The sequence below is a fragment of the Thunnus maccoyii genome, chromosome 21, assembly GCF_910596095.1.
Source record: "Thunnus maccoyii chromosome 21, fThuMac1.1, whole genome shotgun sequence".
Lineage (NCBI taxonomy): Eukaryota > Metazoa > Chordata > Actinopteri > Scombriformes > Scombridae > Thunnus > Thunnus maccoyii.
In genome coordinates, this window is record NC_056553.1 from 23,870,980 (window position 1) to 24,015,158 (window position 144,179).

The following is a 144,179-nucleotide window of genomic DNA, read 5'->3' on the forward strand; positions in this document are numbered from 1 at the left end:
GCTAACCCTACGTCTCCTTCATAAAAAAGCAGAATATGGTGTTATAAGCGACCAGTCTGATGTGTGTAGAGGCGTGTGTGGTTATACTGTAGCAGCCTGGTGTCGTTTTCAAGTGATTTAATGAAGGTAAACAAAGTGAACAGCTGTGCGTAACAGCACTGCGCTCTGGCGCAGCACTTCTCAGAGAATGTGGGTTTATCAACATATCAGTCCTGCTGCCTTCAGATGCTGCAGGGATTTAATGAACTGAGGAAGCTTTTCGTACAGTATAAACAGCTGTGGACAACAGACACTGTACGAATCACCCACATTCATTTACAAATCGATACAGATGCTTTATCCACATTAAATGTTATTTTCTGTGCCGATTTTGGTTGGGGAGTGTTTAATTGTAATATTTTAAGCATTAATCCATTGTTGCAGCACATCTGCAGCGAGTATTTAGTTTGACCATGATGATAAATAACCAGAGCAGCAGCAGATTGATGTTGCGGCAGAAGCAGATGTGGTTCTGAGACGACAATGAACCTCCCACCTGTCTGCACTTCTCCTCCCACCTGTGTACCGTGCGCACTGCTCTGGTCACCAAAATACTACACAGATGCACAAAGAGAGTTTCAAGGTCAAATAATAAAAAATACCAAACAGTGCTGCTTGTGTTGGTTATTATACCTTCATGAAAATATGGTCCTATATTTCAAGTTAATGAAAAATTGACATAATTTGTAGGGATTTTGGCATTAGAGTGTTTAAAGAGATTATTTTTGAGAGCTCTTTATATACCTCAATTAACTTTAAATTGACAGTTAATGTTTTTTCATATCTTTTAAATTCATGTGTATATTAAACAGAAAATGAAGTGCTTCTTCAAATCTTCATAATTTATTTGAAAAAAAGGCTTGTATTAACATCAATAGTAATATTAACGTTATATGTTATTTTTTCAAACAAATGGACAAATGAAGGTATCTCTGGTAGGGTATACATTAAGGGTATTTTAAGGGACAGTTTTTTCAATGTGCGTCCATGGGATAATGTTTTGTGAACACACATATAATGTATTATCTAGTTCTATGAACATATCTGTATACTGTCTTTTTTGGTAAAATACGATTTCTTTTGCTTAACATGTTTTTTTTGTGTTGTCCGCAGCTGCATAGCAACTCCTATTGTCTCTTCCACAGTGCACCACTGCAACAAATGAGAGGCAATATGGTGCTGATGGCTGTTTGGGAAACCATAATGTTTATGTGTCACTGCTTCATTCAGTGACCCCCACCAAACAGGAGCACACACATCTCCAAGTCAGAACAGATGGGAGGAAACATGTTTCTGCCAGAGACATGCTTCATATCAGAGCAAAATGTTTTCATATTGAACAACTCAAGCTGTAGTTAGTAAATGGCAGCTTGCTAATCAAGTGTTGTTTCTACCTGAGGGTGGACGAGACAGGTCACAGGAGATGTGTCCCAGTTCACTATTGTAGTCATCACATGTTATTAATGGCCAACACAGCAGTTTCTTATTCCCACTGTTGTTCCCAAAGGAATATGTGTAATGGATTACAATAGGTAGATTATAAAAATTATTTTAAAAATCTACATAAACAATATTGGACACAGCTGTCCCACAACACGAAATTGAAGAGTAACTCAAAGTAGGAAAGAGAAAAATGTTAGACACAAGGCTCAACAACTTTGCCAACAGCTCAGAAATAGAAAATATACTGAAAATACAATAAATTCTCAGAATATTATATTTCTCATGAGATTTAATTGTTATCAATTTTTAAAGTGTTGATAGTTTATGTTTGCTTTGGGTGCATCATGTCTTCCTTTCCTGCTTCTTACAAAATCAACACACCATCAAAACAATGTCTAATTTACACACATGAGCCCATTATACTTGAAGTCATTTTCAGGTGTACCTATAAAATATAAAAAGTACAGAAATATAGGTTGATCACTGATGAAACAATGATATAGAGTCTGCAAAAAAAAAAGTCTTACATCAGCCAATTTGGAAGGGGGCAGATTTCAGCACCATGGACAGCTGCTATGGTCTGTTTGCTCTGCTTCATATGACTGAGATCACCACTCTCTCTTCCTACATTTAAAAATCTGAAAAATATAGTAATGTGTCCATGAAAAATATATGAAAGTGCCCATCATGGGCTTTAAAGACTTACATACATTACATACAGTACGGTGGCAAGAGAAAACATAGCAGAGCAAACAGATAGTTGGTATTGCATCCATATGTGTCAAAATATCAGTATATCAGTATATCATTTTTTTGTTTGTATGTTTTTTTTATTTTCAATTGTTTTTATTTTTCAGTTTAAAATTGGTGATAGTGTTCTGAAATCCTAGCTTAGTTTGTGGAGTTGCTGCATTATCCTCTGACCATTCAAAACATATTACATTAAATACTGAAAAAAATATAACAATGCTGTTGTTCATTCAGTGTACATTTTGTGTTTGTATATGAAAAGAGAAATACAGCACACTGTCCTTTTACTTGCAATAAAATGTATTAGGTAAAACTGATGTTTTAACTAATGAAGGTCTAAGGACTGAAACATTGTATTTCTAATAAAGTTTATTGCAAGTAAAGGGACAGTGTGCAGGAATTCCTTCTTCTCTTGCCTATAGACATTTATTCCTATGCACGTCTACAAGAAACTGAAGGTGTTTAAGAGCATTGAATTAGATTAAATTGCAATTCTTATTGGAGTCTATCTAAAATTACTCATGAGTTTATATTGTAGCACCTTGAGGAAGGTAGAAAGGAAACCTCTTAGCATGTACTTGTGTTCTACAACCACTGTTTCCACAGTACCACTCTAGTTATAAAGTTACTTGTTTAGACTGAATACTTCCCAGTGTGAGTGCACCTAGTAGAGTGACCTTAAGGGTGTATAAGACCATCATTACCAGAGTTAGGGGCAGAAAAATCCCTTTAGTCTTCAGTTAGGAAAATCTGGCTGTTGGACTTGCAAATTTATCCGCAAATTATGAGTGACAATTATTTGTGAAACTGGACGCTGGCACTATTGCAATGTGCATGTAAGCAGTGATTGCAAATTGCTTTCATAAAAAGATCAGATAATGTGAGACACAGTATGTGATCACATCTAGAATAAAGAAGTGGTCTGTTACAGTTTAAATAAATGACCCAACTCTGGTAAAAAGGTTGGCTTTGACTTAAAAAAAAAATGAGATGAGTGGAATTATGTTGATGAAACCTTTAGTGTAATTCATTCCTTTAATTTTTTAACATTTAGTTTTTTATTTCTATAACATCATCATGAATTACTGTGTCTGATTTAGATTAATAAATGCATTTTCCTTGTAGCTGAAGGTCAGAGTTGCCATTTGTTGCTTATTTTTTAAGATCTTTTTTTTTTCATATTTCAGAAAATAGGCTGATTATTAAAGAAGCAATGTCAAAATCTTTTAAAAGGCTCCTCCAATGAAAAGTGACCAATGAGCCATTATTGGAATGTCTGTGGACAGCAGCTGTCCATGGTCCTGAAAGTCAGTTTCTTCTTCCTAAACACCTCAACCTCCAGCATAAAAATTAAATGTAGCCATTCATTTTGACCAATAAACTCACTGTATTATTTACAGTAAGTGTTACCAAGTGTACTGTAAAGTACAGCTTTGGGTCTGCTGTGAACCACATGACAACAGGGAGCAGTGATTATCCAGCTGACTTTACACCTGTCACTTTAATACCTCTGCCAACAGACACTTTTGTTGAAGGGAGAGAAAAGTGCTTGTCCCAAAAGGATGATCTCTGAATGGTCTAAGAATCAATTAAGAGCAAATATTAGGAGTGGTACAATTTGTGCCTATTGCAACAAAGGGCAGAGTGTTCTCAGTCTGCCCATGAGACTAATAATATTCCAGCAGGATCTCTTCTATCTTAATGACTCAGGACAGCTGTGCTTGCCCTGTACTTGCAGGGTCACTGGTTCAACCTCTATCCCCCTCCCTGTTTGCTCCTATCTAATGTTACAATATGGCTTTATAGCCTCTTAGACTGGCTGTCAGACTATCTCGTGACTGCATAAGCACTCAACAGGGTTGGACACACCCACACCAAACACACACGCTTCTTTATGATATAGAATTGCTCGATTATTGTATTGCTTTCAGGGAGGGAAGTTTTCTATTCTACTCGTTTCCGATTTGTTAATAAACAGGTTCGGTGAAGGCCCTATAAAGCATCTGTCATTTAAAAAGTACAGCACAAGAGACAGAAAACTCTACATCATTTGGCGCTCAATATACAAAAAAATGTAAAATAAAAATCCCTCATAAAGATGCAGCTATTTGCGTTCGGTGTCGAAGTGTGCGGCGCGTTTTTAAATCAAGCGGTCAAGGTGACAGTAAGGGGCCGGATGAGGACTAGATTTGCAGAGGTGTAGAGTGTGTGGATGCCACAGTGATCCACTAGACTGACGTCTCTCCGGTAGCGCAGACGAAGACCGCAGCCCGGTTATTTTACAGACTTCAGTACAGCCAAGCAGTCGACATTCTCTTCTGCAGAGACACAGAGGAGGAGGAAGAAAAAAAAGAACTTCAGCAACGACAAGCTGTAGTTTTGCAGCATGTTCCACCTTCTACAATCTCCGTTTAAACACACTCGCCCAGCAACTGTTTGATTTTGCTGGTGTGTAGGCTATTTTTTTTTGGAAAGATTCGTCTTTTTCCTCCCTTCGGCTGATGTAAAAAAATCTCCCCTTCTATACTGGAATGATGTGGACCTCTCATGATACTATTGGATTTGTTTTCTTAGCTAGTTTTTGTGTGCAATTCGGATTCTCTTTTGAAGGTAAGACTTGGATTGTATATTTTCTCACCAAACAGTCGATCTCAGTGTGTGTCATCGTGTCGGGCTCGCTGCCCTGCATGGTGGAAGCTGTACGGTCGGAGAAAGTGTTAAAAGTGCGCAGCCCTTCCGAAAAGGCAAAGGGCTCTTGGAGGAAAACAGGAAATGTTTTAAGTGAGATGGATTGTGAATAAGCCTCCGAAAAGGAAAAGTAACATCACGATGAAATATGAGGAGGTTGCGGGGTTTTTTTTTCGCCCGTGATGACGAAAAAAAAAATGCAACTGGTGATTGTTTGAAATGAAGTCCTTTCACATAGCGTGGATGATATAGGGCGGCTGTTTTCTATTTTCTGTTCATGCCAGGAAATTGGCTGACGGTTAAAGAAACCAAACTTCTTTTTAAGAGCCGCTTTGTGGGAAAAGTCAGCGATCCGCTGGTGATTTCAGCACCACGGACAGCTGCTGTATGCGGCTGTCCATGGTCCTAAAAGCGACGGTCCACAGCCTGTCTGCCCTGCTTCATGTGACTGAGATTCCCACTTTCCAAAAGCCTCTGTGCTCTTCTTCTGCAAATTACTGATTGACGACGGAAAAAACGCGCAAAAGCCTTTGAATAGTCTAAAGTCAGCGGTAGTTTCTTAAAAAAAAGAATCTAAATTAAGGTTTGGTTTGAAAGTTTGCATGCACATCGAATATCCTGACTCTTTTTTTTTTTGTTCTATTGTCCCCACCACTCTCCTTTAGGCTGTATTCCTCTGTAAGCCTCCCTCAAACCAAACTCCTTTATCATTTCTTGTGTTTATTTCCCATAAGATCTCTTATATATTGTCCACTATAGTCAAGTTTATGCAGTATTTAATCACGGCTACAAATAACACATCACCGGACACCTAGTGACACGAAATATGGAGTAGAAAATTTAAAAGAAAAAAAAAACCCTCACTCTGCGTGTAATTAACTGTCTGAATAATGTAGCCATGGTGCGACTGTACATTATGTAAATTCCCGATGAAGACGCGTCAGTATGTGACAAGGGGGGGTGGGGGGGGGGGGGCATCTCCTTCAATTAAAACAAGAACGCACATTTTTCAATTCGCTCGGTTACAATAACACAGCTGCTGTGACCGCGTCACATTCATCCCCGCAGCCAAAAGCAGACCAAACACTGCGCGATGGATTCATGGGTATTTATTCGCATGCACAAATCACACAAATGTCCCCACTTCTTTCTCTCTCTCTCTCTCTCTCTCCCTCTCTCTATCATTATCACCCCCCCCCCCTCCGCCTCCTCCTTCTCTCATCTGCAGGTCGCTTCACGGATCTGCCCTCCAACATGACGGTTAAAGAGGGACAAAACATAGAAATGGCGTGTGCGTTCCAGAGCGTAACCGCGTCGGTGTATTTGGAGATCCAGTGGTGGTTCGTGAAAGCGCCGGAACCCACTGACAGCGAGGAGGACATCGATGCTGAAGAGGTACAAGTGACCTTTTCCCCCTCTTTTTAAGCTGTGCGAGTTATGTTTTAAGCACACCCACTCATAAAGGGAATAAGGGCATCCAACATGTTTCCGCGCTATTACGCACACGCACCTTATGTCATCAGCGTGCTTCAGGTGTAGCAGCCATGGTAGAACTTTTTTTTTTTTTGTTACTGACCTATTTTTTTTTTCTGGACAAGGAACGACGTGTCATGACCTTCAAATGACTTAAGCTGCTGCCTCGAAGTGATTAAAAAGTTCTTCTCCTTCATCTTAAACTGATCTGAACGTTAAAATAATCACATATGATGTTCATCTACACGCAGAGACAGACACATTCCAACAACAACAACAACAACAATCACTATTTAGGCATTTAATATCCACAGACCCTCTTTTAAATTTTGTGTACATCCTAAATTTTTGCACATTTGATTTGATGTTTTGGGCTTAAATGTCCTTTCTTTCCCTCAAACAGTTAAAATAATCCCTCCACACACTGAGCAGGGAGCAGTGGTTAAACCCATTAAGAAAGCAAAAAAGAACATTTATCAAGGAGTACTGTGGCAAAAAAAGAGAAAAGAATGAGCTCTTTCTGGATATTAATTACATGATAATGAAGTAAATGTGTCTGAGTATTCATGAATGGTTACAGCAAAAGCATATTCTTGTAGACTGCCTCATTAAACAGTGCATTTGAAACCGCTTTGGCATTTTGTTATGTATTGCTGTTGCATTACTGCTGGTTATGACAGCTTCCATCGTCCAAATAATGATCCGCTGCTTAGTGGATGAGAGTGTCTAAATATGTTTACTGCATTTAAATGGATGGGAATAACTGCTTACATATTGTATGGCAGGTAGCTGCATGTCAAGATTTGGAAGGGTTGATGTATTGTCATGACAAACATCAAACGCCACTCTTTCTATTTCTGTGACAAAGAGGGAGAGAGATACAGTATGTGTGTGACAGTGGGGTGGTTGGATATCCATGTGGCTTTAATTATTGTTCCATTGTTGCTCGGCTCTCATAGTGGCATCGGCCAGGCTTTGATGTGGGTTTGATCCCACGTGACTCTTGGATGTTGGGCTGAAGTGGCCTATTGATGCAGACATCACATTGTTACCCATTTCTTATCATGGATGGCTGTTTGAAATGAAAGCCGCTCTGTGTTTGTCCTGCAGTGTTGCAGTTTAAATGGGAACAGAGTCAAGGCTGTGTGAGAGATGCTGCTTGGGAACTAGCTGGTCTCCAGGAAATTTAACGGAATGACAGCAATGTCTCAGAATGCAAATGTGTATGAAAATATAAGACCCATGCATGGGAAGCAAGAGTCCTTGGATCAGACATATGCTCATATACATTCACATATCCCCTCATGTACTTATTTCATTTATTTATTCATAAGGACAGTGCACATTAATCAACACTGCTGTGCCAGTGATAGCCAATACTGGCAAGTTTTATACTGTAGTCCTTTGACAAGATATTGCAACACAAAAAAAACAAAAAAAACAAACAAGAGACGAGTTAAAGAATACAAACACTGGAAAAAACTCAGTGCAACAGGAGGCAGCAAAGCACTGAAGCAATGATATAATAACATTCACTGTTCACTATATATCACCATGCAAAGCAACAAATCACAAACGATCAATATTGTTTGCATATTCTCCTCAGATATTAATATTCTAATAACTATAATACAACTAAAATAAACTATAAAATAAAAAATGGGAACAAAATGCCTCTCTTTGCTTGACCCAGGCCACGTCTCCTAAGAACCTTTTCTAAGAGCGATTCAACCAGAGCTCTTAATATTTTACACACATTTTCCAAAGCAGCGCATGAAAGCGGGTGTATGTGCATGCTATTAAGAGTTACTTAAAGGGAAACTGGTATTTTTCAACCTGTACCCTATTTTCCCATCATTTTGTGTCTAAGTGAATAATGGGAACAGTAATTTTTGAAATTGGTCCAGTATTGAGCGAGAGCGCTTCAGCCTGCAGCTGTGAAATAGGCTGTAATGTAATCCAATGGGGCAATACAGCCCCGTCAATGTAAGTCCACTAAAAGTGCTTGTTTTTGCAACTGACAGGCTCAGATTGTTATTATTAAGTGTCTGACAACATTATGAAAAGGACGAAACGGAGAAATAAAACTTTTTTTCTTTACAATTTGCTTGATCTGGTCTGTTTGTTATTGTGTCTAACATAGTCTCGCTCAATGAGAAGTCTTGCTCAGCTAAATAAATCATCAGCTAAATATTCAGCCATGACAGAGTTGGAGAGAGGAGTGCCAGGAGGAGGTTGTTATGCTGGAATATAGAAAGCGTAGCTCAGTGTTATTTAAAAGATTTTCAAAGTCATGGCTGAATATTTAGCTGATTTCAACAACAACTTAACTCCCGCGAGATTTTAGAGCTAGACTTCTCCTTGAGCGAGACTTGATTAGACACATTAAAAACCAGACTGGATAAAGCGAAGGATAAAGCAAAAAGTTTTATTTCTCTGTAAGGTCTTTTCCAGAATCTTATCAGACACTTATAATAACAACAAACACGCACTTTTAGTGGACATATATTGACGGGAAGCAATTGCTCCAAAGGATTACATTGCAGCCTGTTTCGCGGCTGGCGGCTGGAGCGCTCTCGCTCAATACTGGACCAATGTCAAAAATCATTGTCCCCATTAGTCACTTATATGGAAATAAGTTGAAAAATGTTGAAGTTTCCCTTCGACTGTCTGTGGTGTTGAGCAGAATGCTGAATACATTTGAAAGTACAGTAACTCAGCATGTTTAAACCGTGCTGTATTTTACAAGCACATGGATTGCAAAGTGTAAATGTCGCAAACAACACAAAGAAATGATTTATACTCAAAATCGTTTAGAATCTTTTATTGCTGCCCTTTATGATTCATGTTATTGGGTGGAAGTAAGTTTAAGAAAATACGCTTTGAACAATTTAACTGCTGCTGGATGCGTATGTTACTCTTAAACCTAAAATGAAGCAGTGACGGTTTCATGAATACGAACGTCATCTGTTGTGGTTGTCATTCTGATGTTATGTAGGTTATCTGTTCTTAATTTCTAATTTAAACGTCACTCATTTCATATCAAATGTCACTTAAGAGAGAATCAGTGAGGTCATGAAAGAAGTATGAACTTAAAATGAGTAATAACAATAAAAAACTGCAGTTTCCAGTTCCTCCTGCAGTTCCTCTTCTACAGCGGGTCAGAGGTTCTTCTTCATTTTAGAACATTTCCAAGAGCGTCTTAACATTACAATGCTTTGGGAAAAGCTGATGAAAATAGATTCTTTTAGAAAACAGAGCCCGGGTCATTCCCCATATCCAGGCAGAGAATGCCATTAGGAATTATATTAATGTGATTTATAGAAAATAGACTGAAACAAACAAAAAACTGTGTGTTATGTAATGTAACCATCGCCACAGTGTTTGTGCTCATCTCATAAAATTCTGTGAGACTACACCGGACATGGTTTAGAGAAAGAAAAAAACAAACAAACATGTCAATAGAGGATGCTGTTGTTTGGCTTCGGCTTCCACAACAAGTGGTAAATGATTCTCCTCTCAGATTATAAGTGACACGCTGCCAGTTCATAATTATGCATAAACAGACAGGCAGAAACAAAAATATTCACACCTCTACGACAAAAAGAAGTTATGTTGCTGATGGGATTTGCTACACTTGTGATGTTGTTGATTCAAGTTAAAGAGTAAAAGATACACGAGAGAGGAGAGTGATGCACGAGCAGGAGTGTGAGCGAAACATTTGCTGTTACAGAACATGAGCAGATTGCAGTGGAAGCGCCGGGTCATCACTCTGTATGGTATGTTGGCTGCAGCTTTAAATACAAGCTGAACCAGTGTGGGCTGTGATTACACATAAATACATGCTGATGTCTAATATCCTGCTGCATGCCCTCGATCTGTTTTTGGCATATTGAATTATTACCTATGAAGGTAAAAGGTACAAAATTATACTCACTCTTTCACACAATTATTGTATGGATCTGAGATGGATTAACAGGGGAAGCAGTTTGGTGGAAGGCTGTGGCAACATCTGCCATTTAAAAAGTCATGTTCAACTCTAAATATTGGCTGCTTGTTATTGAACTGTCACAACTAAGCCATATTTGTTTAATTCTGGTCAATATTTAAATCAATTGTCCTTGATGACTTCATTTGTTCTGCCAATTATGTTTTCGGGGAGACTTAAATGCTGCCTGGATTATGTTCTAATGCTTTTTTTTTTTATCATTTTGAGTGAAGGAAGTGCTTCACGTCTGTACTGCATGGAAGTCGTGGGGAGGTGGTTGGGTGCACGGATTTGAAATTGGAGGCTGGGGTTTGCATCATGCATCCCATGTGGTTAGGTTCAGGAAACAAATGCATTTGTTCAAGGTAAAGATTGCAGTTTCAGTTCAATTTTGATTATGTAAATAAGTAAATAAAACATAACCGTGAATAGATAAATCCTGCTTTAGTTACTACAAGCAGATATTGTATGAAAACTAGCTGAAATATCTCGTCAGTGAACATGTTTCTCATACATTCAGTATCAGCATTTTACCGCTTGCCAGATTTGAGCATTTTAAATGGTGTGACTACAAGGCTAACAGCGGGGGGTAACCGTACGGGAATGATGAATGAACATTCCCGAGTCAGAAGAACAGGAGGTTTTCTCATTCTGCCAAATGTACAAAACATTACAATTATCTTTAAAAAATGCTATTTACTATTAGCAGATATATAAAATTACAAGATTCCAAAGGTAAATTCATATAAATGGCCATAATAGATATCACACAGTGTCACAATCAAACTAAACTAAATACAATATTTCATCTTAACCCATCAATGCATAAAAAAGTGGAATCTCTGTTTTCCATACAAAGCTGCAAATTCTATACTCATTCATCCCCATTTTTCAAAACACAGAATACTCTAATGCCATCATCTCTTATATACTTATTATTATTATTACCTATTCAATACAGTTGACCTCAACAAATCTCCACTTCAAAATTAAATGTTTGCATGAATAGCATTGATGTTCGCCACCTCATCACTCCCCTAAAGGAAATACCAAGCTCAGCACAGCTGGGAATGGGGAGTGATGGTTATAACTTCTCCCCTATGGAATGCAGATTTAGAGCCTACAGGTGGATGCCGGGGTGAAGTAGGGGCTTATGAAATGCAGCAGTAGCAGCATGTGACAGCCTGATGATGTGTTTGGTTATAATTTGACTTCCGGGTTTGATTTTCTGTCCAAATAGCACATGAGAGCAGTGCTGTTTTGTGGTCATCTTGAAAGCCGGCGATGATAAACTGAATAGTAATGACCAAAAATGATGTAATGATGGAGATCGTAGATCCAGATCACACCCTGTTCAGTCCATCCTCAGGCTACTGGCTACTCCGGTGATATCATACATAAAAGTCAGAGGTGAAAACATAATGCACTTTCACTGGTGGACGTAATAAATACACCAACACAAAATAAGTATATCCTCAGGCTGTGAAATTTTTGCTTTGCTGCCTTGATCTCCATCGTAGAATCAGAAAGCATTGAAAGAACACAGCCTCCTGGGTAGTCTACGTCACACATGCTGGACAAAGAGCCTCATTTCCATGTATTTCAATTTAAAACACATTAAAAACCAATAAAACCCTAAATCCCTCTTATTCTGAAGAGGTGGATTCAATTCTTCTCAGGGTTTGATCTCTCTTTTTTATCCAGCTAATCCGGCCTCTGTTGTTTGCCATAAGATCAATTTATTGAGTAAATCTTTACAACCCTGTCCACTGGTAATTCTATTTGGTGTGGGATTATGTTTGGATATAAGGGGGGAAAAAAGGAGAAAAGCTGAGTTATATCTGTGAAGGTAACTATCCTGATCCTTTCAGCCACTGCTTGGTGAGTGTGAACTCCCGTATTTATATTCTGGTCTAGTTTGACTAGAAATACATCAAAAATAAAAACAGCTTAGAATCAAATTAATGTTTTTTTGTGCAGGAAAACAATATTTGCATATCTGGAGTATAGAAAGGCTACACCTTGGTGGTATGAATTTCGTTTCTGGATCAAGAAAAGGCACAATGAATCAGAGATGATGCCAGAGACTCGGCACAGATGTGTGCTGTTTAAAAATTCATATTGCATTTTATTCCTCAAATACCGCCTGGAGTGCATGAATGGTGAGGCTGCTGCTGGATTCAAACCTGGATTTACCTGACCTGGGATATGTTAAAAGGCTCTGTGATGTTTCTGTAAAAGTGAGATGAATTAAAAAAAAGCTAAGAGGACATGATGTGAGGCTGCCCAGCAGCCAAACTAGGGATCAGCTGAGGCCTGCAGTCAGAATACAAACGACTATTACATAAAACATCAACCAGCGCACTTTGACCAGAATGCACTCAAACCACAGCAAGCTTTACCTCTCTTAACAAGTGAGTTTATAAATCCAGTGGGTGTAACAGCAAGGAAGCATAAAATCCATTGGCTACCGTGCTCTCAGAGTGACCTTAGTGTCTGCTTCTCCGCCTCTCCATCACTGCCTGACTGCAGCATGTGCAGCCCCCACCGACACTCTCACTGAGATAACTGCACTGGGAGTCAATATGATGCGCCAGGCGTCGTCCCGGTAACTGCTCTCATCAGCCCCGTTGCCCCACTAAGCACACACACGTCTGTAATGATTGTAATGGTTTCCAAATGCTTTGCGGTGAACATGAGTTCTCCACAGGAGAGCTGCTGTTCTGTTTGAGCATGCACAGACACAAAGAGCCTGCTGCTTTCATTTTAGACTAGTGGGCTGACTGTCAGGCTCCAGTACAGTCATCAGTCATTGAGGGAATGCATCCTTCTGAAATCACTGAAAGCTGCTGCATTATTGCATTGTGCTGCTGATGCACTGGCCTTGTGTCTCCAGGATGGATAATGTTGATAGGGGTGGTGTAATGATATATATATATATAGTGATTTAGTAATGGACTTCCATGAAGTTTGGGGACTCACAATAGGTGTATTATAAAAAGCACAGTCGAAATTGAAGGACAAGAGGCCAAGATATTCTGACGTTTAGTCCTTAGTATGGCTCAAGATGCAAAACCACTGGATCCTACACTTCCCACAATGCAAATCTCTTTTGATAAGACCCTTCCTGCTTGTTCAAAATCACTCCCTTGTTCACTCATTCACTGCTCCTTATATAATAGACACTCAATAGTTTAGTCAGTAGTGAGTATGAAATCATTAATTATCATCATTTTGCACCATTACCTTCATCTGTAGAGTCACACATCTCTAATTTTTGCATCTACAAAAAAATGGGACACGATGAACACTACTTTTTTCATTCCATTGTGTAATTTTTGAGGGCACTATATAGCAGATAAATTTACACACTCCTACGCTCAGTAAATATAGTACACTATACTGAATAGGGAATGATTTGGGACACAGCCCATGTATTTCAAACTCCCTACCACCAGTTTGTAACACAAGCTCTCCGATAGAAATGTCTCCAAACCCAAGCCAAGATCATCGGGGTTGTTTTCCTCAGGTTTTATAAGCTGCTCCAGAGGCACAGCATACATTACACAACTGTTTTCATATGCCAAATACTACTAATCAGTGAACTGATCTTCAATGTAAAATCATAGACATTATTCTATTTTTCTCCTTGATGTCATTAAATCCTGTGAAAGATGTATTTGTCTTTCAATACTCTCTGACTTCCCTCCCCTGTCTTTGGCACTGTAAGTGTCAAGCCAATTAGTTCCTCTTGAGAATATTAAGCTTCAAAAGACAAGTCAAAAATTTGAAGTTTCATTAAAAAAAAAAAAAAAAAAAAAAAAGGTTTAGTAAATTACTAAAACAGCATTTGTTGGAGACTATTTCCAGCGGCAGAATAATCCACCTTTGGTGCTCTAGTGAACATTTCTGGCAGCAGGACGGTGTGTGTGGGATTGAGTCAAAATAAACTTCATTGTGTGTGTTCATGGTAATGAGTGAACATGTCAGCGGTGCAACTGTGGCTAATTGTTTGGCAAAGTGTTTTTAATAGTATTTGGACAACAATGAATGCAATATTCCAGGTTTTGGACAATATTTGTTAGTTTAACGGTTAGTTAGTCAGTAATCAGTTAGTTCGTTTATTTTCATAGTCAATAATTGATGAATTGCTTTATGAATGGTGAACAGTGAATAATGGAGAAAGGCATCACTGGAGAAAGGTTATGCCAAGGATTTCTAGTTAGAGGGCATTTATCCTCTCATGATGACAGTGGAGTGAGCGTTATGGAATATGATCGACTGTTCTGATGCCTGAAACAATGACAGACAGAGCGCTGTCAGCTGACTGCGATATATTGACGCCACGGCTGTAGTTCTCCATATTGATAAATTGGATCCAGATGCCTTAGGCCGTATTCAGACCAAAACAGGCGTCGTGGTGCACCGCCGCAGGGTTGAGCACAGGTGTGGAGGGGGGTGTGGGAGTGTTTGTGCTCTACAATGTTACCGCGGTGCAACAATCAGAAAATAACATTTTATTGATCTGATTCACCAGCTGTCTCGCTACCACCACTCCCTCTCTTCATTCACTCTCTAGCTTGCTCGACCACAGCTGCTTTCTCTCTCGCTCACTGGTGCTCTCAGCTCTCTCTCTCTCTTTTTTACCAAACAAAGAGAAATGTCCTCCCCTCCTCCTAATAACGTCTTTGTACTCTCTAATGGAATGGCAGGGTTTTACAGCTCTGATCAGTCTGATTGCCAGCTGTAATTGGCCACCGCAGTGTGACGTCCAGTTGTGTTTCTCTAGAAGTTGACTCTGGGTCAACTTTCTCGCCGCAGGCGGGTGTGTCACCGCTGCGGCCAAAACCCCTGCAGCCTAAACACACTACCTCCATTCAAATGAACGGGAGGGCTGGCGTTTTCGCCGCACCACCTGATTTGATCTGAATACGACCTTACTGCTTTTCTGCTCTTTGAAAGTCAAAGCAGCGGGATGTCTCATTGGGCTGTCATGCAATACAAACATAATGCTTTTTGAGTTTTGAAGGTTACAAAGATTTTTACCCTTTAAAGCATGTTAACTGTGTTTGAATTTTTAATTTGATATCCTTTTGAAGCACTCTTTCAGCCCTGAAATTCTGGGATTTCTGGTCTGCAACATTGCCAGATTTAAATGTTGTTAAATGTTATATAAATACGGCTTCTTAAGAAAAACATATGCACACATTGAGATCATGAATGAGGTTAATAAGTACGCCTTCTATTAGTTATTTTGCACACCATACCTCCTCTGAATCCTCCTTTCCAACATGCCAGCAAACCCTGATGTGGAACTTTAAATGGCTTGGTTGTTGGAGCCAGGCCTTCAGCCATGTCGAGTCCATTCATCTCCTGTGGAGGAATGAGATGATAGAGAGAGGAGGGGTTGGATGAAGGGACGGGCAGATGGAAAAAACATATGGGAGGTGTGATGCAATAAGGATACGGGAAGCCTCTGGGGAAATATCTGGAAAAGATTCATACATGCATGCAAAACAAATTCTCATTTACTGTCCCATGTGAATCTTCACAGCTCTGTATATCGGCCAGACTGTATGACATGAACACAGTAGACTCGCAAAGCAAGGACTTGATGTTTCATTGAAGCAAGCTGTCAATGCTTCCTTCCCATGATGAGAGAAAGAGAGCTAACGGTGGCTAGTTAGCTTAGTGACTCATTTCAAACTACCATTTTGGGGGCTCACATGAGTGTACAAAGATCTGTTCTGGCAAAATGATTCATCGTAACACTAAACTCAAATCCACTGAGCTTTTTAGGCCATGAACAGACATTTTTAAATGCTGGACTACTGCTTTGTTGGTATGATAGTAGTGTCCTTATGTTTCAGGAAAAAAAAAACATGATTACAAGTATCATTTGCTCAAATCTGCAATAAGAGATTATATGCTTTAACTGACACAGCAAATGTTGCAATGCACCATCACCACTGCTGTTTACACTTCTGCTGTGAGCATCCAGCTCAATTTGATCAGCCTCCAAAGCACTGACAGGACTGTCCACTTTGTGCTCAACATATTTCTATTATATTTTTCTTCCTCTGGTCCAAAATTGCATCTCGCTATGTAATATACAGTATCTCATGTGGCCTGTTTGGCTGCCATGATTTAATCTATCTATGCCAAATAGATTTTTCAGCTAAATGATTTTTTTAATTTAGAGTAAGACATGTTCAGCCTGCATGTTTAGCTTATATATATGTATATATAGGGCAGTCTTAGGTGTAAGGCAGTGACCTCATTTAGAAGCTAGTGGCCTGAGGGTAGAAGCTGAGCCTCTCCCTGTATCCACTACCTTCTTCCCGACCGCAGCAGGGAGAAAAGGCCGTTATCCAGGTGGTTTGGATCCTTAATGATTCTCCTAGCCTCATGGTAATAATGGTGAATGGACTGCATTTATACTGTGCTTTTATCCAAAGTGCTTTACAATTTGCCTCTCATTCACCCATTCACACACACACTCAAAAACCAATGGTAGTGAGTTGCCATGCTGACCATTTGGAGCAATTGGGATTCAGTGTCTTGCTCCAGGACACTTGAGCAATTAATGGATGACCAGCTCTACCTCTGCCGCCAGGCCTGTGTGTAACAGTGCTCACTGAATAACTGCACTATAAGGCTCCTGTGGGGTATGCCACCATATCTGCTTTTTATCATCTCAAAAATATTGCTTAAGCGCGACCATTTCTCACTCTGAGCAACACTGTAATACTCTCCTATTGAAAGTCCTTACACTGGTTGCCTGTCTGTTTCAGTATTGATTTTAAAATTCTTTTACTTGTTTTTAAAGCACTTCATGGTCTTGCACCAGCCTACTCATCTGACATGTTTGTAATGTATGAATCAGTATGGTCTCTCAGGTCCTCTGGCACAAGTCTTTTAGTTGTTCCAAAATTCAGGACAAAACGTTTGGTGAAGCAGCTTTTAGCGTCTATGCTCCAGGCAGTTGGAACAGTTTGCCTGAAGAACTGTGAGCAGTTTGAAGTGTTGATATCTTTAAACAAAAACTTGAATCCCACCTCTTTAGACTGGCTGCTGACTTTTAAAATACTTTCAATTACTCCCTCTTATTTTTTAAATTTGTTATTGTCTTTTATCTATTTTACTGTTTTTTTGTTTGTTTTTTTTATCTGACATTTTCATTATGTTTATATTTTCTCATGTGCATTTGTCTCAAATGATTTTACTGCTTACATTTATTGTCTTATAATCAGTTTGTTGGGGATTTGTAAAACTTTTTGAATTGCACTAATCTTTATGAAAGGTACTATACAAATATAGTTAGACTTGTAACAGTAGTACAACTAGTATGTATTACATACTGTACACAGTATTTAGTGTAGAATTGGGACACAGCTTTGGTTTATGTGGTATCGATGGTGAATTTTGAACTGGTTTATGTTGAATCAAATACTAATGTCATTGCAGAAGATAAGTTTACATTTGAACTCTAAATGAAACTTGTTTTTGGGTGATATATTTCCTGGAAACAAGCTAGAATCAGTAAAATAATCCTGATTTGACCACTAACCTCCCTCTTTTATCTATTAGTATTTTTAAGTAGGTTATGACTACTGACCTACTGAGACTGAACCTATAGCAACCACATCCATCAATAAAATATATCATTTAACCAGGCCTGCATCAGGCCTCTAAGACAGTAGTCACCAAATATTTTTGCCTGTGGCTCTTTCAAATGAAGCAGTTTATGCTCACAACCCCCCAATATGTCTATGAGATACAAACCTTCCAACCAAAGAGTGATTTTCATCTCTAAACTGCTCTGATTGTTTCATCTTTATAAGTGTTAAAGGCCTGAAGAGGTAAAACATTTTAGTATTTTTAGAAATAAACAAAGAGAAAAGTCTGAGAAAAAAAAGATTCTAAATTTGAGAAGCTGAACAATATTTTTCTTCTTTCCTGTTACACTGATCATCTTGTGACTCCTTGGAGGTGTTCTGACTCCCAGGTTACCAAACACTGCCTTTAGATCGTCTAGTTTTGTGACATGTCCTCCAAATTAAATGGTTTTCTGATTTGACACCCTATCAGCGTGACATCATTGTATCTGTCTTCCAAATCTGTTACCAAATCACAGAAAAAATGATGTCACAACACTATGGTCAAGGTTTAAGGAAATATCATTTTTTGGGTTTGTTACTTACAAAGTTACTACTTTGTTAAGCTTAGAGAACTTTCTTTATGGTTACAATAATAAACACTGTTAAGGTTAGGGGACAATTGTAGTCATGGTTATGGTTAATGCCAATTTTATGTTAATTGTATTTTACTCCGTCTTCATATCCAATAATAAATAATCATAACATGTAATGGATGAGTTCCTCTTATTTTTATTTCACACACTCAAAATTAAAAAAATGAATAATGTCATGTATTTTCACTAGGGAAAACCTGCCAAACACCAGTTTAAAACATCAAATATAAAAGCTTTTCTGAGTACAGGCAAAGCTGTAACATCAACCAGTGACAATATGAACCAATATGGGCATTTATTTGGGTGAAAATATTACAAATGATTACTTTAAACACACATAAACTCATGCCCCTCAATCACTGCTGCTCTCACATGTCTATACATTAACCTCAGTCAATATATTTACCAACAGCTTCCCCGTAATCCATCATATTCCTTTTGGTGCTTTAATCAGCAGCAGATAATGACCAGCGATGGCAGAAAAAGGGCTTATATATATCACAGTGGGGCAGGAAATTAAACATGGATTAGGGAGATGGTTTATCCTTGTTGTTTGATAGCAGAGGCAGATTATAATACATGTGTAATGATGGAGGTGTGAAGGTTGGCTGTGACTTTAACACCATGGAAATGAGCACTGTTTTATTTCATGTTGATCGGAGTACACAAGCTCTATCTTATATATTTTATTGCTGATATTTCAGTGAAAATATGACCTGCTGCCGCCTGATCTGATGCTTGTATTCATTCAGAATATCAGAGCTTCACTTTTACACTGGTGCTTTCAGCCTCCACCCAGGCTCAAAAGCTAACCATGGACCTCCATCATATTCATTAATAGAAAAATTAATTATTTAAAAATGCTCTTTCTCTCCTGCTAGTGGGAAATCTGAACATCCTGAGCTACACACACACACACACATATCTATTCTTGTAAATTGGTCACAGACTCGTTTTGAAGCCAAAGCACAGCATTATATTTGTTCCTCTTGCACGCAAGGGTGGAGAATCCACTGTCACAGATACGTGGTCGTAAACACAGCGCTTTATTGCTTTTGATGTCAGCCCTGGTAACTGCCCAGCAGCCGATCTACCACTAGACAAGGAGGGCCGGATCTCATATCTGCCTTTTTCCAACAGCGGCAGCAGATAATTCAATCAACGGATCCTTTGCTGTCACTGTTAGTCTTGACCCCTCTGTTACACTGTCACCAAAAGGAAACTGAATCCATTTGGTGTCACAACAGCAGTTGTCAGACTCAGAGAGGCACTTTTCAAATTGAATAAGAGGCTTCTTGAAATGCCTACAGATGATGCCTTTGATGTCGGCTCCCTTGAGTTATGCCTCCATGCTTGTAAATGTTGCCAAGTTGAAGCCCTTCACATGCTCTGTCATTCTGTACTGTCTTTTATAACACTGGGATGTATTTTTTTGTTTATTCATAGTTGAATAATCGATTAGTTGATGGAGAGAAAAATAACTATTGAAGCAACTATTTTGATCATCATTTAAGCCGTTTTTTAAATCAGTTACAGCTTGTCATTTGTGATGATTTGGTGCTATTCCTTTTTTGGCAGATTGAATCAAAAATTTCTGTTAGTTGCAGCACTAATTTATGCAATTTTTATTGGTTATGCTTTTGCACATGTCCATTGGGTCTGGAATAAGGCCATTAATTATGTATCCGGATACGTAATAGATACTATCTGGCACAAAAACAAAACAGTAAATTTGCCATTCAGATGGGATTTACAGTAATATTGATTCAGCTTAGATTCAATAGGATTTGGTATTTTTATGTTTTCAAAAGAAATCCTTGAGTTCAGTATTTCATAATTTTATTTTCATTCATTCATTCATTCATTATTTATTTGTTTGGCTCATGGTGATGCACAGATCCAAAAAAGAAATACAAAGCAAGCATGCTCAAAACACAACTCAATTTATACATCCCATGGCTGAAAGGGAGCAGAGAGAAGAAAATTTTATTTTTCCTGCCCTTCACCTAAAACATAAATAAACAATAGAAATAGATGCTTTAGTTCACCATCAACTAAGGAAACCCATTAACTGACAACTTCATACAGTCTAATTATTCTTTCTTTATACATTTTCTTGAATTGAAAGATACAGACAGGTGACAAATTAAAGGAAAAACTGGTACAGGTCTGAATGGTTGACCCCTACAGTGAGGGGATCTGGTGGCTCTGTTATGCTGTGGGGGGCATTTTGCTGTCATTGTTTGGGTCCACTTGTCCCCTTAGAGGGAAGGGTCACTACAAATCAATACAAAGCTGTTCTGAGTCATCACCTTTATCCTATGATGAAACATTTCTATCCTGATGGGAGTGGTCTCTTCCAGGATGACAATGCCCCAATTCACAGGGCACGAGGGGTCACTGAATACTTTGATGAATAAGAAAATGATGTGAATCATATGTTATTGCCTTCGCAATCACCAGATCTCAACTAAACTGAACACTTATGGCTGTTCAATCTTTTGGACTGACGTGTAAGACATAGCTCTCCACCACCATCATCAAAACAGCAAATAAGGGAATATCTTTTTGAACATATTCCCATAGGTGTTGAATTGGGTTGAGATCTGGTGACTGTGAAGGCCATAGCATGTGATTCACATCATTTTCTTATTCATCAAAGCATTCAGTGACCCCTCGTGTCCTGTGAATTATCGCATTGTCATCCTTGAACTCTTTGAGTTTCATTAATCCTGACTTAATAAACAGTCTGTTGGTGTGATCTCTTGACTGCGCTTATGAATAATTTTTACTGCTCTTTTCTGTAATGTAAACAATGACTTTATTTTGCTCATGTACATGTTGCCCCACACTTCCACACAGTAACTAAAATATGGCAAAATAAGTGAACAGTACAGAATTAATATTGCCTTGTAGTCTAACACATATTTTGTTTTATTCAAAACAAAAATATTCTAAGACACTTTTGTTTTTACATGTGCTATGTGAGGTTTACATGTCAGTTTCTCATCTATTATTACACCCAAAAATCTAAATTCATACTCTTTGAATATCAACTCCATCTACAGACAGTGAAACTTTTTCATCCTTTTTTTTGATAAGCAAAAACCATAAACTCAGTTTTGTTCAAATTCAATGATAACTTATTTTCATCAAACCGACTTTTAAGTTTGACCATTTAATGTACAATGCTTTCTGCTAAAGCTTTTAATTCATCTCCTGAATTAATAAAAAAATTAGTGTCATCTGCAAACAAAAAACAAATCGCAATATCTTTGACATGTCATTGATGTACAAAATAAAAAGTTTAGGTCCCAAGACCGAGCCTTGTGGGACTCCACATTCTGTCTTCTTACACTCAGATGTTTTACCAGCAAACTGTACATATTGTTGTCAGTTATCTGAATAGCTTCTTAACCACTTTAACCAGAACTACTCCTCTCACACCATATGTATGTAATTTAGAAATTAAAATGATATGATTTAAAGTATGAAATGCTTTTATAATCAATAAATACCCTTATTGTGTACTTACTGATTTAAATTTTAAGTGCTAAATCAGAATTATCACTGAAAGTAACATCTGCAGTCATACCAACCAATAACAGTAAATATAGACAGCAATACTTTAAGTAACTTTTTTAGCTAGTACCCAAGGAATGTTCACTAAAATGCTGCACACTGATTTTTTTTTTTTTTTTTACTTTGGCCTTGGGTCAGTGTCATTCATCTAAAACAACTTACAGTATGACTTCAATTATTGCCTTCAACAAGGTGGAGTTCTGGGCAAGTTTGCTTTGAAAGTTACATTAGATGCCAACATCAGCATTACTTGCTGTGGGTGACTGCTCCAGCAGGTAACTTTACAGGCAGCGCACATGTTTTCTTCATAAATTAATAAAGACGTTTGTTGTGCCACTGGCATATTTTATGATAGTGCTTCATGTTTCTCAGACTGCAAGAACTATGTAAATATTTCAAGCAGCACTGAAAATGTTGAGTCTAACATTTTTCTCTGTGTCAAAATAGTTTCAGAAAGCATATTGCTCGAAGACGGTATGTGATTGGAGAATGTGGCTCCTAACCAGAACAGAAGGGGGCAGGTTGCACACAGAGAGAAAGGGTAACTTGGAAACATTTATCATTTTTATAGAATTTTACACAGAATTCAGGTGGGTGTATCTGCATAGCTGTATCTTTGGCTGTGTCAGTTTTCAGATATAGATCGGCTAATCTTCACCCCCCTTAGCTCCATGCCATGTTGTGTCAAAGATATCATACACAGCACTGACTCTTCTGCATAATGTGTGGTAAATATAAATTCACATACACCACACTTGGTATTCTTCAAAGGCTCCATCAACTAGGACTAATAAGGTCTAAATGTGTGTAAGCCAGTACAATATCAATTTTGAGGGAGGTTAGATTGTACAAATGTAGCACTACATTGAAAAAAGACAAAAAAAAAACCCAAAAAAACAACAGAATGCAAGCAGAGATACATCATCAACTGCATCTGCATCACTCTCATGTTTTAAAAAATCCAGCTGTCTGGCTCTGCCCACAATCATACAGTGGATAGGGGCCTTTAGAAAGTTGAGGGTATTTGGTCTATTGTTCTGAGGATCCATTAGTCTGCATTCCATTCATATTGAGCTTTTAAAGTCCGTTTTTAGATGTTTTTCCATCTTCATGGAATCATTAATAACAGCTCTTGAAACTTGAAACTCGGAAAACTCATTAAAGGATAGGTTTATGTTTTTTTTCAAGTCCCCATATGTACACTGAAAGGGTTATTGGTTGCTCTAAATGATCCTCCTGTTCATACTGGCCACAAACAGATCCCTTTCTAACGTGAATTTAATATAAGTGATGGGGAACAAAGACCGCTCTTCTCATTCTGTGCAAAGATGTATTTCAAAGTACAACTGAAGCCAATGTGGGACATCACCAGTCTGAGTTAAATAAATCAAGATCCTCAAAGCTTTTTATGATGAAATTCTGTCGTTGTGTTTCTGTCCTTGCTGAGCCTTGACAGAGGGACAGTAACACAATGTGGTAATTTGGTACTAAATAGACTGTAACTATGATCCCCACTTGATTTGTCTAACTAAGACTGCTGCGGCCTCATATTAACTTCCACTGGACTTTAGGATACACACATAAAAACCTACACAACATTAAATTTCAACAAAGAGAGCCAAATTGATTTTTATTCCATAAGTAAATTAATGGAAAGCAATGGCTGTTTGGAACTGTGGGAAAATATATCAAACATTATTGTAGACCATGCAAATGGTCCAAAAAGGCAAAGTGTATATGATATGTAGTTACAAAGCTATAACTGCTTAAAAGAAAGAAAAAAAAAATGTTTATATTTTCTGATGGTGACCAAATGTGCTTCCTGCCACTTGCAGTCATACAGAATATTATGCTTGAAATAAGTAACAACCAGATCCTACATGCAGCATAGCAGCTTCGGTTGATTCATCAGTGGGGTTACATGAGCTCAGTTATGGTTTCCTCACAAAAAATGAACATTGAAAAAAGACAAAAAAAAAAAACCCAAAAAACAACAGAATGCAAGCAGAGATGGATAATCAACTGCATCTGCATCACTCTCATGTTTTAAAAAATCCAGCTGTCTGGCTCTGCCCACAATCATACAGTGGATATACAGAATATTATGCTTGAAATAAGTAACAACCAGATCCTACATGCAGCATAGCAGCTTCGGTTGATTCATCAGTGGGGTTACATGAGCTCAGTTATGGTTTCTTCACAAAAAATGAGTAAAGCAACAATATAAGAACAAACAAAATGAAATGAAAAGTAGCCAGTATTACAGAAAAGTCTTCTATATATTCCACACATGATCCTTTTTGTCCAAGATCCTGTTGGCTCTCTATTTTTTTTAAGATGAATAATGGATAAACCTACGGCATAAATTGTGCGGAAAATTATCATATAGGAGAATTATGTGGAAATTAAAAGAATAACTTCATGAATTACTTACAAAGATTGTTTGTTCTTGAGGTTATGAAACTCTGAGTGTGAGTTGGAGGGCAGGACAGCTGTACCATATACAAGGAGGAGAGTATTGCTTTCTAGTTCTACTCTAAATCATAATGGTAGTGGGCTATTGCCAGAGGAAGAGCAGTGGATGATTTGTTTCAGCTTACAAGACTCATGGCCCATAATGCTTTCCCTGAGGAGCTTAGATCTAATGTAGTGGACTTTTATTGGCTATCATGATTAATTCCTCTAATGGCCTGCAGTCCCCTTATTCACCTTCATCTTCACTGAGGTATAGATAATTATAAGCCCACTGCCAGATTTTAAAAATGTACTGTATTGTTTCTTATTCAGTAGAAATAATTACTTTTAACTATTTCCACTCCACCCATATGTTTAAACAAAAATGATATAGCTGAAATAAAATGGCTATGGCTGCCATATCAATAATAATATCTCATATTTGTAGTGAGTAGCATAAAGTATGATTATTGTACTCTCCAGGAATATGTCTAGTTGGCTCTCCAAAAACCAATTACAAGTCCTTTACACTAACTGGACCAAATGAATGCACTACGGGGGCCAGAAGTGAGTTTTGGGCCCCAGTTGACCCCCCACACAATACCTCCTACTCTTTGTGTATTGTGTTTGTCTTAGTTAGTAATGAATCATTAGTTTGCTGTGACAATAAAGTATTAATTATGAAATGAAACAATATATATTGAAATAATAAAGGCATCAGAAGCATGTTAAATGAGGGTCTCTCTACAAAATAAGGATCTCAGTACTTTCTGACTGCACTCTTACTGTGGCACTCCCATTGCCCCAAGCTGATTGGTTCTGACAGAAGGCATAAATCTTTAAAAAGAGCTGAGATTTTTTTCTTTTTTTTCATTCTGAAAAAGAAAGGTCTCTAATTTCCTAAACAACTGGTAACTGTAATTTTCAGCAAGTCCTATTCAAACAGGAGGAAATAGTGCATTTGTTGGGGACTATTTTCAGTGGCGGATTAATCCACATTTGGTGCTCTAGTGAGTATTTCTGGCAGCAGGAAGGTGTGTGTGGGATTGAGTCAAAATAAACTACAGTGTGTGTGTTCATGGTAATGAAGGATCATGTCACCCAGTGCATTAGTGTGGCTCACTGATGTGTTTGGACAACAATGGGGCTCTATAGCACAGAGGAATAAGATATATCAGGCTCCTTGTTATTAGATCAGTTAATCGTTGGTTTGAGTCTTTTCATTGGATTCTTTAACAGAAAGAAAAATGTAGACTTATTCTTTGAAGCCCCTATCATTTTAGTTTAGTGAGCTTTAGTGGTGCGCACAATATTGACAAACAAATTATCAACTAATTAAGATTCCACAAATTAATTGCCATACAATGAGCCTGGATATTTGGTACCTAAGGGCACTTTGCTTGGTTGCTGACCCAGCTTTAACAGCAGAGTAGTTTTTTTTTTTCAACCTACTGCATTAGTTACAGCTGCTTTTACAACAGTAGAGTGTTGTTGTTTTAATTCCAATAGGTGCAGCACATTTCAGTTTCATTTTGATGAAGTAACAAGCTGCCCAATGACTTTACAGATTGCTGTGAAGGACTGTAAGTAACATGTGAAGAGCATGAATCATAGTTTTTGGGTTGACAACAGAACACAAGTACAAAATATTCAGCTAATTATTTTCTGTGTGTAGAGTTTACACATGTGGCAGAAGTAGTCCAGAGAATAAAAGTGCTTGTAAGATAAAGGCTGCTAAAAAAATATGAAAGTCTGTAAAAAGTGAATGTAATCTATTGAGTCTTTTTATTCCATGAAAAGTCTGAATGAAAGCTCCATCAGAGTAAAAAAGGCCCTGTGAAACACCTCAATCAGAATGTTACATAATAATACATAATTATATGTTACATAATTATGTTTAAACCTTTGAGAAATGGTCCAAAAGTTTGAAAATTTGAAAGTTTGTAATTAGTTTTGGAAAATCTGTACTCTTTCTGCACATGATGGCTCATCCACATGATGGCTAATTTTCAAGAGTTAACAAACTCTGGTGCATCTCAGCTTCTCCTGCAGCGGGAGGAATAAAATAAATTGGTCATTAGAGAACACTTGAAAAAAACACAGCTGTGTATTTGTCAAAGGTTTGCTAGAGGTGAGGTGCTAGATCTACTCTTGCATGGAGACAGGATACCATAGGCCATCATTTTACCATTGTGAATGTACGGAATGTTACGAATGTCAAGCAGCTGAGCTTGGTTTACAGTACATTCCCAAGATAAATAAAGCACCAGATTCACTACAGATGCTTGTCAGGTAACAATGCTAACATGAGCCTGTGATGCCAGCAGGCTTCAGGATCTGCTACAGTTCATTAAGACAACCTACTGACAGTGAAGTGACAAAAAACATGTAGGTACTCTGCATGAAGTGTGACTTCCTCAGGCAGTGTCCTCATCAGTCAGCACTGTCTGTCTGCAAGCATTAAACTTACTAACCACCATGCTGCCTGGGAGGGCTGATGGACTGTTTAGACAAAGCAGCACAGGTGAACAGGAGGGATATATGGTAGATGTTTATTCTTTCAAACTGAAATGTTACATTACTCGTATCTTGTTATTGGACATATGTGAAATCACTAGTTTTTCATTGAGAAACATGAATGTATGTACATTTTTTCAGTGGCTGCAGAGTGGATTTTCCCTTCATTTTCATAAATAAATAGCAGAGAACTTACAGAGGGATTTGTAGGGATTTTCTTATATCATTCATGTAAAAGACCTTATAAAATAGATATGTCAAAAGATATTAAAGACTCAGTAAAGTAACTACAGAAAAATTACCAAGACTCAACATGTCAAATTGGACATTTTTACAAGATAACATCAGACTCTGACACATAAACCGACATAAAATGACTGGGCTATTGCTGAGTGTGCGTAGCTTTTGCAGCGGGTTCTATGTTGGCTGCTGGCTGTAGTCAGACCTTATCAGTGGTTGTCTGGCCAACTGAACATGTTGAATCAGTAGCCCATGAGAGAGAGTTGTCTGACTGGCTGTTTAGCCTGGAGAATTTCTGCCCAGTGTCCCTAGGAATGATATTTATACTGGATGACTCTGCAGCACACATTAACATCCGATGCCAACTTCAGTAACAATTCAGGAAATAGAGTGCTGTTTACGTAGAAAGAGTGTGGAAGTTGGGGTGTTGGATGGGACTGTAGCACACCATGTCCTGTCACTGTCCAACAGTTATTGGCAGTTTTTTTTTATACCATAATCTATGTAAAATGTTAAAAAGATGTTGCATGAACAGACAAACCCTATTTAAATAAATGGAAAAACATAATAATCATTTGATATGAGTAGGCAAATGATGTAAATAATATGCTATGGCCTTCACAGCCACCAGATCTCAACCCAGCTGAATACCAATGAGAGATTATGGAGTGATGTGTTAGACAGCCTTTTCCTTTCATTAGTTACCCACCTAAATTTTCACTGCCATCACCACCTTTTTCTTATCTTCTTCCATAAGCAACACCCCATGAGCTCACGATGTCAGTGTGAAGCTGAGCACAAATTCACAGTGCCAGTTGCAACTTTTTATCAGACATATTCTAAATTAATATTCCAAGAACATGACAAGAGTGCCAACAGATTTAGAGTAGTAGGTGTTTGCTAAATTATGCTGCATTCATGCCATATCAGAGTTACTGTAGTGATCAATTTCCTATTTTTAAATACTGTTCAAGTCATTACTTAAGTCATAATTATGATTGTTATGATACATGTATATCTAGCTTGGCGCTTAATTGTATGGAAGTGCCTGAAAACCAAACATGCATACCTCATAATATCCAATTCATGGATATACTGGTATATATGCACAGTATTTTTAACCCTCACACAACCAACTCTGCAATAATATAACCATCTTGAGTTGTTTGCATGCTATTTGTAATCATGGAAACCTTTCCATCTCTACCATCCATTCCATATGACGTGAATGTGGCATTTGGAGCACAGAAGAGTTACTTCAGATTTGTCTGTAGCTTCTGCAGCTTTTTTGTCTTTAGCTAATTCAGGGTTAAAGACATCAGTCATCACTTGTTCAATTCCAGAGCTAAACTCAGGATTTTAGAAATACTGAGGTCATGAGTCAATCCAGGAAACATCCAAGAAAATTACTCCAAATGCTGTTTCAAAGCCTTCATGCTGCCAGGATTAACATTCTGATGGAGAAATACTGAATCCTGATGGAACATTTCTGGATTTGAAAATACTGTAATTAGTCTAAAAATATATATCTTTTTAACAGCAGATTGTAAACTCCTTCCAGGTTGGTAAAACCTCAGAATTCCCACAAAATATACCAAGGATATGACCTTGCTGTCTTCAGTTATAGCTACGGCTTTGGCTGGTTTGTTAAGCACACCAAGGTAAGCGTTAAGCTTCAAAAGAATGGGAGAAATGTAATTTTGAAAGATTTATCTTAGATAATTTAAGCCTGTAGCTACAGTGGTCAATGAAGCAAAGTATTATATGTCAAAATGAACAAATGCAGGCAAAAATCATTTTCACCTGTGGTTCCTCGGAGGACTAGAAGAGTCTGAGCACATTAAAGAGATTAGATGAAAGTGCTGTCAGTGCTGATGTGCGGCTGACATTGATGGGGTGGATTTCAGCAGCAGAAGACTGATGCTGACAGACAGTGAGACAGAACAGGGAGAGGCAGGTAATGAAGGAAAAAGTAAGAAAATACCAGAAGGGATTATTTTAGAATGAAAGACGGCGAGAATGTTCCTGTGAAAAAAAAAAAAAAAAGACAGAAAATGGCTGAAAATGTGAAAGGTCGGTGTATTATGTGTGTGATAGTGCGGTGGTGTATCTACTCCACTGCAGATAGTTAAAGACGGATGAGAGAGAGAGAGAGAGAGAGAGAGAGAGAAAGAGAGAGAGAGTATATGTGTGGGCGAGCACCAGACAACAGGAAGAGAGAGAAGCAGAGAAATGGGACTCCACTAGGCCTCCTATATCCAGGGATAATAGAGCTGTCACAGTGTTTTGACTCAGGGCATTGATTCTGCCTTTAATTGCTTTAGGCCTCCGCTGGCTGGATAGCAGTCCGAGGATATTAAATGTAATGTATTGTTGCACTGGAACAGTTATGACACTGATCACACACTGATATGTACTCATGTGTTGTCAGTGCCAATAATCCTTTTATCGATTGGGTCCGCTTCCAAACAATTACCATGATTGTTTAGGGGCACAACTTAGAGCAAGAGCAAGACTGCGTTTCCATCCAGCATGGATATTTTATTGAGCCAAACTAATGATTTCTTGTATCCCTGCCCTCCTCTCTTTTCAATGTGTTTCTTTGTCCTCAATGGTTTTCAGAGAAATTAATCATAGGACAAGATCAAATACCAGTGCTGCATTAAACCAAGGTGTTCCCATTTGATCAAAAGACTTTTCGACTTTTTTCCCCAGGCAGCTCTTACTATACTACTGTTTTACAAGGATCCATTTGTACATTTCCTGTATAATGTTTTGTCCGACCACGTCTAAAGGCAAAAAGTGTTTCTACCTGTTCCAAACCTCCATGCATGAAGGCAATTCCTAAAGCCCACACAGCTCGAATAACTGTATTAGACACAAATCCATCTAAAAGGTCTCCTAACCAATTTTCCCAAGCACTTGAAAAGAACTAAAACGCTAACTAATCAACATTAACAAGTGGCAATATCAATACTCACACGTTGCAACTCAATTCATCTCACCTCATCAGACCAAGGACTAAAGTTACACAATCTGATGAAGGAAACCCTGCTCACAAACCCCCCCCCCCCCAAAAAAAACACTAACATTACCAGGAAATTCACACAGCTCTTATTATTGCTATCTTTACCACTTGGAGATCCTTCCACACAAACAACTGTTTTAGCAAGAGCTCCGGTACAGTGCAACTATTTTGCACCAAGGCCATAGCCCCTTTGACAAGGTGAATACAACTCCAGTAGAACCCCTATTCAGCGAACTAGACCCTTTAATTAAATTAGCTTGTCTAGGTGAGATTATGGTAGTATTCAGTGTATGGGATTTTGACTGGACTAAATGGAGAAGCTGGGATGCATCTCTTTAGGTCCAGTCTGAGTATTATAAACAGGTGCAAGATGCAGTAATTGCTAAAAAAAAAAAAAAAAAAAAAGGAAGAACCATGCACATTTTCATAAAGTCTCTCCTCAAAAGCTGCGTGTAGAATTTTAAAAAAGGGGGAGTTGAGAGAGAAATTCAAATCCTGCCTACAATACAGTGAACAGTTATATGAATAATGTGTAAACTTGGTAACTCAATATGAGGTTTTTTAAAATGTTGCATGCAGTCACTGCAGCCAAAAATACAATGTATTGATTTTACATTTATATTTCTACATGTCAATAAAAGGTGCAAAAAGGACAACTTTAGACTTGCAAGAGATGCATTTTTTTATGTTTCCCTTTTGCTGCAGCTATGATAACATTTCCCCTCTGCTTACAGTCATTGTGATAAACTAGGTTAAAAAGAAAAAAAGAAAAAAAAAATTATATTGATCTTCTCATCTGACTCTGGGTAAGATGGCAATCAATGCGAGTTTCCCAAAATGTCAGACTGTTTATTTTAAAGCTGTGCCAGGCCATGTCTCACTTTAGCAGCCCTAAATGACAGCAAGGGATAGCAGCTGGTGTTTTAACAGTTTGATGGATTTTATTACCTGGGACTTCTGTCGGGTTATTAAATGTTGTATTTAACAATATTCACTCCCTCCTTAACTGTTTGCTCTGCACCAACCACAGAGAGGAAATACCTTGCTCTAGCTTGAGGTAGCATAAGGCAGCGTATGTTCAAGCTTATTTGCTGGAAATAGCTGCCTATGATATTAACGCAGCTTGTCTTTTGCAGCGTTTGGTTGAAGTGCCCTTCTGGACTAACATAAATAAATAATTATCATTACAAGCTTTAAATGGATCTCATTAATCAATTAATGAAGGTGCAGTGTACACTTTCATTAGTGTCTGGTTATGTGGTCTATGTGCTGTCACTCTTTGCCTTGAATCCTTGTGTAGGAACTGGGGATTTTAGAGTTTTAATAATGTCAGTAGAAGTGTTCCTTCCTTTTCTAAATTGTTCAGTACTGTTTTTATCATGCTGCATTGGATATACTGGAGCTCATAATCGCTTAATGCTGTTATAGGCTAATTGTTGACTGTAGTCAGCTAAGGTTAATGTAGCTTTCTAAATGAAGCTTCATATTGGTTGTTGCACATTGCTTACAGTGACAGTGGCTTGTTCAGAGAGGAGGTAGAGAGGAGCTGAGGGAAGCAAGTGAAGGAAGGTTTTGAGCATGAATAGTGTTTACATTGGAAAATTGATGAGATTAAGTATACTAAAAATTATGGACATTATATTCTAATGCACAACAGAATTTGATAAGATGCGACAGCTAGAAAAAATTAAACCAAATTGTGGAGGAGGGCGAAGGCTGGAGAAAGCTTTTCCGGGCTCCTTGTTGGTCAAAAATTGAGTTACATGTTCATGTTCATGCATGAATTATTTATTTCATGTGTTTTCCTGTATTTTCTCTGCATACATCCATAGAGATATTTGTGTGTATCTTCAACTAACTATAATTCCAGCCTGAGATGGTTTAGGAAATATGTCAGGGAACAGCACAAAAAAGAGGATTAAATCTTTTGGAATTCATGCACATGGGTTAGGCAGAGGTGAAGTTCACGTCCACCATTACGAGCACCCTGAGTTCAATGGCTGTGCTTTCCAACAAGCACGATTGTCCATGTTTGCATTTGGCAAAGGTTCTTGTCCTTGTTGCTGCACGCATTCGACTCCTGCTGGTTGGTTGGCAGCACAAAGGGAACAACTGGACATTCCAAAAATAGGGACAAAAGTACTAAGAGTTACAGAAAGTAGGGCACTTTTTCAAATAGACTGAGTTAGAATGAATTAAAACTAACATATAAGTCATTTGAAGGAATGCATAAGCAACACACATAGCTCATTACTTAACCATACGTTATGGAACTGAACTGTTCAGCACCTCTGCTGCCTCACTTGAGTGACAAGCTAACATTCATGTAAGGCTGTTGCATTTTAAAAAGTCAACGGTTCTTCTAAAAAGCTTACTTTTAGTACTTTTCAGATGGTGTAATGTTTATCTGTTCAGCATGGCTTGCTAGTGTTCTTCGTTTTGTGATATCTAAGACAACAACAGTTATCTAGTGTAATGATGGGGCTTGTAGGGCAGGATAGAGAGATGAGAATGACAGATAATTTTAAGAATGTTTGAATGGCAGCTGTAATTTCAGTTCAAGAAGTGACAACCTTAACAGATAGAATTAAAAAATGTCAGCAATGTCATGGTTCACTCTCTGTAAATACATTAACTTATTGTATACCAAAGCACACAACTATACATATGTGTGTGTTGGTGAGGGTTGATTGCGTGTTATTTGAAACTGATTGTAGGACCTTCTTACTTTCTACTTTTTTTTAGCCATATTTGCTCTTACCTGAGCCATTTCCCCTCACAATGTCTGTGCAGACGGTCTGTACGGGCCCGAAACCGACAAACAATGAGATTAAATTGGCTAAAAGCTGCATAGAACTGCAGAGTTGGGTGGTTATTTCCCAGTGGGTTAGAAGTACTAGCTGCCCTTTCATATTACACAGTCATTTGTAGGGTTGGGTATCGTTTGAATTTTATCGATTCCAATTCCAATTCTGCTTATAGATTCCCAGTTTCAGTTCCAATATGATCCAATGTTTAGATAACAAAAATATCTTTATTCTTTAGGCATTTAATTTGACTTTTATTATTTCATTAAAATAGGGTTAGGGTTAGGGTTAAATTCAAATTCTTTTTAACTGAACATTCTGCTATTTTTTGAGTACTTTTCGTCTCATCTGTCCCTCAATGACATAGCATGCTGTCACTGTAAAAGCTATTTCATAGTTTCTGCATTTTGTGGATTTGCACATGAACCAATGACGCGCACGCCATTCCACTGATACTTTTTTTGGACGTCCGCTGACATAGACACATTCCACATGTATGCACTAGTAAACAATGTTGCAGTGTGAGTATTACAAACCGCTGTGCAGTGTTTTTCTGATCAGCCTTTAAAAGCAATAATCTGTTACTTCAACCGGACTTGTTGGATCGTATTTCATTGTCTCACCGACACTTTAAAACAACACGCCCACACTGACACAGCTCCTTGCATTATTTTACACAGAACTGTTTTTACTCTGAATGCAGCTGAGGAGTTGCTGTATGTTGCTGAACAACAAGAAAAAGTCAAATAAGAAAAGCTACAGCTTCATGACAACAGGAAAATAGTACATGCATACACAGTGTGTGGTGGTTAGGTATCCCTGGCTCTACCAGAGGTGCTAACGAGATTAGATTGATGCCGTGCTCCCTTAAATGTTTAGTCAAATTTGATGTGCAACCTGACTTGCAGCTTATTAGCTTCCCACATGCATTGCACTTTGCCTTGTCCTTTTCTTTAATAAAGTGCAGCTGCACTTTTGAGTGTTTACCTTGGTCCATCTTTCATTCACTACTCATGTGATGTTAGCGATGCATGCTTGTTTATAAACGAATCGACAAGCTGTTGCGTTGATGCATGACATAGACAGGTCCTAGCAGATAGCCACCTCCTTGCAAATATGTAGCATTTGTTTGCAATAATAAAGGGTTATCGTGTTTAGGAATCAATAAGCAGAACTGAAATTCAAATTTTTTAATGGGTACTTGGTTCCTGGCATTTTGGATTCAGTTCTAATTTGGAGCTGTTTTTTGCTTCCCAACCCTAGTCATTTGATTTAACATTAATATCAAAAGATTTCACTTAATGATGCTTTAATGTTAACTGAATGAACATTCACCCAACGGGCCAAGGTCACCTCAAACACAGAGCCTGACACAAATCTCTGCTTTTTATATTACGAGTCATTATGTTTGGTCTTCCATTCCAGCAAGCTGGGATGAGCTCATTTAAAACCTGCCTCATCCTTCCTGTGTCATCACTTGAGACTTCACACTCATTCCACTCAAATTCCTCACACCTAATTTAAATGGCCACTTAAATCTTGACTCATCCTGTGGGTTTTTGTTTGAATTACTTTCAGCGTTGGATTTTTCTTTTCTATTTTCCTTTTTTTTTTTCGCCTCTCTGTCTGGAACAGTAATATTACCATGGTGAATGGAGTGACTGTCTAGTAAAAACACAGAGAGAAAACAAAAAGAAGAGGATTTCTGCAACAGTTTTGCATTCAGGGCTTGAAATTACCCTCCCAGCTATGCTTTATGTGAGTATTATGTGCGGTCTCCACTTGCGTAACCCCCGAGGAGATGCCACAACACTGACATGTGCTGTCAAGGTGCTAGTGTGGCAGTGAATATGACTGTAAATTAAACAAACTAAATGGCATTGCTCTCTGTGTCTATGCAGAGAAAGCAGAAAATCGAAGGAATATTTCAACACAATGATACAGGATAATACAATCCTGTCCTCCAGACCTGTTTTATTTAACAACACAATTGCGGCGAATGAGTCATGGCTGGGTTAGAGACACTGAACACTCCCACACTGCAGACATTCTATTTGCCTTATTTTCAATGGAAATACGGACGCAGCCAGATTACGATTGTTTGTGCAAGACGTCCGGTCTAACTAACAGCTAACATAACTCTTTAGACAACCATGACTTTGTGGAAAACCAGAACTGTTTGTGCAGTTAGAGGTTGCTATAATAACTTGGACAAACGAAAGGTTTACTTGGAGCAGGAGTGTTTTCATCAACGATCACGCATGAGAGCTGAATATGGATGCGAGGCACCCTACAAACTTCATCCCCTCCAAAGAATGAGGAATCCCTTAACCCATGGTTAAAAGCTTTAAATTTGAAGAACCCACCAACGCGACTGTATCTTTGTTCTTTTCACTTCGTTGACACAAGACCAACAGAAGACCACCTGACACCAGAGAAGTGGCTGGACTATGAAACCCCAATTAAAAATCCAAGGCAACGTCTTTTCAAGAGATAAGCAGCCGCAGGTAACGGACATCTGAATGGCTACCTAAGCTAGCTAATGTTAACTATTGTTAGTAGTCTCAGTTGGTGTCCCTAATAACAGTTAATATATGCTCTCACGTAGAGCTTGTCCAATCAACTGTCCTTTGGTCCTCCCACGTCACTGTATATTGCTTATCACTGCTTGTAGAGGGCATTTGTAGAATTTGGGACAAATATATGCAGTATGATTATTTGAATGACTGCTACACTTGTGAGTAGTCTAGGTATGTTTTATGTTGTATGCTAAACTGGTCGTGGTCTTATGTGGTCTTATGTTTGGCAGATGACAGGCACTGTGATGCAGAGGTTGACCAGACTGTTCCACTGTCAGTTTCGCTAAAGCATAAAAATTCTGACACTCAGTGGGTGATTCAGGCATTGATGGATCACAGGTACATATTAGGAGAAAAGAGGAAGCTTGTATGCAACAGAGAAACACAATGTGGTGGTGAAGAACACTTAACCCATGCCATCCTGAAGAATGACACTAGCTCTGTATCGTACACAGGCCTTTCTCTCAGCGTCTTCTTCGATCATATTAAATATCTGCAGCAGTTTTATAAAGCAAACTTTAAGAAGCATATAATGGATCAAATATTGATGACTACGATGAAGCTTAGGTTGAATCTATTCCAGGGTGATCTTGCAGAATGCTTTGCAATGTCCCAGGGGGTAGTGGGCCTGATCCTCTCCTATTAGATAGACACAGTGGAGGAGCACATAAGGATCTACATTCCTTGGCTGCCATGGCAGACAATCCAGAGCATGATGCCTCAGTGCTTCAGGGAGAAGTCCCCAATACCACCTACATCATTAACTGCACTGAGACCACCCTGCAGAAACCACACACAGTCTTGACTCCAGAGGCGAGTCATACAGCCATTATTAATCCAGCAATACTCTTGAGTATTTAGTTTCTATTACCCCATGTGGGCTTATTACATTCATACCTTGGTCCTGGCTATGAAGTGATGGCAGACAGAGGCTGTACGATCAGAGATCTGCTGTTGGAGAGAAGGGTTAATTATGTCTTGCCAGTGTTCACTAAGAAAGGAGGGCAGTCGTCTGATGAGGATTTTACCGGCATAAGGAGGACTGCGGATGTGTGCATACATGTGGAAAGAATTATCAGGCTCAAGGTGTTCAAAATAATCTCCCAGACCATACCTATCAACCTGGCACACAACATGGACCAAATCTGTGCAGCACTTGTGAACATAAAGGGTGTGATCATCTATGAGGACGCTGATTGATGACGGCGGCTGATTTCCAATGAACCTGAATATTTGTAAATATTTACTTATATTCCCTGCTGAGTGGACCTGATTAGACAGACCGCAGTGCCTTGATTGTACTATAATTTGTACTTATGAATTGCCTCTAACATTATATTTTTCAGGTATCTCAGTGCTGCACTGCTGATTGTGTCTATTTTAAAGAGAGCTATAAACCATTACAATTATAATGCACGAGAAAGAGGGTGTGTCGTGGATGGTCTCTGGTTTTATACTTAACAGCTCTTGTGTTTGGCACCTTGATGTTTTTACTTCTGTAATGACTTCTCATGTACTGAATGATATCGAATGATTTACAGACTATTTAAATGTTTACAGATACCAATATTTTGCTATTTAACTTGCGTCCAGCTAAAATATGTCTGTTTATCATTACTTGATTTTTCACCCTGTTTTCTGTTTTAATTTAAATTGCTAATGTAATTTGTTGTATTTACTCATACAGGTTATTGAGCTAGTGGATGTGTTCATAAACTGAACCACATTTAAGGAAAGAAAAGGAAAGTATTAAAAACTGGCAAAAAGATATATTTCACTCATGGAATTTATCAAAATCAAGGAATTTGTTTATATAGAAAGTGATTACAATTATTCACCATTAAAATGGCAAAACATCACTAAATTCAAACATTTAACTCATATGCCATTTATTTAAACCATGGAAGTTATATGTAGAAATTCATTACAATTATTAAATGTCAAACACCACTTAATGCATATATACAACTGAACCACAAGCAATACAAAAAAAAAAAAAAACAACAACAAAAAACAAACAAACATAAAAAACCCCACAAAGGACCTAGCAATACATTTCATGATGATTCAGCGAACACTTAGTCAAGTTACCATTACATAGACACAGGAAAGATGGTGTCTGACAATATGCAGTGGTGCACGGTTGACCTAGAGGTGCATTTTACATCAACCACACAATTTCTACTGGAATTGTATAATTTAAATTAATAGCATGGCTACCTTTACCTATTACCTTGCCTGACAATCCCATGACTCTAAGACTGAAATTCCCCTGTGACCTGGGAGCATATTTTTCAAGTAGCATATGATTTACCACAACAAGAGGGAGACAAAATGTACAAAGGTGGAGAGTTCCATACAGCAGGTTTAAGACTAGAACCTAAGCCTAGTAACACATATGCACATATTTATGGCACAGAGTGAGTCTGCCTGAAAGAAACTCATATACAATCCTTGGCAGCGTCTCAGTAAAATAGAAAGACTTGAGTTTAGGTAGAAATTGTGAACCAATCAAATGGTACATCAATGATGACTTTCTAAGATGGAGCGAAACATACCTAGTTGGAGGTAGTAACCATGGGATCCATTTGGTTGAAGCTGTGGAATTATGTCCACCAGTTTCACATGTGTGAGCTTGCTGGAAAACAGTTCAGTCAGAGATGTACAATTCTTGCTTGAAACAGGACATTTAATCTCCAGCAACGCTGTGGAGTTCAACACTCCATCTGGGGCTTGCAGAAAGCCACGGTTCAGTTAACTACTGTGCTTCTCCTCTCAACCTGTAAACCCGCAGCTATAGGCAGCGCTAATAAGAGGCTAGGGAAGGCTAAGCCTCCCTTAAATGGAAATATTACGCTGAAGCTTTTTTGTAAATTACTTGGCTCGCTGATTGTTATTTGGATGCAATAGCTAACAGGTTATTTTGGTGAGAAAGAGAAACAGCTGAGAGACCAAATGGTGGATCAAGTGAGACAGAAGCCTCTAGTTACGGATTATAACCACCAATGCAAGCAGAGCTGCTATGGTTTCCTGAAGTTGTTTTGCCTGTCTGTGTATTTTGGAGCCAAGTGCAGCACACACGGTGCACAGGTGGCTGTGCTGAGAACAGATGTCTCAGAACCACGTCTGTTTCTGAAGCAATGTCACTCCACTGGTGCTTCAGTGATTTTATCAGCAAGAGCGAAATTCTTTCAGAATAATGATTAAAATATAAATAAACGACATTTGATCAAACACTCCCCAGCCAATAGATGTGTTTGAATCGACATAAAGAAATATAAAGTTTAATGTGGTTAAAACAGTAAAGTAGTCTGCATTGATTTATATATTAATATGATTGATTCTGACAGTATCTGTTGTCCACAGCTGCTTTAAACTGTACGAAAAGCTTCTCCTTCAGGTCATTAAATCCCTGCAGCCATCTGAAGGCAGCAGGACAGATATGTTAATTAATCTTCAGCCTCTATACACTTCAGACTGGTCAGTTAGAACTCAGCATTCTGGCTGATATGCGAGAGACATGGGATTATCCAAGCTCTTTAATCCTGTGCGTCATGAAACTTCTTTCCAACTTTGTTTGCAGTTTTTCAGCAGTTCATGTTTTATTGTTGAAATGTATCTCAATGCTAATACTGTTGCATCACATTTTGTAATATGATGTGACTATTTACAACATGAGATAGTGTCATCAAAGTATTTTTTTTTCCATTATTTTTTTCTTTAATTAATTCTTTACATTTATTCTCATTTAATTTGACATACATATTGTAAAATGACAATGCCATGTTCACTATGTGGCTGTTGGGGATGTGTGGGGGCTGCTGGAATTGGGTTTGGTTCAGCAGAGATGCATTTGTGCAGAAGGCTGCCCACTGGAACATTGGCCACTACTAAGCTCATCTTCAATGCTTCATGTGAGCTGTAGGCAGGGGTTGGCAGTAGAGATGGAAAAATGGGCAGTATGTTCTCAGATATGTCAGCACTTGCTTTGTGGTGCTTGAAATATATATCGCTCAACCTTTTTGGGACTTAATTGCGCTGCGTCTGTGAGTTCCAGTGGCGCTGCTTGTCCATGTAGGACAATCCAGTTAGACCCTTAGACACCGCAAACTGCATCTTTACAAAACTTAAATAGAACAGATATGCATTTTTAAGGTATTACCATCATTGGCTTTACAATACTTAGATAGAAAAGATGGACAGCTCCATTTATATTGATAATTTTCTTTTTAAACTTACCTTGATGATGTCCTTAACCAAATTGTCATTTGAAATTAGACCGGTATACTTATACATAACAAGGAGGCAACAGCTGTTATGTTATGGCTCTGAATAGACGATTCATTGACCTACCTTCCATAGGATTGCCACAGCATGGCTGCAGGACTTCCCCTGCCCCACCACACTGGAGCACCCAGCCGTCTCAATAGTGCCAGTTGGTGTGGTAAGAACCCAGGCAAAGTGAACATCAGCTTTGTTTTGACTGGGTTGGACAACAGCCTTCATAAATACCAGGTCCTCGATGTTGTGCATTAATTGATAAGCCTCTGTGCTCTAGTAGTTGTGCATTGTAGACTCATCCACTCTAAGAGACAACACAAAAATGTGTCCTCGTATGTTATGAGGCCATATCTTCATGTCATCCTGCCTCTTGTTAATAGTTTGAAGGTGGGGCACCAACCTGCTGTTCCCATTTTTTATTGATTTCTGGAAGTTCTTCCACAACATTGTTAAATAAGCTAATTAAGCCAGGTAGCTCAGGTGAGTGAGGCAATCAAACAGAAGTGTGGCACAAAAACGTAAGTTCGATCAACTGTTTACCTCTGCTTTCCAAAATAAGGTGAAGTGACAGGGTTCTATCACTGACAGGCTGAAGGCCAGCATACACTTTGCAGGAAGAAAGGAAAAAATTCTTTATATCACACGGTGTGTGTGTGTGTGTGTGTTTGAGAAAAGGAAGGGAGGGGGGCAGCAGGAATGATTGATTCAATATCCTCAGGTGGAGGCAGACAGAAAACACTTTGAGTGAGTAAAGAAAGTCATTTCAAACTGTCAATCAAGGAGAATCGCTGATATCTGCTTGAAGACGGAGGTATCAGTCACCCAGAGTGCAGTGGGGTTTATCCTGGTAATGCAGTGACATTAGCCCAAACTGAGGACTGGTAACTGGAGATCACTCCATGTCCATGAATGAAGGCAGGAGTAGTGACCGGCTGAGGTCTGTGTATTAGGGTACTTGATTTAACTCACTCAAAATGAAGAGTTTAACATACAAAAACTCTAAGCTGCTAATCAGGACTGTGTGGGTGTGGTCTGATCGAACTACCAACTGCCATCAAATCCTGATTGGTGCACAGGAGTTCAAGACGTCACTTTGTTCAAACTGAGACATTATTACTCATAATAAGAAACTGATTGAGAAATTATGTTTTCACTCCTTTACTGACATCTATGTAACAAGATCATCATCATGATCCGAAAGCATAAGGTTTGCACGTATAGAAATTAAAAGTGTACATCCTAATAGTAGATCAGTAATTAAATCCTAACACAGTGCTGAGCATCTCTCCTGCATGGCTCCTGACAGAGCTGTCAGTCAAAGAGACGATTACACTGGACGGCAGTAGAGGAAGCGGTGCCAGGTTCTGCTCTGGCTCAGGAGTAAATCAGCCAATCTGGCTAGCATTCAGTATCAAAGAGGCAGAAATGAAGGCAAACATACTGTACCATTAAACGTTTCTCTGTTTGCATTGCATTTCGGTTTTCAGTTACATCATTTTGAGACAAGACTTGGTTTGTAAAACATTACAGCCTACTATGCTGCCACTAAAAAGGGAGCTTACTGTAGTATTGTCTGTTGACAGGACAGTCCATTCATTTGCATTTATCTATTTGACATATTGATGGTGATAAAGTAAATATACCTTGATAAAGTTGATTTATTTATTTATTTTTATTTTTTTTTTAAACTGGCCAAAAGCTGTATTCAATTAAAGCAACAAATAGAAAATAAAAGCACATGAAAACACATATCATTGTTATGGTATTTGATCATTTGCATATTACATTTAAAGAATTCCACCAGCACTGTGGTGCCAAAATATTTACTACATTATTTCCTACATTTTCCACTTTTGTTCAACACCACATCAGCAGTCCCAACAGTATCAAACTGACACTGCCTTCAAATACTGGTTGAAATCTTGTAATGAGATGCGTAATTCTGTGTGCATGCACTTGAATAATCCAAAGAAGCGGTAAATACAAATGGGAAAGTTGGATTTGACTGTTCCCAGGATGTCAATGTACAAAATTATAGCCATTGATAGACATAGTGATTAACATAGATGCTAATATTTCAGCACTACATAGGCATCCTATTGTTTTAAACAAAGTCACCATCAAAGGTGCTATTTGCAGACTATTGTATTATTCTGACTAAAAAGTATTTTAGATTGATGATTTCTATTTATGCCTTTCAAACTCAGAAGAAGCAGCCACAACACAGACTGAATGGGCAGTACAAGAAAGGTGTACCATGCAGCTTAGAATCAAATCAAAAATGGCAAGGTTGACTATGAGAGCATGATTAAGAGAAAAAAATGTTATTTTGCTGTCAAAGAAGCAAGCCTTACAAGCCTGTATCATGCGTCTGTCTTAGATTACTTGGTTGTCTGTGTTTGAGTAATAGAGGTTTTTATTCTGAATTTTATTCTGAAAAAAAACAAAAAATCACAGTGTTACCATAACATATGATGAAGCAAACAAACAGGCATAGTTGGGAGATACAAAACTGCTGTTTCTTATTCTGCTGAAGTGAGTGTTAGTTAATAAGACTGTTTGCTGTTGATTGGCAGTTGAGAGATTAAGGTTCAGTTTTGTTAAGATAAGAGCAGAGAAGCCGATGACTGCTGACAGCATCACTGTGCTGTTTCCCAGGACAGTGTGAGGCAGGCTGAACAACAGCAACAAAAACCACAGAGCATTTCAATAGAGCTTTCTTGTCATTGTCTGCTACATCAAAATTGCATTTGTGTAATGCATTTGTGTAATGTGCCATTGTTATCCTTTGTTAATTTAGTAAAGGTGAAGGGTAAGAAAAACTATTTGAAATAAAAGGGAAGGTCATATGAAAATATTAGTACACGTACCAGCAAGAGTATAGCTTTTCCAACCTTAATGCCCACTTAGCAGCCAACATGACTTCTTAGGACTCTACTTTCTTTGCCTCAACCGTTGTACGCAGCACCGTGACCATTACTTTCCAGACCTTGCTTCCCCATGGATGGAGAGGTTCTAACAAGTAGGAGTTTCAATCAAATGTGGCAGCACAAGGCGAGATGTTGGATTTTGGTGGAAGATGGGTTTTAGAAGTGGTACTAAGAATAGCATGACTTGCACAGGTGTTTTGGAAGTATAAGACATGTAATGTGACTGGCTGAGGGGGTAGTAGCTTATCATTTATATTCCACTTTCTATTCTGTTCTACAGTGTGAGTATTTCTTACAGCAGGATGCTGTTTGTGGGGCCGACCTAAAAATAAACTACAGCGTGTGTGTTCATCATAATGAAGGTAGCTGCACCCAGTGCAATAATATGGCTCGCTAATGTGTTTTTTTTTTAAGTTTTTGGAAAACAATGGAGCTCTATAGTACAGAGGAAGCAGATATATAAAACTTTGGATACACACACAGTTAATTGTGGGTTTTGGTCTTCACATGGGATTTATTGGCAATTGTTGGCTGTGGGTGGAGCATTAGTAGAGCATTAAGGGCACTGAAATTAAAAAGGATTATCCCAATGAGAATGTTTATATCATGAGTTCAAAGTTGATGCTTTGGCTTTAGGATGGTGCTAGAGGTAAACTTGGAGTCCAAAATGAAACAGGTTCATCCTCTAGAGAGCATGAGTGTGCTCAGTAAATGTTATGGGATATTTTTTCTTGTGTACAAGGGAGGATTTTGGCCTTATGGTAGGACTAGAGGCTCACCAAAAAACATCAGGATTCAACCTCTGGGGATCAAGAACATCCACAGCAAATTTCATGGAAATCAGTCATTTTGTTTTTGAGTTACCTTTGCATGGACCAAAGTGTGGAAATCTGGCCTGTAGTTGTTAAGATATCTTGCTCCGGACCTAAGTGTTGTAACAAGCCAACAGGGACTGCTGGTACTTATCAGATAAAATCCTTTCTTTAAAAATTCAAAGAGAGATACTCAGGCTGCTGCACTGGGATACTACAATTAATCAATACTGCTCACCATCATATCATTAAAGTCAAACCTTTCCTGTCATAACTGCAAACATCTGCAATATAGTTAATTTTTTCACAATTTATTTCCCTCCATCTGCTTCCCCCAACACCCACACCTCCGACATCTCCACCGTGATCGTTTACCTCATAAAATTGATTAAGACACTAATGCCTGCCGGTGAGAGTTGAAGAAGTTGTCCAAGGTTGTGCCTCAAACTGAAACACTATTCATTATCTACCAGCAACATGCAATTAAACTTTACAGATAGAATGGCTGTGTGTCAGGTTGATGGGCACATGATTTGTGGCTTTGGACTGGCGGGGCTCATCCCCTGCGATAGCTGAACTGAATGAAAGCTTTAATACTGTCAGTACAGGAGTGGATGCTCTGATTTATGAAAATGTTTTACACATAATGTCTTAATGATGTAATGCAAGCCTAATATATTATATTCATGGAGTTAATTCTTGCATGAGAAATCAAGCTCGGTTTTTCACAGTTTCACAGTCTCTTTAAAGGAATGTGACATCTAACTGCAATTTCTTCCCTTCCGTGCTTTCATTTCTTCCTTTTAACTTCGGGAAATTTAGTGATAACTATTTCATTACCTTCTGAAGTCAAGCATCTGAACTTCAAAGCTGATATGGATTCATGGCAAAATATTCTGAAGGGAATCTCTCTCTCTCACACTTGCAAACTTTTTATCTGCTTAAAGAGGTCTATTGCTTATAGAATCAAAGCACCACTGAAGCACAGTCTCTCAATAATGCAGCACACACATACCTTCCTTGGGTATGGTTCACTGGAAGAAAAAGTGAAAAGGCTCAACTCCAAACCCCAAAGCAATGGTTAAGGAACATTGATCTGAAGCATCTGTGGTATCATTGTGTCCATTTCCAGTGCGTCTCACAAAACACACCTTTTGACACATCTCTCCATAACTCCAAGCTTGTCAAGATATTAATATGTGACTCTCCCTGTCACCTTGTGTTAATCTTGTGATAAAATCCACTCTGTTTGGAATCATAATTAAAACTGTGATTGAATATAGCATTTATTAATGCTGCTGACATGGAAACAACAAACTGGAACTCCTGATTTTTTGATTGATGTGCCAATTAATTTCCATCAAGTAAGATAATATCTTAGACTGTTATTATTCTCTGCATAAGCAATAGCTATCGCATAATTATAGCAATTATTCAACATGAATGTGACCGTGTGTCTTAATGAGCACGAGATCCCGACATGATTGATGATGCAAACATCTTCAAGTTTTACAGAACTGTTAGAATTAAGTCCCCCCCATACAAATCTAACGGACAGAGGTTCACTGCAGTCAGAATTCCCTGCTTGTGCCTGCACCCACTGTGAGTCAGCATTAATGTGCAGACTGAATATAAATACACTGTGTTAAATAGCAAGTCATAGATGTTGGCAGATGGATCAAAAAGTCAAGCAATGTAACAGATGTTTCCTTGTCCCTGATAATGATGATAAGTTAAAGGACCAGTGCGTTGAATTTAGTGGCATCTAGCTGTAAGGTTGTAACCAATTGAATACCCCCTCCTTCTCCCCTTCCAAGCATGTAGGAGACCTACGGTGGCCGTGAAACTCACGAAAAACATGAAAGGTCTTCTCTAGAGCCAGTGTTTGGTTTGTCTATTCTGGGCTACGGTAGAAACGGTGCAACATGGCGGTAGAGGACCCACTCCCTCTCCCTATATAGATATAAAGGGCTCATTCTAAGGTCACGAAAACACAACAATACTTATTTTCAGGTGGTTATACACTAATTAAAACATACTTATGAATATTATATTCCATTTCTGGCAAGTCTGTTCTGCTGGATGCCACTAAATTCTACAAACTGCACCTTTAAGTCCTGAAGTAATGCCCCAGCTCCTGTTAGCCAATGCCATCATCATAACATCATCATAATCACATAGTAATCTTTTATTAGCTTTTGTTTCAAACATTGAATGAGAACATTTGTTTGAAACTGTCAGAAATTATACTAAATTGTAGGGGTGACTCCGAATAGTCGACTATTCTACGATTTGACCTAAGGAACCTGATTCAACAGCCGGTCTCACAGTCGAGTCATTGCAAAATGGTATCAGGCATGCGGTGTATGCAAAATACACATCCACAAGGGCAGTGATTTACAAAGTAATAAAGAAATGTGAGGCAATTGGCCCACGACCCATCATGGGGAAACATGGAAGGAGTCCGTTGCGCAGGTTAGCTACAGCTGTGCATTAACACTGTCCTAAAGCAAGATCCCGTGCGTTGCATTGTTGCTGTGTCAAGGCGCCTCGTTTCTCACTTCAAAAAAGGCTCAAAGGCCACCACAGCGCTTGCAGAAAAACAGTGAGAACATAATGTGGCTGAGCATAAACTAATACAAGATGTTGCAAAAGGGGCCAGTTTCAGCTGTTCTGACGGATTCAAGTGTCAGCAAACGGTCTGACCAAGATCTAGAGCTCACTACATCCCAGTGGAGAACAGCATAGTCAATGTTCTCAAGCTAGTAATCACCCTGACAGAGCTTTTGTCACAGGATATGAACACATCGCTGTCTGCCACTGTTCCAATGCTCATGAACATTAAGAAATGACACTTGGTGGTGTGTGATGATGATAGCACAGTCATTAAAGCCCTTAAGACTACACTGACCGAGGAAATTGACAGACAATGGGAGCTCAAAGAGTGACTCCTGGAGAGAAGCATTTATATCAAAGCTGCTGTTGTTATTTATTAGGTTTATCTCATTCTATTTCATCCAAAATATTGTACATTTTATTTTACTTTGAGTTGACGTTGTTCTGCACTTCATGACATTAAAATGTTCATTTTATGTTCATGTTAAATACAGGGGACACCCTAGGGACACCCCCATTAAATTGCATTCAAGAGCTGTACATATGTCAGTGGACAAACCATCCATCCACCATCCATCCTCTGTTGTATCATTGCATACCCTGTAAGAAAATAGAAATAGAGCTTAACGTCTCCTGATCCATGAGTCGAAACACTGATCTCAGATCCAGTACATACTGAATACCCATCAGCAGTGCATGAGACTCCACATATGAGAAATGGGACACAATAAAACTCATGTTGTTGGAAATGACAACTGCCAGAGAACTCCTCAGAGAACAGGAAGTATTGAAAGAACGCATTTTATGAGCAGAACAGAAAAATACGAGGTGTAACGTCACCTCAGAGGCAGATATTTCCAGTTTTGTGGGAAATGATAGATGTTTTGCCTTTTCTTTTCCCTTCTGGTATCTTTTTGCTATGAAGCACCACACGTCAGGCTGGTTGGTAAACATGAGCTGTGTGTGGTATGCTGCAGTTTTAAGTGATCAATAGTGATATATTTACCCCGTTTGGACTTACAGGTTGAAAATGCTTTTTGCAGCTTAAATTGTCAGGCTGTAAAGTGATATAACATGATAGTTTGTGGTGAAAGGTTCAGTTTGATTTTTGAAAAACACAAAAAATGTTCATATTAAAATGTGCCAGGCGTTTCATTCTCCCTTGTCTCCAGTGACTGTCAGACAGCAGATGTGTTATCAGGGATGTTGCTATAGGTAACGCTACAGGACCCTGGAGGCACACTATTTTATGACTAGTGGCTTTGAAGGGGCGTTGTAGGGATTGCTTTGCTGAAACAGAAGGGTATGGTTATACTGTTCAAAAGTAGTACAGAAAATAAAATACTTTTTCGACAACAAAAATGCCTGACTAAACCTAAAAAACTATATTGATGTGCCAAAGCAGTTTTTATACAGCTGAAATGTCACATCAGTGATCCAAACTTGTGCTTCACTTCCCTAGTCATTTACCATTTCTTCAGTTTTTAAGTTATAGAGTTTTCCCCCTTTTAGTGAGACCCAAACTATTTAGCTACTATTCTCTTTTGCCAGTGCAAGATTAAGTACCTTACTTGCTGAATTAGCATCATTTTATCAGACTGATATTGTTCTGCTGGATAATTTTTATCCAAAGGCATAAGACAAATTCTGATCACTGGTTCATAACCATTTCCAGTTACATAAAAGAAATTAATGGATACATTAGCAAGATAGAAAAGCGCTGCACCTAATCATGTGGATGATGCTGATTTCATGGTTTCTTGAACAGCAAAAATTGAGAACTTGTTCACAGTTAAGGTGTGAATGCAAAGCAAGTTTTCTGCTTGCATTATTGCACAAATTTATCCACTGGAGTGTTTTTGCACTTAGTGTTTATTTGCCCCAAACAGCCAATATATAGACAGACATTTGCTGTAGCTAGCTAGTATAACATTGTGTGGCTCTGTGAGTGCATATGTGTCAGCTCAGATCATCGCTGATCTCAGAACTTACCAGGAACTCAAGTTCTTTCAATTATTTTCCTTTCCTATGCCTACTTTTATGAATTGGATAAAGCCTCAGGATTCACATGCATTTTTTGCTCAAGTTGAAATATTTTCAACACGGATGGACCACCCAGGGTTTTTGCACCTATTTGCGTCCATGCACATATTTGCATTGACGGTGTTGCACTGCCAATAAAAATTGCTTCATGTTCATTCTAAAAACACCATACCAAGTGTATATTGTTACCTAATCTAGTATCAGTGGCAAATTAGTGCTGGCAAATGATGACAGAAGACTTTTTTTGTGTTTGATTTGTATCGGGTCTACACTGGTACATACTGCCTCCAGGAAGTAGTCATATTCTTGCATTCTACTCTGACAAAAATCTTCTGCATAATCTGCTTTTACATGTTATCACATTAACTGCCAGAGATCAAAATAGAAGCATTACAACCGTAAATAGTATTACAAACTCAAAGTTTAGCTTTAAGCACTGCGGATGGTGACTGACTGATTCATGTTTCCCTCTCGGGGCTTATTGTAGCAGTATGTGCTCTACACTGAGATTGTTCAGTACTACAAACCCGTATACTTGACTCGACCTGACTTGACTTGTCTGCTGTTGATACTGATACCAGCTCTTATACATACTTCTGCCCTCAACACTTCCCGTACATGCTGAGCTGGTGCCCGTATGTTTAAGAATACCAAAGAGACTGCTTGGAGGCTTCGGGGCTCGCCACATTTGTTCATGTACCACAGTCAGACAGTAGACTCAGTGCTTGTTAGCCTGTTAGCCTGTAGATACTGTTCCTGCTGCATGCAGAGCTTGGTTGATAGTTACACAACATTTAGTCCCTGTTAGTGTTAATATTGGTTTTTGCATTATGATTTAAATACTTTTATCATCTCCAGGTCTTTTTTTTAATTTCTACTATTGTCATTATACAACATACACACAGCTTAATAGTTGTTTTTTTTATTTACAGTAAAATTTATACTTCATCAAATAGAATCAACACAATTATCACAATAAGTAGAGTAAAATACATCTTGATATTATAACTTATAAGCTTTATGTAGCCCACCATAATGTTTTAGAAGATTAATAAAACATGTATCTACACATCCTGTCAGTGTTCTCTGCCTTCCACTGAGGTGCGCAACGCCTAATACTTGCCAAATATCCTGAACCAGGTATACTGATGCAACACACTCAAATTTCCCTGCACAATAGCAAAGTACTATAGGAGAGCCATAGTTCAGCTAACCTCTAATTTGACTATTTGGACATAAGCTCTTGGTGCTATAAAATCAACGTAGGCCTATTGCTTTGCCTTGTGAAGCTTTAAACATTGCTGTATCCTGAAGTGGTTGTTATGGATGTTGGACGTTTCTTGCTTAGATATGTTACTACGGGTGTGCCCGGATACAAATATCACAAGTAGTGGGATTTTTTTACGAATATTTTTTTCATACAAATATTTTAAAAATGATTAAATTATTAAAAGAACCATGTCAAATACCAGCTTGCAGGTCGGTTATATCGCCATCTCAGTCTCTCTCCTCTGCTTCACTGTTACGTCTATCAGCAGGTCTCAACGAGGGGAGTCACATCCACCTGCTACATGACGCACATTTCTTTATTTGGACATGACTCCCGGAGTTGGGGGTGTTCCCTAAAGACATTGCACTTTTCACAAATAAATGAAAAGTGCAAAGCAGAAGTTATTCCCTACATGTTACATGGTGTGCTGCCTCTGTGTTATGGGTGTATAAATAGGTAGAGGTCTGTCTGCAATGAGGCGATGATTAAAGTTTTTGCTCAGTAGTCAGCCTAGTCCTTAACCCTAACCCAGTGTGGGGACCTCCTTTGTAAGGTGGTTTATTCATGAACACTTATTGTAACACTTTAATTTTCTAAAATTAAAAGTGTAATAAAAACAAAAACTGGATTTTTAAGCCTCTTTCCACTTTGATTCGCATACAATACAAATACAAATCAACAAATACAGATACAAATACAAATACTGGGCCCTCTGCACATCCCTGTATGTTACTTCAGGATGCTATTTTAGACTTTGTCCTGTTGTTCATGAAGCTACTCTGCATTTAGCATAATGATAATGGAGGTACTGTCAGGAACATGGTTTCAGTGCAGCTCTTTCCAGTGACCAGTGCCAAGGTTAAACATCCATATATCCATAGCAAACACAGCCAGCCCTGTGTATGCTATGTTCAAAGGCTTAAGAAAATGTGTTGTTTTTGTGACCATTTCTCTTCCGGATAATTTGTGGTTTAGGCAACTATTAATTTATTCATATGGCTTTAAAATCACATTTTGCTCACTATAACAGTGGTGACTGCCAAACATCTTCTGCACTCTCTCTGCTGACACATATACTGCTAATTGTCATTCAAATTGATATGACTGGCTTGTGTGGCTTCATTTGTAATTGTGATCTAGTTATTTCAAAGACCTTTTTTCATGTGCTGCGCCATTATTAGGCCACCCCTGCGGGTCTTTTTTAACAGTCTAACACCATTACTGTAAGCATACCACAGCCATATGTAGCGCTTTGAAAGGAGGAGGAGGACTCTACTTCTTCTCCCAAAGTCTTGTGGGGTAGGCTTTGAATCTTTATAAGTTTTGTGAACTCATTAGGAGTTTATCCTGTACATTGAAATGTGGTTGGACCATATTGTGCTGTGTTTTGTTTTACTGTTTTTTTTTTTTGCTTTTTTTTTTTTACCAAGATTGCTGACATATTATAATGTACCTCGAGAAAAGAAGAAAAGAGAAGAGATTTCCCACACAAAGAGGACAGAGTTCATTTGGAAGTTGAATGGCTTGACGCAAAGCTGCAGACAGCTAAACATTGATGTAAAAGTGACAAAGTGGGGCTTGAAGAGAAAGGGGCTTCCTATTAATTAAGCTGCTGCAGTTTCACCCTTTTGTCTAGATTGAATGCTGTCCTCTTCGTTGTCACAAGAAGACAGAAATCTAAATTTATCCAAAGGTGTCTTTTACACAGCAATGAGCAATGCACAGTCCAGGTAAAGCTGACTAGAGCAATGGCTGATGTCACCTTTGAGGTTTTCCGTTCAGCTTTTTTTCAAATAGTTGTCAGTTAGAGCTGCCAATGTTCAAAATTGCCCAGTTGAGCTTTAAAAACCGGACTAAAGCTGTCACAATTCAGTGTTATCCTCAAATGTCACCTCTCGGCTCTCATTAGGCATTCCGATTGCAAGGAGTGAGCACTTTGTCATTCTGGTAGCCGTCGACTTGAATTGACATTTCACTCAGTGTCTCTCATTTCATTCGGTATTCTTCTGAGACTGCCTTTGCCTTTGTCCCCTCATTTCCAGCCATGCCATTTCACCTTTTTTGTCTCCCTGGAAATGGATTAGCCAACCAGGACAAAAATTAAACTGCCAAATCAATTGGGGCTTCTCAAAGGTGTAGATTCATTTTCATGCTTGTTCATCACGCCCTTTTCTAAGCTTGTCGCTTTCCATCCTTTGATTATTGGTTGCTCTTTTGCTATGCACCAACCCTCCTAGGTAGAAGTTTAAAAGAAGGAGAGGCACAGCATGTATGAAGAGAAGATTTGCATGCAGGAATGGAAAGAGCATTAAAGAACCCTACTGAAGTTAGGCACAGTTAACTTGGGAATTATTTTATTCATGCAGAAGTGAAATTATTTGAGGAAAAATTAGGTGTAAGCCAAGCAAAAAGTAGCTAATTTACAATCTACTCTTTGTAAAAGTAGAACACAGACATGGATTAACTTATTTTTTGTGTTTTACTATGAACAGATAAAGAGATTAAGAGTTTTAAATAGAAAACAACCAACCAACCATCAATCATCACTATGATCTGGACAGACATTGATCATTGAAGAGACTTTCCTCAAAAACCTCTGTATTTATCTGTATTTTGATGTTTGTTCAAATGACTAAACTGAGCTGCTATGTTCACCTCAGAAAGATTTCAGTTGATTATGACTCATCTGTCCAGAACAAAGATGAAAGTAATGTGATGCTACCATGCCACAAAATCTCTTACGGAGGTATTGTTGAGGTGGATGGATGAGTCAACCAAGCGTGTGACTTTGGTGCAGGAGACTTGTCTGTTTTATATTTCCTACCAACAGTCAACATAGTTTTTTTGTGCCTATTCCCATCAGAAAACTGTCAAATTATTAATTTTTGTAAGTCACTTTTAATGGTTTTGAAAAGCACTGACGAACGCAGATGGAGGCGTCAGATAAGAAACTGTTCATGTGTTGTTTTGTAAGACAATGACAAGCACCATATTTTGTCACTGAGACTGGAGCACTTGATGTCATTAAGATCTAGTGTGTTTGTGCGTGTAAAAGGTCTTTAGGAGTTCTTGTCTTATTTATTACTTTTCCTCTCATGACACTTGTTCATGACACTTTTATGACTGATTGCTAATATGGGCTGTCAAGTAGGCTTCTTTCTTCTGGATCCAGACAATTCTGCTCCCCTGCATTATTTCATTATTTTTACATTTTTGCCTCTATGTGACAGTTGACAGCAAAGAGAAACAGGACATGTGGGACCAAACATTGCAATTACAAGTGGCAAACCACCAGACCACAATGATGCGACATCCCTGCACTTTATAATAACAGCATAGTCTTCTTCTTCCTTCTTCCTCCTCCGTTACAGCCAGGATTATGTATATTTTGCGATACAAAATCCACAACCATTGAAATAAAACAGGAAAGTGAAACACTTTTGTGTGTATTGGCATGTATCTGCATAGTCACTCCCACTCTGAATGCCCCCTTCTTGGCTGGTGAGCCAGTCCTTTTCAATGCAGGAGATGTTTTTTTTTTTTTTTTTTTTCTAATTGGCTGGGGTTGCTGTGTTGTCCAACAGCCATATTTATAGGTTGTTTATCTCAAAGCATGACAGATTATTGTTGAGGTATCTCACACACATTCTTGGAGGCTGTTTCTGGCTTTGCTGAAGCACATCATTTGTTTAAACAGTGGTGAACTCGTTTAAACAAGTGATCTGACAAGTGGATGATGAAAGAATGCAATGCAACTCTCATCACAGCATATTGATTACAATTTCCAACTGAGGCAAAAGACAAGCACACCAAAATAGCTGCTTAATTACAGTAATGAGTAATTACAGCTGCAGCCAACAATACAGTGTTCAGGCTTTGGTCTGGTTATTAAAAAACAAAAAAACAAAACAATAAACAAACAAACAAACAAACAAAAAAAACTAAATATGGTGTTTTGGTGAGTGGATTCTCATTTTTTCCAAGTTTGTTCTCATGATTTGAAAAAAATAAAAGTGTGAAGTTTAAGGTTATACATTTTTCTTGTGAGTAGATATATCTGAAGGTTGCAAAGCTTGTGCATTATAGCACAGAGAGGCGATTTTAAACTTAAAATAGAAGAAATTAATTTAAAAAGTTCAAATTTGACACAAATCACAATTAAAGGAAATATGACACTGTATAAGTAAGTAAGTTTTTAACCTTTGATAGTTGTAACTGATTTCCCTTTTTTTAAAGAAATAAATCAAAAAATTGCCAGAATTTAATTTTTCTGATAAATGTCACCCACCCACTAGATGGCGTAAATGTAACTACAGGTGGTTTTTACTGGACTGAATTTTTTCGTGTAAGGACGGGCTGTACTATAGGGGTGTGCACTCAATGAAAATGTGTTCCTCCACATGTTCTTCATATAAAATGAGCCAAGGCTAATGAGTCTCAGCTTGATAATGAAAATAAATCATTGCATCATTTTTTCTTTTAGTAAACACTGAAAATGGGTCCCACAGACCCGGACACCACACAAGGGTTAAAGACATATTTTTACATGTTTGAGATGCGACAATTATGTGCAGCAATGTTGATGAGCTTTGAACAGATGATAAAGAGCTGAACGTGCTTCAGCATCCCTTCAGGCCCAGGAGACTAATTGTAATTTGTTGAAGCTGACACTGTGGGATTCTGATGCTCGGACACAAAGAGAGTCAAGTGCATGTCTGTGGACGTCCGCATGGCTATTTACAAGAGCGGAAGCTGAAAAGAGGACAGACCGCAGATTTCTGACCTCAGAGTTGCGCACTGGGACTGATGTCCTCATTCCAACACTAATGTGGCTGCCAAAGTGTGTATAGATGTTTTAGATGTCATGAATAAAGCTGAGATGATAATAGTGATGCAGTGCGTATGATTTTTATGGCATTTTTTAGTCAGTCCATAGAGCGATCTTTTACTGTACCTCCTCTTTTAGTTGTGCTTTGAGACCATCCCACAGCTCAATGGGGAGCCTTCCTTTGGTCTTTAATTCCTGTAACACTGGCTTGTCAAAGGATCATTTACCCTTCACTGGATAAAGTAATGGAGTAATTGTACACAATTCAAGCACTTTCATGTTTTCTACACGCACAATTGCAGGCTTTACATGTAATTAACATAGCTCTTGTCATAAACCAATGGGCTGTGAAGGGGATTAGTGTTTGCATGTGAATGGGACCCCTGTCAGCTGTGGGATGTAATTAGGGTTAACAACTAAGCTTAGACCCAAAACATCTTCAAGCGGGAGTCAGTGAGCATTGTAATTAGGGAGCACTTTACAGGGCGCATTACTGTGCTTTATATACTCTAACTTTACACCCACTATGGTCTTACTTTGTTCTTAAGAGGGGGCACACTGCCACTAAGGGCCTCAGCTGGAGATCAGATTTGATATGCAGGCAACATTCATAATTCGATAATATTAATATTCATTATCAGATATGATTAAGTCGTCCTAGCTGTAATTGGAACTCAATGGCACCAAAACAGCAGACACATCCATCATAATTGGAGATGTGTCATTGAGTATCAATACACTGTCAATTTGTTGGTGTCTTAAACATGCAGAACTTACTCCTCTATTGCCATCTGGATTTGTTGATGTGTATTTCACAATTTGAATGATCTGAAGCAAACTAACTGGTGAGAGTTGTGCTTTGGGCTGTATCACAGGAGTCATGTGTATTTTAAGAGAGCTACCACGGTTTTTAGTTGAGCAAAGAGCATATCAAGTCCAACTTTATACAGTTGATAGGATTTTACATGGAAGATTTCCCAGTTGTTCAGAGAAGGTAAGAGAAGTTGAGTCTCACATTGGTAGAGTAAGTGCACCAGACCGAAACCTTTCTAGATCTAGGAGCAGAAATGTAAAGGTTTCTCTTTGGTATGCTGGTGCTCTGGAATGGAAGAAATTGAGCCATCTGTAGCACTTATGTGCTTAGCGCTTAAGTATAGACCCCTAAACCCCTAGCGATCACTGTGGTTTTTAAAAAAACAGAGCTTTTTAAGTGGCTTCCTTCAAGTTAGAAGCAGACAAATCTCCCCTGGCATGAGGCATGTTTTAGTGAAGTTTCAATGGTAAGCATGTCAAGTAGCTTAGTTTTAAAGGTTTACTGAACAGAATGATGTAACTGCACAACCCAAAAAGTCTGATGAATTTGTAATAATGTTCTAAAAACATGGTAAATGTCTTGCTCAAAAAAATTCCAACATAAATTGCCGTGGAACCCAGGGTTTTCTAATAACAAACTGAGTATGATAAATGTATCAAAGTCTAAAAAATATATAACTGAAATATATACAGTCCATTGCATATTTGTTGAAATAATTACACTATTATTATGAGTATTTGCAATATTACCCTGGATTGACATGGTGACCGATGACTTTTCATTAAAAACTAAACAAACATTTACAATCATGTTTGTAAATTCAAGGCAATACTGCAAATACTTGTAATATATATAAATATAGAATATATAAATGATTGACCAAAGCCAAATTTAGAGGGTCTTCCCACTAGGGATGTGCAGATATCCCAGTATTTGTATTTATATCTGTATTTGTTGAGGCAGCAAAACTATTTGTATCTGTATTTGTATTTGAATAAAAGTAGAAAGAGGTTTAAAAATCCTGTTTTTGTTTTTATTACGCTTTTAATTTTAGAAAATTAAAGTGTTATAATAATAATTCATGAATAAACTACCTTACGAAGGAGGTCCCCACACCAGGTATTGAACTGGAGTCACAGTAATCAGCGCAGTCGTCTATGATCTCATAGACAACTGCGCTGATTACTGAGCTAAAACTTTACTCATCGCCTCTTTGCAGACAGACCTCTACCTATTTATACACCCATAACACAGAGACAGCACACCATGCAACATGTAGGGAGGAACTTCAAAGGCAATTATTGACTATTTTTTACAACCTAACTTTGTGGAAAGGAGAAGGGGAACAACAGGTTATGGAGAGTCCCTTTGGAGCACTTTGCATGTGTCAGTAGCTCAGCTTTATCTCTGGGGAACACCCCCAACAAATATTTTTATATTTGTATATATAAATATTCGTATAAAACCTACTATTTGTGCTTTGCTGAATAATGTATTTGTATTCGGGGGCACCCCTACTTCCCACAGATTTTACACATTAAGATCAGTTTATTGGTGACATGAAATTTTACTCAGCCTGTGAAATTAGTGAAATTGTATAATGTGCTCTGTGGCTTGGGAGGAGCTTTCTTAAGTCTGACAAAATGATGATGTCATCAGGGTTATCTCAGCTTGGGCTGGCATGTCTCACAAACTAGGCATGTGAAGTTTGAAAGACTTGGGCATTTATAAATCAGGGAGAGTCTAACAAAAAGATGCTATTGGGTTGCATAATAGGGAGTATAAGGATCCAATGTTTTGGGAACAGGGACTAAAAGTCAGGATATTTTGGTTTCTGCTGCTTTGATTTTCACCATTCTTTTTAAAATCTTTGTCTTGCAAGTCCCCCAATTTTATAGAAGTGAAAAACAAAATTGCTGGAATATCCATTTAAACATAGTAATGATTTAGATCAGGAGAGAAACAGTACTTGACAAAACAATCTCAGCATGAGGCCCATTATGTAGCTGCTCTAGAGTTTTTGATTGTGTCACACTATCATCATCAGCAGATGTTATTTGCAGTAACAATGATAGTATTGATGGTTGGGGCCATCAGCCACTTTACTCTGATTACTGGGGACAGTGCAACCTCTGCCCCAAACTAGGGGTGGGGGAAAAAATCTATTCTGAGATGCATCCTGACGCGGATGTGGACGATTCTGCATCGATTCACAAAAAAATGATCACACTGCAGAATTAAACAACTTCAACTACCTCTGAGGTGAAGAAAATAAGTCAGTGCTAAGTCTGTTTCACTTCAACAACCTTGCACCCGCTCAGTGCCTTAGACAACGATGTTTTTCCCCGGAGCTAACGGAGCAGCAGAGAGGCTGCTCTCCACTGCTGGAGACATGACGTTAATAACACAGCGGAGCACTCCACCTCCCCCTCACTTTGTTATTCTCATACAGCCAGTAGAGTGTAAGATGCTTTAATATTAATTAACAAATTCATTAAGTTAACTTTTTAAAATAAAAAGGCTGTGGAGCATTTATCTGATCTGCCAGTTATGTTTCATATTGTATTTCAGTGGACTAAGGACAATAGTGATAATATGCAATATATATTTAAACATATTACATTGCTTGTAACATTGCTATTGCTATCATCTTGTCTTGCACAGTGTATTTGGGATACATGTGTACAAGTTGTGCTTTTATACAAGCTGTTCCTTGATGAAGATGATGACATGTCATGTTTTTAAAATTTGAGGCTGTATATTCTAAAAGATGATGTAAGGAACTGTCTATACTTGGTTTTAATTGCTCTCTGTATCAGTGTATCTAGTTAGCTCAGGAATTCAGCCTGGTTGTCTTCTGTCAGTTGCCATCTCTTTATAGCCATAATAGAACGAGGGAGATTATTCTGTGTTTATCCACAATTATGGCAGCTGTCTTTGTATCATATTAATCAAATCAAACTACCTTTTTTTATATTCTGACTTTAGCTTCTGTGCTGCATATTTGCGGATGTTTTCTTTCACAGCATCAACATCAGTTGAAGCAAGAAAAAAAAAACAACCTCCCCACCCATACTCTTATATTGTTAACATCATCCATTTGTGATGTTCGATGTGTCAGAGGTTGCCTCGTCTACCATGACTTCAGCTCACAATGTCCTACATGCCTCGTCAACATCCCTCAGAGAGAGAGGCCGTGAACTCATTGCTTTCAATCAAAGAGGGCGTACACATGATTAGCTCTGAAGTGGGAACATGCAGTTGTGGGTTATATTTGTCTTACGCAAAACATATCATCATATTGCTACATTGGATGCTGGTCTATTTTCTGCTGCCGTGGGTAGAGAAACTGTTATCTCGGCCTCGTCCGTGATGGATTTCTCCTTCTATCATTATTGAGTATCAGAGCAAATGGCGGCTCTACAAAGAGACCCTCGCTCTTTGATTCTGAGAGACTGACACCAAGACATGGTTCTTCAGATCTCTGAAACATTCCCTGTTATCAAACCTCATTGAAGCTGCACTGGAAATATCCTGACATTATGTCACATTGTGCACATTAAGCCAGTTTTACAACAAGAGAGACATATCAGGAAATAACAAAATGGATCCAGGTGTACAGGGAACACAGACAATAGCTGTTATTATGGCTGTGTAGGTACTTTAGAAACTTGATTAAGAGTCATGTTCTCTTCTATATCTTTATAAAAATAAACGTGGTGTACTGTGTAAGTATATAACATTACACAAAAGCTAAAAATCAAATGCAAATGATTTCAAAGCAACACACAACAAATAAACGTCTTAAGTTGCTATGGCAATAAGCAAACATGACTTAAAGAAAACACAAGAAAACAGCTTCCCCAAGTTCAACCTAACAAAATGAGAAATTTGTTTGTGCTGAATGCTGACAGTGAGACTGGATTATGTGTCATAAAAATCCATTTGTCCCTTTTCACATTGTATGACACAAGAGTGATTCATTTCGGTATAATGGGATAGCAGGTGACATAGGGTTAACCAGCAGCATGAAGAAAGGCAGCGGCTGAAAGATGGAAAGTGTATTCTACTTTTTGCAAATGAGGGAGAAAATTGTCTGTCAGCTTTGCGGTATATTATGATGTAGCTTCAGAAGAAGAAGTGGTGCGGTGGGTCAGGAAGTTTAGCCTTTAGCAGGTGGAGAAGATGTTTGTGGTTTCTGGGATTCCTCCAAGATTACAGGTACAAACAAAAAAATAAGTTATGCTTGGCACAAAGTCACATAAATTCTTGTATGAAGTCCTAGGTTGCTTATTTTCAAGGGAGCTATCTTGTAAGCGTTGACACTTTGATTGGTGAAAAATGGTGGAGGTGCAATTATTCTACTCTATAGGGCACTTTAGTGTCTGAATTATAAGTGTGAAATTTAGACTAGCCCTCAAAAATATAGTGATGATGCAAAATGGTGATGATTACAAAAGAATGGGAAGAATAGGAAATTTTCATATTCATATTTCAACCTGAGAGGGTTTAGCTCTATTCCAAGATGCTAGCTACTGCTAGCCTTGTAGTCACATCATATAAATAGCCTAAATTAGCTACTTTTGTTCAGTTACGTATTTACATTTATACAGCTCTTTTTGCCAAGTGAGAGATATTGTAGCTGTCAGAAATCCCAGATAACTGACTTTGATGGGTTTTTTTCCCCTTCTTATAATTACTGTCTGAAGAATATGATGTGAATGCAGCAGAAGAGTCCAAAATCTCAATGCACTGCTCACTGTGGAGTATTATATAGGGAGTGATGAATGAATGAATTCAGATACAGATAAATGGAATTCAAGTATCATTAACTATTATTTACACCTTTGCTTTTTCTACTGACTACTAAAATGTCTTCTGTGAGAAAGGTATATTGGTTTGTTTCCAGTGGGTGTTCACTGTAATATATGTAGGTGACAAATGACTATTTATTCAGAAAAACTGTCACTTTGACACTGAGGGTCAAATAAATCAGCCAAAAGAACATTTTGTCCTGTAGTAGGCTACCCCATTCACTAAAACTGGGATGGTGCCCTCTCTTAACACTAATTTAAACTGTGTCTGTCAATCACAAATGTGACACCCAGGTAGAGCAGTGTTCTCTATTTAGACCTCTATCACTTCCAAATTCTTTTGAAATCAAATATCAGAGCCACAAAACATACATGATAAAATTTAAAAACAAGACCAGTTAACAGTGATTGATGATATTTCTAAGAGATAAATGGCAAGACCACCAACATAACCACTGACTATTTAGTTACATGATTGTGAGCTTCCCTTTCCTTTAAAGGTGGACTTTTTTTGTATTGCAACAACATAATGAATGAGCCATAAACATGGTTAATTCTAATATAATTTTCATTATACATTTTATTTTTAATTCTGCATTCACTACCATTCACAGTCTATACAAAAAATATGTTTTAAGGCTGATTTTGGTGAATGTCACATCACAGAAGCATCTGGCACTTAAATATTATTGCTTCCTATCATCATCATGTTTTAATGACAATTTAAAGGTCTTTTTGATGTGTTTTCCTATATTTCAGCTTAGCAGGTGTCATATTATACAAACTGGTGATGATAAGCTTTTCACCACAGCACATAATGACACATTTACACTGCGACCATAGTATAAGATTATAGGGGTATAATGTGTCACATGAAGTCCATGGCCTTAGTTTAACCTCCTCTGAGTGTTTGTGTTGATGACTGCTGGATAAACTGCAGTATCATTTCAATATCTGGTCTCATTAATGTGTTTTCAGCGGGCACTTCATTGCTCATGCATGTCTATCATCCGGGTCAGGGCTCTCACATGAGATCTCATCCCGTCACATTAAGAGCCGTAATACAATCACACCAACACCGGGTGGTCTAGTTTATATTTCATTTTAAATGATGACCATTTCTCTTCGTGTGACGTTAATTTAGTTTCAGGAACTCAATGAAGCCTTTTTTTGACGCGCAATAATTGTGGAGCACATTTTACAAGAAGTCAATTTGAGATTTGCATGAAGAATGGCAGCGTGTCATGGTGGAGGAGTTTTGCAATAAAGAGACAAGCGATTGAAACTGAGATACTTGCAAGCAGCCGCAGCTTTGGCTCAGAAGGCATTCATGCGACAGAAATGAAATATAAATGAAAAATTAATGGAGGTTTACTCTGACAGTGTCATTGAAAACTTTTACATTGCTGTCACAGGCTCGAAACTTACTTCAGGGAACATTTGTCAGGTACACATTTAGATAAGTAAAAGACGGTCTTGGCAATAGTTGAATTAGTTAAATGCGAGTGATTGCTCTCTAAAAAAGCGTTAATACTTTAACATTTTTTATCTGTTCTATTTATGATAAATGGACTGCATTTATACAGCACTTTTCTAGTCTACTGACCACTCAGAGGGCTTTACACTACATGCCAACATTCACCCGTTCACAAACACATTCACACACTGATGGCAGAGGCTGCCATGCAAGGTGCCAACCTGCTCATCAGGAGCGATACAGCGCTTTACAATGTGTCTAATGCTCACTCACCCGTACACACACACACACACACACTCACACATTGCTGGCGCATCCATCTGGAGAAATTTGGGGTTCAGTATCTTGCCCAAGGACACTTCGACATGTGGACTGGAGGAGCCGGAGATCAAACCACCAACCTTCAGATTAGTAGATGACTATTACTACTATTACTTCTACTAATTCCTATTAAACTACTACTACTTACTAAAAACTAAAAAATACTATTACTACTATTATTACTACTATAGGGGTGTGCTTGAATGCAAATACATTATTCGACAAAGTACAAATAGTGGTTTTTATACCAATATTTGTTTCATACAAATATTTTAAAAAGTATTTGTTTTTGGGAGGAAAAAAAAAACATGTCAAATACCAGTTTGCAGGTCGATTACATCGTTATCTCAGTCTCTCTCCTCTGCTCCGCTGTTACATCTATCAGGGGTAAGTCCCAAGGGACTCTCCATAACCTGTTGTTCCCCTTTTCCTTTCCACAAAGTGAGATTGTAAAAAATAGGCAATAAATGAAAAGTGCAAAGCAAGAATTACCTTTGAAGTTCCTCTACATGGTGTGCTGTCTCTGTGTATGGGTGCATTAATAGGTAGTGGTCTGCAATGAGTCGATGAGTGAAGTTTTAGCTCAGTAGTCAGCGCAGTCGTCTATGATCTGGGAGACTCCAGTTTGAGACCTGGTGTGGGGACCTCCTTCGTAAGGTAGTTTATTCATGAACACTTATTGTAACACTTTAATTTTCTAAAATTAAAAGTGTGATAAAAACAAAAACACTTTCCATTTTTATTCAAATACAAATACAAATAACTTTGCTGCCTCAACAAATACAGATACAAATACAAATACTGAGCTCTCTGCACATCCCTATTATACTATACAATATTATACCATACTATAATAATACTATATTACTGCTACTACTATACAATATTTAAGGACACATGGGAACAACTTAGTTGCAGATAAATGTATTTAATATTGCATGATAAATGCCAGGATTCTGAATTGATATTGGACATTCATTATATCACAATTACCTTAATTGCATTTGCACAGTGCTGGGTGACTAATGGGTTCACACTCATAAAATAATGCCTCATTTTTTGTCTTATTGCCTGCAAATTCAAAGAGGCAATTTAGATAAAATATTTGAAAAATGCTTGAAAGGTAAAGGTGAACTCAGACATGGATTTATTCTCACTGTGTGAATAAGGAAAGTACAGTCAGCTGGACCTGGAGTCAGAGCACAGAGATATCAGCCCTAAAATACTGGTGTGTATGATTAGTCTGTGGGTCGTGATCCTGCTGTAGGTGTTCGGTGTCTGCATGCAGTTGTGTAAACCTGAGAATTACTTCAGTTTTTTGGGATTTAATATGTTTTTCATTCATTACACTGACAAATTCATGTGAGTCATTTTTAAGCCCTCGCACAAAGTTTGAAGGTATGTTGGCTGATGTAATTAGTCAGGTTTTGCTCATTTACTGGATATCTTTGACTCACTCAGTGCAACCTCACTTAAGGTGGAGGAGTGCACCTAATCCAAAAAAATGGCTACAGGGGTTAACTAAGCTGCAATCTAGATATTTTTAAAGATGCAAAGTAGCTTTAAAAAAAAAAAATAGTTTGAATATTTGACCTCCTGTTTTCATACACAAACTGTGGTGGGAATGAGAAAGCTCCAAATCCTAAAAAAAAAAAAAGCCTTAAGCACTGTCCCACTTAGCTAGTGTTGCTATGAGCAGTTCATGTCAGAGAAACCAGAGTAAATGACTGCATCCCTAGCAACCAGTAACCTCCTTAATCCCAGTGGTATAATGTAAATAAGTACATTAACTCAAGTATCGAGTTATGAGATACATGTATTTTGCATGAATATTTCCATTTTATGCAAATGTATGCTCCTACTTCACTTCTGCTACACACAGAACTCAAGCAAAGTCCAAATATATATCAATTCAAGAATATGTCCAAAAATGGTTTTTCAAGAGGTATAGTGATGAGGATGAATGTTGAGGTAATCGTCTCATGGGGATGTGCAGAGAGTCCAGTATTTGTATTTGTATCTGTACTTGTTGAGGCAGCAAAATTATTTGTATTTGTATTAAAAGTGGAAAGAGGCTTAAAAATCCTGTTTTTGTTTTTATTACGTTTTTAATTTTACATCCACACTGGGTCTCAAACTGGAGTCTCCCAGATCATCGATGACTGTGCTCACTACTGAGCTAAAGCTTTACTTTTCTTCCCAAAAAGAAATCATTTTTAAACTATTTGCATGAAACAAATATTCGTATAAAACTCATTATTTGTGCTTTGCCGAATAATGTATTTGTATTCGGGCACATCCCTGCTGTCTAAGTTATATCTGATTGACACTGCTTGGATATTTATGTTGCACATTGGGGTAGTTGGTTGTGGGTTGTATATATGATAAATATTGAGTTAATTGTTTGAGTTATGAAGAAGGGGTAGGACCATACAAGTGTATATGTCTTCCTATGTCCATTCTGGACATAGTTAATAGTTAAAAATATACATATAATACAAATAATAAATCTGTGGAGGCGGACTGCTCAGTGGCTGTTAAGGGTGTTTGGTGCCAAAGGGGAACTCTACCTTGCATTAAAAACTTTTTTTAACGGCCAAGTTGTTAATAGACTGGATGTGTTACACTGGTTACAAAGGCCTCGGTTTGAAAGTAATCGTGCGCTTGTTAGAGCCAATCATGTCAGATGGCAGTGATTCACAAGGTGATGCAAAATGATGCAGTTTTATATGAAAGTGTGAAACCACTGAGTGGTCAAAACTTAAAGGAGACTGTCAGGAAACCAAGAAAAGGAAGGACACAGGTTTAGCTCACAGTTGAAACTCTGCCTTGCCGATTCTCTGCTCTACATTATTCCCCCGATATAAGCTGACAGTGTGGTTTCCCTGTGGCTGCTCACACGTATTAATAGCTGACATCACCCTGATGACATCAATCTGGTTATTTTCTCAGACTTAAGCGAGCTAAATAAGAGCTCCAGATAAGCGTGCAAAAACATGTAGTCAATTTTATTATTTTATAAGTCAGTAAAGGATTTCAATTAAAACAAAAAATCAAAACTATTCTCTCTGTACTGCAAAATTATTAATCTATACTGGAAGCCGAAGCTGGAAATAATAGAGTTTTAATAGCCCTAGAGAATTTTCTATAATGAAATGTGTGAGAAGCAATTAAACTGTTTTCCTCCATCTTCTCTATCTTTGTCACTGTGACCATGTTTTCCAAAAAATACAGCAGCAAACTACTGCATGGAGACAAGCAGAGCAGCTGTCCTCCAGTGAAGCACTCTAACTTTATCCTTCTCAGGTGACATATATAGACTGCACAGCCAGCTCGTATAACCACTGTGAAGTTTGTAAAAAAAAAAAAAAAAAAAAAAGGAGGCTGAAATTGATGACTTGAAACAGTCCGACGCCAAGACCGAGGGCAATTAATCCTGCCTCGCCGTTAAAGACGTCTCTTCGATACAATGGAGGATGCCAGGTCCAACTGTGAAGTCAAGATGTAAGAGTCATGCATACATGCAGACAGAAAAAAAAGCCATGGCTCCTAATTCTGCTCATTAATCACCTGTCTGCCGAGCATCCTCCAGAGAAAAGTGCTGGTTTCTCCGAGGTAATTACAGCACTTGAAGGAACGCTCTCCCCTGCAAATGCTCATAAGTAGCCATCTTATCCCTCTCCTGCCCTTCCTTTTTTGTCTCGGCCAGGGAGCCAATAGCTACCATGTCCTTCTCCTCCTCCCAAGCCTTTTTCTGCTGCACCACTCTTGCTCCTCTTCAGCTTTGTAGTCAGCAGACTTTTTTTTTTTTTTTTTTTTTTTTTTCCCGGGCACACATCCATTTGGCATCAGATGTGGTGTAAATAAATTATAGCCTCTAAAATCAATGCCCAGTCCATGATGTAGGCTGTAGGCTTAGTGTTTGCCACCGTGCTTGAATTATGCCACTGGGGCTCAAACATGGACAAATTCTTGAGCCCAGGAGCTACAGAGCTCTTCAGTGTTTTTTTTTTGTGCTTTGAATTTTTCTTTTTTTTTTACCAAGAAGCTATTCCAGGCCTCCTGACATTTTATTATTTGTCATAAGCTTTCATGGGTAATATTATTTTTACTGCAGAGACTGATGGAGGTTTTGAGGCATAATTTGTCTCAGGAAGCTGTTAGTTTGTCACACAGCATCCTGATTTGAACCAGTTTCTCCCCTCAATTCGCTTCAGCGTCTGGGAGCTGCCTTTAATTTCTCTCAACAGAACCTCTCAAAGAATCTAAAAATAAATCAAAAAAACAGTGGCAAGAGTTGAATCTTTGTGCATTTATTTTTAAAGGCAGAACAGTGGCGATGCGGTCGCTCGGTCCGTAAACTGTGTGTTGATGTCGGGATGAAAGATTTATAGCTGTCAGTGGACGATGCCTTTTTTGGGAATCGACGTAGTAATCTCATAGCTGGATTTAGGGAGTCTGACTTGCATAAAATACACATTTGAACATTTTCTCAGAGTGGCTCTTTGAGAGCTGCACTGTACTCAGCATGCTGTTATCACTTTGCTAAAGCTCTTTCTTTCTGTGTTCCCAGATGGAGATGATACCAGAGCCTGATCCTGATGATGAGGGGACGAAAATAAGTGTAAGTCCAAGAATACGTGATCCCTGGTTGTAGCCCAGTGCTTCTCAAAAACCCAACTTGGCAGCGTTTCATTCCCAGCATACACAACAGCAGCTGATTCCTGGAATAATACACCTTCAACCAGAGAAAGGAGCTAATCAGCGAAATCAGTGGCAGCGTATTATTAGTGTCAGAGTGCTTCCCTTCCTGCGTTCATGCCCCAGCAACTGTTCCACCCCTTTTCTCTACCACTCTGCATGTGTGCTCAGTGCCCAGAGGAGCATTCAACACTACTGCCCACTGAACCACACAGTCCTCTCCAGGATTGCCTGACTGGAGTCTAAATATAGTCCAACAGCCATGATGTGTAGTGCAGAGTGACAGGTCTCAGATCAAGTACAGCAAAATCACTACAATGAACTTCAGTGTGTAAGGTAAATGTTGGTAATAATCCCTCATTGCTGTGTGAACAGTACTGTAAGTATGAAATTAGAATTTCCACTTAAAAGCAACAGGAGACACAGATAAAGAAAGCCCTTTTAAACTAGACATAAGTGCGCCTTTGGTTTGCTCAATGGTTTAGTCAGTAAAGTGGATCTAATCTTGAATAAATATGGAATTAAAAAGGTTCTATCAGACGTCGTCATACATAGCATGCAAGCAAGTTAACAGCCATTCTCTATGTCTACTCATATGAAGCACTGAGGTGTGCTAGACAATATAAAGGTTTCTCTGGGAATTGTTTTGTTATTCGTAAAAGACTGAAAACTATGTTGGGAGGTTCGCAGATATACAATTCTACTGTACATGACATGCAAACAGCATAACAAGCTAGCGAAGCACATGTTTCTTCTGTGGTAAATACACACACAATACTTATAAGTTTACAGGCCCTATTTTGATATTTACTGTATTACACATTTGAACAGTCCTGCACTGCTCTTTTCATACAGTCACAGCAGCAGTCAGGAGGCAATCACAGCAAAATCTTAACAAGTCATTTGGTTTAATGCTGAGCCATAAATATTTTAACCCATGTCAGGACTACACATGGCTGACACATGACACCTGCTTAAAGGACCCTGAAAATATATATTTTTTTCAATTCTCCTACCATATTTCACCTGAGAGATTTCTGTCTGTGCAGTTTTGTCTTCGCAATTGTTTTGAAGCAGGTGGAGTTCATTCACGAAAATGTGATGTCAAGTAGTTTTTGTGCACCAATTAGAATTTAGCAATATTTGAATCTGATGATCTTTAGGGGTTGCATGTTTGTGGGATTTTGACTGTTAAACATTTAATAAATAGTACCTAAATAATGATGTTTTTAGGTAATGAAGGTAATGATGAACCTTAACTTTGACTGTTGCTTATTTAGTCATGAATTTTTACTGATATGGAGGAATACTTTAACAGTTTTGCTCTAATGTTTTGACCATTTGTAGTAGTATAAACTAACCCTTCTAAAAGACCACGATCCTTTTATGTGACATCACTAAGTTTGGGCAATAGGATCATACACACAGTGAGACAACTGAAATGCGTCAACCATCAGAGATTTTTCTTAATTGTTTCTATTAAAGTAGCTATCACTTGAATATTGCTGGTTGTGTTAGACCATTTCATCCAGTGTTGCAGATCAATGATCAGGACTGCTTTATAATAATACTGGATATAGAAGATGCAGATTGCAGAAAATTTACTTTATGACAATATATATTTAAATCCTTGCATAAATGTACATGCACTGTGATAGAACATTGTGTCTATATGACCCATCCCAAACTAGATTTTGTGCACAAGCCAGTAAGCAAAATATATGACCTTCTGTACTACTAGTATAAAAAGTTAGTCTGGAGCACTGAGGGCCATTCACAGGATGGAAGAACAACCTGCAAACACTTCTGGCACACAGTTGAGAACCACTAGTCAGGTTTCCATCCAAATACTACGCACATTTAAACAGAATTTCCAGAAAATCTACAAAAGATGCAATAACAAAAAGCATGCAAAGAATTGTCTCCATTTGAGAATATTAGATGTTGGTTCATCAATATAAAGTTGGTGGTGCTAATTCTCTAGTCCAATGCCATAAAACCATTGCAAAAGAAGAGGACATAATGAGTAATTATATAGTTAAAAGAGCGCTGGTCAAAGAAATACAGTATATTTCTCAACTGTATTAATCAATGCCACCTCTGTATAGGTTAATATGCATGAGTCCGACTTTTACTCCAGTGTTATGACACTATGGTCTCTTATAATCACTCTTACAGACAGTGAAAGTCCAGGGCAACGACATCTCACACAAGCTGCAGATCTCCAGAGTCAGCAAAAGTGACGAAGGCTTGTACGAGTGCCGGGTGACACGAGCTAACTACGGCGAGATTGTGGAGTACAAAGCCCAAGCCTGGCTGAAGGTCAATGTCACGGCCAGGCCACGACGACCACTGCCGCCTCCCAAGAAGAGCTCCCCGCTGCACCTGACAGACAAGAAGCCGAGAAAGTCCAGCTCATCCCTGGGCCAGGACAGCATGAGTTCAGACCAGAGGGTGGCCTCCACCTCCACCTCTCACACATCCAATACAGCTAAACACAACCCCGGCTCAGGTAAGGTCCTAGGGGAGGGAGTTACATAAAGAGGGCACTGTGGAACACAAAATACTCATGTAGCCAGACTTTTTACTGCCAGGATAAAGCCTGGCCCGCAATCATTTTCATGAGTTTGACATGTTTGTGAGTCACCTACCTAGTCACACTAGTACAGCAACGAATAACCAAACTAGAGGATTGTTTGGATGACATTGAGAGAAATGAAACACAGACTTTTGCTTTGTCATGATGTCATAGAGCAGTCAAGTGCTCTGTGACCCCCCCTCACCCTCTCCAAAAAAAAAAGAGACAACCCAAGGCCTTTCCTAATCTGTGTTCTTGTCTGTACCTCTGTTCTTGTGGACTTGTGAAACATCATGCCTAAACCTATCAAGGATGCCTTGGGAGCTAATTAAAAGGAGCAAGTTTGAACTTTGCACTCTGCATTGCAAAAGGCTGCATGTTTCTGCATTATTCAGAATGATACTATGTAGATTGACCCTGCAGATCTAATGGAAGTCTGACTTTCAGAATCCCGTGGCTCTGAACAGCTAAACAAACTGTGTTTGGGGTATATGAACTTATTTAACTATTAAAACATAATGCAACAGATGAAAAATAAGAAAATATGTTTTTCAATAAAGCAGGCCAGACAATGGTTGAGACTTTGGTATTGATTAAAGATCCTATCATCATTTTGTGCAAAGGAACCGTTAAAACCTTACTTTAATGCAGCCTCACTTAACCCTTGAACCTTATACGCATCCATTAATGTAAGTTACCTGTCTGATATATTCTGATTTGATTTAACACTAAATACATGATCACGATGAGCTGTGTTGTGCTTAAATCTTTTAAGGTTTTAAGGCGGTGGTATACTTGGTATAAACCAGGGACACGGCATAAACCTTTCATAAGGCACAGGTCACTTTCATCTTATTGGTTGCACATCAAAAGTTCATGACAAACAAGGTCAAAGTTGAATCTGATTGAACTTAAAGTGCGGCTGCGAGGTGTAAAGTCAGAGCAGCACAGAAGTCCAGGGGAGCTGGGTTAGGGTCAGGGCTTGGGTTAGGGTCAATGAATCAAAATCTGAGATCCCCCTAATTCATCTCCACTTGTTTCATACTTACAATATAGCAACTGAAAGGAACTCCACCATAATAATAAAAACCAGTCCATGAGGGTTGTGCAATCTGGTTTCCTTCAGCTGAGGATCACAGCCGAGATTAGGTTTTTTTTTCATCACAGATATCGAGGAAGCCTGTGGTTTCGCTTCATCTTGCTGTTGAGTGTTGCAATTCTCAGGGTTCAGCTAGAAGTCAGTCGCTTACTTCCAGCATACCCAAAATGTTGCTTCTTAAATAATTCTAGGAGATAAATACACATTCCACTCATTCTCGCCTCTCTTCAGTGGCTACCCTTTAAATTAAAATTGATTTTAAGAGTTTACCCTTAATGTTTGAGGCTCTACATGGTCAGGCTCCCAGCTATATTTTAGAAATGTTCATCCCTGGTGAGAAGCAGGGTTTCCTCTAGTGCTTCCTAAAACTCACCTTATTACAGAGGGTCTTCGAGCTGCACACTCCTCAGCTCTGGCACTCTCTCTCTCTCTCTGAGCTGGCTGGCAGCTTTTTAAATAATATACCAGATTTATTTAGTTTTAATTCCATCACTTCCCAATTATCATCCTGGTTTGCCACATTAGTAGGATCAAAACTACACCTACAGATCAGGGACAACAAGGATGAAGGACTGAAAGCAATACACTGTAGACTGCGCTTGTTTTCATCAGGACTGTCTCATTTATCTACACACAAGTTACACCATTACAATAGTTAATCACATAAAAATGCTGCAAGCAGTGGATTAAAGTTAATATTATTTTTATTGAACTTGAACAAATGTAATTCATGAGATTTACCGCAGTATGTCTCTATCATGGGAGTTCCTCCGCATCTTTGACTGTCGGTCCGTTCTAATATTCAGTGTATAATTACATTCAGCAGATTGCAAAGAATATCAATGTTACCTTTGTCCTTCATCAAGCACATTGAGGGTGAAATCCTTTCAAAGATGTATGTGCGGTGTAATGCGTATTGAGTTGTCTTGGTGAGTGCAAACATGATCAGCCTCGGCCAGAAATGGAAAACGTGTGGTCCAAGCTAGCGGAGGATGATTGGACCCTCTCATGAGGTCAGCCGTGTTCCCAGTGGATTACTTTGACAAACATGAGCAAATTCCACCTATTCAAGGAATCTCATCCTTTAAGTATTGTACCAGTCTGTACAAGACAATCATTCTCTAAAGCTATCACTATCTCACATCAGACTAGTAAGTAATTTAGATGATGTGAGCTTGACTTTAAAGATCCCCTCCAGTCATGTTGTAAGATGTATAGAAAATACTCTTTGTCTATGTTTTGCCACAAAAAAAAGTTCAGTTACCTTGTTAAAATCTATAAAATGACATATACTCCTTCTGAAAAGTTAATTTTTCTACAGAGGTTTCAAGTTTCCATATCACACTTGTGTAAAGTGAACTGGACCACTGGAGATTGACTCCAAACTAATGTAGTTGTGATGTCACAAATCCTGCTTACGTCTTAGTCTGAGCTTTAAGGTGAGCACAGAGAAACTTTCCCTCTTCAGCAGATGAATGTGGAAATTGTGCACAGTGAAGAGAACATCCAAGTGAAGGAACAGGAACGAAATCACATTTTTGAGTTCAGGGGGATTTTAACATGGAAAAAATCCCACAGTTTAATAACATCCTGTAACAACAGAAATGTGTGCAAATAAAATGAGATTGATGAATAGCCACTTTTTCACTTTTTATGACTAAAATAATATGGAAAATATCTATTTATTCATTTTTTTGAGACAAAGATGTTAACCTGTAAGGAATTATGAGCATTGAGGTCTTTAATATCAATAGTAGTGACAGTAATTAGCTCCAATCTCAACACATTTGTAACTATTTACTTAATTTTGTCCATCAAGGTGTTTCTCACTAACTTGTAGAATATCAAATAGACTACGTGCTAAATTATAAGTGTTGTAAAAACAATAGATGCCTGTAAAACCTATAATTTCAGTGATAAAAAGTTATTCATGTTTATTTCATTATTTCACAGATAGAGCAGCATTATCATGTCATTTTAGTCTTTCTGTCTGGTAAGTAATAAAGTCTGTAGACTATATATGCAGTGTTTATTTAATAGTCTTACAATAGTATTATAATCGTCGCCGTTGAAAACATCCTATATGAGTTTTATCTGATCTGGCACCATGAACAGCAGCAGCACTGTTTTTCAAAGCCTTCTTAAATGATGCTTCAAAGGTTACTGGAACAATTCATATCAGTATTTCCTGTTCTGCCGCTTCTATGGTTAAAGTTTTATTGAGTTTAGACAACTAAGCGGGTATTCACTACGATGTGCAGCCATTTTTATGCGCTAAACTGATGATTTGCGTTTTTCCTTATTTGCTGCACGGAGGTTTTGCAGCGGTAAAATGGAAAGAAAGCAGCAAAGTTGAAAGTTGCTTGTTTGGGATCGTGCAATATGTATTTTAAGACGTTCCTGTTTAGAGGGGCAAAATATTGGACGATAGAATAGAAATTCATACAAATTGCCACTGCACCTGATTTATCACTGCAGACTGAGCAGACTGAGGAAACTGTGTCTGAGAGTTAACACCTGGGAAAAGAAGGCACTATTTTATCAAGCAACCGCCACAACTGCTATGTTTTTTTTTCCTTTTTTCCGTAAGGCTAGGCCCTTCTTGTTTTATACTTCGATGGGTGTGTATTGAATGTTCAGTGGCTCCTCTGGTCCTGTCCATCGGCTCCGGTGGATCACGCCCGCCACACACAGGTTCTTGCGCTCTGGGTTCTCGGTTGTGGGGCTCCACCATACCTACCAACATTTAGGTTTCAAAATACGGGAGGTTATGGTTAGAGGCTGAGACAAACCAGCTGCTGGCTCAGACAAACCAGCCCCCTCTCTCTACCAGCAGTACTTGCAGGCAATGAATCACATCAGCAGCTGAGGGAGGAGGACAGAGGACAGGAGGAAAGACCGCCTGTGCAGAGAGCAGCTGTGCACACGCCCCTTGAATCGGGTTGTGGTGACAGATGGGTTGAAATTGTATGTCATGTGTGAACTGGCATCTTGGGTAGCGTCAGACAAACATACAAAACTTGTATATGATGATTACTCATAATAAAGGTTGAAGGCCATGCAAATTACGGGAGTTTCCCAGGAGAAACAACAAAATGAGCAGGAGAGAGGGTGAAAATAAGGGAGAGAGCCAGGAAAAATGGGAGTGTTGGCAGGTCTGGGCTTCACAGAGCCTCTTGTGAGCCTCCCGCAGCTAGCATCCAGGCTAACAAGCTAACCTAACAGAGCCCAGGTGGGGGTGAGCTGAATAGGGGACAACATTGTTTCCTGCCACAACATGATTTAAAGCGTTTTCCGTGTTCGTCAGGTACTGCTGCTCCATTCGGCCGACACATAATCAGAGTAACAAACTTTGATTTTTACACGAAAAAAAGGGGCGCTAATATCGCATACCGCGCTGTTGAGCCACCTTAAATCGACGCAGGGAAATTCCTTCCTGACAGCCTTATGTGGAATCATGTAAATATTGCCACATATAACTTTATCTGAAGTGACTTCCTCCAACTACAAAAGCAGTATGATTATATTCAACTGCCAATCTGCCACCATCACCCGCACATCATCTCCAGTCAGCCAACTGATGTGTCAGTATTCACCACGGCAACTAGAGTCGTTGGGTCCTCCAGCAGGAGTCTATGGAAGAAGGGCGTTTATTTCCTATCTATTTATTATTCTATGGATCATAGGTATTTAAACCCAACAACAAGGCTAAGTGCATATCAGACACACAGCATTATAGGTTAGACAATGTCATACATGCTACAACAATAATAATAATAATAATGATAATGACACAGATACGGTCATATACCATATATCCCAGTGTAAATGTCAGGAAGGTATGACGGTATGAAACAAGACTAGATCAAAACCTAGTATATAGCTGGACTGTGTATAGTCAATGTGTGAAATTGTGGCCAGTGTGATACAGGGATAGTCAGTGGACGTGTCTATAATGTGAATTCCTGGATATTAAATGTTTATCTGCAATTTTCTGTAGTGGTTCCGGTAATATTTGTTGTTAAAGTGTACTGAAGTAGCATCACATGACATGGTTAAGCAAGACATTTGACTAAAAAAAAAAAAGAAGGAGAACTTATTGTAGTCGTAATTATAACTACTCTAATTACCTGTCTGTTAACTCCCCCTGCTCTGTCTCACTCTGCGGCTGTCTCTCGTTTTTCACTCCGTATTGAGTGTTTTGTCAGAGTTGCTGTCGGATGGTTATTTGGGATGCCTTAACCGTGCGCTCTCCCTCATGGCCCGGTCGATGATCATTGATGCTGTGGTGGAAACTGTAAATGAAAGTTTTGACAGCGTTTCAGGTGCAAATTCAGGAGGCTCATCTCTGCACAACTACCACAGTTACAGTCAAATCAAGCGTACCTGCACTACATTGATATAACAGCTACATGAGTCTCATGTTTTACCTGCAAGACTCCTATTTTTTATGCTGTTGTTCATTGTTTGTGATGTAAAAATGTCCCGATATTAGTTCAGGTGTAAAATCCAAATGCACCGTGGAGCGTCTCTCCTGCCGGCTGCTGACAGCGCTGTCAGCCGGAGAGTCGATCACGCCGGACGGTAGAGGAGGAGACGGTAGAGATGCTGGTACGTGTCTGTTTAAACGGGAGTTTAGCCGACTTCGTTGCATTTAACAACGCAGCGGAGAGCATCAGAGCTCAGAGCTGACACACACAGTCACTCTGTGTCGCCCTGCTGTCCTCCACTTCCACTTTTGGAAAGAGCAACAGCCGATGGGGAAACTCCAACACTTGGCCGGCAGTTCAGTGGTGTAAGTCCATCACTCATTCACCGACAACCCCGGTTACAGGGCTGGTCTGTGGCCGGTCCAGACAAAAATAGATACAGCCCAAGCTTACAATGCATCAGATCTTATTTAGCTGCAGATGTACTCATGCACATCTGGTAATTTTTGACAAGTATCACCCTAAAACTACCTTGGTTAGGGAGAGATTTCTGTCACTGTTAAAAGAAACACACTAAAGATTGTTGGTAGGTGATCAAACAGCATTCTATGGTTTCACAGTCAGACGCTTTTCACACCCGTCCATCCAACACAACCACCTCCCGAAGAGGTTTTGAAGCAGTATAACGACATCATGCTACTTCTGCCTTTGCCAGTGACAAAAAAAAAAAACCTTAACCTTGCAAAATTAGTTATAAGTCTTAATATTTTCATTAAATCAAATCTCATTTTTGCATGATTAAATTAATGACTATGAAATATGTTTTGGAAGGTTCACATTTCCTCTTATCTCTTTCACTTCAGCACCATCAAACTGATAAAGGAAATCAGTCTTGTATTTTTGCTGTGTTCAACTTGTAGCAGTATAGCTTCCTATCTAATGGCCTACATTTTACCCTCAGGTGACCCATGCGGTTTAAATCCTTTCTCATTAACTCCTTGCGTTTTTTTTTTTTTTTCATTTCTCTGACTATCACACCGTGTTATAATTGTGCCGCTCCTCCTCATCTGTGAATGCCAATCATTTCCCCACTGGTCAGACAGTTCAAACACAAAGTCAGCCCTGCTCTGGGCTCAGACAGTCCTCTGCACCCTGAAGCAAAACACAGAGATATTACTTGCCACTGAATAGAGGTAAAAAGTTGAATAATCCCCAGGGCTGCAGAGTCGGAGATTATGAGGCAGCCAAATTATGCTGACAACTGTGTTGCAGTGAGTCCTCTGTGCAGTGTGTCTGACACTGATAAATGCCTCTCCGTGGCTGCTCAGGCAGCCTTAGCCACCTTCTCTGAGCGGCAGAGAGGTGTTACGGCTGAGGGCGACAGAGTTCTATTACTGCTGCGCTCAGGTTTGAGGCAGATGAGCAACAATAGGTAAATGGGCTGAGATGAAATTAAACCTGGAAGAGTGCAGATATTTTCCTTTTCCGCATTGCTGCATCTGTAAACAATGAGGCACTTTCCAGATGGGGGAGAATGTAACTGTGGTTGGTGGAGTGGCTGCAGCAGCAGCAGCAGCAGCAGCAGCAGCAGAGTGGTTTGTTCACAGCTACTCCCCACCAGTGTGTCAGCTGTTGTTAGATCACAGCTCGGCCTCCATCGTTCCTGGCAGTGTTGTTCTCTCAAAGCTCAGAGGTGACCGTAGCTGAATGCAAAAAAAAAAAAAAAAAAAAAAAAAAAGGAAGAAAAATGTCCCCTAAGCCAGACTGGCCCCCCCACCCCCTCCACCAAACACACACACACACACACACACACACACACACACACCCCTGAGGCCAGCCTGGTTCCTGCATGAAAGAAAAACAAATATGGACTCAGCTTGATTGCATAGGCATTCATCCGAACAAAAAATCACTGACCTTGTTTTTAAGAACCACTATGTTTTTTTTTTAAACCACCTCAACTGCATATGTCTAAGGAAAGAACACCAGTGAGTCATCACTCCAGTAGGTGGTTAGGAACAGCAGGACCGCTGTTCATTGCTGCATTCATATTGCTCAAGTAGTCGCACGCAATGTCAATGTGTCATTTCAAGTACATGTGAACGCTTCCATGGGTTCTTCCTTAATCACACTAGTCTGTGTGTATTTAAATCTAGTTAATGTCTGTGAGTGCACAGTGGGGAGAAAAAACAGCACCGCTGAAGCCTCATGGTGGATGTGGCTAAATGTCCTCTTGTCAAATAAGACTGCAACAGTAGCAGTGGATTATAGGGAGGCTACACAGGGATAGCACCAATATGGAGTCAAACAGTAGAACTATATAGCTGGTATGATCAGTTCTTACAAACAATATGTCTGCAAAATAACCTACTGAAAAAAAAAAAGAGTTTCCAAGAATAAGTTCTAGCTGCCATCAGAGTTGAGCTTGTGTCCAACTCAGTTGGTGTAGAGAATCAGATTCCAGTGCTATACATGAGACAGGAGCACATTTACATTTAAAGTAGGTTTATGCTTGTGTTGTTGTATATTTTGGCTTTTGAAAAAAATATACAATCCATACTTACTGTATATTTTTACTGCTGAATATTACTGCTGTTGTCAAAGTGTGCCACAGAATTTTAGATGTACATTGCCATGTTTTGCAGCTGTGTCATAGATAATTCATTTAGAATTTATTTATTTTTGCTTATTCATGCCCTCAGCTGTTGTCATGTTACTGATATGGTATGAAGGCAAGGCCAGTTTACTTTAGAATATGTGGAATTCCCCAGAGCTCCATCCTAAGACCTCTTCTGTTCAACACCTAGGCTACATGCTCCAAGTAGCTCAAACTATACGGTATAAAGTGAAGTTACAGGTTGTTGTGTTTGAGTGAGTTCAGCAGGGTAGCAGCTGTGTTTTGGTACTGAGGTTCCTACAATGAATTCATTCCTTTTGCTTTTTGGTTATAGCAATCATCACATTTGTCCTCGTCCTCTCGACATTCTTTTTTATACAATTGAGATGCTGCTGTAAAGTTGTTTCCACAATGCTTGCCAGCTGTGAATGCAATCAATCCTTGGATCAATACAGTTTTATTATAACATTTTATAAAAAAAGAATATGTTCCGTTAAAAAACACTAAACAAGAGGTGGCCTGCTGGTGGGCCAGTCAGTACAAACACATACTTTGCAGCCAAACTTTGTTCAAACTCCTTTTCAATTTTTATTTGAAATCACACATTTTTGTAAAAAAAATATCAAATATGTCAGACTGAATGTTTGCAAAATCAGTATAAATGACAGGGACAAGACATCTAAAATATCTCCATTTAATGGAATAATGCAGCTATATTTTCATACGTTTTCTCATAAAGATTTCATTTTGCACAACAGCAAATGTGCACTACATGGACACAGTCACTTCTCTAAAACCTTAGCAAGAACTTTAAATAATGTCTGTATAGCCATTGTGCTGTTGATAGGAAATGTGAAATGAAGGCAAACTGACTATCTAGCTAAAGATGAAAGCTAACCATTTAGCTGTAAATTTTGTAAACTAGCAATTTGGCTGTAATTTCATGTGTCAACAAATACAAATGGGATGTTGACACAGGCTGAAACCTTCATAGAATCAGTGTGTTTGTAAGAAGAATGCAACTATGATTCTGGAAACACAACTAACACTAATCAGCTGCTTAGTTTTCTTGTTCCTCATGTCAGTTCAGGTGATACGGTTTAGAAAATTCTTATGGTAATGTGTGCTAAAACACTCAAAACTGCTGTGATCCTTTCAAATGTGGTGGATGGTAATTTTGGAGCTTGACTGTTATCACATTTACCCTCACTCTCAGTTAAACAATCAAGCTGCAAGGTAATGACACCCAGTTGTGTTCAAGCAGTCAGTCAGCCAAAAATTCAGTCGTAACTCAGGCGGCCAGATAGTTAGTTAGAGAGCGCATCAGGCGACGAGCAAATCAGACGGCGAGTTTTACAGCGGAGCCACCGTGCAAGTAAGCGAGCAAGTCACAGAGACAGTCAGCAAGCCCATCAGCCAGCCAGCCAGGGATCAGCAGGGATAGATCGAACTGGCACTAAGCCAGTTTGAGCTCCCCGTGGAGGTGCTGTGGTGATTCACCTCCCTGCCTCACTGGCCTAGAATCGATATTCCACATCACCATTTCACCAAGCCAGAACATTTTGGCAAAATAGAGAGTGTTGTGTTAGGTTAAGTGGACAAATGAAGAGTATTCAGCACAGGTCTATTCTATCCCAGCGTGCAGTGAGAAAGCCTGGAAAGGTCTCCGGCTCAGACAGATACACTCGCTCATCGTACCTACAGATATCTGCAGTCCCTCTCACTGAGGGAGAGAGCAATGGAAATACAGTGCAAGGAGAAAATGCAAACTCAAAGTGGCATCATGCACACTCCTAAATCCTGAAACACTATAAAAGTCAGACATCTCCAAATCATATCCGTCTCTTCCACCTGGCTTTCACTTTTTCTTTAGCTGAATAACCACGAAAGAATGAAGAAAGAATTCATCTGAAATGATTTATGAAGACGTTGTCAACCAAACTATGACAGGAAGTGGCTGGAGATGCTTTTAACCACAGTGATTAATACATGAAATAATACAGTCCACATGATGGTAATGGTAGATAAAAAAGTAGGGATTTTTATATATTCAGCTGTATTTTTCCTTTGCTCAGCAATTAAAATGCATAAAGTGCACAAAAGCAATAATTCACAAATGTTTTTCCTTTGTTGTTTTCTAAAAATAGCTTTGGCAAACAGAAGGTACTCTTACCTTTGGTATGCTTGCTGGCAAGGTTAGTTTTGAAGTGAAAAACCACACACACACACACACACACACACACACACACACACACACTCACACTCACACCCCACACACACACACACACACACAGAAAGAAAAAGTGTGTGATTTATTTCCACTTGTTCGTGAATGTCTTACATATATTTTCAGTAAAACAAATGGAAACAGTCTGACACCAGATGCATGCTAATAGGTTGAGGCAATACTTGCATGTTATGCAAATATCATAAAATCATACTGAATTACTATTTGATTTATATTGGAGGAAAGACTCTAAATGACTGCTGCAGTATAATTAAAGGGGAGTTGTGTTTTTTTCTGTGCAATGAGGAATTATTACCAACATTTCAGGTGCTCTCAGTTTCAGTTTTAGCCCCACGTCTGTTTAGATCAGTGCTTCCCAACGTGGGGTCGGGACTCTTATATATCTGAGGGATCTGCAAGATGATTAAGCAGTTTGATCAAATATTTCTAAATACAAAATTATATTTCTTATTTCAGACTTTTCTCAACTTGTTTTCTTGTTCTTGTTTTGTTGGAGAGTTTAACCTCATTGACCTTTAAAGATCATTAAACTGAAACAATATGAAAAGGAAATATCATTTGTTGAATGAACCTGTAATGAGGGGTTATCTGTACACCTTGCTTGGAACCGGTGGTTTAGATAATCAGACTAAAAAGTTGGCTTGTTTCCAACCTGTATGATCATCAGACTGCTTGTGTTTCTTCAGAATCTATTCCAACAATGCTGCCATGTTCTTCTCAAATCTGAGCAATTACTTTGGTTTTGTTTCATCTACAATGTTGAAATATATTTATAAAATACAACATAGTTGATTTTATTTGTGTGAAATCTATAATTATCTGAGATTAGTTAACATGTGAAATTAACAACAATCTTGAACATTAATAATGCATAAATATATAAATAGGGATGAAATAATTTGGCCGAAATGGAAATAAAAATCTGCTATGAGACATTCTGCTGTTGGTTGATATTGTATGTCTGAGAAATCACATATTAAGGAGAATTTATCACACTGAAAAGTGCAGACAAGATGCTTGGAGAGATGATTGCTAATAAAAATCAATGCCAGATTTATTACTGTTGTTTGTTTGCACCCCTGATAAAAGCCCCCCAAGTAGTGTAACATCCTATCAAATGATCAAATGCAAATAATAGGATAAAACTACTCTATTCTTAATTAAACATCTTCAGCTGATATATTATTCATCGTGACCGATGATATTTTCTATAATCAGACAGAAAATACTGCAGTCATCTAGGATCGACTCTGATCCAACTTCCTTTGGAGCTGTCTTAAATTTAAAAGCATTTTTAAGCCAAAGAAGTTTGATGAATATTCTTCAGTTTGTGTGTAACAGAAATAACATACAGCAGACTGAATGACAATATTTAAAGGTACAAACATTCAAGGATTGATCCTTGAAGTCAAACAAAACAATGCATTTAGAGATCAACATCATATTTAGGAATATTATCCAGCAGATTTTGGAGCCTATTGCTATTAAGCTTTTAATCTTATGGTGTGGTTGTCATATGTGTGATATTTGGCTACTAACATGCACCTTCTTTTGCTGTTTATTCTTAGACAACCAAACTGAAAAATGACTTTGCAAATACCAAGTGAAAGAATAAAAACCATCACAACAGCAAATAACAAATGCATGAATAACAATCACCCTGCTGCTCGGTAAGAAAAGAGTAGCTTGATCGCCAGGTTTTAGAGACACTGCAGGTATCAGGAGTACAATTCAGACTTAGTTATGCAAATTTTAAAAGCGCATCTTGTTGTCAAGTTGTCAGAGTTAATACTAAAGAAATGCTGGGTTAAGGACAGCTGTGCGGCCTGACTCTGCTATGCTGCTGTGTTTGGTTTTATCTGACAAGAAAACATGCTCAGATTTGTTTTGTTTCATTTAATTTTTGTTAAAATATATTTTCAGTGTTTCAAAGGAAGTCAAATTCACCATTCACAGCTCTGCTGCAGTTGGACCTATTAGGATTTGAGGCATGATCAGTTTAGTTCTGTGATCAGTTTTGTTCTGTTCTTAGTTTAAAATAGCTATTTACGTTGGGTGTGCCTGAATACAAATACGTTATTCAACAAAGCACAAATAGTGGGTTTTTTACGAATATTTGTTTCAATCAAATTATTTGTTTTTGGGAAGAAAAAAAAACATGTTAAATACCAGCGCACAGGTCGGTTACATCACTATCTCAGTGTCTCTCCTCTGCTCCACTGTTACGTCTATCAGCAGGTCTCAACGAGGGGAGTCACATCCACCTGCTACATGATGCACATTTCCTAATTTGGACATCACTCTCAGAGTTGGGGGTGTTCCCCAGAGATAAAGCTGAACTACTGACACAAATGAAGTGCTCCCAAGGGAACACTTCATGAACACTTATTGTAACACTTTAATTTTCTAAAATTAAAAGTGTAATAAACACAAAAACAGGATTTTTAAACCTCTTTACACTTTTAATCGAATACAAATACAAATAATTTTGCTGCCTCAACAAATACAGATACAAATACAAATACAGGGCCCTCTGTAATTACTTTTATCAAGACTTCTTGATAGAGGTGCCATGGTGAGATCAACCAGCAACACAAACTGAAGTGAATTATTTTAATATAAAAGGGGAAAATTAGAATTTTAGGTTCAAATCAAAAGAGTTTTACTTGATTTTAATATTTTAACTATATCACTGAGTATAGTTTATGGATAAGGCAATCCTCATGTACTGGTTTTGGTCTGTCCATGGGATTTGATCACAATTACAAGAAATATAGAATATTTTCAGCCTCATCCTTTAAACATGAACACATGAAATGACTACTGTCCTTTCAAACAGAAAACACTGGAGAGAATACAGTACATAGTAAAGACGTGTGTTTGAAGTGAAACGTATATTGCATCAGTTTATTCCGAGATGAGTAAAAGAAAAAAACAAAAAAGACATTCTACTAAATCAGGTAGAATGCTTGTACAGTTTACACATTCATTATGTTCAATAAACTAGTGGAAATAAATGTCAATTTTGGATCGAAAAAACATATAACATTTACTCGTCTGCAGTTTAGGAAAATAAATATCTGACGAAATCAACCCTAATTCTTAGACTTTGCAGTGCAGAAGGACTTCATATGGGGGCTGATGCAATCCACACAAACAGGGAGTCAATGAATTAACATAGCTAAAGTGTGCAGTACAGTCAGTATTCACACTGTTAAAGGGCCAGAGCTTATTGAGCTATTAATACACTATTGAAGCCTGAATACATGGTTCTGAAGCAGGACACTCAACACTTAGTAGAGCACATACCTGGCTAATAATATGCCAAACTGTCCAAAAATGACAGTTTGACATGGTAGATTAGAACCAAAATTCAGTAATTACCTCGGTGTCTTAATCAACTTGTTTTACATGAGATCTATGACTTCATGGCTATGTTTCAAACAGTACAGGGTGTTCAGAATGGCAGAGGTGAGCTGTGCAACAGCTTAGGGACTCACACATTCTTGGAGGCCCCCAAGACCTACTTGGTGTTTCTGAGGTTTTATCCAGAAAAACAGAAGGAAAGAGACAGACACATCTTTCATGCAGAGATTATGAAGCACCTCATTTATCTTCCATTTTTTCTGTGAAACTGTGTATCTTTAATAATTGTAAAAAGCTTGATATTACTGAATTATTGCATGTTTCTCCTGTACATTTCTTTCCTGTTCTGTCTCTCCCTGTGTCTGTGTCTTGCTCTGACTCCTAGCTGGAGGCTGATTAATTATTCTCTGTGAAGGATGTTTTGGCCCAGAGTGATTGCTGCTCCTCTGTGGCACTCCTGTTCTCTAGATCACCTCAAGCCAAATGATATGTGGTGGGGAGGAATAAAGGGTCAAAGCCCTCCATCTCTGTCCTCCCCTCCCCTCCCCAACACCATTCCTCCCTTCATCCCTCAATCCCCAACAGCCTAGACAATCCAGAGCCGGGCTGCAAGGAACAAAGCGTCCCCGTGGACGATTTCCCTCTTAGAACCATCGCCTGGTCTGACACAGGAATCTAGTAAATGTCAATATGATTTAGTGAATATTTCATTTTCTATTTCCCAAGTCCTGCCTTATTTCATAGGATTACAACTTCGTATTCCTCCTGTTTCTGCTGTTTCATTCTTTCTTAGATCATTTCTTTCTCTCCATCTCTGCCAAATAAGAGTAAACATTTTTTTTTTTTTTTTTTTGTCCACAGCATTCTGCTGCATAGAATTGTTTACATGTCATCTGTTAGTTTGCTCTCATCCATTCAGGTTTGATGTTCCCAAACGAATCAAACGGTGGGCTGAGGAGGGTGTGTTCTAGTTTGCAGTTGTTAGTCATGTCAGATGCTCAGTAAAGTGTGAGAGCAGCCTACTGTGTGATAGCAGCTTGGCAGGCCAAGGCAATGCTAACTGCCCATGTAAATCCAGTTCAAAAGCAGTTGGGGTTACACTTGCACTTTTCTGTGGTTGTTTGTTTAAGATAGTGGCATTCATGTAAGAATATGTACATCTTCATGAGCGCAGTGCCAGTCTTAGACCTTTAAAGTTTTTTTGAATGCTCCAGCACTCTACCAATCCCAGCTCTGCAATTGCTTTGAGCAGCAGCTGCATGTCTGTGTTTGAGGAGATGAATATGTAAATAAAAGTCTTTAGGCTACATATGCATATCGGTACACCTCTTTCCTTAAGAGAAAAAGAAAAAACTCACAGTGTAAAACATGATATTAAAGACCCACTCTCACACTTGCCAAAACTTGCTGAGTCACAAAGAGTAATGAATCTAAGTGATGAATGGTTAATTCTCCTTAAAGACGACATATTCTGCACATTTCTAGGTCTATCTTTATATTCCTTGGCTCTACTGGAATATCTTTGCATGATTTATAGCTCAAAAAACTCCTTATTTATCTCATATTAGCCCCTTATACAGCCCCTCAGTTCAGCCTCTATCTGAAACAGGCCATTTTAGCTCCTGTATCTTTAAGGCTCCCCCAATGAGCCCACTCTGTTTTGATTGGTTAGCTCCCAGAAGCTGGGCCACGGCTGACTTCCAGCTAGTCAGGAGGCAACGTCAACAAACAATGAAACAAACTATAGTTGTAGGATTTCACAACTTTTTCTCATTCTTTACTTGAAATGTCAACTTCTCAAATACATCTGTATGTGTTCAACCCAAAATCTGATCCAAAATATAAGAGTGAACAACGTGAACAACACATGGAAAAACCTTAGCAACAAAGGCTACACAATGGACAGCCATTTATGGGCACATGCCAACAATCTGATGTCAGCTTGTCGGCAAGTAAGAAAAAAATGTTGCAAATGAAGCATTCAGATTAGGTTGAAGCCCTGACTTTTGACTTGCAGGGAGCATTTCTACATACGCTAACCTCAAGTTTGCAACATCATAATATAAAAACAGAACATTACAAAAAGCATAATATGACCCCTTTCAGTTTGAAATACTATTGAAAACCATTTGATGCTTTCACACACATACACAAAAAAAAAAAAAAAATCAAGAAATATCAAGACAACTGTTGCCATTTATGTGTTTGAATCCAGGCTTTTAAACCTGCTCTGCAGCCAAGCAGTGTTCCTCTGCTTTATAGGTGACTGCAGCATTACGGACTAAATCTGATGACACCATATGGTGTCAAATTTGGAATGCAGAGTAATTACATTAGTAATAGTAATTACATTCATAGAGGATGATTCTGATTCTGCAGTGCCAGATTTATGTCCAGTGCCAATTCCTTGTACCAGTGCAGGATGTAGTGTGCCCTTAGTGTAGTGAGGCAGAAAATAAGGAAGTAAAAGTTGGGAGTGAAGATGTCTGACTTTCAGAGACTGCATTGTCTATCAACAAACAATTTCTTTTTTACCATTACCACAGTGTTTCCCCTTGATGTTGCACTAATCATGTTTTATGAACAATGGATGTGTAATATGAAAGGAATTACTCATAGTAACCAACCCACAGAGAATTATCTCCCGACTCTCCAGTTCTCCTTTAGCATCTTTCAGCTCCTAGTTTTAGTTTTACAGCCCACAACTTCACTGTTTTGTTTCACTCTCAACGTCGTTTTCAGCAGCAGCAGGCAGATTTTTTCAGCTAAAACCCCGCTGTACACTACCTGCCCAGCACCAAAAAGCAGATAAAAAAAAATTAGCGACTAGCTGGTGATCATAGAGGAGACTTGAGCAGGTAAAGAGCCAGATATTTCCCTCAGGAGTTGGTGGAGACCAAACCAGAGCTAAAAGAGTGACTATTAGGCTACAGTTTGCATGACGGACAGAAACACGACACAAATGAATGCTAAAGTTGCTTTGTGTCTGCTGGGTGGGTGAACAGGGTGTTTGCTAACACATTCTCCATAAAAAACAACTAAGGTGATAATACATCAATGTCGTATTTTCAGCTTGTTGCACTGCCCCAAGTGGCCAAGAAATAATATTAATGTTGCAATTGTTTTAACTGTTCCTTAAAAAGTTTACTCTACATAAATAATATTAACCCCAACAATACAGTAACCCTTAACTAAAAGTATAATTAAAAATACCTACACTTGATATCTCAGACTAGTTTTTTTTTTTTTTGGCTGCTGCAGTTCTTAACAGCAGACAGAAAATGCGACAATGAAGAGTCATTGGCTAGACACTAATGTGCAAGTACAGATTTCATCTTGTTTGTTTTGAAATATCAGTATCCTTTCCAAAGACCACATTCCATCTGTATTCAGTGGTATGTATTACAAACTTCACTATGGGAAATGCACTAACATTTGTATCTCTGTGCTGAGAGGTGTATAATTTCTTACATTCCTAGAGCTCCACGGGTCTGTCTATTGAGCACCTGAGATAAAAATATAGTTGGTTATCAGAAAATGTGATGGTTTTTTTTTAATGCTTTGTTTCTTTTCTCCACAGGTACAAGAATATCATCCAGCTATGGACTGGCTGTCCTCCTTCTGGCTTGTGGTTTGGTGAGGGATGCCTTGTTATAATTTGAGGAACTGACATGGTTTGCACCCAGATCTCGCTCTCTCTCTCTCTCTCTGTTTGCTCTCAAGGTGAACAAGAAAATTGCCTGTTTTATCCCCCCCCCTTCCCCACCCACTACCACCATGCGGACAGCACAGTTGGCCCTCATTTCCAAGCCACTACTGCTCTTGCACCCAGCACATTGTTCTTAGCCACTGTAAACACCAGTCACCTTTAAACCAGTTGGATTACCTTTTGTACAGACGCCGACTCGACACCTCCTGAGGTGCAACGCTCTGATGTGAAAATGGACTCTGTTGTTGGATAACTCTCATGGAAGAATGACTTTCTTATGGTTTCGCTGTTCCAGTTCATGTGTTCATTGATCAAAAGTGAGCAAGAAAAAAGGAGAATCTATATTTGTGTAATATAAATGATTCTAGATATATGTATATCTGTTTTATTTGAAACACATAGACTTACTATATGTGCTGTATACATAGCTGACACTCACCATATTGGCCATGGAACTTCATTGTGAATAGGCCCTCTCAAAGGATAAGAAACAAAAGAAATTAAAGTACATCTTAAAGGACCAGCGTGTAAGATTTAGTGACATCTAGCTGAACTACCTTCGCAGAAATGGAACATAATATTCATAAGTATGTTTTAATTAGTGTATAATCACCTGAAAAGAGGAATTGTTGTGTTTTCATTAGCTTAGAATGAGCCCTTTATATCTACACAGGGAGTGGGTCCTCTTCCATGGAGGCCGCCATGTTTCTACAGTAGCCCAGAACGGACAAACCAAACACTGGCTCTAGAGAGGGCCTTTCACGTTTTTCACAAGTTTCGCGGCCACCGTAGGTTCTCCTACACACTTGGAAGGGGAGGGGTCGAGGGGGAGGGGTATTCAGTTGGTTGCAATCTGCAACTTCACCACTAGATGCCACTAAATCCTACACACTGGTCCTTTAATTTAGACTGTTAACATTAGCCATCAGGTGAAAAAGGTTAAATTTTTCATTTTTCTTTAAGCTGTATTGGCCATCCAAATGATCTAATGTGCATAATTTTACATCTTGTTAGTGATACATATTCAGGTGTGCATGCTTATTGGTCTGAAGGCTTAAAGGAGAGGAACATACTACATTATTTGAACTACGTGAGTCAACACTTGGAGTTCAGTGTTACAGTATGTTGAATTTAGCTTTATTTCAATGTGCTAGCTTTGGTGTGAAAAAACAATTTGTCCCTTGTCATTTTAATTTGTATTGCATCTTCAGTAGGAATAAAAAGGATGTCACGATTTATGAGTCATTCAAAATCGTAATATGTGACCATTGGATGATTAATTTTAATTGACATGCACCTTGTTCCATTCGGCATCATTTTTAAATGGCATGCTTCAGTTGCTGTACACCTCCCTGGTATGTCTCATTATTACAAAGGATGAATGAGTATTTACCCACTTTGGTAATTCATGCATTTACAGATAGATGTCTGAGTGGCTGGATGGTGACAGAGCGAGCAGACTTGCTTATCATCAACACTATGTATATTATATGTTTGGGAGAAGCAAGTTAGTTTAGTTGGAATCTTAGATCTCGCAGTAATATATTTTTAGCTTTATTTTCAGATGATATATCATAGAGATTTTTATCCACGCAGAGCATTTATGAACTAAACGCTTTGACAATCTGACACAAACACAGACGAAGGTGTTCTCTGGTTTCTTAGTGAAACAGCTCCTCTATTCAGAACATTACTGTGATGCAGTATAACCTCCAGGATCAATGGGATTCTTTTCTTGCAAAAGTTATTTTGTGCACCATCCATCATAAATGCAGATTCTACAATTCACATGGAAATATTTATGAATAATAGACTAGTTGATTTATGTCTAAACACTATAAAACACATGAGTATCATACTGCCCCAATGCGGCAGTTGCCCTGCAATGAGATCAATATTTTGTTTTGCTCGGAATTGACCCTCAAGCACATAAAGTTTTTTTTTTGCTCAGTTGATGCCCAAACTTTACACCAACTTAAGGTAACATGAAGCATGATTATGTAGTTCTTTGTGTGTTGTATGGTATAATCTAACATTCATACCTAACATACAGAACAAATGTGTGCTGTGTGTTTTCAAAAGCAAAACACTCACCTCCTTCTAAGCTTTTATTCCGCTTTGCAGACAAAGCAAAAATTCCCCCCTGTATAGTTGAACTGCACTCCCAAAGAACTGTGGATGGATATGAAACTTGTTGATTCAGCGCTGAAGTTCATAGGCTGATGGAGCTCGTTGTGCTTTGGGTTCCAACCAGAGACGTTTACTGATCAGCAGCTTCCAGCCTGGGTACAAGATGTGTGGGCAACAGAGGGCAACCCTCTCTAATCTCTCAAATTCCACATAGCTTGAGGGTGTATTTGGACAGCTAATTTCACATCACTGTCACATATATGCCACTCTCCTGTGACTGGAAATCAATTGCTGTGTTTTGAAATTACATGTTATGTAATGTGATTCTGAATGTTTAGTTTGCAGAAAAAAAAAAAACTTCAATTTTGAGAGATCTTGCGAACGAGATTTGGATCTCGACTGGATTGAAAGTGTTGCCCAGGCACTTTGAAGAAAGTGTGCACCGTTTGAACGGACAGTTTGTCCAACCCTCATGTAAAAAAGTTACAGATCTGTACAACTTGTAAATGAAATAATCAGCATGTTAACATTTTTTTAATCCATTTAAAAAGGCAGAGGCCAGTGATGTTCTGTACTTGTAATAATGGTGTCATGTACTCATATTCGGGTTTTCATCTCTTCAAAAATGAACTTGGGTAAAATGTATTTGACAAAAAAAAAAAAAAAATTATATCTACAGGTATATATATTTGAAACATCTCCTTTATAAAGCTTTCACCCTTCTTCAGGGACTCACTTGACTGTGGGTCCTTGCAACATATTGAATAGATCAAGGAGAGACAGAAGCAATGAATGATGTGATATTGGGATTGGAGGGACGAAAAATGAAGCTTAGTCAAAAAAAAAAACTGAGTTATGAGTTTGAGATTTTGATGGAGGTCGAATTGCTTTCAAGCAACAAGGTCTCTATTACCAAAGAGGAGAACAGTTCACAATGACGGCAAGAGCAGCAGTTCCTTCAGAAAACAGCACCCACCCATTTTTTTTCTGTTCTGTTTTATATGCCACACCACTCACCCACTCTAGATGTATTTGTTTCTTCTAATGTATTTCATTTCAATGCGGTCCTGTCTGTTTGTTGAGCTGTCAAAAATTCTGATGAATTATAATTCTCTTTTATTTGGTATTGTGTGAGGCTTCTGTACTGGAACATTGCAACAGTTTGTATTATAATGACGATATCAAAATAATATTTAAATAAAACCATTTTCACAGATGAAATTCAAACACTGGGGGATTCCATCTGTTTGATTAGTAACATACTGCGCTTTATAGTGAGTGAACGGGAGAAAGTGCTGACGACGCCTAAAACTGGCCCACTTTCCAACTCGGAGGAAAGTTACTTTTGTGTGAGCTTAATCACTTTTTATTTGATAGTACTGCTAAATGTTACTCAAAGCCAACCAGCATGGCCTTCATTTACACAACCAGCCAGAGACTGAAAGATGGAAAAACAGAGTGGGATGACAGTAATATTAAACGTCTACAGTACATTTCTAAGACTCCTCACAAATGATTGCTGTAATATTTGAGTTGAGAAGGGGGAAAACAAGCAGCAGTTGCAGGTGATATTGCAAATTGGTCTTACTGCAGGTATCTTGCTTTTTGGCAGTCAGCCTTCGTCAGTGTAAACCTTGGAAACGGGGAAACTACCTCTTTGTTGGCAAAAATGGGCCTGTCAAATCTCATCATCCGTTCATCTGTTTGAAAGACAAGATCGAGGAATGGGGAAATAGAGATAGAGAAAGAGAGGGAGAGAGAGCCTCTTTGGAATTAAGGAGTGAATTTGGCAGTAGCAGCGCCTCAGCTAATCAGGTTTACTTAATCAGTGAATTCAGAATGCAAAGTAGGCAGAGTAGCGAAAGAGAGCAAAGGCAGGAGAGCTAGATGAGCAACAATACAAAATTAACCCTCAACCCGTGTTTGTTAATTCAGTAAGTGATGACACAGTTATTTATGTGGAGGCGAAGAGCAAACCACCGGCCCTCTTCTGGCACTCTAATCAGGACACTGGTCGTACCGCACAACAACAAAAAAAACATACAAAAAAGAGGGAATGTGGAAATTATCGTATGACTAAATCTTGCATATTGTGGTACTGTCGATGACTCACAGATGGCCGAGATCTGTTGTTGTTTCATGTGCCTCCGTCGAGGAAAAAGTAATACAGCGAGATAACTGAACTATATATTCTCACACGCTCATGAAATATACATACATACATTGTAGAGACAGGATCCATGCTGAGCAAGAGCGAACGCTGTGATTCTAGCCTTAATGCAAAGCACCCCACTGGTAACGCAGCATGGTGTACGGCAATGTGTTCTCAACTGCTTCCTCACACCTCGAGGATGACATTGTACATCAGACGAAATGGGGGAAGATCCTACCGTAACAGCTCTGTGGGGATGCGGTGGCCTAAAGGTTAGAGGAGATGATTTGACTGGAAGTGTATAGGCGAGAAAAAACAGGAAACAAGGAGTGATGTCCCTTTCCTGAGCGACTCTGCAAAAAGCAGCAGCTTTATCCGCCTCAAAGTCTAAAGCTTCATAAGTGGCCCCTCGACGCTGCGATGTTGATTACGCCCCTTGTACGTGCTGGCAGGCTTGATTAGGTTCGCTTCAATGTAAAGCTGACTGCAGGATGACATTTATAACAGTGAATGGATTTCCCTAATTCATTAACGACGATTTAAAATATCTTGAGTGCAAGTGTGAGAAAGCTTAGCCAGAGGAAAATGATGGGAGGTAGACTCAGACTTGTTCAATGACTGAAAAAAGTGATTTATTCAGACCAAAAACAAGTGTCTCAAAAAATGAAAACGAGGAGATCAAAGATGGCTTAATCTGGTTTAACTCAGAAAAACTGACTCACCCTTTTATCTCTAGAGAAGCATGGAAACTCCCTACTTAACATCAACAAACAACTGAACTTAACAGTACTTGTCTGTCTTGATTAAACCAGAAATCCAGATGTAACTATAACAAAGCAATGCTAAACACAAAAAAGCCAAGGATAGTATGTGAAAGCAATGCTACAAGTAGAAGTTCTACTGGCTAAATTAACAAATGACGAGCATGTTAAGAAATACAGCAAAATGTAACAGGGTGTGGTCTCACCCACTTTGTAACAACAAGTGTAGATTTTTGCTGCTGGAGCCATTGGATGACCAAAAATCAATAAACAAGACTTCCAACCTAAATGACAAAATAGAACATTTGGTAATTCCTTATGAGCTTCTTCAGATCTGATGCCCCCATCAACAGGATGAAATACATTTGTCAGTGCCATTGCCGGATTAAATTGCCTGAGGGACCCTGGGCAAAAATGAGCCTCTGGACCCTATTAACTCCCACTTTTCTCCCACTCTGAATTGTATTCTTTTGTCAGTATATTACATGACCCTTTGCTGCACGGTAGTATAATTAAACACAAATTAATTTAGGGATATGCATCATGTAAGCATAGTATCAGCAGAAATTATGAAGGTCTTAAAAGATTTTGACACAAGTAGCCTCTTTTCAAAAGAGGGTCTCAAGATCACCCATCTGAAAACCTTTACCATGTCACATTATATTATGCTTTAGTAGCGCACATTCCCATATTCCAAAATAAAATGACAATGAATCAAATTACCACAAACAAAACAATTAGCACGGGGCTTTTGAGGCCCAGTTGGTAAACCAGCAATTCCAAACCTGTTACAAATGATCTTTACCAAAAATAAGTCATGTGAACCTCCTCCCTACAAGGCCTTAGAGTACTATAGCAATGATTCTACTTCAGTCTTTGCTTCTAAGAGACAGCGGTCATTATTTGCATGGCGACAAGCAGTCCTTATAAAGTAAGACAGCAAAGATGTTTTAAACAATCAATGCTGTCATTTTCCTGGAAGGGACATTCTCTGATCAATAGGGTTCATCCTCTGGGGACTACATGAATCCATAACACATTTTCAGTCAAAGACACATCCAGCTCTCAAAGAATCTGAGCAGCGATAGCAAACAATGTTGGTGAAGGTATTAGCAGAGCAAGAACATGACTAGACGTTAGTCAGCTGATGGCTGAATGAGCCAGTGATTGTGGGCTAATGTAAGCATGACCTCAGCGCTCTTCCTGAACTAGCATTATGGATTTCAGCCATTAATTATTAAGATACAGTGGCTGAATCCAAATGTCCAGACTACACAGCACCTGCAGACTCGCGGACTTAACAGGTGCGTCCCCAGAGAGTCTGCAAGTGCTGAGGGCTGTCCAAACCCACAATTCCCCCAGGCTTCACTTGGAAAATGATCCATAATCCACAGCAATATAGAAATGAAGATGTAAAAGAAAATAATACTAAATATTATTATTAATAATAAAAAAACAATAATTATGATAATAATAGGCTACGTACAATTTTTACTTTGATGACATGCTTATTTTCAGTTTTGTTGTCCTCTTAATGACTTTATGTAGTGAGGTATAATGTATACACAGAATAACAGAGCTAAAGGCTTAATAACATGGATTTATGATAATCTGCTAAAGTAAATGATGTCCATCTACAATATGAAATTCTTCAGTTGAGGATTGAATGTGAATATAATATCAGTCAGTGTTTAGCAGTTTATGTAAAGGGAAAATCTCACTGAGGATTCTGTCCAGATTTGTTGAGTGTGAAGCAGCAGACCTGCCAATATCAAAACCATTAAGAACCATTAAGAAAAACACTTTAAAAAGGTGTAGGTACTAAATAATACCACTAAATAATACTAAACCCTCTTCTCTTCACCATGAATATCCATAACAGATTCCATGGGAATCTAACCAGTGGCTGTTGAGATAAACTGCCCTGGACCAAAGTGTGGTAGAGATGAATTTTACAGCCAAATGACAAATCTGTAGTGAGGCAAAAATTCTAATTCTACTAGTAAACAAACAGGTGTGAATGTGTCTCTATTTTTGTTTTGTAGAACTTTTCCTGAAAGAGAAGCAAGAACAAACCTACTCTGCAAACGGATAAAATAAAATCCATGATCTGCTCTTGGCAATGCATGGAAAAGTTGTAGCCTACTATTTGGGTTAAATTGGATATCCTAGAAATTAATACAAATCCCATGTGCTTTTACAAATGCTGACCGGCATCTCTGACTTAGCAAGATGAAGGGTCCTCTGACACCATCTTATCGGTGCTTTTGGGATCTGGTGGCGGGCAAAGTGCTAACAAGCAATTCTGCTCAAAGACATTTTAACAAAGGCAAAGCAACTGAAGGGCATTCAACATAACTAAAGTTTCTCTTGCTTGCCAGTGTGTGCGTGCGTCAGCGTGTGTGTGTGAGTGTGTGTGTGAACGCCCTGCATTATTTATTTGCACTCATTAAAAGTAATCAATTGAAACTGGCATTGATGTAAGGGTCTTTATTGGGCTTTCAAGAAGCTGTCACTGTAATGTACCGTGTGACTTTCCAACCCCGCTTGATTGTTTTGTTCAACGAAAACGCCCAAAGGAATGGAAATGTGTTTGTGCGGACCCATCATTGCTAAGCATCCCTCAATGCTTTGGGATTTAAGAACCCCAAAGGCTTTGGAAGAAAATCATATTGGCATATCAGCCAAAAATATACTGCAGCAGGCTTAGGATGGCTGTCAATGACTGAGTATGGCAACAATGGCCATGTCACCTCAAAGTGTGTAAATACAAAGCTCTGAGTTAACCCAGCGTGAGAGACAGATGAAACAGTATGAAAGCAGTTATAGAAAATACGCTGCATGCTATAAGCGAGTGGGTGTGTTGATTAAAAAAGAGAGCCCAGGAGAATTGAGTGTTGACGGAATGTGAAGCCTTCCTCATTAAAATATAGAAGCGGGGACAGGAATGTATTGTTCTCCAGAGCACTTCTCTTACATGTAAACAAACAAATTAGTTCCAACTCACTGTTAATCATACCTGCTAAAAGATATGTGTGTGTTTGTTGGGGTCTGCAGTACGTTATTAAGTCCTCGTATCTAGCATGCAGAGGCGATGCTGTGCTGCAGCTCTGAAACAAAGTGCCATGCAATATGGAAGACCCTTCCAGCAACATCCTCCTTTCTCCTTCAAAAGGGGGCCAGAGGGGCCTGAGTGAAGGAAGTCAAGTGCATACACAGGAAAACATGAGAGTGACAGTCTGCAGTCTAATCAATTCAAGGTTGTTTTATAGCATCTCAAAGCAAATCGGTGACATGAATATGAAAATACAAGACAGGTCATTTACCTGCAGACAGTGTGATTGCTTAGTGAACATAAATGTATTGTTTCAGTTGGATTTACATGACTGCATTGACTGTCTGAGATTTTATGACAAATGTTAACATACATTTCTGTCACTAAGGACATCCCAATTAAGGTATAGGCTACTCATTTTGGAATATAAGTTGTTTACTGTTGTATCAGGGGAATGTAGTCCATTAAGGGCGCTGGGGCACTGCCTTTCCTGTAGTTCCTATTGTAAAATACATATTTTAATGAAAAAATCATTTTTGTTATTGTTGTGTTGTAAGTGTGTATACATTTCAGTTTTTAGTCTGACATAAATCATACATAATTAAAGAAATGTGCGATGACTGAATGACAAAAACGCTGCCTGCAATGTCGTCTGTGTGCCAAAGGGCATACTATTCTCTGCCAGACGGTGGGATGTGTGTAATTCCTTCAGTTTTTCCTGGTGGCTCCTGATTGGTTGACACGGCACGCTGAAAATAACTGGATCTGGTGTGGAAAATTTTATGCATAAGAAATGTTGCCAATGCACGATTTTCCGCTTCCTTCTCTCGCTTTAATAGATTTGATTTTTTTTATTCAATATTCATATTCCTTTCTGGCTAATAATGACGTTTTTGAACCGATCTGGCAACACTGCTCAAGTTGACCTGGCTGGTCAACCAGACACGCCTGCTTGCTTCTAGCTGGTCAGACCAGCTAGTAGCAACGATGGCTAATATAGACAAACAATATGCTGAAAATAGTATTAATTCATTGCTTAAAAATCCATTCCACCAGAGGACATTATCAGAAAAGCTCACAGTAAAAAATCTGGGACCAGTCCGGCCAAAGAATTTAAATATTTAACAGCCTTATGGATGTTATTAAGGGAAGTGCTACATTCGCAGTTTTGCTAGCGAGTAGTATAAATGGCTTCTTGGATGTACTGAAAGTCATGCTCTTTTTTGTTTCCCATGCCTGCTGTTTCAGGCAACCATATCTGATGGGAGTGACAAATATGAAACATCCTTCCAAAAAAAAAGTAGAATGAAAAAAGCAAAACTCATATGGATAACTCAGAGAAAGTCGCCATATTTGGAAGAGCAAACATTGCTAGCCAGCTTAGCGACAGCTATAGGGTTGGTATTGCTAAGCACAATGAAGAGGTTGATAGGAACAGAGCTGTTCTTTCAAAGATTATTAACTGTGTCATATTGTGGTGCATATGAACTTGCATTACGTGGCCACGATGAGAGTTGTGACATGGCGAACCATGGGATTTTTAATGGACTGGTGGAATTTGCAGCTGTATTGGACAGGTGTGTTGAAACACCATTTGGAAACGGCCACTGTGTTTAATAGTGCGGCCAATATAAAATTCAGAATGAATTGCTGGATTGTATGCAGGAGATTATGTGTGAGTACATAGTAGAGGAGCTCAAAAACATTGACTTTCTAGCCATTCAGGCCAATGAAACTACCAGTGTGTCGAAACAGTATCAATTAGTGCTTGTCCTGCATTACATAAACAAAGCCCATCAGGTTCTACTCCCGTATACACTCCTAACACAGAGACTGTTGCTGCATCCATTCTTGAGTTCAAGTTAAAAAGAAATCCTGACAGCAGAGGAGAAGAGAGATAAACTAACAGCCCAGACACACGATTGCGCAAGTGTGATGTGGAGAGAATCCAGTGGTGAGTGTAAGAGGATACAAGACATGTATGAATTTGCCCACTATGTACGTTGTTACACGCACCGACTAAATCTATTCATGCGCCGAAGAGTGTGCCTTTTCTTCTCCAACTTGAGTGGGTTCTCTGCCTTTTTCTCTCACTCCACGAAGAAGACAACTGCGCTGGATGATGTGGCACGCCGCAGACTTCCACGAGCAGCTCCAACTCACTGGAACTTCCAGTCGCAGGCTGTCAACGTTGTTCAAGAGCACAAACAAGATTTGATCAAGCGCTTTCAACGAATCCTGGGCAGCAGCGTGTTCGATTCGACTACTGAGCGGGAGGCAAATGGATAACTGTGACTCTTAGAAGACTGAGAGTTTAACTTCTTGGCTTTCACTCTGTTGATGTGCTGTTCAGCCAGCTGCAGAAAACAGACATTGACACAGTTTACACCCAAGATGCGCTAAAATAAAGAGGGTGCGTGAGGAATCTGTTCCTGCCCTGTGCCAAAAGCGTTCAGCATCTCTTCAAGTGGCGTCCTCGTCGCACAGATGGCTTGACCTGGAAACCTACCCCTAAATAGCCACTGAGGTGTGCTACATTGTTACAGCCCATGTGAAGGAGCAATTTGGGATCATGGGACGTCTTCAAAGTGCCACATTGTCGCAGAGTGAGTTTTTCAGCACAGCACTTCCCCCACGCAGCCCTCAACCGCACAGCCGATGCATACCCCATGATAAACAAGGTGAAACTGCACACTGAGCTGTCTCTTATCTATTAGAGAGAGGGAGTTCAGTGCCTGCAGTGGCGCTGTGGCCCTACTCAACCTCATAGTGGAAAGCAAACCTCCAGCTAACCCTCTCAGAGACAGTCAAGCTCCTTCACATTCAGATCACAATCCCCATGACAACATCAGAGGCTGAGAGATGTTTCTCTACCTTGGAACGGATAAAAACATTTCTTTTTGAAACTCTTATGTCCAACAAACGTCTTGATGCGCTCGCCATGCTGTCAATTGAAAAGAAAGACATAGTTTTAACGCCAAGGTCATAGACAGACTCACATCCTTGAAGCAAGTTCGGCTATAAGTGAGCCATATCCTTAATATAAAGAAACCTGCTAAAATTTATCAAAGAAAATGAACCTCTTATTAAAAAAATCCAATTGTTGAATATTGATGATTATTATTGGTTTATATTGTTTTGTATGTGATAACACTGCACTGCAATTTGTTTTTATTGCCAAAGTTGTATTGCAGTATTGAATGATGTATTGTTGCATGTGTTCTAGACTAAGCCTTTGTTGACTAAACATGTGTCTCAAAAACAAACAAAACAAACATGGCTTAATCTGGTTTAACTCAGGAAAAATTCAACAAACTTGCACACGTGCACACAGCTACACAGTCATCCTCTTTCCTTTCTGCTCTCCTTCTAAACCAAAAGCTCTTCTCTTAAACAAACCCTCCAACCATATTTCTCACAGGGGTGTTTGAATCTTCCCACCTATAACAGGTTAACATGTTGCTGGTATCAATTAACATTGTTTACACACACACACACGGCATCGACAATGTCATGGATAGGGGGGGATGTATTGTATGGTATTGTATGTATGGTATGTTATGGGAGCGGGGGGGGGGGGTACAGTAGTGACTGAAGGCAGGCAAAACATACATGGATCGTTGTAGTCTGTGTTGATGATTGTAAAGTGAAAGCAGTTGAAAGTGGCTACCAAAAGATGCTTTTTTAAACTTTTAGAAACTACTAGCCTAGCCGCTAGTGTTACTATTGTTAGACCAGGGGGAAAATGTGGACCAGCAGCAAAGGTTACACAGGCAAGGATGCACTGTGTAGCCCATAAAAACATAGACTGTGGATTAATAGGGGAGAGAGCCAAAGTTAGCCTCTCGCTCTAGCCGATGCTCATTTAATATTTAACACAACAGTATAACACTGTACATATTTCTCAGATACGTCAGTTTTCTGAAACCTGCTGCTTCAAAGTTCATGTTTCACATCCACACCAAAACATATCTTACAGAAATAAAATAAATGTTGAAACCAAATTGACAATAAATAATAAAAAACATTCTGTCTAAAGAAAAATAACAACATGAATTATAAAATGTGACTTACATTCCTAAATAAATAAGAACAGGCTTAACTAAAATATAATATACTATGTATATAAAATATAATCTAAGATATATATATATACATATATATAAAACAATTTGCTTTCAAAAACAAAAACCCCTGAGTGGTGAAAAGGGGCCTTCTGGATTTAGGCTAGTATGTACATATTGTTTCTAAACAATGTATTTTCTTAGTATACAGAAATATATAAAGTACCACAAAGCTTATAATTTGATACAAGTTCAGATCAGTGCTGAACACTAGAAAGACTGAACACTAAAAACATTCACAGATCTAAAAAAGTATTAGTGCATGTATCAAATACATGACTTACACACTCTTATCTATGTAAAAAATATAGTCTACAAAGCTGACATGTTAACACTTGTTATTCTTGTTACTTTAAGCTTATTACTCAATATACGACTCAGCTTAAAAACCCACTGAAGAAACCGTCACAACAAGCAGCCAGACCTCCTGCACACTCATTCACTAATCACACAACATCAACAGGTGACTGAACAACCACTCAATTAAAAACGGGATCAATTCCAAATGAATGAGTGAGTCCAGACAGCTCACTGTAACTTCAACAAGCAAACTACCCACAACACATTATATATATATATATCTCTGTTGCATTCTTGTTAAGGAGATAAATTCACACAACAACCACAGAGACATTTAACCATCAGAGATAAAATTAGCGACCAAAGAGACAGAGAGAGAGAAGCTGTATATGACTCACGTTATCCGACGTCTTCTTCTTTCCTTCATGGAGATGAAATATTCATGTAATGACGTCTCACTGCATTTGTGGCTGTTGGTCCTCTTGTTTGTTAGTTAGCAGAACTTTGTGGCTGCTGCTTAACCAGTCTAATATCATTAGCAACAATGACAAACAAGCTAACTCTCCTGGTTGTTTCTCCGGTTGCTTCTCTCTCCAGTTAGCTTAAAAACAGTCCTCAGTCCTTCCATGGATGTATAAAGAGTACTTCAGGGCTGCTACAAGAAGCTAACTGTTGGCTAATGCAAGCAGCTATCTACTGCTCGTTATCATAGACTGTATATAAATGTGAACGACGCGTCTCCACTTCCTACCGCGATGCAAAAGTGACGCCAAAATATCCCCTTTCCGGGAGCCGCCATCTTGCTTTTGTGGCGTCATTCGGAGCCAGAGTCTGCGCAGTAGAGTCGGGCGGCGGGATGATTGCCCGTGGAACACGCCCCCTCAGCCGTTCCGCGGCCTGACGGAGGTTTGGACAAACATCGGCATGATTAGAACTACCTGAAACGACAGAAACCATCTTTGGGAAAAATTTATTTGACGTGTACTTTGATTTTTTAGTTTGGCTCATCCACTAACAATGGAGGGGGAGGGATTTATGACCTAAACTGCAGCCGGCCACCAGGGGGCGATCGAGATATTTTGGCTTCACTTTTGGGGAGCTGTCATGAGTCCATCGTTATATACAGTCTATGCTCGTTATCTACTGCTGCTACTCTGCCTTACAGTGGAGAGAATTGAGATGAAAAAATATTTTATAAATGATACTGAGATTTTGTAATGGTTTATTTCAACCAAATATTCTTTTTTTATATTTTGATCTCCCTCTTGCCTCTCAAAAAATAGAGGAGCTACCTCCTCTGCCTCTATGGCCCAGCCTCCACTGCTGTGGATTAATAAGGGAGAGAGCCAAAGTTAGCGTCTTGCTCTAGCCAAAGCTCATTTAATATTGAGCTGCGTGAGCAGAGCAGGTACGAGTGATCTCCCTCATGTATCCACAGTGGCTTTAGAGCACCGTCTACTGACACCGTAGTAGTACTGACCGTAGTCCCACCAAGTGGAGAACTCACGCCACACCGCTGGGAATTATATTAGTTTCATCTGACAGAATCCTCTAGAGTATATTTGAATGTAAAAATCTGTTCGCTGACAACATTTTGAAGATATATTCAATATGAACATCTATTATGTTTCAGTGATATAAAAATAAAAATATGACTTTTCACAAACGTACTTTGTTTATGCAAAATAGTTTCACAGAAACATAATTTTAATGAGAAGTTGGATAAACACAGAGAAAATGGAAATTCTGAAACTCTGAACTGAACTGAAGTGATCACTGCATTTTTTTTTAATCAGTTAAAAAAAATTCAGAATTTCAGTATTATTGAGGTCTAGGTTTAGAACGATTAAGTCCTGAACTTATTTCACAGTCCATCAACCATTTAACAAGATGGAGACAGATGTTAATTGTCTGGCAAGAGGAAATATTACAAAATAAGCACTAAAAGTAGGTAACTGAAAAAAAGACAGCAGGTATGTGACACTAGTTTAAGATGCAAATATCAGTGAATAAAAGGTTAAACACAAAAGACATATCAAGATACCATCATTCTATTCAAGAACAGGATAGTGTTTGCTTCATCCTTAATACACTGAGGAAACTTATTTCATTTCATAGCCCCCGAATAATATTCTTTATCTTCTTCTTCTTATTATTATTATTACAGAGTTGGTTGCTGGTTGGTCCCCACTGACAACCAAATGATCCATGTATCCCCACTGACACACAACATGAATATGACATTGAACTTTCCTCTTTGGAGTTTTAAATATGGGCTTTAAGGCCTTTTAATGGAAGACTAAGTTAAACTGAGGACAAATCCAAAACAGTGCCTGAGAAACCAGATTTAAAAAGGACCATTTCAGTTTAGAACTATGCATAATCCTTGTCTGTGTAACTATCCCAAATGTTACACTTCCTTTGACTGAATATCAGCATTTAAAAAACAACAACAACAAAAAGAAACTATTGTTCAAATGTTTCTCTGTAATGTAAAAGGGTTTATTGTAGTGCAAATCCCACTGACAATCAACAGACAAGTCTGGAGCTTTTTGCAGCTCTCAGCTTACTCACTTATGGACGGGGCAGCTGATGGAGAGTGAATCATCTTGCAAGCCAAAGAGAACCACCAATGTATTTCTCTAATCCAAACTGATCAACGGCACTAAAAACATGATAGGAGAGCCCACATCCACTGTTTTAGGCCCTTCTTACACTAGCTTCTGAGATAACTCATATTTTCATACATTATTTATCACCTAAAAATCAGTCAACAGTCTGATTCAGTGTACATTTTTGAACTATTAATACCTCTTTTGCCCTCACATCAGTCACTCAATCTCGTTTCTTAGCACCCTGTCAAATGTCATCTGAAGCAACTGGATCACCTGCCAATGGGCCTTGACTGCTCTGATGCAGCTTATTGCTGTAGAGTTTGCACAGATAATGCAGTATACTGGCCAAATGGTAAGGGTAAAATACCAGCTTGCTCATATTGTTCCTTAAGATCAACAGTTTGACAAGTAGTTTTCCCAGATATTCACACATAAACAAACCCCTTTTTATGGCATTGAAAGATCAGTTGAAGCATAATAACTCAATTTCTGAGTACATTTCACACGCTCACATCACTGTGATGTTTCACTCCGGGTGCTAGCCATTCATCAACAATCTGCCTATTTGAATGCATTAAAGTGTGACATTTGTGGGTACAGCTCATTGATGCAGTTTCAAATGATAAATAGGACGAAAAATACAAAAAAGTTTAAAAAAAAAATTTGCTCAGATGAAAAAAAAATGATGTGCAGAATTATGTCTCTAGTGACAACAAAGGTAGTACAAATCATTTCCTTACAATTGTTAAAGGGAAATTCATCAACAATTTGCCTATTTGAATGCATTAAATTGTTACTGACATTTGCTGGTACAGCTCATTGCTGCAGGTTAAGATGATAATTGGAGAAAAAATACAAAAAAATATGGGAAAAATTATATGACTATAAAATCTGTATAGGCTATAAATTGGAGAATGATGTCTCTAGTGACAACAAAGGTAGCGCAAATAATTTCCTGACAACTGTTAATTATTAGTCCTTTAGCTTTTACAGCCCTACATACTGTAATTAATTGCTTTACATCTGCCAGAATGAAGTATGGCACAGATACACCAAATGTATTATTCATCAATCAAATGTGTTTATTGCTTAAGTACCTGACATGACTGAGCAAAGAGAACATATAAAATATTCTAAATATCGTACCCAGGCTAATTAGTTTGTTATAAAGGTGAACTTTTTACTACGATAAGCAGTCAAAAGAAAAATAGCCCAAAATAAAAATTAAACCCAACACCCCAGCCTGCGGGAAGAAGAAATGTATCACTTCTCTTCCTCCTGTAGCTGACTGACTGTGAGCCAAGATGCATGTTAAAAAGGAAAATAAGAGATAAGAGAAAGAAAAGAAGTTTCTTTTTTTTTTTTCCTGAAGGAATACTAAGAGTGTGGGAAACAGGGGGATTTATGGTTCTGTGGAACCAAACATGATGGTTTTACAGTCACTCAGACCTGCATTTAGCACAGATCCAATCATTTTAATTAGACAAAGAATAAGAGTGCAAATAACATTTAAAAATGATATTACACCTAAGTTGGTGTTGTTGTCTGTCCAGGTTGGTATTTGCTCTAACTGCATTGTTATGCTGCAGTTTCAATGCAGCCTGAAAATCAGCTGCAATATCCAATCAACAGATTTACAATAAAGTGGTAGGTGTGTCCAATAAAGAGATGCTTTTATGTATCCTCAGCTCAGTGAACGCCATGTCCAAATTTCTAATGTGAAGTCATATAAAATACTGTATGTAGATTTGTTTTCTCTTTTTCTCAGGAATGTCCCAGGAGCAGGGGGACACATTTAAGTCAAAGGGGTTATTGTGCTTTTCAATCACATAAAAAGCCAAAGCAAAAAAAAATACAGTATAAATCACTGCATTATTAATGTACTAAACCTAAAACATTATACTTCCCTTCACTAGTTTCATTGATAGAGACAATACTGCAATATTGCGTCTCATCTTTACTACAAAGATTGCTGTCCTATTTTGTTTTTGGGTTCTTTTTTTTACCCCCAAGAACATGCAAATGGGTTAAAGGTTCTTTTTCAGTCCTGAGTGTTACCTTGGGTCTTCCTCTCAACCCCAAAAACCTCCACCAATAAGCTAGGACAGGCTGTATGTAGCCTGAGGGGCGAGATCCAGGGAACGCAGGGCAGATTGCTGCGAGTTCATAACTGAAGGGTACTCAGATGAACTTAACATTTTTACCAGCTCCTCTGTTTGTTCTGTTTGGATCATGATGGCTTGACAGTAAGAGGATACTGTTTAAAGGGATTTTAGTGAGTAACTGGCCAGCTCCGAGAGGAGCCACTCTAAGACTTGGTGGACAAAAAAAAATCAGTATTTTTTTTTCCCAAACAGTAAATATTAATTACATTCACTTTGAGATACAATGCTTTAGATTTTATTCCTGGAGAACATTTCTCTTTCTTTCTCCTTCAATAATGAACCCTTCATCATGCTAAAAGCTACAAGCAAATTAAAAAGCCAATTTCTATGCTTCAGTTATGAAGTCTTGCTAGAAAGATAAATGGTGATTTTAAAGCAAAACAAAACAAAACAAAAAACTAGGGGGAAAATCGAAATGGGGGGCCTTATGAAATCATCTCACAGACTGGATATAGCCCCTCCACATTCAGTTCTGTTGAATTTAACACACTGCTTCCATTATGACAGAAAAATAATCAATCTGTAACAAAATCCACACCTTGTTATCAAAGCATAAGGAAATAGACTTCTTTAATAACCCACTTTGAATTAGAAGTATTCAAAGTTTTGAAGACTGATTTCCTTCAGTCCAGAGCTTTATGGATAAATGTGATTCATCTGTCTGGTGGCTGATGAGATCAATGGTGAACTGAAAAAAAAAAAAACATTTATGTGAAACTGTAATATCAGTCACTGATATTCAGCTTGTACATACATCTCATCATAAACTCCACCTTTTTCAGTCTCATATCATTGACCCTTGCTCTCACCATCAACAGCTGTCTGCATTGCTGATGATGCCTGAAACGTCCGACACTCCTTTCTGATGGTGGAATCAAGGTGCTGGTTCAATTTTTTGTTTTTTTTAACTTTACAAATACTCACTTTACGCTGCAACTGTGCAACTCAATGAATCCTTTTGAGGCGAGACAGCTGAAAATTATCCCAGCGTTGTCTTGGCAGTGGGATGGATAAGGCTATTGACCATTCAGGACAAGTGAAAACACTTCTGCTTTAGACGTGGTTTGACGAATATGGTACAACCTACTTCATCTGACACATGCTAAGGCCTCAAACTATAAGCACGCCTTTTAAAGCTTTTACAAACTACAGATTCCACTGTGAATAAACTGGATTTGAAAAGACAAAAAGCCAATGTTTTCAAGTGGAAATAAGGGCTGTGTCATTATTTAAAAGCGAACACAGATGAGCAGCAGCCTTTTACAGATTTATCTAGTAATGCATGTGAGAGCTATTCAAAGATCTCATACTTTGTTTGTAATACTTAATTACAACAGAGTGAGTCGGGTTCATTTTTCTCCTGCTTTGCTCAGCTGCCTCTGCACACACAGACAGTAAAGATATAATTGGGACTGTCATTTTGTAGCTGTACAGCAAATGGCTACTTGAAGAACTCCCTCTCACTTTCTGGCTGCCTGTCTATTTCCTTGAGTACAGCCTATTGCTCCCTGTCTTTATTCCTTCTAATCATTGACTTCATTTCAAAGATAGAAGGGCTGACATTGGGAGAACCTTTCATTGCCATTCTGTGAATCTCATTGACTAGCATTGTAATAGATGTCATATACCAGGATGGAAGACAGGCTGAATAGCTCTAGCTGAAAAGAACAGTAATATGTTTCTGTCCCTGTGCAGAGGCTGAGTTACAGTGTATATTATGAGGCTATTTAGCCTGACGCCCTCCACAGTTAACTTTGAGTGCGGCTTTGAAATACCGCACATAACAACATCCATGACAGATATTAGCAATCCGCACATGACTGGAATGGGCCGGTTCAAGCTCATGAGTAATAATGATGAAAGTAACAGTTTCTTTACATCTAGTAAATTAATAAGTATGTGTATTTCTGTGTGAGTGTGAGCAGATGTGTGTCGCTGTGTCTGACTATGATTGACTGTGTTGATGTTACATGTTGATATCACCAGGGACTTGAGGCAGACTGGTAATTTAGCAAAACAGAAGGTTGATACCATGGGAACATAAGTGGGGATAATTCCAGCGTTCAAGTGTTTGCTCATTGTTTACATTTTCCATCAATTTAGTTTACAGCATTTGTCACAAAGTAAACACTGTGATTTTTAAAAATGTTGTTGCTATATTCATGCCTGTTCAATTCTAAACTGCCCCACAAATGTCAAACTTAGATAATATCAGATCTCTAATATTAGGTTATGAACTTGAACTGAAAAAAACTTTCAAGCTAGTATGATCAGACAGTGTGCAAATTTTAGTGGCAGAGCAATGACATAAAGTCAATGTAAAAAGGTCAGTAAACTCGAACAGTCGTGAGTTTTCCCGCGGCAGTACAAACTGAACGGAAAAGGTTCCAACTTGAGCAAAAAAAGCTGTGCTTATTCTGAGACTTTATAACCATAGTTCTTTAAATGTACAGACGAGAAGAAACAAGCAAAGAACTTCATGAAAAGTGTGCAATCGATGATGATATCCCTAATCAGGACAGAGACTGACAATATGTACATTTATTTTTATGAAGACACATCACTCTGCTCCACCCATATCACTCATCAAATGATGGTGAAAATTATTTCAGCCATACACTCCCATGTTTCTGTTTAACTACTCAAATTTGAGATGTATGAAGATTTCAAAGATGCCTCCCTGCTGTTGCATGACATTTGTGGTGTCCAAGGGAGGTTAGATGGAGTGACCTGAAAAAACAGAACACTGCGAGTCTGGGTCTGGCTACAGGGATAGTCTAATTAACATTTTAATTAACACAAAATATTGTTAATTCGGGGCCATCCTCAGAGCCATGTCTGGGACAGACTCATTACATTCGGTGTCAGCCTCTCTACTGCTGCCCTCCGACGTGCTACCTGCAAAAATGTCATCTTCCAGAATAATGAAGAGATCGTGATGGATTAAATTTGGTGTGTTGCTGCTTTAAACAGAAATATTTCAGATAGTAACAGTCAACACAAGTTTTTGAGTTGTTATCAGTACAAAATGATGATTTAAGCCACCTGCAGTAAATATGAGACATGTCAAGCGCAGCCATATGAGCAACATAAGAGAGTTCTATATGAAAATATTTGCTGTTGTGTAACAGTCTGACATGGAGACTGACGAAAGGTGACAGCAGCCCAGGAGAGTGACAGGCCTCAGAAATGACTCTATGGAGCTTATGACTGTTATTTTTTTGTTCTCAGAAAAAAGACTGAATTTGATGATAACATTTTGTAGCTGAAACATAGATTACATTATTTATTCTGAAAGTGCAGAAGATGGAGTCAGTGTATGCTTTACAAACAGCCTTGCTGCCACTGTTTGATATATGATGCTTAATCCTTAAATCCTTAACATTTGCTGTAATTATCATTAAAGGCACAGTTCACCCGTGAACACAATAAAACTCATTTTCTCTCTATCCATCCTTATAGATAGTGATGCTGTGGATTACCGAGGCTTTGAGATATTAGCTCAGCCTGATACAGTAAAATCAGTACATGAACATTTACATAGTCATGTTAAAAGCACATTTGAAATGCAGGGTAACGCTTTACAAGCAGACTGATGATCAGTTTACAAGTCACTTTATTATTAAAGGTTAATAAATCATTTATCACAGATTGATCCACCCATCTACACTTGCTTATCCTGTGCCTGACCCTGCAAAGATCACAGGTCTATCACTGGGATAACATATTTAGACAGAGAACCATTCACACAGGCAGTTTCCAATATAACTGACACATTCAGACACATGCAAAATCCATACAGAGAGAACCCAGCCAGATTCAAACCCAAGATCGTCGTGCAGTAATATGACAGTGCTGAGCCACTGTGCCAACCGGATTGATAAGACTACTGTATCTCTAAATTTAGAGAGATGAAAACATACAGGTTGCAAGGTGAGCTCAAATTCAGTGTCAGTCAGTGAAACCAAGCTGAAGGTTTTTTGGGTTTTTTGTGGTTATGGTTTTGCAATATTTTATTTATTTTTATTCCTTTTGTAGCCAGACCATATTTGTGTGTCTACCATGTTTTTGAGTATCTATTATATTTTGTATGGTTGGCATGATGCATAATTCAGTTAAGTAGCTTTTTTCACGACCCCCCTATCTCTTTTTTTCCCAATTTTCCTATCCAGTATTTGCTACAGCCTCTTCAGTGCCATTTTGTTGGGCAATAATAATCATGTATCAATATACTATGAAATTAAAGCATTGAACAAATAACAATTGGAGATGAAAAAAGAAACAATGGAATATTTTTGTTTAACAAAATTTAATCTAAATTTTTAACTCATCGAAGTAGCCGTAAACAGCCAAACACACTCTTGGCATTCTTTCTACAATGGAAATCAAATATTGTTCAGAAGGTTCTTCCCAAGTGGCAACTACCACAGCTCGAAGCCAAAGCCAGGCCAGAAGTACCTTAAAATGCGATGTCACCAATGGCTGCTAGATGCTAGGCCCAAAAAGTCCCTGATCCCAATAGACTCCCAATCAAATATTCTCAACTTCTCTTTAGAAACACCAAATCAATATTTTTTAACAAGTCATTATGGTCTCAATCTCTAAATTTGGGCCCTCTAATAAGTGTGCGGGTGGTCATTTTGTAAATTATTGCTCCATTAATAGGATTTGAACACCTATAGTAGTTTTGATGTCTGCTGTGTGGGCATTGATTAAAAGCTGTGGTTGACAGTTGGCTCACCTGCTGCTCTCCCTGACTCCGGGAGAGTCCACATTGAGGTGGAAGTCCCCACAAATGTGTTGCACTTGCAGGTTGCTTTGCTCTCACCCCTTCTGTCCAGTTTATCCCAAATCAACTTGGTGACTGTGCTGGTTCAATGATTTGAAGCCTACCGTCTTGATCTTTTCTTCTAAAATAGTTCATGCTGTAGGATGAAACCCTGACAAACTAGGTGTAGAGAGGGTATTGCATGGCTCTGCAAAATGCTGTGGTCGCCCTTTTGGTCCAGGGTGCCGGTCACTCTGTGCAAGTTACTAACTCTGGATCCAGCAAAACAGCCCCAGACCATCACGCTTCCTCCATCATGCTTTTATACAGACAGAGGGTTTGTAAGTAATTTGCAAATGCTGCAAAAAAGCTGTGAGTTGTTAACTCTTGATCCCTAACAAAGGCATTTTATAACCACGAAATTTACTTTTTGTTTGTTTTTGTTTTGTTTTTTACCTCTGGCAGTTTACCACTAACAATTGTACCATGTAAAGTTATTTGCTGGACTTGAACTGCTTAAATTTCAATACAAACTGGGAAAATGGGGGTGTTCGAAAACTTTTGACTAATAGTGTATGTAATCTCTTAAGTTTTTTCTCCCAGCTCCATTTCACCTTCTGGAGATGACACTCAAGCATGAGAATTAAAACCAAACCCTGCTCACAACACTGGGTGATGTTAGAAAATACTGCCGGGAGTGTCCTAGAGAACATCTGTCAACCTGAAGCTATTGCTCCTTCAACTGTACTAAACTCAGGATGGCAAACTGAAAGTTCTTCTTTAGTCTTCTTTATCAGTGCTAAACACGCTTTACACATCAGCATCTCAGCATTCACATAAATAGAAGCTTGCATCAGTAAAGAAAGATCTCATAACAATTATTCAATTCTGCATCAAAAGGAGACATCAAGGGTTGTATGTGAGTGGATAAAAAGATGTTTTTTTGGACTTATGTCAAAATAAGGGTTGTACTGATGGTCATTATGTGTCCTTGAAATGGAGAGATTCTATCAGTGTTATTGTGTGTGAAAGATATAAAAGATTCATTTTGTGGGTTTCAAGTTACTTAACAACAATAAAGTTCCCATTTATAAGACCTGCTTTCCAAGTTTCAAAATGAAATTTTATATTTGAATCAGTTTTGCTTTTCTAGGAGTGCCGATGTGTGAGAGGAAGCACACCCTTTTTAGTTTCAAATGCATTCCAAAATACTCATTTACAGATATTTCAGGCCTGTAAAAACAACCAGTTTCATTAAAACAAGAGCTAGACAAAACCATTTGATTCTGTGCTCATCTAAACCCTGAGCTTAAATACCATACTGCTTGAAATATACCATTAACCTCAGCTACATGGAAGATTCAGTCAACAAAAAGGGGGTGCAAATGATCATTTCAAGAACATCCTAACTTAATTACTCCTGTCTCTGATTACATTTCTTCTAGAAACTTCACAGACCATTACCTAACAAACTCTAACACTAATGGCCGAAGAGACCACAATGAAAAGAAAACATTTACACAAACACCCAGTTCAGCCCACCTGAGTCCAATGCGCAGCAGCTGCCTCACATTGCAGGTTAAGGTACAGTCATGTTACGCTTCTGTCCTACAAATATTCACTCTGTCTCCCATTCACTTTGCTAATGGACATATTAAAGCATGCATATTCAAGCTGGCTCAGGTGGACTTCACCTTTGTTCAACTCTGACCGAGCAGATGTGGTATCATCATCACGTTTCACGCTACCCCATTACAAATGCTAGCGTCACTCTCATACTCTTAACAATTTGTGATTGGTCTGCTCAATTTATAATTGTATTACCTGCACATCAGAGACGTAACATCATGACATCATCATGTTTTCAAGGCTGTGTATGGGGCAGTTTGATTGGATGCGAGTGTAATGTGACTGTACCTTTAGGCTGATGACACTGCCACACCCTTTGACTCAATAAGGAAATAAATTCAAACAAAGAAAAACATGCAAGCCATACACCAGAGGAATCAATGTACTTCAAATCTGACTAACAAAACAAGTTACTCGACATAAATGGCCCTTTTCTAGCACAATTCAGGAGTTGCATTTTATCTTATAGTGTAGCAACTCATCACATTTACATTGAAATGCTTTAAAACCAAAAACTCTATTTATTTTCTATTTTTTGCTTACTGCTATTGGAGCAGAAGATGCCTTTTTTCCATCAACATGGTCCATATCACAATGGTGAACAGGGGCGTCATGTAGTCAGTCTTTTTTTTAGGTTTCAATGTATTTGTTAATGTTCACTCCAAGTCAAGTTGTTAACAGTAATTATCTGTTTGACTTATATGCTTATCAAACCAATACCCTATCAGTAACCATCAATAACTATAATTGAATTACACTCATTAACACCATTTTGCATTTAATAGTAATATTGATCCAGAAAATGTTAGCAAAAAGGCTTTAAACTCAGGTCTAACATTAGCTGGTTAGCTAGCACTGTTGATTATTTAACGCGAGGTAAAGAAAGCTCACAAACATGTAGTTGCTGTTTTAACTGACACTATTTAGCCCTAGACTCTTTGTAAAAAATCTCACTATGTCCATTCCATGTTTTGTAGGAAACATTTCAGTGCTACAAATTTGAAAAACAATAATTTAGCTGCTAATGATAACAAAGATCAACAAGCTAATGTTAAAAGTCACATTGTTTCACGGCATGAGCTGAGATTCGTTATTCATACATCACACTATGGTAAACACAATCACAATTTGTGACAATTCTGTGTGCCCCCTCAAGGTGAATGGCCACAATACCAACGACAACTAACAACCTGAAAATAAACAATATCTGTTTAGTACCTCAGTTTGTTGCCACTGAAAAGCATTGACTGATTAAGGTTGCAGATTTGGGTGAGAATTCAGAAAAGTAAACTGGACAAATGCATATAGGCCTACAGTATGTGTTGAAGCAACCATACTGTATTTGCAAATGTTAGTTTTTAGAAATGCTAGCAGCATTGCTCTAGGGATGTGTTGTGTGTTGGTCTGTCGGCCAGTCCATCACTTTCTATCACTGAAATATCTTAACAAGTACTTGCTGGATTGATATGGTGTGTTGGACAGACATTCATGGTCCCCAGAGGATGGACCATACTGACTTGAGTGATTCTCTGACTTATCCTCTAGCTGATAAAGAAAACAGCAGTGCTGATATGGCTTGCTTTGAACTAACTGGCAACTATATGTATTCTGCAGAGTGTTGGTTGTGTGTGTTCTCAGAAATTAGTAATCTTCCAGGTCTGTAGAAAGTATGCAGTCAAGTATATGAACAATGCATCACATGGCAGGCCATTGTTTGATCTATGTAATGATAAAAAGCAAATATGTCACAAGCCTATTATCTTCAGTAGAAGATGCTTTTATTTCTGTATTTGGCCTTTATATAACCAGCAAAGACTCTTTGAAATCTCTTTGTGCAGAGAGTCTTTGACAAACTGGCAGCACCATTACTATATGATACACAAATTAACATCAACATACACAGCAGGATGATGAAGTAAAGTGCTAAAAAAAAAACAACATAAAAGATATTAGTGCAGAGATTTCCGTAAATAGCTTTAAACTAAAAGCCAGAACATTTGCCCTTTCTTTAAACACTCTAGGAGGTCCCTGACATGCGTTTCAAAACATTTACTGCGAAGAAAATGCTGACCCTTTTTTTCTTTTTTTCTTTCTGTTTTTTCCCCAGTTCATATAATGTTTTTTTCTCATTGGTGTTTTGCTTTTTATTCTTCTTTGTATGATGTGTTTTTAATGTTCTTATGTATTTTTTCACCACTAATGCTGTGTTTTTTAAAATATTTTTATTGTATGTACTTCTACATCTTTTCCTTGTTATCTGCTCTATGTGCTCAACTTCTATAACAGTGTTTAATTTGTTTTTAATTATGTTAAGAAATGTACATGCACCTGACACTACTTACTTGTTTAAAAGAGGTTGGGCTGTGTCAATCACTGAGGAAAGCATTGGTTGGCATGTTTGTGCTTGTTAATGCTCCAGCAATACAAAAGGTGGAACAGCAAATGCAAACTTCAAAAGACCAATTATTACCAGTGTGAACCAGTTTGCCTTCAGTTGGTCAGTGAAAAAGCACTGATGACTGTTTGCTCACATCCTCAAAATAAAGAAACAGCTTCTGGCACAAGAAACTTGCACATGACTGTTTCCAGCCCCTGAAGATATTGGCTCATCATTTATTCTTAGAAATTAAAAGACCAAGAAAAAAAAAAACCAACAACTATCGAGCAAATTAAATAACAGACCGGTTTCAGTGACATTCTTGAGCTGATATTAAATGAACTGAACAAAAACAGAAGCTGCCAGTGTCCAAACACAGGAAAAGTACAATATAAAAGATGAGTATCACATTGCTGGGGTCACAAACGACATCTGTAGGTAAATACAGCAGTGCTGTGTGTAAATAGAGCGCTGCCATGTGTGGAAACATCATCACCACTTGTGGAAATGTCAATTCTGTGGATATAGAATCTGGTAGAAATGTCACTGCCATGGTTAGAAACATTTTCGCTGCCCATCACTAGTACTATTTATTCAGGTCAGTTGGGACACTTGAGTTGAAAAGACGACCCCTCATGTGTCTCACCATAGTGCCAGGCTTTCAGCAGCAGCAGTCGGGCACTGCAGTGATGGTCTGAGGGAGCAGAGAGGGCAGCTGGAAGATGAATAATTCCTGATCTTGGCTTTGGTTCAAGGAGCGGTCAGTCATACTTGCTCAAACTGCACAGCTGAGAGCAGGTTCATGGCAGAGACAGCAGTGGTAGATAACAGAGAACAAACCGCAAAAGTACAGTCAAAGACCTGAATAACAATACAGGAGTGTGAGCTTGTATAAAGAAATAGAAAAGGCTTCTAAGGTTCAAGTTTCTGGATGGGCATTTCCAATGTCAGCAGTTGACTGAAATTTGACAAGGTACAACATCTGTGGTGCGCTACTGACTGGAGAATATTTGATAAGCTGAGAATGATAACTAGGTAACGTGGTGTTGGCTATCAAACATAAGTGATATTTAAGATATCCGTCCCTTTACAATATTCAACATCTGGAGCCTCCATGAAATAGGACCCTCTCTCTATGTAGATATAAAGGGCTCATTCTAAGGTAACAAAAACATAGTGATTATTATTTTCAGGTGATTATACACTACTTCAAACATATTTATGAATATTATATTCTATTTCTGCCAAGTCCGTTTCACTTGATGTCACTAAATTCTACACACTGTACCTTTAACTTAACCTTGCTGTAACTTAAGACAAATACAATGCAGTCTGCTGTGTATCTGTTTGCTTGCAACAAACATTTGTACCCTGTGATTGAAATCTCAATACAGAGTAAAGTATGGAGTGCTCAAATCCCAGATGGGACCAATGGGTAACAATGTTGGTCCCATGCTGGTTAACTGTGCGTGTGGTCGTTGGAATTGATGTGATAATGAGCTATTCTCCATGCGCACCCACACAAATACTGCATCAATGAAATTATAGTACCAACATTGTCAGCCGGTACCAAAAAAACACTTATATGGGGGGTGCAGTCAATGCAGTAAAATTAATTTCAAAATAAAAGGCAAGGATATACAGTATATACAGATTTCTTGGGGAAAAAATCAATTTCACTTTAAAATAAGTGAGAGGAATCAGTATACTGACTGTGTTTTAATCTTCAAACACCAGTCATGAGTTGCATTCCTCACCATGATTTCCAGATTTTAATAGAGAGCATTTTCATTGCCACTTGAAAAATTAAATTAATTACATGCCCATCCCATGATGTTCTAAAAGGAAGCTTTAAATAACACAAAAAGCAACATGCAGAAAATGACTGCACAGTTTGAAGTCACAGTTTCCATTCTGTGCTATTAAAAAAAGCCTCCAAAAATCACCACAGCCCTCTGGTGGGGTAATTGTTTAAATAAACAGATTTTGTTATCTGTTTCTTTCCACTTTCATGAGATGTCAATTACATATACTCAGATATGAGGCCACAGTGAAAAGTGATGATGATACATAGCTCCTAAACAAAGTCCTCCAACTCCAGCCGCCTCTTCTGACACGCACAATGAACGGATCACCTCCTCGTGCCGACAAAAAGAATGTAATCCGCCCAATAAAGATGTGTTTACAATGGCAGAGTGAGACAACGTGCTATTTTCTCTTCTTCATACGCCTCTTATTCATTCTGTCCTACATTCTTAAACTGTGACGAGAAGTGCTGAAAACAAGCCGGTGTCATTTCCCCATACAGAACGCCCGAGGCAGTGATTTCAGGGATGCTATGCAACTACTATTATGTGCAAAATTTGATACACATTCAACACATGTTGTAACTGCTCATTAGTATCCTCTGCAGTTGTTGGAAAAATTCAGCACTCAAATGTTCATTTCCTGTTGTTAATAGACAAAACTCAAGCATTGTATTTTATGTTTTTTACATTTGTATTCAATTATTTATTTTCACGTCTGCATCATAGTTCAGCTGGGTTTCTTCCTCTATACCAAATACATTTAGTTACATAAAAGAAGAAGAAGGCTGAGGTCTCTAAGGACATAAAGAAAAGGGTCATAAGCAAACTCAGGACCACATTAAAAAGGCTCAGTAAGGCCTTGATACGTATGCGCAGGGATCCCAGGGGGCGGTGGCAGCCATTCCACTGGGGAAGTGTCCTGTACTCTGCTACAGTTATGAAATAGAAAGAAAGAAAGCACTCACAGCAAAGGAGACTGGGTGGATTTTTTTTCTCTTCAGACATGTAATAGGTATTCAAACAGCAAAAACCACAAGATATCCTCTAGGCATGGTTGCCTAAAAGCTGCTGAAGCACTTTGCTGTTCATTTGGAATCATTGTGTTTGTTCCCATTTCAAACATATTTAGGCTTTTGAATTTGCACATGTAAAGAATCAGCATGGCAATCTATTGCCAACCCACTGTGTGTGATAATGTCTGCACACAGACACATACAGCATGTAGCCCAGTGCAAGGTTTCAGCTGTACACAGAAAAAAAAGAACTGAATAAATACGAATAAGTAAATCATTTTCTGTTTTATGTTTTTTAAAATGTTAAGTTCATTTTAGTCATTTCAGCAATTCTACAGACTTTAAAACAAGAAATGTTTAAAAAATCTGCAGGATTGATGTCTTATGTTGTTTAGACAAATTCATAGAAATGCTAATTGGTGGCAAAAGCACAACAATGGTCTGTGGTTATCTTTCAGTCTAACTCTAGAAAACTTAACATTGTCTATCTTGACAATTCTTTAATTGGTTGTCACAAACTTCCAGCCCTATCAGCCGTCATTGTTAAGATAGAGGGTTGGGGTGTACAGGTAATGCTGCAGGGTGGAGCGTTAAAATAATTAATTAATTATAATTAACAAAAAAAAAAACATCAGAGTGCTTGCGCCTACAGAGTGTTGCATTATAGGCAGTGGTTGAAGAAGTATTCAGATTCTTTACTTCAGTAAAAGTACCATTACAGCAATGTAAACATACTCCATTACAAGTAAAAGTCCTGCATGAAAAATCCTACTACAGTAAAAGTACAGCGGTATTATGAGCTTGATGTAGTTAAAGCATTGCAGTAAAAGTAGTGGTTTGGTCCCTCTGACTGATATATTATTATATATGACATCATGTGAGGAGAAGAAAGAAGAATGTTTTCACATTTTGGACTTTTTCTCTAATCTTTGATTTTTACAATTAAAAGTATCCAGGACCCTGCTCATAGCACTATAGCACCTTTAAGACAGTAAAGCCCATCTAGCTACATGGGTTGGGTCCACATGGGTCCAAGTATATATATATATATATATATATACTTGGTACTGTTTTCCTTCTTTATCTATATTCTCCAGCAAATAGTCCAGTCCATCCTGTAGGACTACAGCCTTGTTTTTCTTTTTTTTTTCAGTTCCGCTGGACAAAGCCTTTCTTGAATTCCACAGAGACACGGAGGCGAGTGTCTCACAGAATCAGCCCTTTCATCATCCCAGTGGGGGTGAGGAGCGACACTCAACAGACTGAACGCTAGTGCTCTCAAAACTTTTGAAAAACAGATGGCTGGCAAGATAAAGAAAGTGACAGCAAAATGTGAAGACAATGAAATGACTCCTTTGATTATTTTAGCTGGAGATCAAGAGAAGAGACGGAATAAACACACATCTCTTCCCTTCCTTCCGTCTCTTTCTCTCCTCTCTCTCTCTTATACAAACACACACACACACAAATGGCCTGGACCTCCTGCCAGTGCAGCCACATCGAAGCGAACAGAGAATCTGAACTCTGAAATGGAGTTTAGATTTGTTGATATTGTCTGAAAACGACCAATATTGTATTTTAAAAATACGTTGTGTAAGACTGCAACTTTTCTTTTCTTTTTATTGTGTAATCAATTTACTATTGTCTAACTCTGTGCATCTATGAGAGCAGCATTGGAGATCATCTCAACAATTAATTAGTCACCAAATTCATGAATTTCATGTGAATGACTGAATTATGCTAAAATATGAAATGCTGCTAAATATGTGTTTCTGAATGTTCTATATGATCACTATACAAATTTTATCACGATTAATTGACAATAGTGATGTTTAAAGCTTTGACTTTCCTTTTTCTTTTTGCACATAAAACTTATGTTAAAATTTTAAGCACAGAGGAGATGAGTCACCATTTCAGACACAGAGAAGAAACCGCCATCTTTGCTTCAAACCACGTTGCACCTTTTGGAACAAAAGAATTAATATGCATTAAAGGTTGTGACACGAAACGCCTTCCCCACGCCCAAAACTCTGCCTGCTCTGGCTAAGTTGATTAAAGAGTCTGACCGACTGTGGTTTAAGTTTCTCTTTTTCTCTAGATGTCTTCCTTTTTCTTCTTGTTTCCTGGCCGAGAGAACACTTGCAATTCAAACCTTTTTCTGAAACAAACCTCAAACTACCTCAGTATCAACTGAAGAAATGTCTTATTTTGTCTTTTTATATTTTTGTACCACTTTGGACCACTAAGCCTCGTGTTTTACTTTTTTTTTACTGTATTTTTTACTGTATTTTCTTGAAGTTGCCATCTGGCCAATGTAATTACTCAAGCCTAACTAAAGAAGTAGTGCAGTCAGATTAATTTGATTTGACACTCACAGAATCACGAGGACTCACCAGTCACGTCTGACTGACTCCAAGAACCAGGACAGCCTGATAGACCTGGACATCTGCTCCATTGACCCAATAGTCGGACCGCTGGACCAGCTGGTAGACCCCGCAGTTGGGCCCTCTTCGCTCAGCAACTAGCCACATTCTGCGGAGTCACCTGGGAGCATAGCCGGCACGGTGTAGCCCCACACAAGTCTGCAAACCAACTTCCGAACCAGCTGAAACAGATTCATCTCTTCACCTTGCTGTTGACTCAACACTGAAACCACTTTGGGAAGTCAGCTGAAACTGTCTCCTCTCTGCAACATTTCAACAGGTAGACAAAAGCCACAGCTTTCTGTGAATAAGAGTTGATGTAGAACTTGATTATTTTCTCTAGCATCCCACCATTTTCTTTGACAATTCTGAGACAAATACTGAGTTGAGGTTCATTTATCATTTAAATATCTTTTAGTCCTTTGTATGATTATTGTATTCATCATGTATTCTTTAGGCATTTAGCTATTAATAAATGTCCTCATTTATCAGTAAGTAGTTGTCTTTGGAAGCAGAAGACAGAGGTCAATGTATCGTGAAGAATTCCAATTCTTGGTTGTGTGACTGATTAAAACTGATTAATTAAACATATTTCCCCTCAGTGGAAGGGCGGTGCCTCTATCTTAACGTCTGCAAGATTTTAATACAAAAAGTAGCACAATACATATTTAGTGTTACATACTGAAACCAAGACTGCTCACTCTATTCATGGCTTCAATTCACAGTCATTCTCACAGATGCTAGTTGATAGGTGACTCTGGCAGACTCAGACTAGAATTTTTAAGTTCTCCAGAGAGCCTGTTTCAAAATTGCTTTCTGTTGGCACTCTGTTCATGACATCTACCTGTGAGGACAAAATAAAGAGACAAATTAGCTAAAATATAGGGAGATATTGATTGTTATTGATCTCTTGTATAATCTGGTGTCTTAAATCTTAGGATATTTATTAAGCCATAGGGTTTTTAACTGTTTTCTGTCTAAGCTTATAGTTCATAATCTGATGTTATGTGCAGATGACTGAGAGGACGCAGCAGCTCCTCTGCAGATATTTGATCATCAGTCATGCTGTGGTGTTTACCACTTTTCACAGAATGATGAAATAAAGAAATATGGCAAAGCTCCACTAGGAAAGAAAAAAAACAAATGTTTGCATGAGCAAGATGAGAACAGATGCACACCTGCAAGTAGATGGAAGCAAAGCAAGACAAGACAAGACACTACTGCTGTCAAAAACAACAAGGTTAATTACTGTTGCAGAGAATAGCTAATTATCCTTCATTCCAGGACCCAACCTTTTCCCTCTTATTTTATACTTCCTTTGAAAAGCAAGGTCTCTTATGTCTTAAAATAACCTGAACCTGAGAACTAAGCTTTAGCTCTCCTTCTAACTTGGACTCCTGCTGTGTTACTGAAAGGATTAGCATAGTGTTAATATAATGCTCAGTCACTGGCTGTGTGTCTGAGTACTCCACCTCCTGCCTTCACTTTGTTTCAAATCAAAGGTTTGCTTAGCATTTATGCTGAGATGTTAAAATTCTGCACACAACTGAAAGCAGCATTATCTATCCACGATGTATCAAGATATTAACCTAAAATGAATGTTAGTAAGGGCTCTATTGCTGCTTGAGACTTGTGGACTTCCACTATTCTTTGGGATTGTAAGGATAGAAAATGATGAGATAATCAAGATGAAGAGGCAGGACCAGCAACTTCAAAGCCATCTGCACTTTTAAGCCATACGTGTCATTGATTAGTCTGATTTACCCTCCACATACTGTACATTATCATAGCTGCTTGTAGCTGCCTATGGTAAACAAGTCATTAATGTGTAAATTTTGCAACATAGGAGATATGCATTGAAGTGTGTATGCTCAATGCTATCACGGAACAGAAAGTTGATATTGGGCAGTTCTGGGTGCCTTCAGTAATAGTATCAGCTTGCCATGTTTGATGTTGGATATTTCAATTTTATTGATTAACTGTAACTATATTTCAATGTGAAAATACTTTTGTCAGACATGAAATTCAGTGTATTTGCCTACATTTGCTTATTTAGAGTGTTTATCATCTAGCATTAGCTTTTTGCTTCTTTATCTAATCAGGTGGAGGAGGAGTGTCTTAAAATTACTCTTAACCTGTACGTTGGCCAATTTGGTATACAATCAGAATAATTAAAAGCACGCCATAATCACATGCAAATCTAATTGACAGTGGATTTAAGTGTTTTTGCAATATCAGTACACAACAATAGTATAGTCAAGTTAGAAAATGATCATCTTTAGCTGCCTGTCCTTTGGACGATTGCGGGGGGGCTAGAGCTTATCCCAGCTGACATGATGAATTTAAATATTATTTTGAAGTAATGGTGATGCTACATGAAAATTCAGTTAGTCCCCAAAGTTATTACAGTTCATCCTGAGGGAAACATAAATGTCTGTACAGAATTCTATGTCAATTCATCCAGTAATTGTGGAATTTGCCCAAAACCACAAATGTCAACCTCAGAAGAATACATAGTCTGGGAACCATGGATATCTGTACCATGTTATGTCAATCCATACAGTAGTTGTTGAGATATTTCAAAGGATAAGTGAAAACTTTGAAATGCTGGCGGCGCTAGATGAAGAGTCAGGGATTACCCAAGTTAGTAGGATTCATCCTACTGGAAGCATGAGTATATGTACAAAATTTTACAACAATCCATCCAATAGTTGTTGAGATATTTCAGTCTATACTAAAGTGGTGGACCAACAAAAAGATTGACAATGCCATCCCTGGAGTTAGCATAGCTGAAACTGTTTCTAAAAACAATGTACCTGTAGGATAATCTGCTACCGACTGTTTGCTTGGTAGAAAGTAGTTCAAATGTTTTGGTGTTCCTCAGCCTTGGCATTGATTCTACAAGTCTCTGAATTATACTGGAGGGATGAACACCATTCCTCAAAAAGATATTCCCTCATTTGGTGTTTTGATGATGGTGGTGGAGAGTGCTGTCTAACATGTCAGTCCAAAATCTACCATAGGTGTTAAATTAGGTTGAGATTTGGTGACTGTGAAGGCCATAGCATATGATTCACATCATTTTCATACTCATCAAACCATCAGTGACCCCTCATGCCCTGTGAATTGGGGTATTGTCATCCTGGAAGAGACCACTCCAATCAGGATAGAAATGTTTCATCATAGGATAAAGGTGATGACTCAGAACAACTTTGTATTGATTTGCAGTGACCCTTCCCTCTAAGGGGTCAAGTGGACCCAAAGCATGCCAGAAAAATTCCTGGTCTTTAACACATTGTAATAAAGGCCTTTAAATGCTGCTGAAAAAAGAGTTTTATGAAAATATATGTCTAAACAACTGTCTGAACATCTGGAAGTTTCACCCCAATTCATAAGCCCATACACTGCATTTGAACATCACAATTTCCTATTTTGCGTCGTCGGGGAAGCAGCAGTGTAACTGATTCACTTTTACCACATTTTTCCAGTTAGAACAGAGACCACTCTAGCCTGCCCCTTATAACCTCTAACCCCCCAACTATCACAACATCACTGTTCAGCTGGCAGGGAAACAAGGTAAGGCATGAGCGAGAGCAGAAGGCAGTGTAATTGCATCTCAACAGACACAATGCTCTCATTCATGCTGAAAGCCATATTCACAAGGTCTGAGTATCAGGTAATTCGTCTCTTTTTATCTCTTTCCTTCGAACAGGCGGAGGAGGAAATGTAGAGCAGAGTGGATGGGAAGAAATTGGTGCAAACAAGTATGACCCTGTTGACTGTGAACTGTGTTGTGTGACTGTCATTTCATAACAAAAGTGGATAATTGCAAATGATGACTTTATGGAAAGTCTAATAGTTATTCATAGTAAATGAATGGAATTTGATAAATCTGAGAGCATAAGGCAAAGACGGGAGGCATACACACCCTCTCACTCACATTTACACACACACACATTGTATTCATGGTGGGCACAGTTATTGCAGAGGCCTGTCAAGCTTGAGGACTGTGGAATATCCATCCTGCGCTTTGTTTCAGCGAGATCCGTCTGAGGTAATAGTACCATGTGTTCCGTCTTTCCCCCCACACACATCTGTCTGAAGAGGGGCGTTGATATGATGTATGAAGCTGTTTGCCGAGGCTGAGCTAAGAAGAATGGAGCCCTGCATCACTTAGCATCCCATTGCCAGACACAGCTCCGCCATTACACCTCCCAGAAGTATCAGGCACACCTCGCTTGAGTAATTTTGCCATCTGTTGACAATGTTTACACGGCGGGCGATTTGTCATCACAAACAGCAGGGCAAAAATTAACAAGCATATTTATGATCCGAGCAACATTTGCACAATGAAAATGCCATTTGTCATGTAAAACAGTCAGAGTAACATTACAGGTCTGGGTGAGGCGGCAGCAGAGATACATTATATCGCTCCAAACCTTATGTTGTGTAGGCAAGTATCTAATACCTGTAAATAATGGCTATATTCCCAGGTCATCAAAAAATATTACACTATTGATAGGATATATTAGTTTGAAGAATTGAGATGGACCTTTCCTTCAGCGAAGCTCAGTGCCCACTGTTATAGTCCTGGGAGCACAATGCTATTTGCACTTTCCAAATAATGTAGCCGAGAAAAGGTCAAACAACAAATTGAAATCTTGGCCCAATATTAGATGTAGAGTGAGAGCTGAAGTCTGGAATGACTATGAAAAAACAGTGAGGCAGAAGAATAGGGGGGGGGAAAAAAGAAAGAAATCATGCACAGTATATCTCAATGGGCATTTGAAAATCCTGGCAGTGCTGGAAAGTGTCTTCTAAGTTATGGGATTGCTCTCAAATGGTACATTCCTGAAGGGAAAGAATCTCATTTAAACTCATTTTGTATGTATAACTTTGAAAAGGTCACAAGAAGAGCAGACAGGCATGAGAGAACTTGTGAACCATCAAGAGACAGGAGGTCTGAAGAGAAGATCAGAAAGAGAAGAGGGAGAGCGTGCTGTTCTGATGCTCTGATATTCTCTAACACCTAAAGCGCCTGGAGACAATGTTATATCCTGTGTTTCAGTGTGTGCATATGGATTTGCTTGTGTGCTTGCACGTACACATACAGTGTTTATCTGTCAATGCACAAGGACGAAAAGCACAATGGGATATAGATGAACAGAGTGAAAAATTAATCTGCTGCCTTTTAATGTCTAGCTTTCTCACCGACTTTTCTTTTTATGTGACAACAGAATGGGATAAATAGTGTGCAATATACGGCTTCAGACTTTATCATTTTTTGAGGTCTCAAAAATTGAAATAATATTCTGTATTTATCTGTATTGTAAAATTTATTTGCAACCGTAGACACTTTTCTCCTCCATCATTTTCAAAATAACATAATGAAAAATAATAATGCCATTTTCAGCTTTTAAATGCAATGAGAAGTATTTAAATGGGCAAGATCACAGAAATAGGATGTGCTCCATCCTTCCTCTGCGTCGTTATTAGAGCCAGTGAGCCATCTAGGGTATGGAAATACATGGTGTGAAATTAAGTATTTGCAACAACTTTTTAAATGAAGGGCTGGTCTCAAACCCCCATTTAAACATTCATGTTGAGAAGAACAGTTGAACAGAAAATTATAACATTGTTGTTATAATTAAGTTATAACTTTATAACATAATAATTTGGCCATAAATTGTGGAAGCGATCAGGGCTATACCAACATCTCCATTGGAAGGTTTAGGATAGCAGTTGTGAGCATATTGTCCACTGACAATTCCAAGACTAACTTTACATTTACACATTTACTCTATCCATTAAAGCACATTCTGCACTGACCTTTGACTGGATTGTCAGTCTCTCTTTGTGTGACTGTAGCCTTTGGTCAGGAGCTGCCAGACAGTGCCAAATTTTCTTTGGATGTTTTGGCCCTTACCTGTAACACCCTCCAGTTGGCAAGTTTGGAGTGGTGGACAAATCACTGCCCACCAGCTCCTGGCTCCAACTCATCTCCTCCCTTCTATAACATAGCCTGCTCCCTCCCATTGACTGTGAGCTGCCATCTTCCTCTCCCTTCCTCATAATCCCAATGCTGTGAAAATCTTCCATATTGACTGTGCTGGAAATCCTCTGCATCTAACCATGACTGGGAATAGCCAGGCCTGCCACCCTCTGTCCCTGCACTCATGGACCAGTTTCTCGTATTTGGTGGCTTCATCACAGCCTTCCTCCCATTGGACAGTTAATTCAATGAGGATGATCTCCCTTGCCTGCTCTGACCAGGAGATCATGTCCTGCTTGTAGTCTATAAAAAATGCCACTGTGATGTCACCCATTAATTGGTGGACTCCGTTTTGGATCCTCAAGTTTGTGTTTTGACTATAATGGAGCCAGAAGTGATCATATTTGGACAAAATGATGGAGCTGACCCTAATGCTAGCTGCAGACTTGGTTAGCACGGTGCATTTACAGTCTATGGTTAACTGTGATAATGCTAATGCTAATGCTAATTTTCGCTAGCGAAAAACAGGCTTAAAACCATTAAAACAAAATGTACTTACCGGAAAAATTGAACATTTGACTCTTTAGAGGGTCTTTTAGTACAACCAAATGCTGAACAAGACATTTTTAGGTGACTAAAATGTTAAAATGAAATTTCATGAACTGAAAACACACTGAAATAGTGACGACTAAGGCTACACGTGTACTCTGTGAATTTGGGGTTACGCCATGGTTACATTACCTAACCAACATTGTTGCCGTGGTAGTGACTTGCCTGTGATGGCACCCACCTGTCACTCAAAGTGGCCACGCCCTTAACAATGCATATTTTTAAGCCTTGGACTTGGTATCCAATGGGTCTACTGTTTCTTACTGTCCTGTGCAAAGATATTCGCTAGAGCCAGGAGCACTTTGTCATGCCACCACCTGGGTGAGTGCAGTGTTGCAAGATGACAAGATGTGGGCCATGGTGCTTTTCTTTCCACAGAGCTTGCATGGTGGGTCAGTTGGTTGACTCTCAACCCCCACCTGTGCAGGTTTGCTGCTGATGGGAGGGTGTCGTACACCAATTTGAGCAGAAAAGAAATGCGGAAGGGCTCCAGCTTCCAAAGTTAAGCCCATGAGACTCTCCAAGCTCCCCTGGATGCCAGTCACACTGCTGTTGCCCTCTGGCTTTCTTCCTCCAGATCAACCTTGATCAGTTCACAGGGTCCAGCATAACTTCATAGAACAATTGATCCTCAAAAATTGCACTTTGTTCATACTAACTACCTTATATTACTCATGCTTACTGCATACACCTATAGTTATCCTGTTTTAGTGTTCCCCATCCATCCTCTGCCTCAGTATCAGAGCCAGTGGTGGCTCCACTAATGCTCCTGCTGTGACTGCCGTCCCCACTGTTGTCCGCTGTATAAAGCCCACTCTCTCCATCTTCTTCTCTTAAACTTCCTTCTTTTAACCCCCAGTCTGTCAACATGTCCTCAGGGATGTAGACATTTCAATTCAAATTGCTAAAACTATGTTAATGTAATTCTGAAGTTTTTAATATCAACATAAAGCATTTGTTGTCAAAGCAAAATCTCTTCAAAACATTATAAACTACAAAAATGTCAACACAGGAAAAATATAACACATAGGATGTGTGACATTTCGACTTTAAGCACCCATGTTGAAAAAAAAAGCTATAGATGTAGAGATGTGTGTATAGATACATTCTGGTCACATGACTACAGTACTACACCCAATCATTGGGACTCATGCTAGAACATTTTCATATTCTTATCCTGCATCTCTCTGACTTTTTTTCTGTGAGGGTTGTTCATACAAGTGTTTCAAGTCAGATTCACCAATCTCTCGGAACTGCACAAACTTGTCAAACATTGCTCATTTCAGCTTGATGAATGACACCTGTTCTTGGTGAACATTAATGAGATTTGATCATTTGCATAATTGACGCCTCTAAAATTGCCATATAAGGCGACCTGTTCTGCTCCCTTTGTGAGCAAGTTTCACTGAAAAACGTTATCAAAGAGCAAAAACACTGTGGAGCTTCCTGCTGTGAGAAATCAACAAAGAAAAGCATAACAAATCTGGCTGTGTCAGTAATGATGGTGGACAATTACCAACAATTAGCAAATAATAATAGAGCAGTCGAACAACTTGTGACAGGAATAAAGAAGGAATGGTTTGACAAGTCAGATGCTAACAGATCTCCTTCTAAAGGCATTCTGCATCTCCCAGGATACAAAAAGCATTTTAGGATTAAGAGGCAAGTGTAATTTACAGTGTATCCACAATAGTCATCAATGGTCAATGGTCAAAGTCATTCCTGCTAGTTTATATTCCAGCAATAGGAAGTGCTACAAATTGCTCTCCAGTGTTCATCTCTCCAGAAGAGTTCTAGAGACTGGAACACCATTCTTCAAAAAGATATTCCCTCCTTTGGTGTTTTGATGATGGCGGTGGAGAGCGCTGTCCAACATGTCAGTCCAAAATCTCCTATAGGTGTTCAATTGGGTTGAGATCTGGTGACTGTGAGGGGCATAGCATATGATTCACATCATTTTTATACTCATCAAACCATTCAGTGATCCCTCGTGTCCTGTGAATCGGGGCATTGTCATCCTGGAAGAGACCACTCCCATCAGGATAGAAATGTTTAATCATCGTATAAAGACTGCACCTGTAAAGGGTCATTCTGTGCATCTGTCATATCTGTGTCCCCTACTACCTACATCACTACTCAGGAGGGATTCCCCCAATAATTCCTGCAAGTTGCTCATAAGGTGGCTGAGCTCCAGTGTCCCTTTTCCCTTCCATTGGCACAAACACTCTCATGTCGGGCCACTTCCGCTTCTTTTTTATTTCATTGAAGATCCAACATTCTGAGACGGCAGCATTCCCTGTGTCCACCACATGTTGCCACTCTAAAGCCTGTTTGGCATTTGTAATGCCCACACTGTGTCCACTAAACAATATATTTTTTCTTGCCTTAACCTCCCCAACAAGAACATTGATTTCACACCGTGTTAAATTTCTTTTTTTAACCTTTCTGTTAGTGTTTGCCATGGTTAGCCATGGTTGTCTTCATGCAGTTGGCATGAATGACTATTAATTTGGTGTGTTTCACTGACTACTTATAGGCAACTATGGGTGTTATAAGACGCTCTCTCATGTGTCTCATGTGTCATGTGAGTTGATTTCGTCTATACGCCATCTTTTGACGTGAATCCTGCATGCAGTTTTATAAACGAGGCCCCTGGTTTAACTTAAATTTGCTTGCTTAAATAAGTGTTCATACTTAAGTGCTCAGTTCAAACTACTGTTTTCACAGAGCCGAGTGGGACATTTTTGACAGCTGGCATATCTGGACAAACAAGCTAAGAATTGGAAATGGGTTGAGGTTTCCAAAGCCAATACTGATCTATAAAAACACCTGATTCAAAAACCAAAATCTCAATCCTGCAGATTGGGTTGGTATGGCCCTATTAGGAATCATTTACTGCCGTCAATCCTTTTTAATTAAAAAGTTCAATCTGTGATACATACATGTCATGGTCTACACTCCATTGTAGACTGTGCTATATTGGTGGATTGCAAGCCATGTGGTTTCTATGTTGTGGTGACTGGGACAACACAGGTGCCATGTATATATCAAAGACTGGGTCTGTAAAAATGCAGTAATTTCTATTAGAGCTTACCCTTTCACTTTTTTCCTGCGTTGAGCCACTGGGTGCTGGATCTGAATCTAAGATCTCTCTGTGTGATCCACTTGATGATCAGTTCCAGTCTCCCAGTGATGATATCTCCTGATTGTGTTCCTTAAAGATCGTCTCTGCATTTTCCTGGGATCCTATAAAGAAATTAGCAGATCAGCAGATTGTCAGCTGTACAGCCATGAGAGCTAGTCTGACTGATCCAATCAAGTTTTTCTGAACTTACTGTAATTGAACATGCACAGAAGTGGAGACAAAAGTGGGGCAAGTATTCAGAAATTGTATTTACATTTCTTGAGCTCTTGCAACTCAACTATCACCCTCAATTGAGCATATAAACATTTTTCACAGGCTTCATGTTTCAAATAGATTGCATATTGAGTTTAAACAATAGATTTATCTGCAAACATCACTGAGGACAGCAGTGATGTACAGTACATACTCTAAATAAGACCACGGGTTGGAAAGCTAAGGTGGACCTTATCAAATGGGCTACCCTTTGAAAACAATACAAATTGACCAAATGCATTCTTTTTTACATCACATATCATATACTCGGTGCATATGAGACAGGTGTGATAGACAAAACTAATCTCATCACCCATAAAGGGAGAGATTAATTCTAGTCATTGAATTGTTACTAAGAGTAAGACAGAGAAACAACATATGCTTACATCTGGTTGGAAGACTTTTGGATGAACTAATAACTTGATAATTTTCATATTCTTAGCATATTCAACAATAACATGGGGGTAAAAAAACATTTAATCTGCCAACAGTGCTAAATCTGTCCCTGTATTGTGAGCATATTGGTCTAAACAGTGCAGCCATGAAGGAAAATTGCAAAGACTCTTTTATAAATGCATCCAAACAAAGGTGGTCATCTGTTTTGTTAAGTTATGTCAAATGATTTCCACAACAATATGTTTTGATAACACAAATGTGGCAGAGGAGAAATTACCGTCATTGGCCTGTTTTCTGGGGGCTTGAAGTCTGAAGATGTATCAGAAAGAAATATTGAGTATCCTTTAGGGGAAACTTCTTTATCTTTTTCCTGGGAGCAAGTGTAGATGTGCAGCATTTGTAGTTAAGTCTGCTTGTACTGCTGGTTCACTGTGCTTTCAAGGGGTACTGTCTTGTGGCTAAAATCCTGAATATCAAACTTCTGCCAGTCCTTTGGCAGAATATCCATTTGGAAAAAAGTCTTTACTAATCTCCAGCAGCTCCTCCATAGTAACTATTTTCTGGGCAGTCAGGTGCTGTGTTCCACCTGTCTTGTTGAGACCTGGTGATAATCGCCCTTATTAAAGCGTAGCCATCCCATTTCAACCCGGTGACTGTCTTTGGCTGCATGTCTATTGCCAACTCCAGCGCCTGTTGTGTCACCATTGGCGGGAGTTTTCTGTTCCCATAGTCTGTCTCTTATTCTCTGCATGAAAGCGGACTCTGAGTGCAAGTCGGTCCCCATATCTCACGATATACTGTCCTATCTCATCATCAGTCATAACATCTATGACTGTGATGTCAATGAAAAAAGCAGGTCAAATGTCAATACGTTTGAAAATCAAAATTGCCAAACCAGGCAACATTAGAGAAAGCTAGAAAAATGAGACTAACAAGGTTTCACTGATGTTATATGGCTGAAGTTAACATTTTACTTTCAGACCATGCATCTATTAGTTGGTTGATGGTACTATCAGGTATATTTCACCTTTTCAGGAAGGTTAATATATCCACCTCTTCTGCCATTCTTTCCAGTAAGATGAGCTTAATGGTCTTTGCCAACTCTGGAAGCTGAAAGACTTTCTTGTGCACACATGAAACTTTTTCTTGTACACAGGAAACTTTCTGGAGCACATGGAAAACTTTCTCATGAGCATGGCAAACTTTCTTTTGAGCACAGGATAGTTTCCAGTGATCTATAGTTACACCAAAACTGTATTTTTATTTGTGTTTTTTTTCTTGTGAAGTACTGGATACACCCATCTCTTCAGGCCTTCAAAATTCATTAAAATGAAGCAACCTAAGATGAAAAAAAATCACTCTTCAGTCATTTGGATCTCAGCGCATTTCCACACCTCTGACAAGGGTTCACAAGTAAACAGCTTTTCATTTGTCATATGGTCTTGCACACACGGGATACATATAGTATATTTCCCATTAACGTGAATGAGTCAAGAATGCATTAGAATACTGTATGGTGAGACTGGATTCATGGTGTTCTGATTGCACAGACATTGATTTTGTACGGCTTGGCAGGCAGAATGAGTTTCTAGCACAGTAAGCTTAGATGCATTAGTTACAGTTTGGGTGTCATCTGGTCAGCGATGCAAGATAAACCACATTCTTGTCTTGAATACTCATCAAAAGAAAGGTATAAAAGGATCAACTGAAAGCTTGATGGGTCAGCCGCCTGAGGAGAGCATGATTTTCACATTTCTGATGGCTTCTGTAAGCATAAACAGCAGCACGGTGTTTGTTTTCAGTTTATAATAAAGTGGGTCTCAGTGTTATCTCATTCTAACTAATATGCAACTTTGCAGTCTTCACACCATCTACAAAGGATTGCTGAATGTTACTCCATCGCAGGATTTGGTCTGCTTGTCGGTACAGCTGTAAAATGTATTTCTTTCACATCATGGATATCTGCAGGCAGATAAACCCAAGCAAATAGGAGTCAGCTTGATGAAAGCAAAGCACATCTGCCAGCGAGGTTCTGCCTTTCATAAATTGGAATCTTACTGAAAAGATAAGTCTTCTTTTTTGTACCCGGGATAAGCTGTGAAGTGGGCTTTTCATCATTCTTTTTAAAAAATCCCCCACTCTGCGACGAGAGCGGGAACCAGGCCTCAACAATCTAAAAGCTAAAGTTTGTCATAAGGACTGCAGCATGTGTCACAGTTGTTTCTGTGTGGTGCTTCACAGGAGACATACTGGTAGCAAATGGATGTTGTTACAAGAAGGGAAAGCCTTCTGCACATAGAACAAATATTACCTTCTCACAGCTGGTGAGTTGCAATAATTGCAAAGAACTTTGGTGAGCTTAATCCTGTGTAAATCAGCCACATCTGTAAATTGTTAATTAAACATTTCATTTGTTTTAGACAGAGGTCACTGATAATACTAATCCCATGCTAATTAAACCCCTTTCTTCTTCTAGATGCTGATTTAACTCTATGTACAGCAACATGTAGTACCTGAGATGATTTCACTGAATTTTACTGTCCTGTCTGAAGGCACAAAGCACAAAGATTGTGCAGAATGATTCATTACTTACTTGGCATCCTGTTGCAATATTAGTAGGATTTAGATGATTCATTGATCCAGTGCTACAGCAACCAGCTTCTAACAGTTTGCATAAGTAAAGGCTGGGAGCCAACTGTGGAGAAAAAGAAGCAGACTCTACTGAATCAGTGTCATACCCTGTGGAATATAAATATATCTTTCCTTTTAGATCATATAATAATTGCAGTTCTAGCTTATTTCACATTATGTTTTCAAGACAATGAATATCTGAACACTGAGAATGTGATGCAGTTGCAAGCATTACAGTTTCTGTGCAGCAGTTTATGTTTGGATAATGTAACAATTTTAATTTAAAGATACCTCCACACATGTTTTAAGAAATGTAAATATACTCTAAAAAAAAGTTCAGTTACGTACACATCACATTAGTGTAAGTTGCATATTAGACCATGAGTGGCTCCAAACTTGTTGTGATGTCATAAATCATGCTCATGTTAAACTCATATTTAAGGTGAGCACAGGGAAACTTTCCTCCTTCAGAAGTTGCATGTGAAAACAAACTCTGCACATTCATCATTCTACACAGTGAAGCTCAAACATCACAGTCAAATAACAATAAGGGAAACAGATTTTTGAGAGGAGGGGACAAAAATGTATTGTTATTACAAAGTGCTCTATTGGACTGACATTCATGGTCCCCACAGGATAAACATTAATGACTTTAGTGATGCTCTGACTTTTCCTTTAGGCCAAATATTTGTACAGACAACATGTATGGTTCCTATAGGCGATGAATGCTGTTGTCTCTAGCGCCACCAGCAGGTTGACATTTTAGGTTCACAGTGAAGTATCTCAACAACTATTAGTATACATTCATGTTCCCCTAGGATGAACCGATAGCTTCATTCATCCTCTGCCTTTTTATACAGCCCTATTAACTGGTCAAAGTTGAAATTGGTTCAATACTTTGGATTATGAACCAAACACCTCCAAAACTAATGACATTCCCATCATCCTCAGCTGAACTTTGTGTTGAGTGCTAATTAGCATTTACTCTAGAGCTGAAACAACCAGTTGATTAATAATCAGATATACAGAAAATTAACTAGCAACTACGTTGAAAAGCAATTAATTGTAAGTCCTTTTCAAGCAAAAATCTTAGATTCACATCTAGACTAGACTCACATGAGGAATTGCTACTTTTTTTGACATGTATGATTGTAAATTGAATTTGGGTTTGGGGCATTTGATCAGATAAACAAACAATTTAAAGATGTCCCTTTGGGCTTCAGGAAATTATTATTGGCATTTTTCAATATTGTCAGACATTTTATAAACAATTGATCAAGAAAATAATCTGTAGATTAAACAAAAGTGTAAATAATTGTTAGTTGCAGCCCTAATTTACAGTAGCTCAAAGCACCAAGTACAAGACTGCCCTTCTGTCCCTCTCCCATTACTGGATAGAACAGGGGTATACCATTAGGTAATGCTTACCTTATCATAAGCTGTTATAAAACTCAGAAATACAGCATGTCCAAGATTGTATGAAATCACAGTGAAACAATTGAAAAGTTCCAGCTGGCTAATTAGTAGTTTGAGTTGAATAACAATCATGCTGTTTCTCTTACATCTCATGGAACATATGACATATGATAATAAGATATGGAGTAATGATAAAAGTGTTGATGACAGAACAGCCGATGTCTTCATGCACAGTGAAATACAGTTTGATTTCAAAAGTCATCTAAGTTTGTTTTTATGTATATTTTTATTCTACCTTTATTTACCCCGGCAGAACACTTAATAACTTGTTATTTTTAATGATGACCAGGGGAATGTCTCATGAGGATAAGATGGAGAAAGCTTTAGAAAAAATAAACAAATTAGTCAATTTCAAAATAATTAGCAGATAGACGTGGTGAGATGAAAAAGAAGATTAAAAGAAAGATGAAAGATGACAAGAAGTCAGTTTGTTACTCACATTCTGAGAGGCTCACTATCTCTTATATCAGAAAGCTGATCTATATATATATATATATATATATATATATATATATAGAGAGAGAGAGAGAGAGAGAGAGAGAGAGAGAGAGAGAGTGCGCTTATATAACAAGTACTTTTGGTATAAACTTTGCCACTGATGTCAGCTTATGTATTTATTTCTGTGTCAAAATGTACTCTGAATAACATCAGACCCTATGCAGACCTTTCCAGGATAAAATGTGTTGGCTGTAGCGGTTCAGCTGATGGATTTAAGGTTGTGCAGGGTTATCTTCCCACAACACATCAGTAGTTTATTTCTCATCTCTCTCTCTTTAGGTAAATGTTTCAGTGAGATCAGTAGGTAAACATAAACACCAAAAAGTGTTTACATGACTGGGATATCAATTTAAATAGTGTCATCACAATGATACATACAGAAGCAGTGGTGTGGCCTGTGAGGAGATGAGACAGATCCTCTTAAAATATGGTACTGTACCATTCAAATCTTAAGCAGCAGTATATTTTGTTCGAATATGATAAACCTTTAACCTTTATTTAATACAATAAAATAAAAAAACAACAACAGAATAACATGAACCCACAACATTAATTAATAGATGACATTTAAAAGTGTACATTCACATCCAAAAGTATTATTGCATAAAGTCAAACACGTCCCTCTTATCTACTGTATGCCTGGCACACAGTGATGCATATAATATTTAATTACTTATTAGAGCTAATTACTCATAATACAGTGCAGCTTAAACACAAGTCTGATAAGCAACTACCAGAAACTTCTGCACATACAAAACATCAAGCTAATATCAATTTTCACTTTTATAGTTTTTTCTACAGAAAAAAATGCTGTTATTATGGCATCATTAGACTTCTGTTGCTGAATGAACAACTTCAATGAAGTGCATTTTCTATGAATCGTCCTATTTTCTAAAGTGTTCTTTGTTTCTGTCAAGAGGTTTGATTCGGTAAAGAGGTTTTTGTTACCATATGCTACAGTACTGTAGCTATTACTGAATAGTAATGAATTTGAATAAATGCAGTTAAAAATGGGTAGATATGACGATGACAATGCGATGCAAATACAGTTAACTGAAGTGGCATAGTGACTAGGCCATATTTCATTATAGATTAGAATCCCCCCACACACCTCTCCAAAATAATATTCCCTTTGCTCTGCAATTTCTCATTTACTGCAGACTGAAATGTCCATCAATATATGAAAGTGATTAAGGACACACAGTTTATTAATAGCTGAGTCTTACCAATAATATCGTTGTAATTTAGTGTTTTGCAGACAGTGTATTTGGTGAGTGATAAGCTAAAACATGTGCAGTCTCCTTTTCTTTCGACAATGCAGTATCTCATTCTCTCAATACATTAAATGCTTAAGGCGCTAAACTTTAATAGGTTTCATGTCTGGGGGGTTGGGGGTGTGGTTAGAGGGATAGTTGGCGCCTAGGGCACCAAAACATCCACCAATACATGACACAGCAAAAGATTTAATCTTTTTATTGCATCTTTTTAATAAAAACAATAACTTGACGTTCATGTTGCCTTCAGGATGAACCTGTAGTTATTTTTTAAAAAATATATGATCAAGTTAAAAAGTAATGTTAATAAGATTTCACTAATTAAGAAATGTCTGCACACTATTTTATTGATCAAAGACCAACAGCATTAAAACGTGCGAGCTGGTTTGATCATGCAACTTCTACGGCTGTCAAAGCAGTGCCTGCAATTATTGCACATACATACATGGTATCACTCTGTAGCAAGTGGTAATTCCCTCTCATGTTGAAGATGAGCGTCTCCTGCTTCATGAAAATTTCACAAATATTTGATAGAGCAGAGCAGAGAGTGAGAGCTCTGTGCCTCATCGATTCTGTCAGAAGTGTCTGTATGCAAATGACTGTCAGATAATCTCCAAAGTCAACTCCTGATATTTAAGCCTCCTGACAGAATGTCATCCTTTATCTCAGACACTTTTAATACCCTCTGTTTTACTGTGTACACGACAAGGCTGCACTGAACAACAACAAAAGACTTGCACTGCTTCTCTCTTTTTCTTTTGCTCATATTTATCCTTCTTATTGTGGAGATGTTCTGTGAAAAACGAAGAACACATTTTGCTTGTAGTTTGGATTAAGGCAGATTTGTACACTATTGTCTGTATCTCTTTGTAGTGGTCTTTACAATCTGTGGTGTTTTAATAGGCTCTTGAATTAATTCAATTCATTCAGTATTTCCCCCGACAGTGATCACTAATCAAGGTATGGAGGTAAAAAATGTAAGAAAATGCAGTTTCTTTCAGTATTAGATGGCTGATGCATTTTTTTTTTCTTGAAATATGAAACACTGAAGAAACAATACAGTATGTTATTGACAATCATGGGATTTGACTGTGTGTGGATTTCTGTATTTTTCCAAGAAATGTTAAATGTAACAAGTTTGTAACCAAATGACAACTGTTAACATTTTTAACAGGGGAATATTTTAGCTTTTCAGTTTGTCACTCCATGGCTTTTACCCCATCTATTTTCTATTTAAACTATTATTTTTAACATTTCTGACTCATTTCTGGGAAATAGAGGATGTAATGTAAAAACACCGTTGAGTGTGAGCCATTATTCTTGACCTTGGAAATAATAGTTTGACAAACCTATCTGAAATTGAAAGCTCTGGAAAACACTAGTAAGTGAATCTAATGGTGTCTTGATGCAACCTCTGCTTGAAAATAATTATGTGTGACATCATAAGGGCAGATGCCATCTAGTGGCTGTAGTTATTATGACCCAGAGCAGTGGCGCAGTTCCTGTTTCCATCCGCGAGTAATGGTTATTATTGTAGCCATAATGATGAAGGTCGGCTACCTTTAAGGAAGCGGTAACTTTAGTCCAAGTCACATGTTTCTCTAACCTTTACAAAGTCATAATTTTAACTCAAACCATGATTTTTATCTAAATGTAACTTAAATTGTTTTTTGTGCTTAAACCTAACCAAAACATAAAACAGTATTATTTTTTAACAGTGATGTGGAACTGTTTCGGAAATCAAAGACAAATGATGATGTCCTGCTGATTACTGCTGATAAGGTCACCAGATTAGAAAATGCTCCTATGTGTCATTCTGGAGTGCACATGTCATTTAATTTGGAGGGCTTGTTGGTTTATGTTGTGACCATCCGTCTTAATCATTTCATTTTGTGAGTAATGATGTTTTTGACAGTTTGGCATGGTGGCTCTAAATACTAAGATACCCATGAGTCTTGGCTGCCATTATTATGAAGAAGAAGCCAATCAGAGGCTGTAACTAATTCAAAACACCCTTCGGTTGTAGTTGAGAGCAAAAAACTGCACCAAAGTTGGTAACGTCATCCAAAATTGACCCAGAATCCAACTCTCATCTCTGCTTGAGGCAAGGCACTCCAGGCTACATTACCCACTACTAGCATAACACTGCTGAATCTGTACTGTCGAGTGAATAGAGCTGAATTGCATAGTGGGGGATGTAGGCACCAGGTTTAAGGAGGAAGAGTGTGTGGGATAAAAAAGACAATATCTCTGATTCTGCCTTAATTGATTCTGCTCCTTTTTTTAACTATCCATGGTGAGCCCGACAGTGTTATAGGAGTTCTACTGTATTATCAGTTTTCTCACTAGTGTAGCTTTTTTTCAATCAAAGATCTAGATATTTTCTAACAGAGTTGTTCATCTTCATCAAGAGTTTCCTGCCTATCCTAGATCCAAATGTTCCAGCTGTGAGTCACCTAACATTACCTATGCAGAAAAAAATAACTCTTATTTCCTCCTGCTTCCCAACTCTATTACAGTCCATAGCAGCTCTACTCAATCCCTCTTTATGTTATGAAATCACATACTTGCAGTGAGAAGTGTGGAACAATTTAGTTGACCTAAAGTCAAAAATGTGATTGTACCGCACCTTTAGTCAGCCAAAACCACAGGCCTTTATAAAGTGTTGAGGCTATTTTTATACTGAAAGTATTCAGACAATATCTTCTAGTATTGCCCTGACACTTTCATTAAAGAGATGTTAGTCTGAGTACATGCTTTTCTATTGGACAACATTCAAATCTACATTCTGAATGTACCCAGTGACTTTCTCCTGCCTCTGTTTTCTACTAGTTTCCAATCTTTCCAGTTAATTCCATTCATCAAATCATAATTAACTGAATTCAGATGCATTCAACAAATGAACCAGGTCTATACTTTGCTCTAACTGAAAGATAGCACATTCAGCATCTTATAGCCACTGCGACGATGTTTAAAGGAAAGGAAAATGACAAAATTCTTATCCACAACATGAATAGGAAGTGTGACTCATAGAAGAAACATATAATGCTACTTTTCCCCTGAGGGGCCGTGGGCTAACTGAAACGGGGCAACAATGAGCACTATCACCCACTAGATATATTTTTACTTGATGCTCTCGGACTTTTCATACCAACATACATTTTCAGTTCTGTACCCTTTACTAACCTCAAAAAATAGGGAAAATAAAAATATGAAACCTAAAAAACTTAAGAACATGCAGTGAAACCAGTATTTTAAAATCACCAGAAGAAGAATCTGGCTGTCAACCTTACGATAAATCATTGTAGGGATCAATAACTAGAAAACCTGTATGGGCCTGTGCCCCAAACATAAACAAAGTAGAGACAACAATAATACAGAAAGGGATACTGAATCAAATATAGTGAGCTTGTAATCATATCCCACAACTAAAGCAATTGAAATTAGTGTAGAATGTCTACACAGATCAGTCATGACAGTTACAGCACAACAATTACAAGAGCCACCCTGAAATGAAATGACAATGACACATTTCCAGTTCAATGACCAAAAGCATCAACAGTTGGCTGCATGGCAGGTTTTGGGGTCAAACCCTCAGAGCTGTTTCCATGAATCAGTGTTGAACCGTGGTAAGTAAAGTGAAAGACGCACAGCAGGACGCACAGGATGAGGCAAAGGATTTTGGATGATTTTAACAGCAAGAGGTTCTCTGTGAGTTATCAGTGAACGTGGTAGGAGCTTATGGCATCAAATCTCCTCTTTCCATCCCCTGTAACAGCTCATTCAGTGCTTTGGCATGAAAATCCAGATATATACACAATAAGTTTACCCTAGGTTTCTGTTAGACTACCATGTGGATTGAGCATTTCTTTGCCATTGCATTCAAAACTGTAGTTTTAGCTGCTAAACTCTATAGCTAGCAGGTAGATCAGTGTTAGACTGGGTGAGGAGTTCACTGCAGTGAAATGCATGCTATACATTTTGAAAGCACTGCATTCATGTAGATGGAACAATAAGTGCATGTATATGCACTTAAAATGTCACTCATTTATGACAGTAATATCGCAGTAATTCCTCTATCATTTCGGCAAGCAGACACGACAGGGGAACAGCAAAACATAATGAAACTGTTTGGGAATGAGTCACAGCACTGTTATATTTTCTGCCAGGCCCATATAGGATACTAACATGTTACACAGTCTTAATTTCATAATGTTATGATATTTAAACCAACCATCCATCAACATAGTTTAGACCTCAATATACGAAACATTGAAATTTGTCCCCTCAATATTTGTAACTGACTGGACATCAGATTCCCCCAGAAACTGAAAGAAAGATAGTTTGTTCTTCTCAATATTCAGGGTTAAACTGATTCACTGGATGTGTATCATTCACAGAAAACCTGCTGCGTTTCATTTGTGTTCATGTTCAGCAACAGTGAAAAGCAGCTGTGAGCATGGTGCCAAAGCTTTGGGTCCATCCTGTAGGTCCTGTGGGCTACCTTTGCTTAAGCCCCAAATGTATTGAGCATAGCTCCACATATTTCCTCTCCTCAAAACTGGTATTTTAATGTTACACAGCAGAACTTAATGTGGAGCATTTACAAGAGGGGGAGAAATATGGTGCTGCACATAACAAGACATATACAGGCTGTGGATGTATTATAAGATCAGTTATTTTTACAGTGAGTGGAGCACTTTCTGCAGCTGTCTCCAGTGTTTATAACGATGTGTGTCTTTAAATTGAGAGTGATGTGTGTGTTTATGTTCGTGGCAAAGCATTAACACCAGATCAGTCAGGGTCTGACGGTAATTAATGTTCTGTGTACACATCTACACAGGTCAGGTGTTATACACAGATTCCAGCGTTATATGGAAGAATTGTTTATAATAAAGCAGACCTATGGATAAATTCTGAGCGCCATAAGAATTGTCAGGACATTTTATTTCAAGTGGCTAAAGATAAGCTTACTGACTGAAGATTTCACCCTTGATTGTGCGTTTTTAATAACATTTCACCATATTAAAAAAAATGGCAACATTTACATCAACTAGCCTACCTTTTATGTTTTGAAAATAACAAAACAGAATAAATAAGCAATAAATATCACAATATCCATATTAAAAACTCTGTTTAATGTTCAGGTAGTCATAGCTAACACAACACGCTTTCCTGCTTGGGAGTTTTGCAGGAGCTCAGCAGACAGAAAAAAAGTGAGTGTCAGAGCAGTGATGGAAAGATTGAGATGGTTAACAGCTCAAATAAATGCTGAAACATCTCAGCTCTCAACACAGAGATGACTGAATATGAGCCGACCAACAAAACTGGAACTGGAAAAATGGCTTGGACCCTGTTCTCTAACGACCCCACCCCCACCTCTCGTCTAACAACCCCCAACTACCACAGCTAGAGAAGTCGGCTTTCACATGGAAATGATAATGCTGTAAGCTACACAAATGCAAACCAGCCAATTAAAGTAATAGAGGAACTGTGATTCCTGTTCTACATTTAAGCACTCCAAATATTTCAAATATGGAAAACCAAAAGTCAAATTTACTAATTTAATTGGTTCATGTTTTTTTTTTATCGTTTGTATTGCAGGGGTTGGTTACACTCTTTTTCTAAAAGGGACTTACTCCATTTTAAAGGAATATCTCTAGCTTCTGATATTTACATGCATTTATCATTTCCCAAGCTCCCAATTTGCTGACTGTAAATTACTATAACTATAATGGATCAAATTGAGGGTAAATGCCATTGATAAATTGTCTTTGATTTGTTCCCTCAATATTCAGTGTTATTCAGAGAAATCAGGGTGAGCAGGTAATCAGACAATCTGTTTACATGAGTTGTAGTAACCTGGTTGCTGTAAAACTGTGTACATGCAGCAGGTCAGTAACCAGATCAAATCCAAAGCTAGTAACAGAAATAGCAAATGAGTGCAGCTTTCATAAAGGTAAAGGAACAAAGGAACCATTGCTTTGTCTAGGTTTCCTCTAAATGAAACCTGAACCCAATCTTTTCCCTTATAACTGTGATACCTAGCCATAACCTAATATTAAACTGAATTACACCCAAACCTCAACCATGAAGGGCAACACCCTGGGAAACAATATTCCAAATGGAAACACACTTTGACACAAGATAAGACCAAGCATGGGCCTTTTCTCAATCTCCCTAAACCAACTCAACCATAATGCACTTTTGTGCCCTTTCCTCCAATGTTCTTTCCTTTCCTGTCTGTCGTTTTCTACAGGGACCTCTGGGGGACTGGATGGAGCCTCAAAAATGAGACATTGCTCCCTCTTGGAGCCGCATCACTGTGGTTTCCCTAGTTCATCTAAACATTCTGACTGCTGACCTTTATCTTTCCTACCTTCCCCATGCTCCACCTTCGATTTCACAAGTCAGTTTATCATTGAATATTTCTTTCACTCTAGTAGTGGTTGTTGGAAGTTACAATACCATTTGGCCAGCACAAAACCCTGGCATGTGCTACACGCTTTGACTAAGATAAAGCTCTCAGAATCAAAGAGTTTCATTCTAGAGACAGAGTTTCGTGCCAATATACCAATTTGTCCACAATAAAGCTTCAATAGACCAGTTTGGAATGCAGCCAAAGGACATAAATGGCTTTTTTTGTCATTTGAACAACTGGGCATGGCACAATATGGGGTTGTCTTCTCTCCACTCTCACTTTTTCTGGTCTATTTTTATTGTAGCTGCTCTCTCCACTACATGTCTACAGTATATTCCCATATGTCCACCTTTGATCCAAAGCAACAGGTCCTCTCTGGGTGTTCTTGAAACAGCATTCTCAGAAACACAAGGAATCTCTGTCTGAAGTAAAGACAACTGAAAGCCCCTTGCTTGCCAAAGAATGTACGTTAAAAGGCTGTAGCAATAAGTGCATATAGGGTGCAATGCCTTTCAAGCTCAGTCCTTTTCTTGGGCTGGTGCCTGAGCAGGAGCTCGAAATGCTGTGTATGTTGTACTGTATATGTTATTTATTTTAAACTGGCCTTCAAAAACGCAAGTCTTAACCATAAAGTGCCATGGATTTATAGCACTTCAAAAGTTGGCTGAACTGAGGTCACATCATTGACCTCTAATAAACCCTGTCTCCTGACTCCTCATCACTTCTGTACTTTATTGGTAACCATTATTGACTAAGACTTTGAAGTAAAGCAAAAGTTGAAATTTCATTTAGTTAAAATGATTGCAACAGGCATACATTCAGTATCTAGCCATGCAGATACAGTAATTCTGGTAGTGAGTTATAGATCTTTGATAAAACAGTAGTTTTTGTCGAAGAGTTTGGTCTAGAAGTTGTGGAGTCAGGGCTTAGTCCTTCAATTGCTTCTATAATGTGCAGAACAGCTGGAAAAGTACCTCTCTAAGGACAGACAGGAGAATAACATTCAACTGGCAGGCTGAGGATTCCATCTGCGAGAAATATATCAGCAACAAATCAGTTGTTTTGTTTCTACTGTAGAAGATCATCTTGAAATGCTGCAGAGAGCCTCCTGCTCTAATGAACATGGTATGTTTTCTTTGTATATGGTTGCTGTCATTTGGAAGTCAAGTCACAAATCTTAGTAAGGAAATCCAAGTCCTGGATGCTGACCATTAAAATAATAGCATCAATACTGTTTTTTTTTTAATCCCCTTTAACATAGCTGAGTCATATTAATATACATGCCTAATTAATTATCCAAGTTGTGCATATATACAAGGCCAGTGTGTCCTTGTATTATTCACTTTTAATCATAATTTTACCTGGTCAAAATCTGAGACATAGCTGTCAAGTCTGCAAGAAGTCAAGTCTCATAAAGTTCAAATCCAAGTCATATTTTTCTAAAATGTTTTATCTAGTTTTGACTTGACAATGGTCCTCTTAAACCTGCATCAATTGATTTTTTGGCCACTTCTTGGCACTAACAATTATCCGTGCATACAGTTGATATGGTGAACATGTTAGCAAACAGTTACAGATTTAACATGTCCAGCAGACACAGAGCAACATTCTTATTCATTTGGAGTTTCTAAATGAATGTTTCTAGGATTAATTCAAATTGTACAAACCACTCTGGACTCATTAAACCCTCTAACAATGATTTGGATCATGTCAAAAATGAATTGGCATTCAGCCTACACTTTTTTTTCTTAATTTCTGAAAGTTGATATTTGGTAGATACACATTTTTTTATCTGACAGCAGGGGCATAAAATGCATAGTGTTGCACTGCACTTAGAGTGTTTGAATTTGATGGTTTTATGCAGCATGATCATGTTTGATGTGAAAATACCCAGGCGATTGCATGAAGTGTAGTGCTCTTAGGGTTGTTACTGCCAGCTGATTACCCTTAGTGTAATGTGTATGTAAATTAGCTGCTTCCTGCTTAAGAAATTACAGCATACTGGTTGGAACCATCTTTTCCAGGACCTTCCAAAAGAGTAGTGCAGGGTGTCGCCTTTCACGCTCTGGAAACATGCTCCACTACTTCAGAAAGAAGCCGTGGTAGTTGCTGCACAAACATTTCCATGCAAAGATTTGTCTACATGAGGTTCACCTCTCTGCTAGTACTACTACATCATTACATGTCCACCTCCATCTGTGCATTTTTGCCCCGAACATCTTAACCCGGTCTCAAGTGTGGGAGTGTGGGAAAACTATATGTGTGTGACCATGATCAACTGGAAATTCTTTCCTTTAAATGGCACATTATGCAACATTACCAAAACCACTTTACTGACCATCTGTATCACTGCATATAAATAGAATATAGACAAAATACACTCCATTTGCACATATTCCATTGTCTAAATCATAGTCTTACATTATAATTAACTGCTGTTCCAATAATTTCTTATATATTAAATTATTTTGATTTATTCATCACCATCTCTCAACTGCATTATCACTGACATATTGATTGTTGCTTGTACTTTAAATCTAAATTATTTATAGTTTATTGTAGAGGGCTGAAATTCCATCAAGCTTGGACATTCATCTCGTCAAATGAGTTGATGCTATTAGTAGTTGACATGTTCTTGAATGATTAACAAAGTTATCTACCTGTAAATCTGTTGACATCAATCTCTATCAGTAATAACTCAGACACACCACTACACTGCATTTCTTTTGAAGATTGTACTTAAAAAAATATATTCACTTCATGCTTGGGTGCTTCTGCCAATATATAACAGGTTTTGTGGACAGTGAATTGCAAACAGTGTGTGGGTGTGTAGTATGTTTTACTGATTGCGGGTTTTAGGTATAGCCATATAGCCAGAACCCTGTATTTAGGTCTTTTTTTTTTAATTAGTCACTCCTCAAAGCAAAGTTTACAATGTGTCTTTACACGGTCCACCAGTAAAAATGATTATGTACTTTATGTTCCCTCAGATCTTTAGTAAACAGCTAGTAACATGGTGAAGCTGCAATTAGCAATGCTTCACACAGATAGAACCAATTTTGTGATTATTATGCATGCACTCCAACTTTAGCCATTTTCAAATTAAAAAATATTTTCCTTTGATAAATTTCCATTATTACATTTTTATTTCCTTTCATCAAATTTTGGGTAAGTAATCATTGCAATGAAACAGTATTAACTTTATGCTCCCATTTTTACCATAGGCCCTGTGCTCTAACATTATCAGTGTATTAAGTCATTCATTTCAGTCCAATGTTTCAGGTAATGCCAAGTCATGTTACACATTAAGAATAATACAAATTTCAGTGGAGTCATTTGTATTTTAAAAGATTATGTTTGGTTGAATGG

General features: G+C 38.4%; 1 protein-coding gene and 1 long non-coding RNA gene across 3 annotated transcripts; one reads left to right on the forward strand and one right to left on the reverse strand.

Annotated features, from left to right (window-relative positions):
• Positions 1–4,556: 4,556 nt before the first annotated feature.
• vstm2a (V-set and transmembrane domain containing 2A) lies at positions 4,557–86,767 on the forward strand. Of its 2 annotated transcripts, none has more exons than XM_042399853.1 (5): positions 4,557–4,842; positions 6,149–6,315; positions 66,622–66,672; positions 68,928–69,261; positions 86,668–86,767. In XM_042399853.1, exons 1-5 carry the CDS (start codon positions 4,764–4,766, stop codon positions 86,742–86,744), a joined length of 708 nt encoding a protein of 235 aa, XP_042255787.1. In that variant the 5' UTR covers positions 4,557–4,763; the 3' UTR covers positions 86,745–86,767. The 2 variants fall into 2 exon arrangements, with proteins under 2 accessions (XP_042255787.1, XP_042255788.1); XM_042399854.1 differs by lacking the exon at positions 4,557–4,842 and adding an exon at positions 5,779–6,025.
• On the reverse strand, positions 72,148–100,129 carry LOC121888384. The gene is made up of 3 exons (XR_006093225.1): positions 99,717–100,129; positions 74,557–74,721; positions 72,148–73,162 (listed from the first exon to the last, which is right to left on the reverse strand). It is a non-coding gene; the product is annotated as an uncharacterized LOC121888384 (long non-coding RNA).
• Positions 100,130–144,179: the final 44,050 nt, after the last annotated feature.

Coding starts and splice junctions, on each gene's coding strand:
- vstm2a (XM_042399853.1), top strand. CDS start 4,764: ATGATGTGGACCTCTCATGATACTATTGGATTTGTTTTCTTAGCTAGT. Junction 4,843..6,148: donor ATTCGGATTCTCTTTTGAAG/GTAAGACTTGGA, acceptor TCTCATCTGCAG/GTCGCTTCACGGATCTGCCC. Junction 69,262..86,667: donor TAAACACAACCCCGGCTCAG/GTAAGGTCCTAG, acceptor TTTTCTCCACAG/GTACAAGAATATCATCCAGC.